Source organism: Lactuca saligna, chromosome 5 (assembly GCF_052625555.1).
Source record: "Lactuca saligna cultivar CGN05327 chromosome 5, ASM5262555v1, whole genome shotgun sequence".
Taxonomy (NCBI): Eukaryota; Viridiplantae; Streptophyta; class Magnoliopsida; order Asterales; family Asteraceae; genus Lactuca; species Lactuca saligna.
Window position 1 is genome coordinate 15,672,411 of NC_136421.1, and position 144,179 is coordinate 15,816,589.

Consider the following 144,179-nt stretch of genomic DNA (forward strand, 5'->3'; position numbering starts at 1 on the left):
AATATTAACCGATATATATTTTTAATAATAACTAAATTATTATCATTAACTATAGAATAATTAACTGTAAAATAATGATTTTTATATTAAACTAAAATATTAATATCAAATATTATCATTTTATTGAATTACTAGTTGTGTGACCCGTATGTTATACGGGTTGGATAAAACAAAAATATTAAATATGAAGAGTTAAACAAAAATGTATTTAGATTTGAAATTTAAAATTTAATAAAAGGAAACATATTAAATATTTTATGAGTAGTAATATTATAATTTATTGGTTATTTTTAATTAAAATATTTATTAATTGAGGTGTAAATATGATGTGTTAATTAAAAAAAAATAAAAAAATAAAAAAATGATAAATAAAAAAATATTTATTCAAAAATACCAAAAAAAATAACATATGTTCAAGTTAATAAGAAAATGATATATAACAAAATTATTTTTATTTATTAAGAAAGATTAAGCGATTGTTATAAGAATACAAAACACAAAACTTAAAATTTAAGGACAAAAACCTCCATTAAAAAAAAAAAAAAAAAAAAAATAGCGATCAAATTCGAAGTTTATGTCTTCAAAATATAGAATGTGGTAAAGTCGACTACATTTAATACGTAAAAAGTCGGATCGGGACGTTAAAAAGGTTAAAATCTAATGAAACTAGAAAATCTAAAAAACTGACTGCCTTTTTACCCTCTCTACCCCTCCATATTTCTACAAGCCTCTCTCTTTCTCTCTCTCTCACACACACACCACTTTCTGCTCTCTGCAATTTTTTTAGTTTAGCAGAGAATCAGTACAATTTGTGCCACAAAACAAACCACCACCACGAATTCCTCCCTCATTTCAAAACCACCATAAATTCTCAACATTTAATGCACCCAACAACAATACCACTAGCAGTTTTCCAGTCACCAGCTACCCGGTTTTACTGTTAATGGGAAACTAGCTTCACCGTCAGAATGGGATGTGTGCTCGGTAAGAGAGCCACTCCAGATCATCGCCCGAAGTCCCGGAGTGGGGAAGAATCCTTAGCTAAGCAAAACGTCAAACAGGTGGTGTCCAGTGGAGTTAGGGGTAATAGAAAGGATGGATCAGTTGAGAGAATCAGGCAATCCATCGGGGAAGTTCCGGCGCCGGACCGCCACAGACCGAGGCCAGAGTATACCTTGAAAACCTCTCAAGGATGGCCGTCGTGGCTGTGCGACGTTGCTGGCGAAGCCATCAAAGATTGGACACCTCGTCGTGCAAACACCTTCGAGAAACTCGATAAGGTAAACCCTAGAATCAATCATAAATCTCAAAGCTTTATTACATGAAAACGATTACCAGATTGTTTAAAACTGTAAATGAATGATGATAGATTGGGCAAGGGACCTATAGCAATGTATATAAAGCGAGGGATTTGATAACAGGGAAGATAGTTGCTTTGAAGAAAGTTAGATTTGATAATTTAGAGCCAGAAAGTGTGAAGTTCATGGCAAGAGAGATTCTTATTCTGAAGAAGCTAAATCATCCTAATATTATTAAGCTTGAAGGATTGGTGACATCAAGAATGTCTTGTAGTCTCTACCTTGTGTTTGAATACATGGAACATGATCTCTCTGGTCTTTCTGCCGTCCAAGGTGTCAAGTTTACAGAGCCACAGGTATCTTTCAAAACTCATTATCATAATCTCAACAATTAAGTTAGATACGGACTTATTACTTCTTTAATCTAAGGTTAGTAACAACTAACAAGTGTTGTTATATTTAGATCCATTTCTGGCCCCACACATATATTGACCTTATGCTTGGTTGTCATGTTGATTTTTTTATCATATAGTTGCATTTGTCTTATTGTTTCTGGTTTGTATGGTTGTATTTGCCTTTGGTTGTGCTTTCCGACATTATTGTTTTCTAATGTTTTTGTCCATAAGATGGTATCCAATGATATGCTTTTAAAGTCTAACGGATGAGAATACTGTCAAATTTTCTGATTTACGTTGTTTTCAGCTTATATTACATTGACTTTGACTAAAAAGTCGGAACTTGGAAATGATCCAAAGTATCATTTATTTAATACTTGTAGAATATCAGAGAAGCTACAGAATACTTCTTATATGCCACAGGCATTTAAGAAAAGAAGTTCCAAGAATATATACTAACCCGAAGTTTTCATGATGAAGGAATGAGCTCTCTTATATTATGAAATCTATATATGTAGTAATAGATAGCTTGCTGATTTTGTATTTTCACTCAACCCTTGTGTTGTATAATCTGAAAAAGTAATGAAATGGCCAAATGGGCAGGTGAAGTGCTATATGAAGCAACTACTTTCTGGGCTTGAGCACTGCCACAAGAATGGTGTGCTACACCGTGATATCAAGGGCTCAAATTTACTTATTGACAATGATGGGATTCTGAAGATTGCTGATTTTGGATTGGCTTCTTTCTTTAATCCACAAAATAAGCAACCAATGACAAGTCGTGTTGTTACCCTTTGGTATAGACCTCCTGAGCTTCTTCTTGGTGCCTCTTATTATGGTGTCAGTGTTGACCTTTGGAGTGCTGGCTGCATTTTGGCTGAGCTTCTTGCTGGGAAACCCATATTGCCAGGAAGAACAGAGGTCTGTACAACTCCTATACATTTATTGTATTATTTAATTAGACAAAAACTGTCCTTGAGTCTGTGTTTGTTACCCGGGATTTTCGAGGGTATTCATGTCTTTTGCACAAAGGAGTGATCAGGGTGGGACAAAAATATTCATTTTGCATCTCTCCTTTGTTCCTTCTTGTTCTTTTTGACTTATATTTTGATTACAGTAACGTATTACATATGTCGGATAATGTTTTAGAGTAAGTTACAAAGGTGGTCCCTGTCCTTTCTAGTTTTTACTGTGTGCAGTCGAAATTGAAAACTTTTTCAGATTTGGTACCTGGAACGATGGAATAAGGACCAAAACTGAAAAATGTTTCGATGTTGGACTAAACAAACAAGGTAAAAGATCAAAAAGGACAAGGACGTTTTTTATAATTTTACTATAATATTTAATATGTGAAAATGAGTTTGATGATGTTCCATCTTGATTTGGTTTTATAAATTCAGGTTGAACAACTACACAAGATTTTTAAATTATGTGGCTCTCCATCAGATGAATATTGGAAGAAATACCGATTACCAAATGCAACACTTTTCAAGCCACAACATCCTTACAGGCGTTGTACAATAGAAACATTCAAGGACTTTCCACCTTCTTCTCTACCTTTACTAGAAACTCTTCTTGCAATCGATCCCAAGGACAGAGGCATTGCCACTTCCGCCCTCAATAGCAATGTGAGTAAAAGGAGGGGTAATATAGTAATTTTCTTTTCTCTTAATTAATCATTTTTGTTGCATATCATCACAAATCGATTATTCCGAAAATAATCAGAGTCATAATCGCTTTGTTGTCATTCCCTTTTATTTTTATAACTGCGTGCATGATTGGGGTTAAAACTTTTGTATGCAGTTCTTCAACACCGAACCTTATGCTTGTGAACCATCAGAATTACCAAAATACCCTCCAAGCAAAGAAATAGATGTCAAATTGAGGGACGAGGAAGCTAGAAGGTTGTTATGTTGTATTTTCTTTGAACCCCATGATATATAGTATTTTTTCTCATAATTTGGTGTAAATGTTGAACAATGTAAATTGTGTTACATTTTTATGGATAGGCAAAGAGGTTTAAGCAGTAAATCTCATGCTGTGGATGGAAATAGAAGAACAAGGACACGTGAACGGGTTAGCCGTGCAGTTCCAGCTCCAGAAGCCAATGCAGAAATCCAATCAAATTTAGATGTAAGTCAAACTTCTTTTTATTTATTTATTTTTTTTTCATTTTCTTTTGTTTCATGTTCTTTTTAGATCCCATCAACTTATAGATGAGTTGATTTGGGTTATATTTTATTTTTAGGGAACTCATATATTCGTGAAATCCAAGAACCTTTTTTTCCGCAACTTTTTTTTTTTTTCAAATAAAAAGTTTATGCACCTTGAAACGTGCATATATATGCACTTTTGTAAAAAAAAATGTGGATATATGAAATGTGCATATATGCGTTGTTTACGAATTATGCATATGCACATTTCATGTGTACACATTTTTTTGTTATTATTTTTTTACGAAAGTGCTTGTATATGCACGTGTTAGAGGTGCAAATTTTTTTTTTTGAAAAAAGTAAGTGGAAAAAAAGTTCTCGGGTTCTCACGAATATATGAGTTCTCAAAAGATCATGACCCTTAATTTTTAATGGGTCAAACTAAAATATTTAGCTAGAAGTTAAACGGATAAGGTTGTCTAAAGTGTATTTAAATCCATACAAACTCCCAAATCGCTTTATCAGATAATATTATATTATATTATATTATTGTAATAACATAGTTTTTAGATCATACTTAACAGATAATAATATTTGATTTTGAAACCTCTTATTCTATTCATCTAGTTTATAAAGTACATGTGAGTTTGGTGATTTTACTTGACAGCTGAAAAGTCTAGTACACCTGTCATTCGAAATTTAAAGTTGCTACTTGAAAGGAGAAAAAAGTATACCTTTTTTCCTTTTTAAAGGCAAAAAGGTAGTAGTTATTAACCACTTTTTGAGCCTATATACTGAATAATAATATGTAAGTTGTCTTTTTTGAGGCCCACATTAAAGCAACCTTATTTCTTTATAATGCAAAAGTAGTTGATTGATTTATGTACATCATCCATCACAAAATAATTGTAAATTTAAATAAAGACACAATCAGGCAAAACAGCAATTAATGAATGTATCAAACATGATTACAGAATCTATACTGTTAATATAAATTTACTGAATAAAATTAAATGTTTTTTTTGTGGATTTTGGTATTTAGAAAAGGAGAGTTGTGACAGAAGCAAATGCAAAAAGCAAGAGTGAAAAATTCCCACCTCCCCATCAAGATGCAGCTGTGGGGTACCCGTTGAATAATGGTGGGCCCGTGTCTTTTGGCACAAATGATGACAATTCATTTGGGTCTTCAAGATCCGTCAAAGAACCCGGGTCCATGGGCGGGTCATCCAGGCAAAAAAAGGGGAAGAAAGAACGTGTGTCACATAACTTCATTCGAACATTCCTTCCAAGCCTATCGATGGATTTAGGATTCCGGAGTAAAGAATCCGTTTCCGAGGTTTTTGGCAGAAGGTAGATGAGAGATGCAGTTTAAGTGTGTAATTGATAATTGGTAGGATGGAATTGTGGAGAAAGGAGAAACGGAATCAATCCCACTTTTTGTACGAGAAAAATCGACTTGAGATGAGGTGTGGTGAGGTGATTTGATTGTTAGTTGTATAATCTATAATGCACCAAAGGGAGAAACACTGGATTCTTGTTCATAATTTGCAAAATGCAATTCCAATTCCCTTGTACAGTTTCTGAAAATTATGTATTTTAGATATGAAGATTGTTTGTGGAGGAGGCCACTTGGATCCATATATGGAAAATGAGTTATATAATTGGGGTTATATTTTATTTAACGGGTCGGGTACGGGTACTATATTTAAATAAAAAAAAGTTGGATATAAATCAAATGAGTTTTAAGGTTTTAAAGTTATCTGATGTGTGCGACTTTTACAATCTCCTAAGTCCAAATCGTTTTAATTAGAAGGAAGTGGATATTATTTCGATAGTTATTATAATCGTATGCAAATATGTAATATATCAGTTATGTATGGATGTATGGATATGGATATGGATTTAAAAGTTTAGACAAAAGTTATGGTGGTCCACAAGCCTGTTTTAACGTATACCAGTTTTGTATATTTTCGGTATGGTATGCAATCATGCATGTTATGCTTAAAAGATGCCAAGCTCCATATTGTTTTGTTATATATTTGCCATACAAAGGGATGGTGTACCTCTGCGTGAGAGAGATAGAAAGACTTTTGTAATGCCATACATGGGAGGGTCCCAAATAGGATACACCTCACTTTGTCTGACTTTCTTTTTAGCATATGGTTTACTTTAAGGCTTAAGATTGGGAGTGGTGTCGTTGAGGGTTGTTGGGAGGGGACACAGTTTCGACTGTGCTATGCCATGTAGACTGCAACACACACTATCTTTGGTGTGCGGCCTAGGCAGTGCTCGCATTGTAAAGTTCCATTTTCACATCAAGATATTTCATTTTTAATTAATGTGGAACTGCTCATTTTTAGAATATAAGTTATGAAATCATTTATCCTAAGTTATATTTATCGAAAATCAGAGTAACATAATAACGCAGAATCTTCAATACTGCTGGTGAGTGTGTACAATCATGCTTTTGCCTTCCTACGAACCGATAATACCTGAAAATAACAGCAACTTGGTAAGCATAAAGTTCAGTGACTCCCTAAAAATATCACACACATTAAGATAGATAAAACATGTAATGAGCCCAATCAGTCATCGGGTTGGAATACTCCGGCCCAATCAGTCATCGTACTACCCAATCAGTCATCGGGCTGGAATGCGCCGGCCCAATCAGTCATCAGATTGGAATGCATCGACCCAATAAGTCATCAGACTGGAATACCACATCCCAATCAATCATCGGACTGGCCTACCACAACCTAATCGGTCATCGGACTGGAATGCCAACATGCAACAGGTCCAATCAGTCATCAGACTGGAATATCCGGAATCTAGAAGAGCAGTAAAGGAAGGAAAATCCCTAAATGATGAAGTCAACTCGTCGAGTCCATGGAAGAACTCGGCGAGTCGGAGCGGTTTCTGAGTCGCGAGTTAGGTGACCGACTCAGCGAGTCGGGGGACCAACTCAGCAAGTTGGTCAGGGTTTGGGAAACCCTAAGTTTAGGCCTTCTACCCTATTTAAAGAACATTATAATACTCCATCAGCCTCCTTACTACTCTCTCAAGTCCAGAACGAAACCCTAGTGTCTTCCATGAGTTTGTGAGCCATTATTGAGCATTCTTGAGTACTTTGGAGCTTGAAAAAGAAGGTGGAGCCTTGGGGATACAAGAAAAGACTAGTAGATCCAAAAACCTCTTACATCCTTCTCCATTTTTTGGTAAGAAACCTTCAACATTGATCATTACGCACTTAGATCTCTTCTTTGTCACTTTTGGGGGGGGGGGGGGGTTGGTCCAAGAACCCTAGCATGTGAGGAATGGACGTCCCAAGGGCTTATGCTTTCAAATCTAGAACCATTAAGTGTTGATATGGCATAAAGGTGCAAGCTTTATGCCATAGGAATCCCCATGCAAGCATAAGAAGTTTTCTTTTGGCCTTTTTAGCTCACAAGGCCATGTATGGAGGAAAAAGGTAGGAGCTTTGCATGGTTATGAGGTAGTTGGGTTCAGATCTATGTTTAGATGCATTGGTTTAGGGTTGGGTGGCTTGTGGACCAAGATCCAAGTCCTTAAGAGTTAGGGTTTGCATGGAAACCCATTAAGTGAGGGTATTAATAGGTAAAGTTGGAAACTTTACCCTTCCAAGGTCATTTCCATTGTATCTTCGAAGTTTGGTGCTTGGATCTATAAAATAGTGGCTTAATCCATTAAGATAGCCCAACAGACTAAGGGACTCGACGAGTCGAAGTGAGCTGTCCCGTTTCTGTTCATGCGAGGAATCGACAAGTCTGAGGACCGACTCGACGAGTAGATTCGAGAAATCACGACCAGGAGTAGCCAAGGAACTCGGCGGGTCAGGAGTTGACTCGACGAGTTGGTTCTCGATTTCAGTGTTCGAAGTTTTAGCACTCGACGAGTTGAAGGAGCAACTTTGAGAGTTGAGTCAACTCGGAGCGTTGACTTTGACCGTTGACTTTGACCAGGGTTGACTTAGTTTGACTTTTGGAGGGTATTTTGGTGTAAATGTCATTTTGGTAATTGATAGCTCGGGAAGTCGAGTGATCAGCAGTTCGAGGATCTGTCAGCTAGCTGCGAGGGGTTATTCACATGATTCTACAGTTAGCTTGTGAGGTGAGTTTTCTCCAGTAGGAACGGGTCTAAGGCACCAATGCCAGCCCGTTTATGTATGTTAGTGTATACCGAAATTAGATCTGATGTCGGGGTTAGCCCGATGTCGGGCGAGGCCCGAGGAAGGATTATATGTATGTTTCCGAGCTACGATTCGATATCGGGTGGTACCCGAGGTAGTAGTGTATGTTTTGTTATACTTGTTGTCTTTGTGATACTTGTATGTGCCTGGTAGGGAGATAGGTGTGGGTGGGGGCCCGTATCTCATCACTAGCTGAGTGTGGACGGGGTTCCATATCTCATTAGTAGCAGAGTAGGGGCGGGGCCCAAGATAGGCGGGGCCTTGAGACTAGCAGTTATAATTTAACGATTGTTTGTTATGTATTAGCATGCTTATATGTTATTATTGTATGTGTGTAGCGGGCAAGACCCGGAGACAGGCGGGGCCTAGTAGAAACAGATATGTATACCGAGCGGGGCTCGATGCCAGGCGGGGCCTGATGCCGGATTCGTCCTATGTCGGGGCGGGGCCCGATGTAGCGGGCTAGGCCTAATGTTTGTAGTATGTGATTATGTGTATGATATGTGGTACATTGGGGAACTCACTAAGCTTCGTGCTTACAGTTTTCAGTTTTGTTTCAGGTACTTCCGGTAGCGGAGGGAAGAGCTCGGGATGACTGCATGACACACAACAACAAGTTTTAGCCTTGGATGTTTACCCTGATAAAAAGAACATGTTTTGAGATGATACTCCGATTTGATATAACGATTTCTGTTTATGAATGAAATGGATGATAATTATGGTTTTTATTAACGGTTAAAAACGAAAATTTTGGACAGTATTTTTGGGATTTTTCAAGTTGGTATCAGAGCCTTGGTTTGAGGGATTCGGGCACACTCTCGGTGTGTCCGAACTCAAATTGAGGACTTGGTATGAAAATTTTCAAAGGAAATTCATTTTTATAAAAGAACTTTGAGAAAAGAGAAAAGAACTTTGAAAATGAGAAAAAGGGTGTGGTGCATGGAATCAACCGAGCTCAAGTAAGTTCTCCCAAATTACCTATACATGTTTGTTTAGATATTATATGCTTATGAGAACTGCATGTTAGATTAGGACTAAGGATCTAAGAAGGATGCCTTATATGCCTATTATATGTGTATGAGATTTATGAGTTGCATGCTAGTACAGATTCCTATATGTGAATAGAATAGCTTGATTATGTTCTGGTTAGATTTTACATTTTGTTTGAATGCTACTTGCTTTGTGCCTTGTGGGATTCCGAGTGATGGGAGTTAGCCATTAGGTGAATACGCCAAGTCACATGTGATCAGGGTTGAATAATCTTAGAGTGCTTTACTTGAAGGATTATCTGAGCCTCGTCACATGTGATGATATTTAGGTAGTGGCTAATTGGCATTATGAAGATACCTTCAGTAGCTGAGGACTGGGTTCGGGTTGGAGGTTACCTTAGGGCAAGCCTAGGATGAGAGTAGTGCTCGGAGCAGTAGTAGTAAGGGACTTGGTGAAGTCGAGGCAGTTCTCAAGGAAAGTATGGATAGATGTAGAAGGTAATATGGGCTTGTACTACTGAAAGCACAGGATCCGTACTCGATTCGAGAAGGGCTAAGATAAAATCGGGGAACTTGTAGTGCGTGTGTGATCCCTCAGTAGTGATGGGTATTCTGATGATAGTTATGTTATGTTGCAGAATGGTGACGTTACGTGAGAGACCAGTGGGCGGTTCAGGCGTCGGCGAGGGATCAAGTTCGGGTTCAGGAGGCGAGCAGCTCGGGGAGAAAATGAGAGGGTTTATATTAGTTGATATTATGCGCAGTGTTCTAGATCAGACTCCTTTGATATTTGGTACAATCAAGGAGGGCATACTGGAGATTTTGGATGAGAGGCTGGGAGCCTTCCGTGCTGAGGTGGTGGCCATGATAAGGGCGTGTACACTGACATTTCGAGAGTTCAGAGCTTGTAGAGCTCCAGATTACCATGGGGCCAGGGACCCCATTGCTAGCAGTAGATGGTTGGTAGATGTCGTCAACCATTTCCGCACTAGCCGGTGTCCCGAGGGGGATAAGGTTCGACTCGCCTCTTGTTTCCTGAAAGACGGAGCACGTGATTGGTGGGAGGAGGTTGGACACGCTACTGAAGATGATTCTGCGTTGGATGTGATGACATGGACTGAATTTTCGTCTAGGTTAAGGGCCGAGTTTGCACTAGTTATTGAGGTGAAGCAGGTAGCACAGGAGTTCTAGGACCTCCAGTAGACTACTGAGACAATGGCGGAGATCACCGCCAAGTTCAGAGAGAGAGAGAGAGAGAGCCCTCCTGGTTCCATAGTATGTGGCAGATGAGGAGATGAAGTAGGCTTAGTACCACGAGATGCTGAGGAGCGACATCAGGTAGTTTGCGAGCTGGTCCAAATGCAAGAAGCTGGAGGATATGATTGCTCGAGCCAGGAAGAGGGAGATTGACTTAGAGGCAGCCATGAAGAGGAAACCAGTCGAGATGCAGACACCTGCAGGATCGGGAAAAACGCCCAAGACGTCAGATTCTAGATCGAGGGGTCACCAGGACCTTAGCCGCTATGGAAAGTGCGGCAGGACGCACGAGGGTGCATGTAGGAGTGGCAGTGGTCGTGATTCTAGCTGTTTCAGGTGCGGTCAAATCGGTCATTATAGTAGGGATTGTACTGCTACCACCACCCAGGGATCAGAATTGATCTTCTTCTATTGCAGTCAGTGGGGCCATAAGAATGCCCAATGTTCGAGTTTGGTTACCGCGAGACAGGTGATAGCACCTGCCCCAGCGACTTTGAGGATCACTGACGACCATCAGGGTCGGGTGAAGGCACCCGCAGTGAGGAGTAGGGCATTCCAGTTGGTTACAGAGGAGACGCAAGCAACCCCTGATATGGAAAGTGAGTATCTTTCCTTTTCATATCAACTTTTATTTATGATTTATTTGCTCTGGCACTGCATCGGTATTAGTAAGTGTATTTTAGAGTATTATATTACCTGTTTATGATAAAGTTATATGCCATCTGCATACCATGGATGTTAGAGTAGTAGCTCGAAGATGTTTCCCTTAGGGCAAGTTCTCAGGATGCGGTCACTGCAACAAGTGTGAGTGGGGCTCGGGAGGTGTTCTGTTAGTCTTCCAGAATGGTTCATATTTAGAATTGGTTAGTTTTGGAGCAATAACAATATTAAGTATTGGTTGTCAGCGAATCGACCATTAAATGGAGAAAGGGATTGAGAATCCTTTCCAAGCTGGGAGTTGTAGGGATCTAGTTGAATCGAAGTGGGGGAGAACTATCCCAATGTCGGGAGCAGAATTAAGTGCAAAACTGGGATGCGTTCGTGACCTTGTTGGGAAGGAAAGCAGCCTAAGTGGCTGTTTGGATAGAGGAGCGCGCATGTTTGGAGTTTGGGAAACTTTCCGACATTGAGTTCGTGTATTCACGGTAGTTGATAACTGGTTGGGAACCAGGTTGGGGGAATCTTCTCGTTAGGGTGCGAGTTTAGTCAGGATGTAAGACTAAGGGATAGTCGTAGCATTCACCAGCAGTTAGACAGTGTGAGATGTGTTTTAAGATGGCGAAAGGACCATAACATTCGCTAGTAGTGGGACAGTGCAGGAAGTCTTGTAGGACTGCGGGTGATCCGTAACATTGTTAGCAGCAAGTTAGGGGAGTGAGGGTGAGGGCCCGTATCTCCTAGTCAGCAGAGTGTGGGCGAGGCCTGTATCTCCTAGCCAGCAGGGTGTGGGCGAGGCCCTTGTCACTGAGCGAGCGAGATCAGGATCAGGAAAGGATAGTAAATTGAGATTCGAGGAGGAGTGGGCCTGCATAGCCCTAGATAGGTGAGACCTGTGGGAGAGGCCACTCCAAAATCTAGTTGGGTGAGACCTGTGGGTGAGGCCCGTGTACTTATAGCAGTGCACGTGGGACTTGGTGGAGACCGTAGGGTCAAGGTAGGGGGTCGAGTATCCTAGGGTTTATAGACCCAGAGTGGCAAGGTAGATAGAGCAATTTTAGATAGCCGAAGCTTCCTTCGGAAGTCGCTGGGAGTGATTAAGAGGTGGATTTTAAGTTCAGTAACCGGTGGGAGTCCGGTAACCAAAATGATGGCAGATTAGTTGGGACCAGGGTGGTCTCGGTTCGTCCGTAAGGCGGATAAAAGATAGTAGGACCTCTGGACAGGAGCAAGATAGGAGAATCCTTGCGTGAAGTAGCCAGTTGACCGAGTGGTGCTAAGCCCTCACAGCAGGGTCAAATAATCTCAGAGGGAAGGATTTGAATCTGTTGCGTAGCTCTTGTCTGAGTCTAACCGTTACAGGGATGAATATTTTATTCGAAGGATTATCTGATCCATCCGCTGAGTTAGGTGTTCGGAACTAAGACGCGATAGGAGAAACTATTCGGTCGGTATCAGCGAAGAGACAGCACTGGGAGTGACTGTAGATTTGGTACAACATAGGGTTCTCCCACAAAGAGATAGAGAAGGTTTTTGTTTATGTAAATTTGTCTTGGGAAGGCCAGTTAATGCGCAAGAAAAGAAGGGGGGACCCCTAGGATGTTCAACAGGAGTACGCGGGGAGTACCAGAAGGAGTACCGATTGGGTAAGAGCGATGTACTAAAGGTTTCTAGCGATTGGATAGTTCTCCAGAGGATGCCCTCGAGGGTTAGCATTTTGCTCAAGAAAGATCAGGCGGTAGAAAAATAGAAGCGGTTCTTCAAAGATTGGACCACCCAGACAGAGTATGTATCGTATCAGAGCACCGTGAGAGGTTGCGGGGTAGTTGGCAGTAACGGACTTCAAGGACGAAGTCTAGTTTAAGTGGGGAGAATTGTAACATCCGGAATCTAGAATATCAATAAAGGAAGGAAAATTCGTAAATGATGAAGTCAACTCGTAGAGTCCATGGAAGAACTTGGCGAGTCAGAGTGGTTTTTGAGTCGCGAGTTAAGTGATCGGCTCGGTGAGTCGGGGGACCAACTCAACCAGTTGGTCTGGGTTTGGGAAACCCTAATTTTGGGCCTTGTACCCTATTTAAAGAACATTATAACACTCTCCGGCCTCCTTAATTCTCTCTCAAGTCCAGAACGAAACCCTAGTGCCTTCCATGAGTTTGTGAGCCATTACTGAGCATTCTTGAGTGCTTTGGAGCTTTAAGAAGAAGGTGAAGCCTTTGGGATACAAGAAGAGACTAGTAGATCCAAAAATCTCTTACATCCTTCTCCATTTTCTGGTAAGAAACCTTCAACCTTGATCATTGTGCACTTGGATCTCTTATTTGTCACTTTTTTTTGGGGGGGGGGGGGGGGGGTTTGGTCCAAGAACCCTAGCATGTGAGGAACGGACATCCCAGGGGCTTATGCTTTCAGATCTAGAACCATTAAGGGTTGTTATGACATAAAGGTGCAAGCTTTATGCCATAGGAATCCTTATGCAAGCATAAGAAGTTTTCTTTTGGCCTTTTTAGCTCATAAGGCCATGTTTGGAGGAAAAAGGCAAGAGCTGTGCATGGTTATGAGGTGGCTGGGTCCAGATCTGTGTTTGGGTGCATTGATTTGGGGTTGGGTGGCTTGTAGACCAAGATCCAAGGCCTTAAGAGTTAGGGTTTGCATGGAAACTTGGAACACCCGCAGATCCGGGCTAGTCAATTTAGAGACGATGAGTATCAAAAATGAGTTTTTGATGGAAGATTATTTAGAAGGATTAATCTTAACCAAGTTGTAGTATATATTACAAGGGTTCCGTGTAACGCCTGTGTTTCTGGGCTTGCCATTTTTAGCAATGTGATAGTCTAGGTTAACCTTTGTAACCCGTTTTGAAATACTAGAAGTGTATTATTTGAGTATTATGTGGTTGGTGCTTAATTGCTTAATTATGTGGTTTGATTAATTAAAAATAAAAATAAGCATCAAAATTTAAGTGTAAAATTAACTTGATATCTTTAGATAATGTTGTAGTACTTGAAACAAGGTTTCCGAAGATATAAAGAATGCCGAAATTCGAGTTATAACGAGGAAGTTATGACCTGTCAAAGTTTCGCGACAGATCCGACAATGCTGAATAACGTAAAAAGTGAAATTTACATTAGAGCGATATTTAGCCTTAGTGATCTAAACGAGAATCGAAGATCTCATTGTTAGTATCAAAGCGATAAAAAGTTAGGCGAGAACGGACGTCAAATGAAGAAGTTATGAATTTATAACGAAATTTTCTGTCCCGGCCTATTAAAAATAAATAATAAAAATAAAGTCAAAATTAGCCGATGGAGTCTAAACGAAAGTTGTAGAGCGTGGTCTCACCTTCCCGTGGATATAAAGAACGTCAAAAACGAAGTTCGTATGAAGGAGATATGAATTTTCAAAGTTTATTAAATAATTAATAATTAAATTTAATTATAAAATCTGGCCTTATCCGAAGACGAGTCACCGGACTCATCCGGAGTACGCCCCGCGTACTCGAGTACGCCTCGCGTACAGCGAAGATGTCAACATTCGCACTCGAGGACTTCGGATGACGCATGCGCTTATGATTTCGAAGCAGTACGCCCCGCGTACTCCGATGCTCCAGCCTCCTATAAATAGGATGCGAGGGTTCCGGGTTTATTTGCTAATTTCCTCTCGTTTTTGTGTTGAAGCTCTGCGCGTAAACCCCCGAAGCCACCCCGAAGCCCCGGTAATATTCCCGAGTCCCGAGATCCCGAAGATCCCGAGAAGTGCGGTTTCCGAGCCGAAGCTCTGCCCGCGAGAAGTTTGATTTTTGTGAAGATCTTCCAGATCCACCGAAGAATACTACTTCTACAAGCCGTAGTGCTGTCTGATCATCTTCTGATCAAGTGAGTGTGTAGTTACTTTCTTCTAAACGCATAATTATGAAGTATTTTATACGAAATACGTGTTATGTGTATAATTTTGTTGTTATGTGCATGGATGTATATTCACTCTCTTTAATCTCATAGATCTGATTTGTTTTCTATGAAATACGTGTTATGTGGGTATGCCTCATCTGTTATGTGGAATATTTATTGAATGAAAATGATATACAGGTTTTAAACTATGTATAAAAATGTATTTTTTTATCTACTAATATGTTGGGTAGAACATGGGTAGATGGTTGGTGTGTAATAAACAGATGAGAGGCCTCGATGTTGTTGTTGTTGTTGACCTAGTTATTTAGTGGAGTATGGATAACGACCACAGACTCCTTCTAGACAGTCTCGTGGAACGCTAGCAGGTTCATAACCTGTAGGTGTTGTGAACGATGTGTTCACCGGTGTACTCTATCCCCCTCATGGTTGCCTTAGGATATCTATTGTTGATGAAACCCCTTAGCAGTATTGTCCGTCCCGATGAAAATCCTAGATTAGGTCCCTTGAGATAGATCTTGTTTTAGGGACGTAAAGTGAGGATAACGGGAATGGGTAATCGGGATAGTGATTGGTTGGTGAAATTAAATATAATTTATTTATTGTGGGTTGAAAACCCTATATGCTCACCAGGCTCCCAAGCCTGGCCCACTCAGTTTTATTTGTATTACAGGAAGTGGCGCAAGGGCGTAAGATGGATGAACCATCAAGTTGTTTTGTTTACAAGTCTGTATATGTATATATTTGTTGAATGACTTGTAATGTTATTGTTTATGCTTAATGGTCTGTATCGGAACATGACACCCCGAGTTTTAATTATATAATGAAAATGCATCTCTTGATGAAATGCTTTGGTAAACATTGTTTTATCATGTTTTGTTTTTGGGAACAAATTCCGCAACACTTTCAAATCAAAAGGATTTACTCTAAAATTATTTTAAAAGCATAAATGAAAATCGGTCTTTTCTGGCCGTGATTTTGGGGATGTCACAGTTGGTATCAGAGCATTAGTTTAAGCGAACTAGGAATTTGTAGGATTTCTAAACTTAAAGTTAGAATGCTAAGTGGAATTTGAGATGTGTGTCTGTTGGATTTTAGACACAAGCACTAGTTTATTTTAGGAACGTTGCCTAAAATGCTTTTATGTGCTAAATGTTATATGTTGCCATATATGATATTATTTCTTCGGATCTACGGTTTATTGCCAACCGGATCTGAAGGTTTATGTGTTTAGGATTCTAAGCGTATGTATACGATATTAGAACTAGCATGTAATCGTTTGGAGTAATAAGGTGAAATTATTCGGTGTGTAGATCAAAAATGGTGAGAACAAGGAGTGGCGTTGGAAATGCGGATGAAAACAGGAATCAACCGCCAGGTATTGAGCAAATACCTGTGGTAGCAGCAGCACCAGAACAGATCACCATGGCTGGAGTACAAGCCATGATTCGGGCTATGTTAGCCGAACAAAGGGAGGAGATACGACAAATGTTGCATAATAATAGGGACGAACCTATCATACCTATTGAGGAACCTGCATTGATTCCCGAGCAATCGGAGGAAGGGAACAATAGTCGCATTATGAGTCAAGTTGGGACTCAAGAAGAACGAAGGAACAATCCGGAAAGGAGAAACAACAACGATGGGTGAATGTACAAGAATTTATTGGGCGCCAAACCGCCAAGTCTTTCTGGGAGCCCAAAGCCTGTTGAAATAATGGATTGGATCTCCAAAATGGAGATGGTATTTGAAAGTTGCGACTGTAGCAACAAACAAAAGACTGTCTTTGCAGTCAGACAACTGAAGACTGGAGTATTAAGTTGGTGGAAGCTGTTGGCAGATACTATGCCACAAGGGAAAGCCCTGAAAATATCGTGGGAAGAGTTCTTGGAACAACTAAGGGTGCAATATTATTCAGAGATAGATCTGATTGATCTGAACAATGAGTTCCAAAACTTGAAGAAGGGGAGGATGAGCGTAGACGACTATGCTATGGCATTCACTGAGAAAATGAAGTTATTTCCGTACCTAGTGCCAACGGAACTCTCCAAGATCGAGAGGTTTGCTAATGGACTGCCTGCCGACTTTGGCCCGACAGTCAAGATAACAACTACTCTGAAAACGGTTGTTCGTGCAGCTAAGAATGTGGAGGCCCAGCAGAAGGAAAAGGGTCTGGAAAGGATATAAGTTGGTGAAAAGAGGAAGTTCGATGGAACTTCAGGGTCCAATAAGAAAAAAAATTTCTCGAAGTCTGGTTCGAGGGGAAGTGGAGGCGAAGCGAAATGGTGCGACAAATGTAAGAATAAGCATCATGGAAGGTGTGAGGTAGTGACCACATGCTACAAGTGTGGAAAGCCAAATCACTATGCCAATGAATGTACCCTCACTAAGAAAATTTGTTATGGTTGTGGTGAGGAGGGCCACATGTCGAGGGACTGCCCGAAGAAGAAGGAGGCAGCTAGACCCAACATTCCGCCAAAGCCAAAGGCGAGAGCATTCCAGATGACACCGGAAGCCGCTAAAGATGAAGCTGATGTCGCTTCAGGTACCTTTCTCGTAAACAAATTGCTTGCCCAAATTTTATTTGATTCTGGAGCCAACTACTCCTTTATATCGCATGAATTTGGTAGAAAACTAGCCTTGCCTGTTGATAGACTAGATAATGCTTTATTAGTCGAAGTTGCTAGTGGCAAGTTTGTACCTGTTAGCCATCGTATGAAAAACATCTTAATCGACCTTAATGGGAATAAGTTTCACGAGGAATTATTGCCTATCGAACTTAATGGTTTCGACATCGTGTTGGGAATGGATTGGCTCAGCGCCAATGATGCTGAAATTTTATGCAAGAAGAAGATTGTTAAAGTAAACCCGCCTGGAAAAGATTCGTTTATGGTGTATGGGGACAAACGCAGAGTGAATTCTGGAATCATTTCACTAATGAAAGTCAGAAAGTGTTTCACCAAGGGATGTACATCATATTTAGCATTCGTGATTGATGCTAAGAAGGAGAAGAAGGTGATGCAGAGTATTCCTGTGGTGTGTGATTATCCGGAAGTATTTCCCGAAGATCTTCCTGGACTACCGCCTGATCGACAAGTGGAATTCCGTATTGACTTGTTACCAGGAACCACGCCAATAGCAAAAGCACCTTATCGATTAGCACCGACGGAGATGAAGGAGCTGATGATGCAACTTCAGGAGTTATTGGACAAAGGTTTCATTAGACCTACTTCATCACCTTGGGGAGCTCCGGTGTTATTCGTGAAGAAGAAAGATGGAAGTATGAGAATGTGCATTGATTACCGAGAGCTGAATAAGGCAACAATAAAGAATAGATATCCGTTGCCGAGGATTGATGACCTATTCGATCAACTACAAGGTTCAATCTATTTCTCGAAGATCGACCTAAGGTCAGGATATCATCAGCTGAAAGTGAGAGAGCAGGATATAGAGAAGATTGCGTTCAGAACTAGATATGGACACTACGAGTTCTTGGTTATGTCGTTTGGACTAACCAATGCTCCGGCAGCATTCATGGATTTAATGAATAGGGTTTGTAATCCGTTCCTTGATAAATCCGTGATAGTGTTCATAGACGACATTCTGATTTACTCAAAAAGCCAGGAGGAGCATGGCAGACACTTGCGAGAAGTGTTAGAAGTCTTGAAGAATGAGAAGCTGTATGCTAAGTTCTCCAAATGTGATTTTTGGATTTGTGAAGTCCAATTCTTGGGTCACGTGGTCAACCAAGAAGGGATAATGGTTGATCCAGCGAAGATCGAAGCTGTGATGAAGTGGGAACAACTGAAAAGTCCCTCGAAGATCCGAAGCTTTTTAGGATTATCCGGATATTACCGAAGGTTTATCCAAGGCTTTTCTTCGATTGCTACTCCATTGACAGCTTTGACCCATAAAGGAGCTACTTATGCTTGGAGTGATAAGCATAAAGAAGCATTCGAGAAGCTAAAGAAGAAGCTATGCGAGGCACCGATACTTTCTCTACCCAATGGAGTTGAAGACTTCGCTGTTTATATCGATACGTCTGGTGTTGGATTGGGTTGTGTTTTAACCCAAAGAGAAAAGGTGATAGCATATGCGTCTCGACAACTGAAAGAGCATGAAAAGAACTACCTGACTCATGATTTGGAGTTGGCAGCGGTAGTTTTCGCTCTGAAGATATGGAGGCATTACCTCTATGGCACGAAGTGCAAACTTTTCACTGATCATAAGAGTCTCCAATACCTCTTTAATCAGAAAGAATTGAATATGAGGCAACGACGCTGGCTGGAATTACTTAAAGACTACGACTGTGAGTGATCTTTAATTTCTTTGAATTCACCACCTTGTTGTTTGATTTTTGGTATCTTCAACTTTTTGAAGTTCTTCGGAATTTTCGATCTTCTAATTTCATACTTAACTTTGATGCTCCAAAAATTCTTCAAACTTTTTCTTGTAATTCTCTCTCTCTCTCTTTTTTTTTAACATATACCTCACTTTTTTTTCACCAAAACCTACATGCTTAAGCAGGGACGCTCAACTTCAACCTTTATTGGTTAACGATAATAATTTTCCTGGATACATTTCTGGTACACGATGCTAAACATATTGCATCCTTCAAACTAAGCGAGGTCGTGTTTTTGTCCCATGATTTCACTGGAATAAGGAAGCCACAAATGCACTAGAACGTATATAGGCTCAACTAAACATTCGGGTTTTCATGCAATCATCAAATATAATACTAGTATGATCCTAATTTCTTTACCAAAATTTTCTAAATTAATGCTAGCAAATATTATACAAAAATTTCAAAATTTAACTAAAATTTCAAGATTTTCGAATTTTAACTAAAATTTTAACTAATTTAACCAACCCCCCACCCCACACTTAATTTATGCAATGTCTCCATTGCATATCATGCATGATAAAGAACAATAAAAATAAGGATAGAATTGGAACAAACTCCCCTGGGATAGTAGTGGTGAGGTTGATATCCATTCTCTTCAGCTCCATCTTCAATTGACTTTAGACATGGGAACAGCTCATCCATGTCTTGGGTGTCAAAATCGCGTGTGGTACAGTCTTTAAAATATCGAGGAAAAAGCTTCTTGGAAATGCTCGGAAATGAACTTCAAAAATATAGCCAATTGCCGCCTTGAATTGAATCAAATCGTCGACTCAAAGATAAAAGAATGAGCAACTCGTCGAGTTTTATGTGGAGACTCGCCGAGTTGAATCGTCATATGGGCAGAAATCGTGAATTTTCGTTGGAACTCGTCGAGTTATAAGGGTGCACTCGACGAGTTTTCGGCTCTGATCGTGCAAATTCTTCTTTCTGCTTCAGGTTTGTTTTTGAGGTCAAAAAGGGTATTAAGGTAATACATCTCTTTATATTCTTCAATGAAGAAACTCCTTTTTAACCGTTAAAACCATCGGACTTATAAAATCACTCAAATCTTCTAATCTTCTCGTCTACGACTCAACCCCTCACTTTATTTCCTTAGGCTTTATTCGTTCATTATATCCTTCACCCTATATTCTGAAAAGATCAAAAACAAATACCAAGTAATAATAAAAATAAATCAAAATAAAAATCCTAAATTATCCCTAAACACTAGAAGTTTAGAAAGAAAAAGAAAAGCAAACTCTAATGACTGGTTGCCTCCTGCAAGCGCTTCTTTTTGTGCGAGTCTTTAGCTGGACTCCGAACCTAATAAATTTCTAATAAACTCAATGTCAATCCGTCCGTTGCATTGAATAACTTCTTTGGTGGACCAATTTGTAAAATTTGGCTCTTTGCTTCAAAAATTGGCCAAACGAGCTTGAATTCATAAAACCCAAGAATATTGACAAGGGTTGGAACCGGTTGGATACTAATCAAAAATGGATCGTGCCTCAGAACTTTCTCCAAAGTTAGAGTCGTCACCCCACGCTTCAAAACACAAACCGGAAGAACAGGGGGCCATGTCGTGGTAATAGTCAAACCATAGCTTGGTTCGTGCAATTCAGCTTGTTCTTCATCTGACCCCTCTGCTAGCAATCTTTCTAGTTCCTCCAAATCTCTTTCTGGATTAAATTCTTCATCTTTTAACTCTAGCTCTTGTGACTCAGATTGTTCTTGTGTGTTGGGCAAGATGTTATCTAACCATCTATCAAATTTTTTCAAATCTTCATCCCATCCACACTCCTCATCTTCTTGCTCAATTTCCTGTACTACTTCCTCAAGAAAAGCATCAAAAGCATCGAGATTTGGAAAATACATAATAAATAAAAATAAAAATAAAAAAATCAAACTAAATAAAAAAAATTAATCAACAAAAAATAATAATAACAATTAGCAAATAAAATTAACTATTTAGAACCGTTCCCCGGCAACGGCGCCAAAAACTTGATGTGTGTGAAACGAACTAGTTTTAATCCTACTAACGTAGACACAAAATGAACACACGAAAGGCAGTGTACCTATCGATTAGTAATATAGTTCAAGCAAGTAGGGTATCGAACACAGGGAACGGTAAACAATTAAAATAAATGCTAATATTATCTAAATAAAACAAATAACAAAAAGGGGGTTTCTCTAGTTTTGCAAGACTAGAAACTTAAATACTTTACTAACACGCAAACTAAGCAACTAATAGCTAAGAAAACAAAGATCAACTAAATTTAATGATTAAAAAGGCTTCTGTTTAGGTTCGAATCATTTGTTCCCATGGATGATTTTATGGTAAATATATCGAATTAATTCTTCATTGGTTACCGACTAAAGTGATTAGATTCACATTCGCTATAGCTAATCCTTAGAAAACAAATTAATTCAAGCAATGGCCAGTTGTCTAAATTAATGAATTTCCTAGTTTGTTGATTCGGGTTTAGAAAGACTTGTAATTAGCTAATCAAATTGATTATTCAGTTAACCTCTTGTTGATGGTGTATCACACAAGCTCACACATTAACTTACCTATCTTCTAGTTAATTCTAGTTTCACATTCGGTATTCCTAGACATACAACTAAGTTGTCTAAATTAATGAATTTCCTAGTTTGTTGATTCGGGTTTAGAAAGACTTGTAATTAGCTAATCAAATTGATTATTCAGTTAACCTCTTGTTGATGGTGTATCACACAAGCTCACACATTAACTTACCTATCTTCTAGTTAATTCTAGTTTCACATTCGGTATTCCTAGACATACAACTACGTGGTCACGTAAATCATATGAAATTAGCAACTAAGAGATGTTCATACAACTTAATTATTGATTTATTAATAGAAGAATAGTTATTGTTAACACATAAGGTTCTTTAACAAGCTTAATAAAACATAATCACCAATTAAAATTAATCCTAATCAAATAATCAATCCATGTTCACAAATTCATCTACCTAAACAAAAGATATGAGTTTTAGCTCATGATTACAGCAAAAACATGCTCAAAAACGAAATCAATTGGTAAAAACGTAGTTCAAACAAGATATTAGGTAAGAGTAAACTTGATTTTGACTTGATTCTCCTTAAAATTGAATGTAGGGTTGATTCCTTAGCTTCCTATGCTCAAGCAGCACCTTTAGTCGACAATTGGCCTCCAAGGGTTTTTCTATATGCTAGGGTATTGATCTGAAAGTCCCTTTATATAGATTTTCACAAAACAGGGGCTACTCGGCGAGTCCAGTGACCTAATCGGCGAGTACGTCACTTAAAACCCGTGTACGGCAAGTCTGCGCGTCTAGAATCGCGAAACTTCAGACCAACTCGGCGAGTAATCGACCCTAATCGCCGAGTACGTTTGGAATCAACATTTTCTCAAAACACGAAAGTCATTCGAAATTGTATCTAGTTTTCAGAACATTTTGAATCTCGTCAATTGGAGTTACGGTTCATGAGATATGGCCAAAACACTGACGAGGGATCAAGCTGTCTAGCAACGTCCTTCTTTCTTCAAAATCCAAGATCCATGCGGCCGATCGCCAGTTCCGCTTCCTTTTCCATCCGAGCATGTCTTTGTTACTAAAAATGAAATATTTAAGCTAATTAAGCACATTTGGTTCATTAAATGAGACAAAAACAACATAACGTATTAAGATAATGCATGAATTTTATAAATAAATATGCCCATATCAGTGAGATACATTACCACCCCGGTAAAGCCAATGTTGTCGCTGATGCTCTCAGTCGGAAAGTCAATCTTGAAAGGAGAAGGCCAAGAGCGTTGAGAATTGAAGTTGTCTTGACTATTTTGGAAAGTATAAAGAAAGCTCAAGGGGAAGCTTCTGAAAAGAATGACCGAAAGGAGGAACGTTTGGGCAAAACGTTGGTGTTCGGTGTAAACAGTCATGGACTGAAGGTGTTCCAAGATCCGATTTGGATACCTAAGATAGGAGGAGTCAGAGATCTTCTGATGGAAGAAGCTCACAAAACCATGTACTCGATTCATCCCGGTAGCACTAAAATGTATAGGGACCTGAAACCCTACTACTGGTGGCCGATGATGAAGCTGGATGTTGCAAGGTATGTGGCTGAGTGTGTGACTTGTGCAAGAGTCAAGACACAACATCAGAAACCTTACGGGAGTTTAGAACCATTGCATGTGCCTATGGGTAAGTGGGAAGACATTGCTATGGATTTTGTCACTAAACTGCCCTGAATAAAGAATGGTCACGACATGATTTGGGTGGTCGTTGATCGATTCATTAAGAGTGCGCATTTCATAGCAGCCAGGGAGAAATGGTCTATGGAAAAGCTTGCGAATTCTTATGTGAAGGAATTTGTGAGACTTCACGGTGTTCCGCTAACAATTGTGTCGGATCGTGATAGTCGTTTCACCTCAAGGTTTTGCAAATGTCTACAATAGGAAATGGGTACCAAGTTATGTTTAAGTACAGCTTACCATCCGCAGACTGATGGTTAGGGTGAAAGAACGATACAAACACTTGAAGATATGCTGAGAGCATGTACCTTGGAATTCCTAGGTAATTGGGATGAACAATTACCATTGGTAGGATTTTCCTATAACAATAGTTTTCACTCGAGCATTAAGATGGCACCTTACCAAGCTTTGTATAGACAAAAGTATCGTACGCCGTCTTGTTGGCTTGAGGCTGGGGAAAAGCAGTTTATGGGACCGGAGATGGTTCAAACTGCTGAAAAGTTGAAAATAATTAGGGAAAGAATGTTAACGGCTCAGGATCGTCAAAAGAGCTATGCTGACAAAAAGCGAAGACCGATGACTTTTGAAGTTGGGGATTCGGTTTTGCTTAAAGTCTCGCCGTGGAAGGGACTTATAAGATTTGGTAAAAGGGGAAAGTTGAGTCCAAGGTTTATTGGACCGTTTAAAGTTCTTCAGAGGATTGGGAACCAAGCTTATAAGCTCGAACTACCAGAAGAACTGAATGGAATTCATAACACTTTTCATGTGTGTTATTTACGGAAGTTCACGGGGGAAGTTCCCGACATGATTCCACTTTCGGAGTTGAGAATCGATGAGATCAAAAGGTTGATTGAAGAACCAGAGGCAATTGTTGACCGAAAGACTAAGAAGTTGCGATGCAAGATGGTTGAGTTAGTGCTTGTCCGATGGAAACACACGAATGGGCCGAATCTCACCTGGGAAACGGAGAGTGACATGATGGGTCGCTATCCGCATTTGTTTGTTGAGGTGTGATTCCAGGGACAGAATCATTCTAAGGTTGGGAGAATTGTAATGCTTGTGTTTCTGGGCTTGCCATTTTTAGCAATGTGATAGTCTAGGTTAACCTTTGTAACCCGTTTTGAAATACTAGAAGTGTATTATTTGAGTATTATGTGTTTGGTGCTTAATTGCTTAATTATGTGGTTTGATTAATTAAGAATAAAAATAAGCGTCAAAATTTAAGTGTAAAATTAACTTGATATCTTTAGATAATGTTGTAGTAGTTGAAACAAGGTTTCCGAAGATATAAAGAATGCCGAAATCCGAGTTATAACGAGGAAGTTATGACCTGTCGAAGTTTCGCGACAGAACCGGCAACGCTGAATAACGTAAAAAGTGAAATTTACGTTAGAGCGATATTTAGCCTTAGTGATCTAAATGAGAATCGAAGATCTCATTGTTAGTATCAAAACGATAAAAAGTTAGGTGAGAACGGATGTCAAATGAAGAAGTTATGAATTTATAACGAAATTTTCTGTCTCAGCCTATTAAAAATAAATAATAAAAATAAAGTCAAAATTAGCCGACGAAGTCTAAACGAAAGTTGTAGAGCGTGGTCTCACCTTCGCGTGGATATAAAGAACGTCAAAAACCAAGTTCGTATGAAGGAGATATGAATTTTCGAAGTTTATTAAATAATTAATAATTAAATTTAATTATAAAATCTGGCCTTATCCGAAGACGAGTCACCGGACTCATCCGGAGTACGCCCCGCGTACAGCGAAGATGTCGACATTCGCACTCGAGGACTTCGGATGACGCATGCGCTTACGATTTCGGAGCAGTACGCCCCGCGTACTCCGAGGCTCCAGCCTCCTATAAATAGGATGCGAGGGTTTCGGGTTTATTTGCTAATTTCCTCTCGTTTTTGTGCCGAAGCTCTGCGCGTAAACCCCCGAAGCCACCCCGAAGCCCCGGTAATATTCCCAAGTCCCGAAGCAAGTCCCGAGATCCCGAAGATCCCAAGAAGTGCGGTTTCCGAGCCGAAGCTCTGCCCGCGAGAAGTTCGATTTTTGTGAAGATCTTCCAGATCTACCGAAGAATACTACTTCTACAAGCCGTAGTGCTGTTTGATCATCTTCTGATCAAGTGAGTGTGTAGTTACTTTCTTCTAAACGCATAATTATGAAGTATTTTATATGAAATACGTGTTATGTGTATAATTTTGTTGTTATGTGCGTGGATGTATATTCACTCTCTTTAATCTCATAGATCTGATTTGTTTTCTATGAAATACATGTTATGTGGGTATGCCTCATCTATTATGTGAAATATATATTGAATGAAAATGGTATACAGGTTTTAAACTATGTATAAAAATGTATTTTTTTATCTACTAATATATTGGGTAGAACATGGGTAGATAGTTGGTGTGTAATAAACAGATGAGAGGCCTCAATGTTGTTGTGTTGTTGACCTAGTTATTCAGCGGAGTATGGATAACGACCACAGACTCCTTCTAGACAGTCTCGTGGAACGCTAGCAGGTTCATAACCTGTAGGTGTTGTGAACGATGTGTTCACCGGTGTACTCTATCCCCCTCATGGTTGCCTTAGGATATCTATTGTTGAGGAAACCCCTTAGCAGTAATGTCCGTCCCGATGAAAATCCTAGATTAGGTCCCTTGAGATAGATCTTGTTTTAGGGACGTAAAGTGAGGATAACGGGAATGGGTAATCGGGATAGTGATTGGTTGGTGAAATTAAATATAATTTATTTATTGTGGGTTGAAAACCCTATATGCTCACCAGGCTCCCAAGCCTGGCCCACTCAGTTTTATTTGTATTACAGGAAGTGGCGCAAGGGCGTAAGATGGATGAACCATCAAGTTGTTTTGTTTACAAGTCTGTATATGTATATATTTGTTGAATGACTTGTAATGTTATTGTTTATGCTTAATGGTCTGTATCGGAACATGACACCCCGAGTTTTAATTATATAATGAAAATGCATCTCTTGATGAAATGCTTTGGTAAACATTGTTTTATCATGTTTTGTTTTTGGGAACAAATTCCGCAACACTTTCAAATCAAAAGGATTTACTCTGAAATTATTTTAAAAGCATAAATGAAAATCGGTTTTTTCTGACCGTGATTTTGGGGATGTCACATTCCATACATATAAAAAACGCCAAAATCCGAGTTATAACGAAGAAGTTATGGCTCGTCGAAGTTTTTCGGCAAAACTGACACGGCACCGGGAGACGTAAATAGTGACTTTACGATGGAGGACTTTTTAGCCTTAGAAATCTAAACAAAAGTTTTAGTATACGTTAAACCGAGAACATACAAAAAAAGAACGCTCAAATCTGACTTCGTATGAGGAAATTATGAATTTTCTAAGATTTGGTATAGCAGTGCACGACCCGAAACTTGAATTTTAGATCGAGCGGTTTTTGGCCTATGCGACCTAAATGAGAATTGAAGATCTCATTAATGGGAACTCAACGGTAAAAAGACAGACGAAAACGGAGTTAGTATGTAGAAGTTGTGAATTTTACGCGGACATTTAATAGTATAATCTCATCGTACTGTTAAATTTAAGATTGGTAGAGAATTAACCAATGGAGTCAAAATGAAGTTTGTAGATCTTTTTTTTACCTACGCGTGGATATAAATAATGTCGAAAACGGAGCTCGTATGCGAAAGTTACAGGGTTTAGAAGTCGGCAGGGTGCTGCTGCAAAAGGGGTGACGTGACACAATCTTAGCCATTGCTTTCTCCCCAAGGCTTGCCACTAGATGGTGACATGTGGCACCAATTTCAACCATATTTTACCCTATAAACACAACCCCTTCCACCCTCATTTCTTCACACCTCTATCCTTCTCTCTCTACTCTCTCTCTCTCTAAAATTCCCAAAACTCCCCTAGCGTTAGAAGAAATCCCCAGAGCTCTTGACGGCTCCGAGATGAAGAGCTTTCGGCTCGAGAGTTCTGCCCCTACAGAGCACGGCTTTTAGCCAAACCTCCTCGTAGGTAAGATAGACCTACCATATGTTAAATATAACTTTTATTTAAATATAGTGTTGTTATTAGGAACTTATAATAAATATTTGGGATATTATTATGAGTTATATAAGTGTCATTATAATATCTTTTTAACCACTCACGGTATGGGGAATCTAGTTTAATGGGCCGCATAGGGTTGTTGGATTTCAGAACTGCTATATGCCAAAATGGTCCTGCCCTCCGGTGTTTTATGTCTGGCCCCTGTCTGTACATAGTGGGTGTAAAGTATTGTTTAACGCTTATATAATAGTAATAATAGCTAGACTATTAATTATTCTCTGTGAATATTAGACTAAACTCTAGTGGTAATGATACTAGGTTTCGTCGAATGAAAATAAATTAATAGAAGCGAAGCGTTGTCTGAGTTCGGAATCACCACCTTAACAAGTGAATGCATGGTCTCTTTCATCTTACACATAGATATGAAGTATTTAATATAAATTACGTGTTGTGAGTGCATGGTCCATTTCATCTCACACATAGATATGAAGTATTTAATACAAATTATGTGCTGTGAGTGCATAGTTATTTTCATCTTACAAATAGATATGAAGTATTTTATATAAACTACGTGTCATCTGTTCACATTATCTGTATACTTGTTATCTATGCTAGATGAACGATTTTATACAAGTTTTAAATGATTTAAAATGTATATGTATTTTATATCTACGGATATATTGGGTAAAACATGGGTAGATAAATGATGGGAGATGAAAGATGATATGAGTGAACATTGGCAGCTATAGACTTAGTGCCTAATAAATAACATCGGCAGTTATGGTTTTAGTGCCTATTGGATAAGCGTTGGTAGCTATGGACTTAGTACCTGTTAGATAAAAGTTGGTAGCTATGGACTTAATACCTATTAGATAAACACTGGTAGCTATGAATTTAGTACCTGATGAATGAACTTTAGCAGCTATGGAATTAGTGCTTTACGAACGAGCATTGGTAGCTATGGACTTAGTGCCTATCATATAAACCCTGGAAGCAATGGACTTCGGTTTGAAGGAATACAGGATGAATAATTCTTAGGGTAGACCCTTAACAATAAAGAAGATATTGGGGATGGGTAATTGGGATAATTGTTTGATGATGAAACATAATAATTATATTATTGTGGATTGAAAACCCTATGTACTCACCTGGTTTCCCAACCTAACCAGTCAGTTCATTTGTGTCACAGGTGTCGATATGAAGTTACATTACACTAAGAGATTAAGGAAATATAAATCACTAGTGATAATGAATGTAAGTTCTGTTTATGCTTATGTTTTTGTATTGACGATGACATCCCAATGTTTTAAAATGAATATAATACATTTCTTCGGAAATGATTTGATAACGTATTTATCATGTTTTTATGGGAACAAATTCCGCAACTTTTTCATTAAAAGAGGTACTCTGATTTTTATAAATCATAAACAAAATCGGTCTTTTCTGACAATGAAAATGGGGATGTCACAAAACCCATTAAGTAAGGGTATTAACGGGGGAAGTTAGAAACTTTACCCTTCCAAGGTCATTTCCAATGTATCTTCAAAGTTTGGAGCTTGGATCTGTAGAATAGAATAGTGGCTTAATCCATTAAGATAGCCCAACAGACTGAGGGATACGTCGAGTCCAGGGAGGGACTCGATGAGTAGATTCGATAAATGGGGACCAGGAGTAGCCAGAGAACTCGGCGAGTCAGGGGCTGAATCGACGAGTTGGTTCGTGATTTCTGTGTTCGGTGTTTTAACACTCGACGAGTTGAGGGAGCAACTCGGCGAGTTGAGTCAACTCTGAGCGTTGACTTTGACATTGACTAGGGTTGACTTAGTTTGAATTTTGGAGGGTATTTTGGTCTAAGTGACATTTTGGTAATTGATAGCTTGGGGAGTCGAGTGATCAACAGTTCGAGGATCTGCCAGCTAGCAGCGAGGGGTTATTTGACATTGGTGCCTTCAACCCATACAAACAATGAGGAGATTCACCTTGAATGCTAAAACTCCCTGTAAGAAATCCTTAGTTGTTGTCCTGATAACTCCTTAGGCTATCAATACCAAAATATCGCCCAATTAGCAATTAGGTCCCAAACCATGATCTATAATCCATACTTGGGGGTAAATTGACCATTTTATCCCTGGCCCAACAAGATTCATAACTAAGTCCCAACCCAAAATTGATAAGGCCCAAAACTGTAAAATCCATAAAAGACCACTAATGGCCCAATTTTCCAAATTGGGCCCAAATCCTCAAATGGGCCTTCACTTTAAGCCCACATATATTCTTAGCCTAAAAATATCTAATTTCTGATGGTCCACCAAGGTCCAAAGTAAAGAAGTCCAAGGAATGACCCAAACCGAGGCCCAAAACAAAACCTAGCCTATTGCCTGAGTATGTGGGGTGTACTCGGTTGTACGTTGTGCGTACATGCTTGTACACCCAACATACTACTTTGTTAAGCCACTTATACCATTAAGCACTCAATACTTTATTCTAGAGGTTAAAATCACAGATGCAAGTCCTCTTCAATGTCTTAATCCATAAAGTCGCTGACTTGGTGACTTTACACGACCCAAATGAACCCAATCTCAAAGTATAGAAATCTACTTCCATGAAAATGACCTTAACTCATGCATGAACACATCAAGACCTTCAAGATGGCAACTTTCTGTCATATGGACTGAAACATAGCACCAAGGGTGGCAACCCTACGCTTAGGAAACGGATTTGAACCATAAAGCTTCATCCTTGGGACCAAAAAGGTCCAAAACCCAACACAAGAGATCTAAGGAAATAATCACCATGTTTAAGACTTTATACCTCAAATGAAAGTCAAAAGTTGATGAGGTTCTGGATCTAAAAGCTCTATCTTCTTCAATGAATCTTCAAGAGTGAACACCTTCTTCAAAAGCACCAAAATGATCTTCTAATGACCTTCTAAGCTCCAAGAATACACAAGGAGGGATTAGAGTTTCATGAAAGATATCGAAGGGTGAGAGGATGGCTGATCTTTAAGGTTATAATGTTCTTTATATAGTGCTCAACCCTAAAAATTAGGGTTTTAGTTTGAAGGGAGTACACCCGACGTACTCACAAATCACCCGCGAACAGATAACCTTATACGTTGGACGTACCCAGCTAAACAAACGCATGCATTCCTTGCATGCATGGGACTACCTTACCACTTATCTCCATAAGAGACCAAAGTTGTCAATAACTTCAAAGTTCCATAACTTCCTCATCCGAGGTCCGTTTCCAATGAACCTTATATCCATGAAAAGGTGCCGAGAAGCCCTACATTCCTAATAACCCTCCCAGTCCTTAAAACCTTCCTAGTTTAAACCCAAAATCCTTAAAATACATCCTCTACAGCCGTGACGGCTGTATGTGTTGGGGCATGGCGGGTCTTTTAGTATCGGGACTTCAATAATATTAAGCCCCCGACTTTTGATGGAGTCCAGGACCCGATCATAGCTATTAGGTGGGTATCTGATGTGGAGGGATGCTTCTTCACTTTTTCATACCCTGCTGACCAGAATGTCACATGCGCTCTGAACCTTCTGAGGTCCGGCGCGAAGGATTGGCGGAGGCTCGCTTCTTTTGGATTTGGTGTCTAAGCCCATAACTATAATTGATATGTACTTGATTTGATAATAGCAAGATCCTTTTGGGTTGCCTTCATCCATGCAACTTGATAGGATGAATGATGGAGACAGAGTAAGTTTTATTATTTGAAATAATAAATTGGTACAACATAATAGCACCATTTAAAACCAAAGTAAAAAAATATGTACGAAGTTATAAAGAATAAAAGTTGTAAAGCCATAGTTAAAACCAAGTTATAAAAAACACTTTTGAAATACAAAAATGAAGTTGTAAAAATTAAAAAAAAAAAGGGCAAATTTGTGGAAACTGATCGGGACCATTATATATACTATTAATTCTCAAAATGTTACCTACTGTTACCTTTTCCCTCTTTCTTATTTTCGCACGGAAGTTTTTGCCTTTCTTATTTTGCCACTGAAACTTCTACTTTTCATTTTTTCGCACAGACAGTCGTATAATTTGTCATCCTTATCTTGTCTTCCTCATACCTAGTTGCCGCCATTCTCCTCCAATATGGTTCGTTTATATTTTATTTAATTTTTTCCATTTTCTTCTTTACTCTTCCTTCCTCTTCGCTTCTTTGTGTTTCTATTTCGCCTCCACATCTCTCTTCCTCTGCTCTTCGCCGTCTCTGTTTCTTCTTCAGGTATGTGTTGTAATTTGTCTTATACAATCTCATGTCGGCACTTTTGTCTTGCAAATATCGTATTTTGATTGTTCTTTACAAAGATAGAGGCGATGATGATATTTGTTTGTGAAAACAATTTGCACCGTCGACCATGGGTGAACTTGAAGGTCATATTTGTCAAGGCAACTCAGAAGGCATATTCGATTAGACTATGCAACCGGTGTTTGCAGCCATACTGTCTTTCATCCCCTTTTTCTGAGCCTCGTCTCATTGAAAATCACTTCCGTGTTTTTTATTTAGGTTTTCACCTTAAATATGAATTCACTTTTTATGATATTTGATTTTCAAATTCCTGGTGTTTCTTTTTTCGTCTTTTTCTGTACGTTGGAGAGGGTCACAGAAGAAAACGTTTTATGATTGACAACATATCATCGTCGACCTCATCACAGCTGAATAGCCGTTTGTCAACAACATCGACGACGGTGTTGTCAACTGCGGAGGGCGTTGATCAAATGGAGCTTCTTCTCAACAGCAAGTGAGACATATACCACCACCAGGGTTTTCGAGCAACCCAAGGAGTTGTTGTCGTTCCTGAATACCTGCCTTTTTTGTTCAATGATTTATGTGGGTTTGTTGTTGTTTGTTGTTTGCAGATTAAAAGTATTGATTTCGATTTTTAATCGGGCTTTAATTTTCGATTTAAGGACTCAATTTCTGACTTGCATCAGTTCGTAGAAGCTCGTGTACTACAAACCCTGAATTTTGGTGTTGACATTTTGTCTAGCTTGTCTCTTGCTATGACAATGAATGGGGTTACATGTATGTATATTGATTGTTTTATTATGAAAAGAAACCATCTTTTTTCTTTTTATCACCGGCAGTAGATTTTTATCTTAATTTGTATATTGATTGTCGATTTTTGTTGTAGCAACTGTCAGGTGGGTTCTTCTACAGAGAGGAAGGGATTCTTAGTTGCGAGACTTGACCTAAGAAATGAGTTATAGTTAATGAACATGACACATATGGTATTGGTAGCTATGTCTCATGTATTCATAGTTACACATACCTCCCTCCTATCTAGAGTTTTTTTTAAGACTTCTTTCTCACAAGTTGTTTAGTGAATTACTCTTTTGGATCCATTAAAATATTCACCTGAAACAAAACTATAGTTTTTTTTATTGCAAGATGAGAATAGAGATTGCTTTGCTGAAACTGTAGAGGTATGTCTAATATAATAATCCGATTTTCTGTCTTCTGAAAATGGAAGTACATTATAACATTTTCCCTCATATTACCTTTTTCAGTTTGTTAGTGCTTGCTTTGATATGAATATCTACCCGATAAGTTTCATTTTCGAAGAGCAGTGATGTAGTGGTTACGTGAGGCATTAAAGAATAAAGATGTCAGAAAAAGTTATGTTAATTCCTGTTTTGGTGTATGCTGAAATTGATCGAATAAGATGTAGATGTTAATTGTTTATTTGATGTTTTGAATGGTATGTATTGTTGGCGGGATTTTACAATTGAACATACTGTAACGCCTGATAATTTTGTTAGGGTCACTATCCTATTCTTCAATCATTTGAGAACCATAGTCATTCTTTAATAAATGATCATTATAACAACTATATCGGATTCCCATGTCATCAATATACATGTTATCAAGCTACATCTGCAAAAGATATATATATATATATATATATATATATATATATATATATATGAGAAAAGTGAATATACATTACAGCCCCACCTAAGCTTAGGTACTAAACCTTATGAAAACATGTTGATTTACTATATAAACATTGCGATTAGGGGATTCACAATTAACAATTGAAGATGTAGATTCAAGATCGATGCAATAATTATGATAAGAAAGCAAAAATATTGATTATCTTAGAGTTTTCTGATAGCGAATAAAAGTAATAATCACTGGAGTGAAGTAATAAACGATAATTGAGGAAATAAAATATGGATGGTAAAACGATGTTGAAGGAAAGAAATGTTAACGAGGATGATATATTTATCAAGTGAAAAACAAATCTTGTATATTTACTATGTTAAAACAACATATTTTATAGGTTTAGTACCTATGCTTAGGTATGGTCGTAATATATATTCTCTATCCCCTATATATATATATATATATATATATATATATATATATATATATATATATATATATATATATATATATATATATAGAAAGTAACATTGACCCTATTTAACATTGATCCTGTATAAGGGCTGATTTGGGTGATAGAAGCTCTAAGAATCAATAAGGTTTATCAGATTCTCACTAACTTGATGGGAAAAGTCAATAAGAACCCAATTGCCATACAAGGTATATTTTGTCAATATAGCTATTTTTATAAGCAATTTATGATAAACTTATTTGTATTTATGACTTTATGTTTGATGTTAGGGGTGTTGTTGCTCGTGCATTACATCTATCAAGAGGAGTTGAAAAACCAAGTGGTAGGGTTACTTACATAGTTGTTCTTGAAGGATTGAGTAGATTTAGTGTTGAGGAGTTTAACACAAGAAGAACTTACACTACTGGAAGAATTTCTCCTATTGATATGACAGAGGCTGGTATACCATCAAAACCACATTATTCCTTTTCAATTTCTATGTAGATTAACATTCACCATGTTTACTTTATGGATTTCATGGTATTTGAATAAAGTGAAAAGTTTTGAGAAATTGATGTCACACTTGAGAAAATGGAAGACTCTCCTAAGTCAAACAGTTCATTCAATCCAAAAACAAAACAACTTTGTCTATACAAAAGGGTAGAGTGGTCATTTTTTCATATTCAAACAGTTCATTCTGTCAAAAAAAAAAAAAAAAAAAAACAATATTTGTTTATACAACAACATCATTTATCCATTCATGCATGAAGATTGAAGAAGCATTATGCCAATGAGTTGAAGTTTTCATCATTAGTAATTGAGTTATTCAACTATTGAAAAAACATGAAATGGAGTATAAATATGTTAAATTTCAAAGTTTATATCATTTAGGGTCTTTCAAGATGCTGAGTTGCTACATTTTATAATCTTAATTAGAAATGAAGCAAGTAGAACAAGACACATACTTCATAGTATTGTCTACACAGTTTATACAAATTGCCATGGAGCTTATTTCTGTTCTTGAACAGGTATAAACAGTGACTATTCTCACTATTATTTTATTAAAAGTAATATTGTAACATTTTTTTTTTCAAAATTTCATTTTTAGAAACAAAAAACTAGAAGGAGAACTAAAGTTCTTCTTGAAATTTGTCCCCGTGCACAAACTCACAGATATATTTGTTGCAAGCTTTGAGATAAGCTTTGAAGAACAGTTGGCTATGTTAGATTCAGTTGATGTAAAAGTAAGGCTTTCAAAAGCCACAAAGTTAGTTGATAGACATTTACAGGTAAAAAAAAACTTATAATTTTATATTTAGAAACTTTGCAATTTATAGTTGAAATTGATGAAATTATTACATGTATCAGTCTATTCGTGTGACAGAAAAGATTACACAAAAGGTTGAAGGACAGCTATCAAAAACACAGAAGGAAAATCTTTTAAGCCAACAGGTATGTTTTTGGATTTTATTTTTATGTTTTTTTTAATATAAACTTTTTCTTGATTGTAAACCAGATGAGGGCTATTAAAGAAGAGCTTGGAGATATTTATGATGAAGATGATGACGTGGCTGCTCTTGAAAGAAAGATGCAAGATGGTGGAATGCGTCTAAATATTTGGAAACATGCACAAAGGGGATTAAGGTATAGTTGATTTTTGCAATTTTGGTCCCAAAATTTTATTTTATTTTATTTTATTTGCAGTTTCGATCCTTATTTATGGTTGTTGAAATGCTTTTGGTACCTATTCTTCCAAGTAAAATGAATATTTTAGGCCATTGGTTATAGTGATTTTTGCAATATTTTTTCCCAAAAATCTAGTCATGTTACTTGGAATAGGAAGCAAAAACATGACAAAAACCTCAAATTAGGACCAAAATGAAAAAAATCATATTTACTCAAGGACATTTTCCGATTGTGATTGTGTCTTACCTCATTATGGGATATTACATATTGTTGTTTCTTTAAAATATTGACAAATAAATATGATTTTTTTTTTTTAATTTTAAACATATATAAAATGTTATATTTTCAATCTCAGCAACCAGAGTATAACAGCTCACGTGTTTAGCTTGAACTTCTTGCTGATTTGCCATGACATACAGCCATTGAAGAACCTGAGTTGGACCTAAAAGCTGCAAAAGAAAGGTTTGATGGTGAGCACTATGGCTTAGTCAAAATCAAACAAATGATTATTGAATATCCGGAAGTTAGCGAGTTTAGAAAAACAATTAATTTGGAATGATGGAATCATGGTAGGAATGGAGTTGTTCATTCCATTCCATTGCCATGTTGTGATGAATTTTTTGAATTGCAGCTGAAACAGAATGCAAAAAGCCAGATATTATGCTTTGTAGGCCCGCCAGGTGCCGGGAAAACATCATTGGCATCATCAATTGCTACTGCTTTTGGGAGGAAGTTCATAAGAAAATCTCTTGGTGGTGTAAAAGAAGAAGCTAACATTAGAGGCCATAGAAGGACATACATTGGAAGCATACCCGATCGCCTTATTGATGGATTATAGGTGAATTTTTTTCATTTTTTTTTTACAAAAATAAATTTGAAATTTTTACTTTTATAAGCTATATAACATTTCAGATCAAATTAATGTAATTTGTTTTGATTAATATTATATTATGTTCTACCTTTTGGTACAACTTGAAATAAGAAAAAAAAAACAAACAAACAAACACAGCACCAAAGGCGCAACTAATTCCACTTTAGTTTCATAATTAAAATTAAAACTAGAAGCAAACTTAAAAAAAAGTTAGATAATCTAATAACTTACTATATAAAGTCGACAAGTCACATTGGTGTAGTTGATATAGTTTTAAAAGTTAAGTGACTATACTAGCTAAAGAAAAGTTTACGTTTTTTTCAAACTCAAATCACCCCATGAGCTTTGTATGGATGTCACTTTATCGAACAAACTTGTATGATACAAATAATAATCAAAATATATTAATTCACTTAGGTTTAAATTAAGCACCAATTCAATTCCATTTAGTGATTCTTGAAAAAAAAACTGAAAATGAAATGAAAATCATAGGGGGTAAAATTATCATTTTTATCATCACTAATACAATTTGGTCGAAACAAGCATGTGGTTTTATAGATCAAATAAGTTTTTTCGATGTTTTGTTGGCTAAAATGACACTTTTTAAATTCGATAGCCTACTAGACCTAAATAGAGAGACATGTCCAAACCCCAAGTGTATATGGAATTGGTATACACATGGTACATGTCCATGCCTTAGGCTTAGGCCTGATCCGATCCGAACCCTTGAAAAATTATATGAGTTTGGAGCATAGTTTTTTATTCGTTTACCTGTTAACGACCGTACTCGCTAATCTTTTTATTAAAAGGGTCGGGTATGAATCATCACATTCGATCCGTTTATAACCCGCCTTGTATAAATTTTAGAAATAAATGCCTATATTTTATCATGCCTAAAGTTTAATTTTAATTTTAATCGAAAGTCCCAAGGGGAAAAGCCAAAGGCCAAACTATTTTTGGAGTCAACTTCTAGATGGTCTATTTACAAGAATCAAAGTATCATTTCATTAATATTTCATCAAGCAATCACTAAATTCAATTATAAATCAACAAATTCATTGTCAACCAGAAGAAAGTTTGCAATTGCTATTCTCTATCACCGTATAAAACATTTAAAAATCAATTGGAAGATACTATAATAGCGAACTTAATTCCAATCGAAAGTTCTCGAGTATGTAATGTGTTTTCTAAATAAACATTTTTGTTTGATTATTCAAAAAATCTACAGACTATGGGGCGGGTTTGGATATTTGTTGATTCGGTGGATAAGCAAATGTGTTTAATTATTCAAAACTCTGCAGGTTACGGAGCAAGTTTGGATTCGATTTTGAAATTTGTTAAACGAGTTTGAATTCGATTCAAACCCACCCCATTGTGAGGCGAACTTAAGCTATATTGCATGCTAAGTTTTTAACCTTTCAACTTTTTACCCCAAATCATTGCCATTTTTTTCCTTATCAAAATTTCACAAAAATTTCCAAGAAAACTCAAATCACCCCAAGAAAATACCCTCGGGCAGAGAGGTGTGAACATTATGTCGTCATGCTATGCCTTCATCCATGTCAACATTCATGCCCATGAAATGTTGGGTAGAGCCATGTGACCTTAAAATCATTTGTTTGGTATAAAGATGAAATATTTTTTGTATATTACAATATTACAAAAACTAGCACTACTTTAATATAAAGTTCACTTTGGATTGACATTTTTGTATATTACAATGTTTAACACTCTTATTCACGATGAGAATAAGACTTATTTTTTTTAACTGACAAACAATTATTGTTTTGTATCAACTTTAGGGGAGCTTTTACATTTAGTTTAACTCTCTTACCTCGAACTAGGGAGCTTTTACATTTAGGTATCATGGCCAATTGGCCATAGACAATATTACGAGGATAAAAAAAGACAACCATACAGTCATACTTGATGTTTATGAACGACTTTTGGGTGACATAAAACTTGATTTGTTTGAAAAAGGTCAAAGACTACAAACATAGATAACCATTTGTTCCATAACATTCATTAAAAACAATTAAACCAAACTTAGAAATGTAAAATAAGGGAAATATTGGAGATTGTGGAACTAGAGATACTATACCAAAAAAAAGCTTCATCATTTAAGTTTCTGCCACTTTAAACAAACTTCCACCGCCATAACTCTCTGATTTATCAAGTTTTCTCCTGCATCCAAAACACAAAATGTAAATAAATAAATAACACCATCTTGAGTTGGCATCCACATCAACCAAGTGGTAGAAAGTTATTTGTTTATCATGCAATACGAAAGCAAAATACAAATACATGTTAGAAAATACAAACAAATAGCCATACGAAAGCAAAAATACAAATACATGTTAGAAAATACAAACAAATAGCAAAATGAGGAAAGAAGATAATTATAAATGCATGTGAAGCAACAAATATGACGCATACCTTATAATTAAGATGAGAAGGTGGAAGTAAGATATTCTTGATCCTCCACGAAGATCTGCAGATTCATGTCTCTTCTTTGGCTCGATTTTCAGATTAGGATCAGCAAGAAAGCCCAAAATGAGTTTTAACAACCCCTTTTTTATTATCTTTTCTTTTGAATCAACCGGCTTGAATGCATCATGATCAACATCAGATGTGTTTTTCTTTACAGATTCAGACAATGTACGAACACCAAGTCTGGTGTAGATCTCCACAAGCTTGGTTCGGGTTAGGGTTTTCTGACTTGGCTGAGGAAACCATACGAATATGGGACGAGAGAAGGTTTTTGTAAAGAGATCAGTCAAGAAAATATCATCACCAAGGAACACGTCACACTTGTCCAACAGAAAAATGACCTTGGAAGCAGGATCCAAAACAGGGAGTTTGGATAAGTTGTTTTTGAAAGTATCTTCCATTCCTGGGGTCCAATTTCACACCACAAACTCCCAAAAGGCGCAACACTCTTTGTGTGTGATTTGACACCCTTCTGAACTTTCCCATGACTTCCAGAGCTTACAGTAGTCTTCAACCGAGGGATGAACTTTGGCATCGAAAGTCTCGGCAAAGAAGTCAAGAATTGTGTTCTTATATTTGCAATTTTCCAAAACCATCAGCTGTTCACCAAAAAGATTGTTTTTGTCGTGAAGAACACAAGCTTGAGGCGTCACCCACTCTCCATTTTCAGTTCCTTTTGGGATCCATATCCTTTTATTTTCTTCATCGACAGGGACCCACTTGTATGTAGACAAGAAATAATAGATTCGGGAAATTGTTTCAAAGTTTGAGTGGCATTCGAGGTAGCTAGCAAGCAACTAGCATTCCTTGTTAGTTTCATTGGTAACTCCTAAAGCATTGAGCTCATCTTTGTAAGATACAATGTGAGATCCATAGAATCCTTCATCAATAAAAGGACCATCGTTACACTTCAAGAAAGAATCATGTAAAGAATTGAAAAGCAAGCACTCATCAGGACGTCTGTAGCCAAAATGCGTTTTCAACCAACTCTTTTTAGAAACTTTTTCTAGAAATCCATCAGGAAAATCTGTTCTGCTCTCCTTCAGTTTCTTGACAGAATCAAGCAAGGCAAAAACATTCAATGCAGTCAGGCTACTGCAATCTTGAGGTAAGAAAAGACGAGAAGCAACAAACTTGGCACCATCTTTGAAATCTGTAACCACACCCAAATCCTTCAGCTCAGCATGATAGTCATGGATCCCAATGCCATAAAAGTTGTTGCTGTCATCAATGAAAGGAAGCAAGGAGATTGGAATAACTGGTTCCCAATCTTTGCCAAAAAGAATGCACTCATTTGGCGATCTGTAGTCGCCAAGTCTTGTTTTTAGCCATTTCTCTTCTCGTATGCACTTCTTGAGCTCCGAAGGAAACTTTACTTTAAGTTTCCTAAGCTTTCCATAACATTGCAGAAACGAAAGGACATGTTCTTTTTTGATTGAAGATATCGAAGCCTGCTGCTTGAAAGTACGTGTAAATTCTTTGCTGGCATCCTCAAAATCCACCATCACACCTATTTTCTTTAATTCGTTCGACATAGAAAAGATAGACCTCCCGTAAAACTTTTCATCAAGAACAGGGAATGATCCGAAGACCTTAAGAAGGCAACCCCATTCAGATTCAGGGTTTGACAAGAAACATTCAGATGGGCATCCGTAAAACTGTAACCCAAGTTTGCCTTCAAGCACTTATTGTTTTTAATGGCTTGCACAAGCTTATCGGATGATCACAGATTTTTTATACAGTTTAATATGAGTAACAAAGCTTCAGATGACAGAGAGGTCAGTGAATATGAGGACTTGAGTTTGTCTGAAACAAGCTGATAATTCCCGTTGAACTTCACACCTACACCAAGAAGATCAAGCTCTTTCTTGAAAGAAAGCATCTCTGAACCATAATAATCACGATCAAGGAAGGGAATATCAGTTATCTGTGAAGCAGCATTCCATTCCTGGCTGAACAGAACACAATTGGTAGGAGTCGTAACACCTCGAGATGTCCTAAGCCACTTTTCTTTTCTTATACTTTCGATCAATTCCCGAGTGGAGATATAATGCACTCCAAGATACTGAATGAATTTCAGTATTGAAAAAACATTGTCTCTGGTAAGCTGTGAAGAGGCTGCAAGAGACATGAGGCGCTTACCAATAAATTCACAGGCTTCTGTATTTTGAAACCTAACACCGATTTTTTTCAACTCATCCTCATAGTTCTTCAACTCAACACCATAAAACTTTTCATCAACCAATGGGATATCAACAAGCACCGATCCATTCTGTAAAAGATTCCCGATGGATGACTTTAGCATGAACGACTCTGATGGCGGGCAGTAGCCAGGATTGCCACTCGAAGAAATCTTCAACCAGCTGCCATTTTCTATGGATGACAAAAACCTTTCTGGTAAACCATCTCTTGATGTCCTTAACTTGTGAAGCCACTCTAAAAGCAAGAATGCGTTTCTTTTAGTTAGAGGAGAGGAGAGAGTGGGAATAGCAGCATTGGGAGGAGATAGATAAGGAACATCAGAAGCCCCAACATATTTTTGAAGAAACGAAACAATCTCTTCACCAGATGTCACCATACCAAAATAACAACCACCACGTGTATAATCTTCACCCAACTCAACATAATTATGCTGCCTCCATGGATTTGAACCAATCAGCTCGACCCATCTGCTTCCTTTCGCAGGTACAAGCACTCCACTTCTTATTTTAGTAACATTCCCATAGTTATCAACTATGGGTATATCAATACACAGTTCCTCAACTTCATGTTTCCCTAAATACTCCTTTTTAAAAGAGTTGTGGAGGAAATGGGCATAAGTAACAACCAGCTTGTGGTCATTGTTGAGTGAATGACTAACAAGCTTGGCGTATTCACAAACTCTCACAAACTTAATTTTCATCTCATCTCTAAGCCATTTTACTAGTGTTGACTTCTGCGAACATGATCGTATGGCTTCTTGTGTGGCTTTAGGCAGAAAAAAATTACCTATTGAGTTTCTGAACTCTGTGTTGCAGTTATGCAACCAGGAAATACAAACCGAATCTGCAGCCATAAGCTTGTTTGTACCAGAGGCCGGAGTAAATACATCATCTTTTCCATCTCGCCCAATATACTTTATCAGAGGTGTGTTTTTCATTAAACCTTATCTGATAACCATTACTGAAAATATAAGGCCGGGTCGTTACCAAAAACACGCTTTTGAATCCAATTCCTGCGACAAATTAAATAAAAATGTGTCACAACACAAGACAGTGCTACAATATTTTCATTTTAGGACACTTAAGCTACTGTTAACCATGAAACACCATGATCTTTTGTTCAAATATTCATTCCAAGACCATCAGTGCAAAATTAACTTCTTTCATAACATGAAAATAGACTCAACTGTAAATCATGGTGAAAAAAGTTTAGGTTATTGTTACTTTATTGTTAAAAACACACTATCAATGTTCAAGCTTTATTGTTTGACGTCTCTAAAGTTAAAAACACCAACATCTTTTCTACATAAGCCTTAAAAAATAGTTACTTTATCCATAATCTTTAAAACACGAACATCATCATGTAAAAGCACAAGAGCTTGAACATGACATACATTTGACTAATTTTCAAATTCTTTTTTTATGTGGAAAACTTTAGATCGATTAATTTAATAAGCAAAGTCATTCTTTAATAACATATAGATGTTACCATTTAAATAACAACTCAAATAAAAAATTAGATTGTAGACTCTATTGTCAACGTGATGGGCGTCTGCACCATTCTTTTGGATTAGATTTAAGGCATGCACGTGACAAAATTATGAGTATAGAAATTAAATAAAAAACAGAGGTTACCTTTTTCGCCAATGTAACCACGCTTACGGAGACCTTTCTTAGTAGAACGTCCCACGCTACAAATCGACTCAACGTTCTTATCGGAACACCCTTTCTCGTTGTTGAAAACTAACAGCGTCGCCGGAGCTCCGGTGTTTGTTATGTCGGTTGACGTAATCACGAATTCCAAGGATGGAACAACCCCTTCCGGATACTCGTTATCCTCAGCGTTCTGTGAAATAGCATTAAACCAAATAACAGCTTATAGTCATGAAGCATCGTCGGTCATCGTCAAACTTACAGACCATAAATCTAAACATGTTAACACATAGTTTATTTTTTTCAGAAACTACAAAAACGACAAAAATATTTCCAAGACTATTGGAGTAAAGCAGACCAGTGATCAGGTTCAAAATCCAAAAGGAAACGGTCGATGAACCACCGTTAGCAGTTACCGAGAGAAATTACGGATCAGAAACATAAAATGTGATGCGAAAACATCATGAACTATTTTAAGATAATAACAGAAAGCAAAGAAATGAAACAAATATATACCTGTATAAGTTCCATCAAAAAATGCACGTCCTTCGCGTAAAGCTCGGCAGACAGATTCTTAACCGCCTGATGAAGATCCTCCGTTAGCGGATTTGCCTTTCCGCCGATAGAGAACTTCGTCTTCCTGATTTCGTTCACGTGTTCCCTCGCCGCTGTAGTCGTCGACGCCATTGTATGTGAACAACAAAAAACAATGCACGATTCCTCTTGCTCCGTATTCAAATCACAAACAAACTACGCAGAGTTAATAACCAGATCGATCAATAGAGAGAAAATTGGTGAGGAAGGAAGAGAAGATCATTGGGACAACAAAAGAGTGGGATGGTGACTATAAATTGATTCGACGTCTTTGTCAATTCCGATTCTTCAGATTCTTTCCCAATAACTCCGCTTTTACTAGCGAACTTTTGGCAGCTTGCACTTCCGGTCCTTACTAAATAAGTTAGCTACAAATTAAACCTTTTAAAGCTTTTCCGTCTGAGTTTTATGGGTGCCATATATAACTCTACTTAGTTAAAATAAAAAAAATAAAAAAAAATAAAATAACTCTACTTATTTAAGTAGAGAAAGTGTTTTTGCTTCGCTATGAGTCGGAAAATATGTTGTCTTGGTGTGGGTCAATTGATCTTTCGAGTTACATATTTCTTTTTAGTTTTTTTTATTTAAAACATTCGTTATATTGTTTAACCTTGTGGTTAAACCAAAAGACCTGATTTTTCATAGGCAATTTAGAAAAAAAAAACAAAGTAGGACGTTACATATGTTGGCTTGCATTTAGTTTTGCCGGATGTTAGGCAAACATCGGGGACTAAGTGCAATTGTTGCCCCTTTTGTTGAATTGTGTTGTTAAAACACCTTATGATAGGTAATATGGTAGCGATAAAATAGAATGCTCCTAGTATTTGGTTGAATAGTTCTAATGAAAAAATGATATCAACAACCACTTTTGAATGAAATAATACCATGACTTGGTTTTTTAATCATCTTAAGTATGTGAATGATGCACTCAGATAGAACGTCGTTAGTAACTCGCTAAATCACTTCTAAATGAAAAAATAATACCAACAAACAGTTCTAAATGAAAGAAATATCACATGTTGTAGTTACAACCAAAATGACAATTATGTCATTTTGTCCCTTTTGTTGAATTTTGCAATCGCTGCAGCCACTTATGTGACCAATATACCTATGAAACTTAATTTTTTTAAGCACAAAGCCTTAAAAACTTGAAAGTACATCGCATGATATAAAATAGGAATAACTGATGTTGTATTGATTATTCTTCCCTACGAATACACAATACATGCTACAGTTATAAATAGTCACTTGTAAAAACAAATGTTGTACTATAACACCCTACTTTTATTCTTGCTTGCTGCAGGTGTGGATAAATGATGATATTGCCCTTTGAATTTATATCTACTATCATTGGGTTTACCCGTCAACTCACCTCAGCCAACTTTTGCTTTAAAGTAAGCCAATCTTTGAGTAATGGATCATTCGGCTTATAGTCTTCCCATAATTTTGCATTAACATAGTATTTCTTTAGGGTATAACTAAAATGAATTTCAAAGAAGAATCGTCTTTGATTCGTGCCATATGTCTGCACAAAATAGCATTGTACCTTTAAGTCAAGAAATATAAGTCAAAAAATATATTAAAAAAATTGCATAAAGCGTACTTTCAGTATTTTCTTGCATATACAGTATAATTTTTGTAATCTTGTACATTAAAATGTTAACTTATATAATTTCATGCATTTAAATTGTAATTTTGATCATTTTTCTACATCTTTTTATCCATTTAAAGTTTAATTTCTATAACTCTATGGTAAAAGGGTTATTTATGTCATTTTCTACATTTATATGACAATTTTCTATAATTTTCTTTATTTATAAAGGTAATTGTTTTGTATCTTTAGCCACACACACACACATATATATATATATATATATATATATATATATATATATATATATATATATATATATATATATATATACTACTTTATAATACATATATAATAGTGAGATCCATGATTTTTAAGACCAAAGTCTTAAAAACAAGGAGCTTGATTTTGGACTTTAAAATTAATTTCAATGGTTTAGATTGAATAAATGGTAATCCAAGTTATTTGGATTAAACCAATAGAATAAATGTACCACCTTTCAAATATAAAATACATTTCTTAAAGCATAAAGAAACACAAATATACTCACACGTCACACGATCAACTTCTAAAATATAAACAAAGAGTCTCAAGAACAAAATTAAACTTTATCAACTCATACCTCCTATTCACCGGATGCATGTCGTTTGCGTTCCCAACCACCCCCTTTTAACACCTTGCTCATTGGCTCTCTTATCATTTGAACATATTCAAAAAAAAAAAAAAAAAAAGCATACGTTCCCTCTCTAATCCTAAATTCAGAGTCCAAACACCACCCTTCATCTTTTATCTTATGTCACGACCATCTGTCTTACCTTATATTTGTGTTTCGACCACCGTATTCCTTTGCTACTGCCATATTCGAATACCCTTGCTAACACCACTGCAGTCTCTTCCTTCCACAAACCCTATCCACCACCGCGACCGCCACGCAATACCGCCTCCAACAATTTTAGACTCGACATCACTATCGTCAGCAATGTCACACCCCCAAACCAAGGATGGCGGAAACGTCCGGGGGTGGAGGACTTCATGTAGAGTATCACAACAATGAGTATAATAGTGCTCAAAGTAATACAACCAACACAAATATAATTGAAAACGTTACATCAAAGCACATGTTTACATGATTCACATCAATTACATTATAATACAAAATGAACTGTTTGACGATTTATCGTCCCATCCTCAAAACGTTGTTGATTTCCTGTTTTCACTGAATTCCTGAAAATACAAGTAGTTTTGAAAAGTGTCAACACAAAGGTTGGTGAGTTCATAAGAGATTTCGTTCGAAAAGTAAATCGTTTTCCTTGTAAAAGCGTTAGAATATGTATCCAGAAAATCCGATATTTTCTTTAAAATTTGTGTAATGTAGTCTTATGACTGAAGACCAAAATGTATAATTAACCTTTCTTATTAATAGAAAATGTTATGTGCTTAAATGGACATGGACGCGTTTGAATTAAATGAAATTTCTGTATGTTCTCATGTTCGTTAATACTTTATATATATGTAGTCCTAAATTAGAGGACCGAGAAATAACAAGTATTGACCATACTTAAAAGTATAAATGTGGTTTCAAATGATGTGTAGTCGTAACTACCAAAACCAAAAGTGTACAATAATATCTGTACTCATAGAGATAAAAAGTGATTTTAAATCGACATAAAACTCATTTAGGTTTTAAAAATAAAATCCCGTAAACTTATGGATTGTTATATCCCTATGTGAGTCGCTATAATCATACTAGGACTATGTGAACCTGCCACGACGTTCTCAGGCGTCGCGAAAAATAAAATGACATTTGTCACCCGTAGACCTGCAGGTCCCACTGTAGCTAGCAGCAAGGTGTGAGGTGTCAAACCCAATATAGATCTATATACAAGTATCACGTTCTCCCTCAAGGAGATTCTGATTATAACTACCAGGAATTATATCCCGCACTCGGACGTACGGGGGGAGAGAGAGAGAGAGAAAGAGAGAGGGAGAGAGAGAGAGAGAGAGTCTCACAATATAGGTTAACAAGTTTACATGAAATGTGTGTGAATATAAATATTTCTTATATGAATGTACCCTTCTTGTACGAGTGTGTTGAGTGATGTATCATAAACTATACCTATTATAGTTTATCTAAAATGTATGTAATATGTATGAACTCTTTTATGGAAATGTATTAGTGTTATGAATTTTTCAAACTATAGGTAAACAAATTTACGTGAAATGTGTGTGAATATAAATCTTTCTTGTATGAATGTACCCTTTTTGTACGAGTGTGTTGAGTGATGTATCATAAACTATACCTATTATAATTTATCTAAAATGTATGTAATATGTATGAACTCTTTTATGGAAATGTATTAGTGTTATGAATTTATCAAACTATACTTTTTATAGTTTAATATACGTGTTCTAAAATGAATGAATAATATTTATTATGAATGACTTAGTTTCAGTTCATGATGATAAACTAACAAAGAAACACATTCAATAATTAGAACTTATGATTATACACTTTGCTCAACATATTACAAAGTGTTATGATATTTACATGCTGTTGGCTAAATTTAGCCATTCTGCCCTGTTTTGGAAAAATCATAGAAAAATCATACGAAGTCGAAAACTAGATCCGTAAATTCTGAGAGTTCACAAAATGTGTCTAGTTTACTCATAATTTTTATCACGATTTTTAATGACCTCCAACTTGGGTGAAAAAGTCCATAATCACAGACTGGTCCGGATTGTTGTTTGAAATGATAGACAGTTTTGTAAAAATCACCATAAATTGTAGAAAAATCGTATGGAGATGTGCAAGTAATCATTTTAAAGCTAAAAACTTGAACTATTTGCACCTTGTACAGTTTTGAAAACAAAAATGTTTAAGATTCCCAAAACAGTCCGTGAATGGAGTTGAACTTTTCTGATGAAGGCTGTTAGAAAACATTTAGTTATGTTCTTAGTGTTTTAACTTGTATTCCCCCCCCCCCCCCCCTCTGAAAACTTGAGAAAACATGAAAATGTAGGGGTATGAACTCACCTTGAGTGATTTTAGTAGATAAGTGTTGAAGAAGAGAAGTGTTCAACCCAAGAACACTTGAAGAATCACTTGAAGATTCGAAGCTCTAACGCTAATATGATGGAGTTTGTGTAAGATATTCATGATTTGAGTAGAATGAAGTGAAATAATCATAAGGAGGATGAATTATACTTACTAAGAGTGGAAAAACACATGAAAATCAGCCTTGAATCTCGAAATTGGAGTGGGAAAAGTTTGAGAGAAAAGTGGTGTTTGATACTTAGTGAAATGAGGGCAAATGAGAGAAATAAGGAGAGAGGATGTTTGTTCCATCTCTAAAAATGTGGGAATGAGTGTAAATTGAGTGTAAGGGACATTGAAGTGACCTAGGTAAGGTGGGGAGGTGTGGTTAGTCAAAAAGTGGGTGTGGGGTGGTTGCTTGTGACATTGGATAAGGCAAAGTCAACACTCCACCTTTAATAATTCACCCATTTGATTTTTATTATTTAGATAATGATTTTCATCAAAATATGTTTAAATTATGAATATTTAGAGTTTATTATCTTAAAATATAATTTCTGGAGAAAATCCCGCTTTAAAATCACGAAAAACGGGCTTAAAATGTTAAAAATATCAAAAATGGGCTAAAAGTGACAATTTTCCGAATTCTGGCCGAGGTTCGGCCTTCTGATGCTGAAACCGAGAGGAGGGAGGGTAGAAACCGAGAGGGAAGAAGAGGGAGAGTAGGAACCGAGAGGGGAAAAAGGAGAGAGAGGGAACCGAGAGAGGAGAAGAGAGACCGATAGAAGAGAAGAGACAGAGAGGAGAGAAGGAGCAGAGACCGAGAGGAAGGAAGAGAGAGCAGAGACAGAGAGGCGGGTAGAGACAGAGAGTGAAGAAGCGACAGAGAGGCGGAAGGCGAACAGAGAGTGCGAGAAGCGAACAGAGGTAGAGGCTCGGTCCTCGCGTGCCACAGCCAACAGAGGCTCTGTTCGGTCCTGGGGCCTTTTTGGTTCCTAGTCTCGGCCTTAAGGAGCTTCGGCTCCTTAAGAAGGGTTTCGGTTCCTAAGGTCCCGTTTTCTCGTTTTTACCCCGTTTTAAGCCGTTTTTGACCCGGTTAAGGGTCGGAATGACCCGAATGATTCCAAAAAGTTATGAGAAACTTTTGAGAGAGATTTGGGAGAGATTTCTCACACTTGGAGAGATTTGGGAGAGATTTGACATTCTTGGAGAGATTTCTCATACACAGAGATATTTGCGAGAGTTTTCACATACTTGGAGAGATTTGGGAAAGATTTGACATTCTTGGAGAGATTTATCATACAGAGAGATATTTGAGAGAGATTTCACATGCTTGGAGAGATTTGGGAGAGATTTGACATTCTTGGAGAGATTTCTCATACACAGAGATATTTGCGAGAGTTTTCACATACTTGGAGAGATTTGGGAGAGATTTGACATTCTTGGAGAGATTTATCATACAGAGAGATATTTGAGAGAGATTTCACATGCTTGGAGAGATTTGGGAGAGATTTGACATTCTTGGAGAGATTTCTCATACAGAGAGATATTTGAGAGAGATTTCACATACTTAGAGGGATTTGGGAGAGATTCGACATTCTTGGAGAGATTTCTAATACAGAGAGATATTTGAGAGAGATTTCACATACTTAGAGGGATTTGGGAGAGATTCGACATTCTTGGAGAGATTTCTAATACAGAGAGATATTTGAGAGAGATTTCACATACTTGGAGAGATTTGGGAGAGATTTGACATAGAGAGAGATAGAGTGAAAACGATTGAGAGAGGATCCATGTGTGACAATTGTGAGTGTCCGGCATCGCAATGCATGGTTCATAAACCCTGTTAAGCCTTGTTTAAGGATCTTACACACTCCCAATGAGTATGCATCATTGTTTTATCGGTTTGGCTCGCCACGTACTACAGTTTTAGGTTAAGGAGATCTAGATGTTCGCACTTTTTGCTTTATGATTTCTCATTAGAATAGAAGTTATGTAGAAGTTTCATAGTGTAAATTTTAGTACTCACGGACAAATTGAGTCAAACGGTTTGACTTGCTGACTTTAGTTGACTTTGACTTGACCGAAATTTGACGGTTGTCACAAGCAACCACCAGGAGATTGCATCATGATCATCAGCAACCACCAATCATCTCCATACTCAGCCACGCCTACTACCCCTTGTCTACAAACTAATCACTGCAAGTCACCACCGGTACCACCAATCTCAGCCACCATCATCCCCATCTTCATCCACTAACTGTGCCACCTTCAACTTCTTTGGTTCAAAATTGAGCACTAAGATTTGGTTTTTGATTTTTGTATTTCCTTATTATTGTTTTATATCACGGGCTTAACTTTGTTTTTGTTTTACTGTTATGGTTCATACGTATTTTGAAGCATAAAGCAATAATAGGTGTGGTTTCAATCAGTGTTCTAAAAGGCGCGCGCCAAGGCGCGCCATGGCGTGAGGCGTGGCTTCGCCGTTACGAAAAGCTTCATAACGTTGTTGTTAGGCGTGACGCATGACAAGGCATGATATGGCGCGCCATGGCGCGTTATGGCGTGTTATGGCACATGTTTTTTCGTTTGAGACACAGTTTTTTACTCTCTGTTATGTCTTTTCAAATCGAAGATACAAGTATTGTGGTTTTTGTTAACTTTTTGTTATTAGTTATTGATCTAACACTTCTAAAAAGTAGTTATATTTAATATAAATTTATATTTATGTGGTAATATAATTTTAAATTAATACAAAATCGCCGCCTTACATCACGCCTTGAAAAACGCCATGGCTCGCCATGGCTCGTTAAGCTTGAGGCTTGACCTTACCGCCACGCCATTTAGAACCTTGGTTTTAATACTTTAATGTGCCTCCCCCGTACCACATGGATCTTCTATAGACTTCTTAAGATCTCCTCATTCGAATTATTTTGTTTAATATCTGACATAAAAGTTCAAAATATTTTTTCCAAATAGGGAAAACTTGATCTTCTAAATATCTTTGAAGACCCAGGGGGAGGGGAGTCAAAGCAAAGAGAAGGGGTTTCACGAGATTTGGTTCAAAAGATATTTAAGGTATATAAAAAATGGTTATTGTTGTATTTTTATACCTGCCAACTCAAGTTGTTCTTCTCTGGTCTGTTATTTAGTTTGCAGAAGAAGCCTTATAGATTTTAACACAGGGGTAGTACCATCAATCAAAGCATGTTATATATTTGCCTGCATGTCCATAACAGGTCTGATGGAACTCCTGGTGGCTAATATCCACCATGAGCATCTTCTTAGTCTTTGTGTTTCTACTTTTATTTCACCTATTACTCTGAGTTATGGAAACTTCTGACCTTAAGTTGCTCGCTCTATCATGGCATTTGGTAGCACAATATCTGTTTTCGGGATAGGGGCGTTTTTTGAATTGATTCTCTCTTCAATCGTCTTCTACCCCCTTTTTCGAGTTCTTCTTTCCATGGTAACCGATCTATGAAGTCAGAAAGTGTAGAATCTTCTACTGAGGGTTAATTATGCACTAAGAATATGAGTGAAATAATCACACTCACCTCTTTCGTGTCAGGAAATGTTTTGTACTACCACACCATCGTCTCTTAGTGTTGTTGATAGGAAATTTTGAAGGCTTTCTCTCACTATAATCTATCGATTCAATCAAAGTTTTTTATTTATTTATTTATTTATTTTAATATATGACATTTTTGTGTTTCATATTGTTTACTGTCAATCAAAGATTATTCTAATCGTATGCTAGATCTATGTTTGGGTTCTTATTCTAAATCTTCAACAACAAAGTAAAACCCAACAGATCCAAATCCCGATCAAGGTAAGAGCATGTAAAGATAAGTGTTTGGGTTTGTATTTTGATATGTTTTTTTTTTGTTCCTTGTAGCTTCAAGAACATACCATGATTTTTCTGCTATTTAACTATCACGAACCAGATCTGTGTTTGTTCTTATGTTAAATGTGTGGATGGGTTCTTATTCCAGCTCTTCAAAAACAAAGAAAAAACCCAACAAATCTAGATCCTGATTTGGGTAAAAAACATGTAAATATATGTGCGTGTGAGTTTGTCTTCTAACATTTGTTTGTTTGTTCCTTGGGTAGCTTCATGAACAAAATGGGTCCCAACTCATGTATTTTTCTGTTCTTTTAGAATGGTTTTGAATTTAATTAGTAAAATTGTAAATTTGTAGATGTTTTAAATATATTTATGTGGTTGTTTCTCATCTCTTTTAATATTAAAGATGATGCTTTTAAATATTATATATCTTAATGTGATTTACAATGGTTTAGTATTGAGATTAATTACGATAACAATAATCATGTTTGAAATATCTGTTACTTATGGAATGTGTAAGGAATAAATTTGAAAGTTTGTCACTAGCACTTACAGTATTTTCCAAAATGTGAATAAAGTATCAAACCAACTTCATAAGAAAAATATAGTTTGCTTCGGTTACACATAAAAAATTATCATTATTATGTTATTTTATATATAAAAATATCACTATCCTATTAGCATCCAGAAAAGCCTACAAAATTGTATATATGTAATTTTCCTATCTCTTATTGAAATCATTATTTTATATTTTTAAATTAATATTTAATATATCAACACATAAAAAACTTCTTTTTTGAAATGATAATATTTCAACACATAAAAAACTTCTTTTTTGAAATATTAATATTTTTATTATTTCCTCTTTTAATTTGGATGTCTTTTCATAAAAGTTTCAATTTAAATTTTTTACTTTAAAATTTTTCTTTGAAATAAATGGAACAAAATTTATAGATTGTTAATTTATTTCAAATAACTAATAAATTTTCTTACTTTTAAGAAATTATGTTTTAATAACAATGGCTCAAAAAATATAAATAAATTTTTTGTTTCAAACTTTAAAGACAGTCGGTTCTATCATTTTTTTAATATTATTTTTATAGAATCAAGGTAATACAAAGTCGTATGTATTTTTTCACTCTGTAATATATTTTAATCTATTTGTTGAAATAACGTTTTTTCAAATATGAAAATATTAAAGATGATGAAATGTTTTGAAATATGTAGTAAGCAAAAAGAAAAAGTGAACGGTTGTTTTTACCTCTCTACGTCTTCAACTCTTTTTTTTACTAGGTATAAATTTTACTAATTTAATTTACTTATGTATAAACTACAAATAAATGCATATATATATATATATATATATATATATATATATATATATATATATATATATATATATATATATATTATAAAATTTTTGATGCATTTCAAAAGTTTTTTTTTTTTTTTTTTTTTTTTTTTTTTTTTTTTTTTGATGTTAGATGACAAAAAAGGTTAATGTTTTAACATAAAATAATAAACAAAGAATATCTTCGATACAGAGCTTTTTATGAATTTTTGTCATTTAGAAAAGCTTTATACACACTAATAACATGCATGGCTTATACAATTTACAAGAAAAAACTTTGAAATCGTCTATACCTTAAATTGCTTTTAAAAAACCACGCACTCGGAAAAACATCATTGTGCATTTGAATTTGTCGGATCGGAAACCGAAGATAAACAGTTAATTATTTATCATCAGGTTGTTAATATAACCAAACTAGACTTATAATCAGTAAAAAAAACCATTTGAACACATTTATTGGTATTTGATAGTGGGATTTGATTTAGTAGTTAAAAAAGCAAACAATTTCCAAAACATTTTGAATAGATTCATCAATGGTTTTCCAAAGTGTACACAACTCCAACATCGACTCACACTACAGCCTGATATATTTGATGAAACTACTTCGCCCATGGATCTATGTACCTAGCTATAAACTATTCCCCAAAAGGAACTATCCGACATAAAGCAATCCGCCAAAAGACTGAAATGAACTATCTGATACGAAAACGGAACTAACGGCCGCATAAAAACAATCTACCGTAAGGAACTATCTCGCACCGCCGCATCGCGCAGGTAGCCTACTAGTATATATATATATATATATATATATATATATATATGTGTGTGTGTGTGTGTGTGTGTGTGTAGCTGGGTCCAACAAGGAGCTATTTTAAACCTTAGAACCAAGAAACTAATATTTTCTAACTTTTTGTAATACCCAGAATCTAGAACGTTAATTGTTGAATTTTGGCCAATTTGGAGTTGAACTCGACGAGTTGGAGGAGCCAATTCGACGTGTCAAAGACGAAGAATCATGAGGATTAAGGGGTCTACTCGGCAAGTAGAAGTTGTTTTGATCGCGGGGTTTGATGAGAAAAATCGTCGAGTTAAGGAGAAAACTCGATGAGTTCGGCATTGTTTAGGAAACCCTAATGTTTAGGGTGTTGCCCCTATTTAAAGAACTTTAACCCCTTGGCTAGCCTCCTTACCAGCCACCCTTGTCCAGAAAAACCCTAGATTCGTGCAATCTTCCTCTTACATAATTACATTTTCAACTACAATATATATAGTCTAGTAGATGTTCGACAAATAGAGGTGATATAAGAGAAAGATAATAGTGAAATTTCGAAAATTTTGAAAGTAAATCAAGTTAAGGATTGAAGTTTAAGAACATTATAATGAATATATCAAACAAAACGATATATTATGATGTGTTTGAGTACCTAAGCTTATTTATCCTTAAGGGTATATTCACTTTTCCGTATACATACATACATACATACATACATATATATATATATATATATATATATATATATAAAGTAACATTGACCCTATTTAACATTGATCCTGTTGAGTATAGGGGCTGATTTGGGTGATAGAAGCTCTAATTATCAACAAGGTTTATCAGATTCTCACAAATTTGATGGGAAAAGTCAACAAGAACCCAACTGCCATACAAGGTATATTTTGTCAATATAGCTATTTTTATAAGTAATTTATGATAAAATTATTTGTATTTATGACTTTATGTTTGATGTTAGGGGTGTTGTTGCTTGTGCATTACATCTATCAAGAGGAGTTGAGAAACCAAGTGGTAGGGTTACTTACATAGTTTTCTTGAAAGATTGAGCAGATTTAGTGTTGAGGAGCTTAACACAAAAGGAACTTACACTACTGGAAGAATTTCTCCTATTGATATGACAAAGGTTGGTATACCATCAAAACCACATTATTCCTTTTCAATTTCTATGTAGATTCACATTCACCATGTTTACTTTATGGATTTCATGGTATTTGAATAAAGTGAAAAGTTTTGAGAAATTGATGCCACACTTGAGAAAATGGAAGAATCTCCTAATTCAAACAGTTCATTCAATCCAAAAACAAAATAACTTTCTCTATACAAAAGGGTAGAGTGGTCATTTTTTCATATTCAAATAGTTCATTCGATCATAAAAATAAAAATAAAAAAATCTTTGTTTATACAACATCATTTATCCATTCATACATGAAGATTGAAGCAACAATGTAGGTAGAATCTCTCTCTCTCTCTCTCATCATCGGCATTATACACTTCTCCCAAGTTCTTTTCCTTCAATTATATGTTTTTGGATGCTTCTGGGGCGACCAAACAACAAGTTTATGTTTGGTTTCTGAAATTGGTATTTACTCTCTCTCAAAATTTAAGTTGTTCATCCGCACGAGGTCACAACTATTTCGTATTTTGTTCTTTTACCTTAAAAAAGGATTTTCTCCAATCACTTCACACACTAGGTAATCTAACGTTTTGTTATTTAAGCTTGAATTATATATGGTTTGTCAAGATTGCTCTCTATTATAGTTGTTTCTATGGAGTGGCAAAGAGGAGACACTTTTAAAAAATATTTCATGTTTAATTTTTCAATTATGGACTTCCCGCACTCATAATAGCTTTACATTACACTATTATAATATGCATCATTTTAATTTTTACGTTTTCACATATAGAAATGATGGTTTCATTCAGTGAAACTTAACCCTCAAGTAGAGCTTCACTACCGTCAGGTCCACAACGGGTAAATTCTTTTATTTTTGCTTCAAAATGACTTAACGTCCATTTTTATCAGGTTCAAGTAGATTTGTTTTCTAATTAATATTTTTTTGATCTGTTTTTATGATTAAAATCTGTTTGTGTTTTTTTTTTTTTTTTTTTATAATGAAGACCAGATTAAAAGATTGGCTTATAAAATGTATAAAGCTTTAGCAAATGAGTATGACCGAAGGTAAGAAGACTATGATGGCACGTTCAAAAATGGATGAAGAACTCCTGCCTTTTAGCTATCATAAAATTTCTTTGGGAAGTGGTTCCTAGTTCAACAAATGGTATGTAAGTCTCCTAAAAATATGAAAAACAGTTGTTACAGTAGTTCGTTAAAATAAATTCATACCCAGTATCATGGTTTTTCAAGTACCATGGAGGTATAAGAAAACAATGTTATTCGACTCAATTTCTTTTCATATTATTCTATTAAATTCATTTTAATGTGTAATTTTTTTTCACCTTTAAACCCACCTTCTACAATACCAACAATGGAGATCAAAAGATTAAGATAAATGCCGCCAGAGTTCAAAGTCTTTGTTTTATACTCTATTATTCGTGACACGAAAAGTTCAGATTTGACTTATAGTTGTGTAGTTTATTGGATTTTTACAACATATTATTAGCCAGTATTTGGTTTGCAGGTTTTTATTGTCAAACTCCTAATCTGTAAAGTACTGACTGCTTCATTGACATTATTACATTGCAACTGTTTATTTGTTCTTCATTAGCCGGTTATATTATATAGCGTTGATACCGTCTAAAAGAAAGAAAGAGTTGACCTTGTTTTTGAAGAAAGCCACTTCACTTATACCAGATCTTCATGTTGTGGATATTGATGTTCCATTATTTATGCTGCTAAAAGACGAAGAGAGGCTAATACAGAAATTAGACAAATTTACATTGCTTTTGACATATTAGTATATGTTTTACTACATTGTTGATAAATTTCATTGTGCGTATGATATGATGTTGATGGTGCTTCTTGCTTTTTTGTATGTTTAAAAGTCATTTTTTTTGGTTTCACACATTAACTTCACGCTAAATTTGGTAATTTTTTCCTATTATATGTGCATGGGTAAAAATAGATGCTTTGATAAATTTTTACAAATTAGTTGTCAAGGAATAAAGACACGGATAATCAAAATATCTCTTTGATTAATAGGAAAATAGCTCAAAACCTATATTGTGTTTTGTGTGTACAAACCATATCTCGGTATCTATACATATATATACTCCTAAACTACCAATTTGTAGAATAAGATTACAATTAGGAAATATGACCAACTTGCCATATTATCGATTGCTTGGTCTCCAAGGTCCTACGTGACTTAGGATTCCAACAATCACCCCCGAATCTCTAATTCCTTCTAGATAATTCTTCAACCCCGATCAAGCTCCGCATCTCCTTGAACTTGGTTCGAGCTAATGGTTTTGTAAGAATATCCGCCCTTTGTTCTTCACCGGGAATGTATTCCACCTCCACTTGTTCCCTTTCGACACAATTACGAATGAAGTGAAACCTTGTGTGAATGTGCTTACTCCTTCCATGAAAAACGGGATTCTTAGTTAGTTCGATAGCCGACTTGTTATCAACTCTAAGAATAACTTTCTCTTGTGCTTTGTTCATGATTTCCCCAAGAAAATCTTGAAGCCATATTGCTTGACATGCACTCGCTGTGGCTGCCATGAACTCAGCCTCACAAGATGATACAGCAACGGTATCTTGCTTTTGTGAACACCATGTAATTGGTGATGACCCATAGTAGAAAATGTGACCGGTTGTGCTTCTTCCGTCATCCGGGTCAACATTGTGACTACTATTACTATAACCAATAAGCCGCTTTTGTCCCATTCTTTCGTACTTAATTCCGTATCCCGTTGTTCCTCGTAAGTACCTTAGAATGTGTTTGATTGCACCACCATGTGATTCTCTTGGACTTTGCATATATCGACTAACAACTCCAACCGCATATGCCATATCGGGTCTTGTTTGCAAGAGGTATCTAAGGCATCCTACCACTTTTCGATATTGTGTTGGGTCGACTTCGGGTTCATCTTCGGCCTTTGACAATTTATTTCCCGGTTCCATCGGTATGTGGGTCGGATTGCAATCATATAAACCGGCTTCTTTTAAAATGCGTTTAGCATATGCTTCTTGGTTTATAGTAATCCCCGATTCTTCTTGCTTAACTTCAATGCCAAGGTAATAAGTTAATCTTCCAAGATCCGACATCTCAAAGTTCTTGGACATCTCTAATTTGAACCTCTTGATCATGCTCAAGTTTGTACGTGTGACAAATAAGTCATCAACATAAATTGCTAAAATTAGCAAGTTAGATCCTTCACATTTCCGGTACACCGATGGTTCTTTCATGCATTTTTGAAATTTCATATTCTTCAAAATCCCATCAAGCTTCGTGTTCCATGCTCGAGGTGCTTGTTTTAGACCATATAGTGCTTTTGTAAGGCGATATACTTTATGCTCGTTGCCCTTCTTTATATAGCCTTCCGGTTGTGACACATAAACAGTTTCTTTTAATTCTCCATGTAAGAATGCTGTTTTTACATCTAAGTGGTGAAGCTCCCACCCATGAGTAGCTGCTAAGGCTATAAGAAACCGAATGGTTTCAATTCGAGCTACCGGGGCAAACACTTCCTGAAAATCAATACCGGGTTGTTGCACGTAACCTTTAGCAACCAACCTTGCCTTGTATTTATTAATGGTGCCATCTGCATTTTTCTTTAATTTGAACACCCACTTGAGTCCAATTGGCTTCACCCCCATAGGTTTGTTCACAAGAGTCCAAGTATTATTTTTGTTTATCGACTTGATTTCCGCATCCATGGCCTTGACCCATTCTGGTTCTTTCTTCGCTTCTTGAACCGATACCGGCTCGTCATTGGTTGTTAGAAGGAGTTCTTCGAGATTGTCAAGATTAAGCTCATAATCTTGAAATCGTCTTGGAGGTACTCTTGCTCTCGAAGGTCTTTGGTTTGCAACTCCTTGTTGAACATTATTATTTACCGGACTTAGTGGTTCATTATCTTGTACATCCGCTCCGTCTCCAATCTCTTGATCCGATTCAATTGGATCATTGTTTACATCGTTTCCTTGGTTGTTGTTCACATCTTCTCTTGGATAGTCCCATGGTATTATGAATGAACCCGGTTCTTCATTGTTGATTCCTGCTTCTTTAATCCAATCCCACCCTTTGGTTTCATCAAAAATAACATCTCGACTCACGATTATTTTTTGTATTACCGGGTTAAATAACCGGTAAGCTTTCGTACCCGGTTCGAAACCAACATGGACTAGTGGTCTTGATCTTGCATCCAACTTCTTTTGATTAACCGGTTCAACTTTTGCATGTGCTAGACACCCAAATATACGAACATTTTCTAAATTCGGTTTTCTTTTATACAACTTTTCGTATGGAGTTGTATCACCAAGGACTCTTGTGTAAACTCGATTGATTAGATTTGTTGAGTGATTTACCGCTTCTCCCCATAAGTAGTTTGGAACATGCATTGCCTTCATTATACTTCGTGTCATGTCCATAAGAGTTCGGTTTCTTCGTTCCACAATTCCGTTTTGTTGTGGAGAGTATGGGGCGGTGAGATGGCGTTTAACTCCGTTTTGCTCACAAAAAGAATTAAACTCGAGAGAGGTAAATTCACCTCCTCGATCACTTCTAAACACTTTCGAAGGCTTTTCAATTTCATTTTCCACCAAAGCTTTGAATTTTTTGAAGTGTGTAAACGCCTCACTCTTTTCTTTTATGAGATAAATCCACATAAATCGTGAAAAATCATCAATTAGTGTAAAAATGTACCTATTTTGACCCTTGGTTGTCGGCGTGATCGGACCGCACAAATCACTGTGAACAAGCTCCAATGGTTGTTTTGCTTTGTATGTCGTCATGGTTGGGAAGGACTTTCTTGTTTGCTTGCCGACTAAGCAGGAATCACATAATTGATTCTCATGATCTAATTTGGGTAACCCTTTGACTAAACCCTTCTTGGACATCTTTTTTATTGACTCGAAATTGATGTGCCCAAGTCTTGCATGCCATCGCCACATATCTTCACTTAGTCTTGAATGAAGGCAAATAGGAACTCCAATCTGTAAATTTATTTTATAAAGGCGGTTTGAAGTTCTTTGTACTTTCATTAATAGGTAATTATCGGCATCGTGCATGGTTAAATAGTTGTCTTTCATTCGAATATCACACCCGGCTTCAGTTGCTTGTCCGAGACTTATAATGTTGTTCTTGAGATCCGGTATGTAGTAAATCTCCGTCATCAGCCTTTGTTGACCTTTCTTGCCTTGGAAAAGTATAGCACCTTTTCCCTTGATTTTTACACACGAATTATCTCCAAATTTAACCCTCCCGGTTATGCTTTCGTTAAGCTCGGAGAAAAATGACCGGTTCCCCGTCATGTGATTGCTCGCCCCATTATCCAAATACCACACATCGTTTTCTTGTGGGTCGTATCGAGACGGTATCACCTTCTCTTCATTCAAAAACACGGTCTCGTGTAAAAATACGGCCTCGTCGGTGTCGTCATATTCAACAAAATTACTTTCTTGTGATTTTTTGATTCGGTCCGGGCATTGAGACGCAAAATGGCCCGGTTTATCGCACCGGTAACAAATAATATTGGAGCGGTCCTTTTTAGGTTTGCGGTTCGTTTCAAAATTAGAATTGGGCTTTCCTCCTTGGGCTTGTGTTGTTTTATTTTGGTTAATTCCGTGTGGGGTTTTTTTGAATTTTGGCCCATTTGAGTTTTGTGATCCAGCAGACCCAGACCCGGATCCTTCATGCTGGTTATACCCACCCGATCCTCCAGCCCCTTTCCATTTGCCCTTCGACGCTATCTTCTTCCGATTCGAGTTTCCACTGTGGTCGACGAACAGGGCCCTCGTCTGACCTTCACTACCGGTCTCGTCTTCCCTAATTCTCTCCTCGTATGCCTTAAGTCTTCCCACAATATCCTCGAACCCGATTGTCTTCAGGTCAAGTATTTGTTCCAAGGAAGCGACAATATGGATGAAGTTCCTTGGCACCGATTTCAGAAATTTCTTGACTAACTTCGATTCCTCAATCGATTCTCCCAGCGCCGCTGATTTTGATGCGATTCCGGACAGCTTTCCGGCAAAGCTGTCGATTGTCTCTGATTCCAGCATCTTCAATCGATCGAATTCCGACATTAAGGTTTGTAATTTGGCTTCTTTAACTCTATCAGCACCCATATTTCGTGTTCTAATCGCTTCCCACAGCTTCTTGGCCGAATCCTGTTCTCCAATTTGCATTATGAGGTTTTCTGGGAGGGCTTGGTACAGTAGACCCACAGCGAGACAATCTTTCTCTTCATTGTCCTCGGTTCCTGGATCAATCACAGTCCAGGCTTTGTGGATTCGCAGGACAACTTTCATACGCATTGCCCATACGGTGTAATTTGTGGATGTAAGCATCGAACAGGAGACTGAGGTTGTACCAACCTCCTTTACCCTTACCGGAGCTTCTCCTTCTCCCCCTGTATCTATCATGTTGTCAACAGGTAAGGAATTTGATCTCACAGCTTCTTGACTCAAGCTCTGATACCAATTCAAGGAATAAAGACACGGATAATCAAAATATCTCTTTGATTAATAGGAAAATAGCTCAAAACCTATATTCTGTTTTGTGTGTACAAACCATATATCGATATCTATACATATATATACTCCTAAACTACCAACTTGTAGAATAAGATTACAATTAGGAAATATGACCAACTTGCCATATTATCGATTGCTTGGTCTCCAAGGTCCTACGTGACTTAGGATTCCAACAAGTTGATGGATCTGCATGTTTGATACAAAGCATCAACTGATGCTAATTTAAAATCTTGTTACAACATGGCACCTGATTTTTAAAATTCTTACAAAAGATATCCTGATTTCAATTTTCATGCAAAGGAGCCCCATTTAATTTTTTGACTGACAATATCTATTTTTAACAACTTATGCTTTTTGACATATTTCATTTTGTCAACCCGCAACTCCAACACCACGCAACACAGGATTCAAAGATGAAAATATATTTTATGCTTCCTTACAAAAGGTTTTCACCCTGGATTGAAGTTTTCGTACATGACAACATTAGTACTTTTATTCATGATGGGAATAAGAATATATATATATATATATATATATATATATATATATATATATATATATATATATATATATATATATATATATATATATATATATATATACTTTTAAAGGGGATAGTGGATATGAGCTTATTATGGAGGTGTTTGACTTAACTTTTTAGAGACCAAAAGATCTTTTTTGAAAAGTTACAAAAAATCAGGTTTTTCTGACTTTTCCAAAAAGTTGATTTTCCTTCTTTGCAAAATCCAAAAATAGCTTTCAGAAATCTTTTGCCAAACATCTTTTGCCTATGATTTTTTTTAAAAGGATTTTTGGTCATTTAAAAGCTAAACCAATATATATCCAAACTTTAACTAGAAAAACAGCTCTAACTGTTTAGTTTCTTCACTATCATTATCTACAGCCTATTGTTTCATTCAATTTAATCTATTTGCTGGCTATTTTAGTGATTTTTATTCTGGCCACCAATTTCTACACCATCAATGCATGCATATGATATTCTTGTAAGTTGGAATCACTATCCGGTATGACTCATACCTTCCTATTCTACTTTTTTTTTTTTTTTTTTTTTTTTTTTGTAATCAATCGCATTGGATTGCGTATATTAAATAAAAAAAATGAGCTTTTGATAATAAAAAATAAAATAAAATAAAAACGTGTTCCACAGCTAAGCTCAGGCAGCCACAAAATCATTTTTTCCTTTTATAAATGACATCAACATTTGTTGCTTTAATTTTGTGGAAGCTTTTACTTTTAGTTTTTTAACTCCCTTACCCCTAATTAGGGAGCTTGTACATTCAGTTATATGGTTGTATATACTTTTAAGAGGATAAGAAACGACAATTATATTTAATGTTTTTGAATAAATCTGGGGTTTAAAGAGTAATAGGAAAAAAAAAAAAAAAAAGAAGGGAAAGTGTTATACCATTTCAAGAGGTGACATAAAACTTGATTGGTTACAAAGAAGTCAGACTAAAAGCATAGATAACCATTTGTTCCATAACATACATTAAAAACACTTAAAGCGACTTAGAAATGGAAAATAAGGGAAATATTGGAGATTGTGGCACTAGATGATATCATACCCAAAAAAAAAAACAATAACTTTATCAATCAACTTTCTTTCTGCCACTTTAAACAAACCTCCACCGCCATAATTGTCTGAGTTCTGAAGCTTTCCCCTGCATCAGAAACACAAATTGTATAAAAAAAAACTGTACAGAAAAAGGGTACACCAAGAAATAGCAACATCATATTAAGTTGGCATCCACAACAACCAAGAGATGAACAGTTATCTAACTTGTTATATACAATAGATGAATGAATGCTTTAATTAATAATAAGAAAGCAAAATGAAAATACATGTTAGAAAATACAAACAAATAGCAAAATGAGGAAATAAGGTAAATAAATGCATGTGAAGCAACAAATTATATGACTGACGCATACCTTATAATTAAGATGAGAAGGTGGAAGTAAGATAGTCTTGATCCTCCAAAAAGATCTGCAGATTCTTGATCTTCATGAGGAACTCCACTGCTTCCTCATCAAACTCCAATAGAAACCCCAGCCTTACGAGCTCACACAGATCTGGAACAAGCTCTTCATTATCCCACAGAACTCCCTCTGCTATTTCTTCAGCAAAATGAGAAGCGTATTCAATAATATTCTTATGACCAGAAGATCTCTCCATCTTCTGCATATATAATTTTGACAGCTGTTTGTCCCAACGGATCATTCTCCTGGGCTCCACATCCACAACTTCTCCACATGAAAAAGTCAAGCTGTATCTGACCGACATTTTTTCCGGTGTCTCAAAAGCTTCGATTGCAAGCACACGGCTAACAGCTTCATGTCTCTTATCCGGCTCGATTTTCAGATTAGGATCAGCAAGAAATGCAAGAATGAGTTTAAACAAACCCTCTTTGTTGATCTTTTCTTTCAAATTCACTGGCTCGAATCCAGCATGATCAATATCAGATATGTTTTTTTGTGCAGATTCGGACAAGATCCGGACACCAAGTTTGGTGTAGATGTCAACAAGCTTGGCCCGGGTTAGTGTTTTCTGACTTGGCTGAGGAAACCATACGAATATGGGACGAGAGAAGGTTTTTGTAAAGAGATCTGTCAAGAAAAGATCATCGCCTATGAAGACATCACGCTTGTCATACAGAAAAATTCTTCCATTCGAATTAGGATCTAAAACAGGGAGTTTGGATAAGTTGTTCTCGAAAGTATCTTCTGTTCTTGGGTTCCAGTTTCGAACCACAAACTCCCAAAAGGCGCAGCATTCTTTGTGTGTTATTTGACGCCCTTCTGAACTTTCCCACGAACCCCACAGCTTGAGGTAGTCTTCAACCGAGGGATGAACCTTCACATTCAAAGTATTGGAAAAGAAGTCAAGAATTTTGCTGTCATACTCGAATTTCTCCAAAACTTTCAACTGCTCTCCAAACAGATTGTTTTTGTCGTGGAGAACACAATCTTGAGGCATGGCCCACTCTCCGTGATCTGCTCCTCTCGGGATCCATATCCTTTTACTGTCTTCATCAACAGGCTCCCACTTGTATGTAGACAAGAAATAATAGATTCGGGAAATTGTTTCAAAGTTGGAGTGGCATTCGAGGTAGCTAGCAAGCAACTGGCATTCCTTGTTAATATCATTGGTGGTAACTCCTAAAGCTTTGAGCTCATCTTTGTAAGATACAATGCGAGATCCATAGAATCCTTCATCAATAAAAGGACCATCGTTACACTTCAAGAAAGAATCATGGAAAGAATCAAAAAGCAAGCACTCGTCAGGTCGTCTGTAGCCAAAATGTGTTTTCAACCAATTCCTTGAGGAAACTTTGTCTAGAAATTTATCAGGTAGATCCGTTCCTATCTCTTTCAGTCTCTTGACAGAATCAAGCAAGGCATAAACATTAGCAGGAGTAAGACTACTGCAATCTTGAGGTAAGAAAAGCCCATTAGCCACAAACTTGGCTCCATCTTTGAAATCTGTGATAACACCCAACCCCTTGAGATCGGCGCGATAGTTATGGATCTCATTGCCATAAAAGTTGTCATCAATGAAGGGAAGCAGGGAGATTGTAGAAACTGGTTCCCATTCAGCACCAAAAAGAATGCACTCTTTTGGTGGTCTGTAGTCACCAAGTCTTGTTCGTAGCCACTTCTCTTTGCGTATGCAGTCCTTCAGATCAGTCGGAAATTTCACTTGCTGTTTCTTCAGCTTTCCATAACAATTCAGAAAAGAAAGTGCGTTTTCTTTATTGATATAAGATACTGATGCCTGTTGCTTGAAAATTCGGGTAAACTCTTTGCAAGCATCCTCAAAATCCACCATCACACCAAATTTCTTTAGTGTGTTTGCATTTGAACATATGGACCTCCCGTAAAACTGTTGATCAAGAATCGGAAATGATCCAAAGACCTCAAGAAGGCAACCCCACTCTGATTCTGGATTCATCAAGAAGCAATCAGATGGGCATCTGTAACCCAAGTTCGTTTTTAAGCATCTATTGTTCTTAAACGCTTCGACCAGCTTATCCGAGGAACGCAAATTCTGTATACAATTTAATATCAGTGACAAGGTTTCAGATGACAGAGAGGCCAGTGAATATGAGGGCTTCAGGTAATCTAAAACAAGCTGATAACTATCGTTGAACTTCACTTTCACACCCAGCAAATCCAGCTCTTTCTTGTAATTAAGTATCTCTGAACCATAATAATCACGATCAAGGAATGGAATGTCACTTATCTGTGAAGCAGCATTCCATTCCTGGCTGAACAGAACACAATTGGTAGGAGTCATATCACCTCGAGATGTCCTAAGCCACCTCTCTTCTCTGATACTTTGGATCAACGCCCGAGTGGAGATATAATTTTCTCCAAGATACTGAATGAATTTCAGTATTGAAAAAACATTGTCTCTGGTAAGCTGTGAAGAGGCTGCAAGCGACATGAGGCGCTCACCAATAAACTCACATGCATCTGAGTCTTGAAACCTGACACCAATTCTTTCCAGCTCATCTTTAAAATTCTTTATCTCCTCACCATAAAATTTCTCATCAACCAATGGGATGTCAACAAGCACCGATCCATTCTGTAGAAGGTTCCCGATTGATGACTTTAGCATGAATGATTCTGAAGGCGATCGGTACCCAGGACTCCCACTCAGAGTAATCTTCAACCAGCTGCCATTTTTAATGGAAGACAAGAATCTCACTGGTAAACCAACCCCCGATGCCCTTAAATTCCTAAGCCATTCCAGAAGCAAGAATGTGTTTCTTTTAGTGAGAGGAGAGGAGAGAGTGGGAATAGCAGCATTGGGAGGAGATAGATAAGGAACATCAGAAGCCCCAACATATTTTTGAAGAAACGAAACAAGCTCTTCACCAGATGTCACCATACCAAATAAGCAAGCACCACATGTATAATCTTCACCCAGCTCAACATAATTATGCTGCCTCCAAGGATTTGAACCAATCAGCTCCACCCATCTGCTTCCTTTCGCAGGTACAAGCACTCCACTTCTTGTTTTAGTAACTTGCCCATAGTTATCAACAATCGGCATGCCACTACACAGATTCTGAACTTCATGTTTCCATAAGTATTCCTTTACCAAAGAGTTGTAAAGGAAATGGGCATAAGTAACAGCAAGCTTGCGATCATAGCCAAGTGAGTGACTAACAATCTCAGCGTATTCACAAACACTCACAAACTTCACCTTCGCCTCCTCTCTAAGCCATTTCACTAGTGTTGCCTTCCTTGAACATGATCTTATGGCTTCTTGTGTGAGTTTGGGCAGAAAAAATTTATCGATTGAACATCGGAACTCTGCGTTGCAATTAAGCAACCAGGAAATATAATCAGAATCTGCAGCCAGCAACTTGTTTGTACCAGAGGCCAGAGAATACACATCGTCTTTTCCGTCTTTCCCAATATACTTGATCAAAGGTGTATTCTTCATGTTGGTTTTGTAAAAACAATAACCCCAATTCTCTGCAATGAATAACAGAAGTTGTATATAAACATCTTCTGTGACACCCTTTACAAGATCGGAGCTCCCAATGCATTTGGCATACCATTCATCGCTTACAGGTTTGATTTCCAAAAAGTCAAGAATCACATTGTACTCGCTTGTATCAAATGAAGAAGCCAGAAGATACGCTCCATGAGATGAAATGTTGGAAAAGTTAACACTTTGGCTCCTTGCCTCTTTGAGTATGCTCCAAAATTCAGGCTTCAGCCTACCAACTTCATTGGGTTTACGGAACATCTTCTGTGTAGTGTATGACTCACATGGAACAATAGTCTCGTTCATCAGCTTTGCTTTGATGGCATCCCTGACAAGGTTCAGCTTTGGATGAGATGACTCATAGACAGGTAAGAACCTAAACATGTTTGGGAGACTGGAAACAGGAGCATTTTCTGTTGATTTCACCAGTGAGGTAAACGCATTTAGAAAAGCCAGGGGAATGCAATCAAGAATTCCCTGGTTCCATTTGTTGTCCCAGAGGATATTTTCCCTTGAAGATGCCAAGAGGAAGTCTGCTTGCATTATGAAAGGAAAGTTGGTAACTGTCTCTGTTGGTAGAAAGGAGTAGATTCCAGGCAGACTTGACCCTCTTTTGAGTCTTGTTCCATTCGGAAAAGCGAGAGTGATTGTCCATTCTTCTACCTCCATTCTAGCATCCACTTTATTTTCAGGTTTCACAGGAAACCTTTGTTTCCACATGTGGTACCCACATTCTGTGTCTTCTACATCAGCAGTGAGATGCACAGTATATGAAACAGCATCCAGGCTCTTGGAAGTGAAAAAGTTCTTCTCACTTGAAATAGAGATTGCGGTGACAGTGTTGAGTCTGGGGTCCTCATTGTCTTCCCTAACAGAAAGCCGCCTTATTTTTGCCAAAAATAATAAAACCTCAGGATGGACACTTGAAAGCTGATCTTTGACTGGTTTGACCTTCTCTGGTTTTAGAGGCAACACCAGAGTTGTGGTTGGCAGAGTTTTAGACGAACCATATACGCTTTGAATGGCAGAAATTGTTGGACACTCCTCCACCCATTCAGGAACAATATAACCAACATTACAATGCTCACAAGGTTTTTCGTTGAATCTTATCTGATAACCATTACTGAAAATGTATGGCTGAGCTGTTATCAAGAACACACTTTTGAATCCAATACCTGGTGAGAAATTAAACAATGCATTAGAATGCAGAATACAACACAGAATGTTGTAAAATAACACCAATAAAATCTGTTTCAGTCAAGATAAAGCATCAAGCTTGGTTACACACATGAAAGCAAGTTTAGATTCATGAAATGGTTTAAAATAACACCAATGTTCAATTTTGAATCATTTAACATGGACAAGGGATACTGTTCAGCATGAAACAACCATATTTTTTGTTCAAATCAATCTAGGACCACATCAGTAAAATTCATTCTAAGACCACTGTAAATCATGGTGAAAAAAGTTTAGGTTAGAGAAGTGGTTAAAAACACACTGTCAATGTTTAAACTTTATGTTTTGACCTCCTCCCTAAGGTTACGAACACCAATATCTTTTCTCCATAGATTTTACGAAAAATAGTTACTTTATCCACAATCATATAAAAGCACACGAGCTTCAGCATGACATGCATTTGATTGATTTTCAAATTTTTTTCCTTCTGTCCAAAACTTTAGATTAATTTAATATCAAGAGTCATTGTTTAATAGATAGCTGATACCTTTTAATTGACAACACAAATAAAAAAATAGATTACAAACTATATACTAGCGTAACGACTCAACGTGATGGGCGTGTGCACCATTCATTTGAATGAGATTTAAAACATGCACGTGACAAAATTATGAGTGTAAATAAATAAATAAATAAAAAATCACAAGTACCTTTTTCGCCAATATAGCCACGCTTCCGGAGACCTTTCTTAGTAGATCTTCCAACGCTACAGATCGACTCGATGTTCTTATCGGAAAACCCTTTTTCATTGTTGAAAACTAACAATGTCGCCGGAGCTCCGGTGTTTGTTATGTCTTTTGATGTAATCACGAATTCCAAGGAAGGATCAACCCCTTCCGGATACTCGTTATCCTCGGCATTCTGTGAAATAGCATTCAACCAAATAACAGATTAGTGAAAATATAGTCATCGTCGGTAATGCATCATGGTCAAATTTACAGAACCATATATTTAAACAAGTTAACATGCTTATTGTTTATTTTTCAGATCTACAAATCACTTTTAGAAATTAAAATATAAAACAACAAAAATAATTCGAAGACTATTGAAGTAAACCAGATCAGTGGACAGTGATCAAGTTCAAAATCCAAAAAGCAACGGCCGATGAACCACTGTGAAAAGTTACTGAAAGAAAATGGACCAGAAACCTAAAATGTGTTGCGAAAACACCATGAACTTTTTTAAGACAACAACAGAGCAAAGAAATTAAACAAAACACTACATAATAGATGATATACAAATAAATACCTGAATAAGTTCCATTAGAAAATGCACGTCCTTCGCGTAAAGCTCGGCAGACAGATTCTTAACCGCCTGATGAAGATCCTCCGTTAGCGGATTCGGATCTCCGCCGATAGAAAACTTCGTCCTCCTGATCTCGTTAACATGTTCCCTCGCGGCCGTAGTCGTCGACGCCATTTCAAGTGAACAAAAAGAACAATGCACGATTCGTCTTCCTCCGTATGCAAGCCACAAAAAAATAGTGCAGAGTCTTTAACCTGATCGATCAGTTACATAAGATATCAACTAATATAGAGAGAGAAGAATTGGTGAGGAAGGAAGAGAAAATCATTGGATAAACTAAAGAGTGGGATATCGACTATAAATTGATTCGTCGTCTTCGTCAATTCCGGGTCTTCAGAATCTTTCCCAATAACTTAGCTTTTACTAGCGAACTTTTGGCAAGTTGCACTTCCAGTCCTTGCTAAATAAGTTAACTACAAATTAACCTTTTAAAATTAGTGTTTTCGACATTGGCCATGTCATTTTCCTCTTTTTGAGAGTAAGATTCAGCGACCAAAGGGATCATGTGTTTCAAAATGTGACGATTTTTTTTTTTAAACTTAGGGATGATGCGTTTAGAAAATGTAATATTTTTTAAAAGTTAAGTAGTGTGGTGGATTAGTTTGTAGTTTGTAGTTTAATAGCATTAGATATGGATAATTAGTTATAACATCATATTATATGGTGTTATCTCACATGTTTTTTTTTTTTTTGAAAGGGAACTTCCCTAATGAGGGTTTCCGGGTCAGTTTTCGCGCACCGATTAATCCTCCGCTACAAACATAAAGTTTTGTCTCATGCCCTGGAGTTACTGCAGGCGAATCTCCATGGCTACAAGGGCTCAGGATTTAAACATGGATCAATAGGTTATCCACCATATCTTCCATATGTCTTACCAAATCACCACAACCCAAGTGGTTACCTCACATATTATATCATCAATGATATTATAACACCAAATAAACAAATGTTCACCATGTTATCTACACTATATATTATAACATCTATTATTTTCCATGTCATAATTTTTTTGATTTTTTTTTAAAAAGAAAATTAAAACAAATATATTTTTATAAAACATAATATTTAAATAAAAACTAATATTTAAAAACTATAAAAAAATAGCATTTAAATTAGACATAACATCCAAATAATAATAATAATAATAATAATAATAAAACATTACAAGACAAAAAATACATAATTTAATGTGTTCGGGCTCCGTTGGTATATGGTGTGCAATATTTCATCATAGATCTTCTATGATCATGTTATGCATTATGATACATGCATACATAATATATCGTAAAGTTTTTAAGTTTAATGACCGTGTTCCATGTTCAATTATATGTCACTTCACCTTAAGAACTCCAAAAGCATGTTCCACATTGTTACGAAACGCCTTGAAAAATGTGGAATATGCAAGATATATTTCATCCGTAAAGTAATACCCAAACTTGTATTCGTTTCCATTCACTGTGAAAGGAGCATCTGGTGCATTTCTTGACAACAGATCATCGAATATTAGTGACTGATCAAGCACATTGACGTCGTTGTTGGAACCCGCAACTCCAAAAAATGAATGTCAAATCCATATATCTTGGGAAGCAGCAGTGTAATGTCCGTAGATATGGACTAGTCAATTTATAGATAATACAAAAGATTATTTAGAATAAATAATTTTAACCGAGTTGTAGAATATGTCTCAAGGGTTTCGTACATATAAAGAACGCCGAAATCTGAGTTATAACGCAGAAGTTATGGTCCGTCGAAGTTTTACGACAAAATCGGCACGACACCGGGAGACGTAAATAGTGAATTTTTGATAAAAGACTTCTTAGCCTTAGTGATCTAAATAAAAGTTGTAGTATACATTAAACCGAGAACATACAAAAAAAGAACGCCCAAATCTGACTTCGTATGAGGAAGTTATGAATTTTCTAAGATTTGGCATAGCAGTGCACGACCCGAAACTTGAATTTTAGTTTGAGCGGTTTTTGGCCTACGCGACCTAAATAAGAATTGAAGTTCTCATTAATAGGAACTCAACGGTAAAATGACAGATGAAAACAAAATCCGTATGTAGAAGTTATGAATTTTACGCGGACATTTAACAGTATAATCTCCTCGTACTGTTAAATTTAAGATCGGTCGAGAATTAGATGACGACGAGTCAAAATGAAAACTGTAGATCTTATTTTTACCTACGTGTAGATATAAATAACGTCAAAAACGGAGCTCGTATGTGAAAGTTACGGATTTTAGAAGTCGGAAGTGTGATGTGCGAAAATGGGTGATGTGGCACAATCTTGGTCATTGCTTTCTCCCCAAGTCTTGCCACTAGATGGTGACATGTGGCACCAAGTTTAGCCATTTTTACCCTATAAATAGAACCTCTCCCACCCTCATTTTCTTCACACATTTCTCATTCTTTCTTCTCTTTACTCTCTCTCTAGAACCTATCTCTAGCCCCGAAACCCCCCCGAAAAGTCTAGGGAACCTCCATAGCACGAGGCAAAAGCCCCGGAGTGCTCGATGACTCCGAGAAGAAGAGATTTTCGGCTCGGGAACGCTGCTCCAAGCAAAGCCTGAATTTCTATAAAACCCGCTGTAAGTGAGCTACGCCTACGCTATTTTTAATATATCGTGTATTTAATTAGAGTAACGTTATTAGAAACTTATAATAAGTACTTGGGCTATTATTATGAGTTATATAAGTATTGTTTAACGCTTATATAATAGTAATAATAGTTAGACTATTAATTAGTCTCGACGAATAATAGACTAAACTCTAGTGGTAATAATACTAGGTTTCGTCGAAGGAAATTGTTTTTAAGAAGCGAAACATTGTTTGAGTTCGGATTCACCACCTTTTCAAGTGAGTGCATGGTCCCTTTCATCTTACAAATAGATATGAAGTATTTTATATAAACTACGTGCTACATGTGCATATTATCTGAATACTTGCTGTCTATGATGGATGAATGATTTTATACATGTTTTAAATGATTTAAATATATATTTATTTTATATGTACAAATATGTTTGGATAAAACATGGGTAGATGAAATAGTTGGTGTGTGATGAAATAAAATGATGAGAGATAGATGATGATAGGAAGGTGATGATAATTAGGTAATGGATAGGTGATGATGAAACGGTGATGTAGGATGAAAGATACTATAACCTTGTCCGGAAATTTGGAGATGTATTCATCTACTAGAGTCTAGATGGCGACCACGGATTATTAAACCCAAAATCCTTAAAATGCAGCCTCACAAATCACTTGCATACTGGCCTTTCCATGCTACTGGACAGTTTTTCCATTTCCAATGTGTACTCACAAATCACCCGCGAACAGATAACCTTATACGCTGGACGTACCCAGCCAAACACGCGCATGCATTCCTTGCATGAATGGGACTACCTTGTCACTTGTCTCCATAAGAGACCAAAGTTGTCAATAACTTCAAAGTGCCATAACTTCCTCATCCGAGGTCCATTTCCAACGAACCTTATATCCATGAAAAGGTGGTGAGAAGCCCTAAGTTCCTAATAACTCTCCTAGTCCTTAAAATCTTCCCATATTAAACCCAAAATCCTTAAAATGCAGCCTCCACAATCGTGGCAGCTGCATGTGTTGGGACATGGCAGGTCTTTTAGTATCGGGACTTCGATAATATGAAGCTCCCGACTTTTGATGGAGTCCAAGACCTGATCATAGCTATGAGGTGGGTATCTGATGTGGAGGGATGCTTCTTCACTTGTTCATACCCTACTGACCAGAAGGTCAGGTGCGCTCTGAACCTTCTGAGGTCCGGAGCGAAGGATTGGTGGAGGCTCGCTTCTTTTGGATTTGGTGTCTAAGCCCATAACTCTAATTGGTATGTACTTGATTTGATAGTAGCATTATCCTTTTGGGTTGCCTTCATCCATGCAACTTGATAGGATGACTGATGGAGAGAGAGTAAGTTTTATTATTTGAAATAATAAATTGGAACAACATAATAGCACCATTTAAAACCAAAGTAAAAAATATGTACGAAAATTATAAAGAATAAAAATTGTAAAGCCATAGTTAAAACCAAGTTGTAAAAAACACTTTTGAAATACAAAAATGAAGTTGTAAAAATTTAAAAAAAAATAGGGCAAATTTGTGGGAACAGATCGGGACCATTATATCTACTATTAATTCTCAAAATGTTAGCTACAGTTACCTTTTCCCTCTTTCTTATTTTCGAACGAAAGTTTTTGTCTTTCTTATTTTGCCACTGAAACTTCTACTTTTCATTTTTTTCGCACAGACAGCCGTATAATTTGTCATCCTTATCTTCTCTTCCTTACACCCAGTTGCCGCCATTCTCCTCCAATACGGTTCGTTTCTATTTTATTTAATTTTTTCCCTTTCTTCTTTACTCTTCCTTCCTCTTCGCTTCTTTGTGTTTCTATTTCGCCTCTGCGTCTCTCTTCCTCTGCTCTTCGCCGTCTCTGTTTCTTCTTTAGGTATGTGTTATAATTTGTCTTATACAATCTCATGTCGGCACTTTTGTCTTGAAAATGTCATATTTTGATTGCTCTTTACAAACATAGAGGCAATGATGATATTTGTTTATTATTATTTGAAATAATAAATTGGAACAACATAATAGCACCATTTAAAACCAAAGTAAAAAATATGTACGAAAATTATAAAGAATAAAAATTGTAAAGCCATAGTTAAAACCAAGTTGTAAAAAACACTTTTGAAATACAAAAATGAAGTTGTAAAAATTTAAAAAAAAATAGGGCAAATTTGTGGGAACAGATCGGGACCATTATATCTACTATTAATTCTCAAAATGTTAGCTACAGTTACCTTTTCCCTCTTTCTTATTTTCGAACGAAAGTTTTTGTCTTTCTTATTTTGCCACTGAAACTTCTACTTTTCATTTTTTTCGCACAGACAGCCGTATAATTTGTCATCCTTATCTTCTCTTCCTTACACCCAGTTGCCGCCATTCTCCTCCAATACGGTTCGTTTCTATTTTATTTAATTTTTTCCCTTTCTTCTTTACTCTTCCTTCCTCTTCGCTTCTTTGTGTTTCTATTTCGCCTCTGCGTCTCTCTTCCTCTGCTCTTCGCCGTCTCTGTTTCTTCTTTAGGTATGTGTTATAATTTGTCTTATACAATCTCATGTCGGCACTTTTGTCTTGAAAATGTCATATTTTGATTGCTCTTTACAAACATAGAGGCAATGATGATATTTGTTTATGAAAACAATTTGCACCGTCGACCATGGGTGAACTTGAAGGTTATATTTTGTCAAGGCAACTCGGAAGGCATATCTGATTAGACTATGCAACCGGTGTTTGCAGCCATACTGTCTTTCATCCCCTTTTTCTGAGCCTCGTCTCATTGAAAATCACTTCCGTGTTTTTATTTAGGCTTTCACCTTAAATCTGAATTCACTTTTTATGATTTTTTATTTTCAAATTTCTGGTGTTTCTTTTTTCGTCTTTTTCTGTATGTTGGAGAGGGTCAGAGAAGAAATCATTTTATGATCGACAACATATCGTCATTGACCTCATCACAGCTGAATAGCCATTTGTCAACAACATCGATGATGGTGTTGTCAACTGCGGAGGGCGTTGATCAAATGGAGCTTCTTCTCAACAGCAAGTGAGGCGTATACCACCACCATGGTTTTCGAGCAACCCAAGGAGTTGTTGTCGTTCCTGAATACCTGCCTTTTTTGTTCGATGATTTATGTAGGTTTGTTGTTGTTTGTTGTTTGCAGATTAAAAGTATTGATTTCGATTTTTAATCGGGCTTTAATTTTCAATTTAAGGACTCAATTTCTGACTTGCATCAGTTCGTAGAAGCTCGTGTACTACAAACCTTGAATTTTGGTGTTGACATTTTGTCTAGCTTGTCTCTTACTATGACAACGAATGGGGTTACATGTATGTATATTGATTGTTCTATTATGAAAAGAAACCATTTTTTCTTATTGTCACAGGTAGTAGATTTTTATCTTAATTTGTATATTGATTGTTGATTTTTGTTGTAGCAACTGTCAGGTGGGTGCTTCTACAGAGAGGAAGGGAGTCTTAGTTGCGAGACTTGACCTAAGAAACGAGTTATAGTTAATGAACATGACACATGGTATTGGTAGCTATGTCACATGTATTCATAGTTACACATACCTCCCTCCTATCTAGAGTTTTTTTAAGACTTATTTATCACAAATTGTTCAGTGAATTACTCTTTTGGATCCATTAAAATATTCACCTGAAACACAACTATAGTTTTTTTGATTGCGAGATGAGAATAGAGATTGCTTTGTTGAAACTGTACAGGTATGTCTAATATAATAATCCGGTTTTCTCTCTTCTGACAATGGAAGTCCATTATAACATTTTCCCTCCTATTACCTTTTTCAGTTTGTTAGTGCTTGCTTTGACTTGAATATCTACCCTATAAGTTTCATTTTCGAAGAGCAGTGATGTAGTGGTTACGTGAGGCATTAAAGAATAAAGATGTTAGAAAAAGTTATGTTAGTTCCTGTTTTGGTTTATGCTGAAATTGATCGAGTAAGATGTAGATGTTAATTGTTTATTTGATGGTTTGAATGGTATATATTGTTGGCGGGATTTTACAATGGAACATAATGTAACGTCGGATAATTTTCTTAGGGTCACTATCCTATTCTTCAATCATTTGAGAACCATAGTCATTCTTTAATAAATGATCATTATAACAACTATATCGGATTCCCATGTCATCAATATACATGTCATCAAGATACATCTGCAATATATATATATATATATATATATATATAGGAAAAGTGAATATACATTACAGCCTCACCTAAGCTTAGGTACTAAACCTTACAAAAATATGTTGTTTTACTATATAAAGATTGCGATTAGGGGATTCACAATTAACAATTGAAGATGTAGATTCAAGATCGATGCAATAGTTATGATAAGAAAGCAAAAGTATTGATTATCTTAGATTTTTCTAACAGCGAATAAAAGTAATATTCACTGGGGTGAAGTAATAAACGATAATTGAGGAAAGAAAATACGGATGGTAAAACGATGCTGAAGGAAAGAAATGTTAACGACGATATATATATATATATATATATATATATATATATATATATATATATAGAGAGAGAGAGAGAGAGAGAGAGAGAGAAAGTAACATTGACCCTATTTAACATTGATCATGTTGAGTATAGGGGCTAATTTGGGTGATAGAAGCTCTAAGAATCAACAAGGTTTATCAGATTCTCATAAACTTGATGGGAAAAGTCAACAAGAACCAACTGCCATATAAGGTATATTTTGTCAATATAGTTATTTTTATAAGCAATTTATGATAAAATTATTTGTATTTATGACTTTATGTTGGATGTTAGGGGTGTTGTTGCTCGTGCATTACATCTATCAAGAGGAGTTGAGAAACCAAGTGGTAGGGTTACTTACATAGTTGTTCTTGAAAGATTGAGCAGATTTAGTGTTGAGGAGCTTAACACAAGAGGAACTTACACTACTGGAAGAATTTCTCCTATTGATATGACAGGGGCTGGTATACCATCAAAACCACATTATTCCTTTTCAATTTATATGTAGATTCACATTCACCATGTTTACTTTATGGATTTCATGGTATTTGAATAAAGTGAAAAGTTTTGAGAAATTGATGCCACACTTGAGAAAATGGAAGAATCTCCTAAGTCAAACAGTTCATTCAATCCAAAAACAAAACAACTTTGTCAATACAAAAGGGTAGAGTGGTCATTTTTTCATATTCAAACAGTTCATTCGGTCAAAAAAAAAGAAAGAAGCAATCTTTGTTTATACAACAACATCGTTTATCCATTCATGGATGAAGATTGAAGAAGCATTATGCCAATGAGTTGAAGTTTTCATCATTAGTAATTGAGTTATTCAACTATTGAATAAACATGAAATGGAGTATAGATATGTTAAATTTCAAAGTTTATATCATTTAGGGTCTTTCAAGATGCTGAGTTGCTACATTTTCTAATCTTAATTAGAAATGAAGCAAGTAGAACAAGACACAAACTTCATAGTATTGTCTACACAGTTTATACAAATTGCCATGGAGCTTATTCTTGTTCTTGAACAGGTATAAATAGTGACTATTCTCATTCTTATTATATTAAAAGTAATATTGTAACAAAAAAAATTTTTCAAAATTTCATTTTTAGAAACAAAAAACTGGTGGGAGAACTAAAGTTCTTCTTGAAAATTGTCCCCGTGCACAAACTCGCAGATATATTTGTTGCAAGCTTTGAGATTAGCTTTGAAGAACAGTTGGCTATGTTAGATTCAGTTGATGTAAAAGTAAGGCTTTCAAAAGCCACAAAATTAGTTGATAGACATTTACAGGTAAAAAAAAGCTTATAATTTTATATTTAGAAACTTTGTGATTTATAATAGAAATTGATGAAATTATTACATGTATCAGTCTATTAGTGTGACAGAAAAGATTACACAAAAGGTTGAAGGACACCTGTCAAAAACATAGAAGGAATATCTTTTACACCAGCAGGTATGTTTTTGGATTTTATTTTTATGTTTTTTTTAATATAAACTTTTTTTTGATTGTAAACCAGATGAGGGCTATTAAAGAAGAGCTTGGAGATAATGATGATGAAGATGATGACGTAGCTACCCTTGAAAGAAAGATGCAAGATGGTGGAATGCGTCTAAATATTTTGAAACATGCACAAAGGGGATTAAGGTATAGCTGATTTTTGCAATTTTGGTCCCAAAAATCTAGTCATGTTACTTGGAATAGGAAGCAAAAACATGACAAAAACCTCAAATTAGGACAAAAATGGAAAAAATCATATTTACTCAATGACATTTTCCGATTATGATTGTGTCTTACCTAATTATGGGATATTAAGTATTGTTGTTGTTTCTTTAAAATATTGACAAATAAAGATGATTTTTTTATTTTAATATTTATATAAAATGTTATATCAGGAGATTGAAAATAAATGCAACCTCAACAACCAGGTTATAACAGCTCACGTGTTTAGCTTGAACTTCTTGCTGAATTTGCGATGGCATATAGCCATTGAAGAAGTTGAGTTGGACCTAAAAGCTGCAAAAGAAAGGCTTGATGGTGACCACTATGGCTTAGTCAAAGTCAAACAAATGATTATTGAATATCCGGTAGTTCGCGAGGTTAGAAAAACATTTAATTTGGAATGACGGAATCATGGTAGGAATGGAGTTGTTCATTCCATTCCATTGCCATGTTGTGATGAATTTCTTGAATTGCAGCTGAAACCGAATGCAAAAAGCCAGATATTATGCTTTGGAGGCCCCCCAGGTGTTGGGAAAACATCATTGGCATCATCAATTGCTACTGCTATTGGGAGGAGGTTCATAAGAATATCTCTTGGTGGTGTAAAAGATGAAGCAAACATTAGAGGCCATAGAAGGACATACATTGGAAGCATACCCGGTCGCCTTATTGATGGATTAAAGGTGAATTTTTTCATTTTTTTTTACAAAAATAGATTTGAAATTTTTACTTTTATAACATTTCAGGTCAAATTAATGTAATATGTTTTGATTAGTATTATATTATGTTCTACCATTTGGTACAACTTGGAATAAGGAAAAAAAAAACACAACACCAAAGGCACAACTAATTCCACTTTAGTTTCATAATTAAAATTAAAACTAGAAGCAAACTTAAAAAAAAGGTTAGATAATCTAATAACTTACTATATCAAGTCAACAAGTTACATTGGTGTAGTTGATATAGTTTTAAAAGTTAAGTGACTATACTAGCTAAAGAAAACGTTAGCGCTTTTTTCAAACTCAAATCACCCCATGAGCTTTATATGGATGTCACTTTATCGAACAAACTTGTATGCTACAAATAATAATCAAAATATATATAAATTCATTTAAGTTTAAATTAAGCACCAGTTCAATTCCATTTAGTGATTCTTGAAAAAAAAAAACTGAAAATGAAATGAAAATCATAGGGGGTAAAATTATCATTTTTATTATCACTATTGCAATTTGGTCGAAACAAGTATGTGGCTTTATAGCTCAAATAAGTTTTTTCGATGTTTTGTTGGCTAAAATGACAAACTTTTTAAATTCGATAGCCTACTAGACCTAAATAGAGAGACATGTCCAAACCCCAAGTGTATATAGAATTGGGATACACGTGTTACATGTCCATGCCTTAGGCTTAGGCCTGATCCGATCCAAACCCTTAAAAAATTATATGAGTTTGGAGCATAATTTTTGATTTGTTTACCCGTTAACGACCGTACCCTTTAACCTTTTTATTAAAAGGGTCGGGTATGAATCATCATTGATTCGATCCGTTTATAACCCGCCCTGTATAAATTTTAGAAATATATGTCAATATTTTATCATATCTAAAGTTTAATTTTAATTTTAATCGACAGTCCAAAGGGGAAAAGCCAAAGGCCAATCTATTTTTGGAGTCAACTTCTAGATGGTCTATTTACAAGAATCAAGGTATATTTTCATTAATATTTCATCAAGCAATCACTAATTTCAATTATAAATCAACAAATTCATTATCAACCAGAAGAAAGTTTGCAATTGCTATTCTCTATCACCGTATTAGATATTTAAAAATCAATCGAAAGTCACTATAATAGTGAACTTAATTCCAATCGAAAGTTCTTGAGTATGTAATGTGTTTTCAAAATAAACATTTTTGTTTGATTATTCAAAAAACCTATGGGCTATGGAGCGGTTTTGAATATCTGTTGATTCGGTGGATAAGCATGTGTTTGATTATTCAAAACCCTCCGGATTACGGAGCGAGTTTGGATTCGATTTTGAAATTTATTAAACAGGTTTGAATCAAGATTGATTCGCTCCAAACCCACCCCATTGTGAGGCCTACTTAGGGGCTAAGTTTTTAACTTTTCAACTTTTTACCCCAAATCATTGCCATTTTTTTCCATATCAAAATTTCATAAAAATTTCCAAGAAAATACCATCATTTCAAGAGCAACCGAGCCTTTATTTTTGGGGACCTCGTGCAGGGGGGTGTGGACATTATGTCGTCATGCTATGCCTTCATCCATGTCAACATTCATGCCCATGAAATGTTGGGCAGAGCCATGTGACCTTAAAATCATTTGTTTGGTATAAAGATGAAATATTTTTGTATATTACAATATTACAAAAACTAGCACTACTTTAATATAAAGTTCACTTTTGATTGACATTTTTGTATATTACAATGTTTAACACTCTTATTCACGATGAGAATAAGACTACTATTTTTTTTTAACTGACAAACAATTGTTGTTTTGTATCAACGTTAGGGGAGCTTTTACATTTATTTTAACTCCCTTACCTCGAACTAGGGAGCTTTTACATTTAGTTATCATGGCCAATTGGCCATAGACAATATTACGAGGATAAAAAAAGACAACCATACAGTCATACTTGATGTTTATGAATGACTTTTGGGTGACATAAAACTTGATTTGTTTGAAAATGGTCAAAGACTACAAACACAGATAACCATTTGTTCCATAACATTCATTAAAAACAATTAAACCAAACTTAGAAATGTAAAATAAGGGAAATATTGGAGATTGTGGAACTAGATGATACTATACCAAAAAAAAGCTTCATCATTTAAGTTTCTGCCACTTTAAACAAACCTCCACCGCCATAACTCTCTGATTTATCAAGTTTTCTCCTGCATCCAAAACATAAAATGTAAATAAATAAATAACACCATCTTGAGTTGGCATCCACATCAACCAAGTGGTAGAAAGTTATTTGTTTATCATGCAATCAGTTGCTAGCTAGATACCATAGATAAAATGTTTAAAGTAGAATGCTTCAATTAACAATACGAAAGCAAAATGCAAATACATGTTATAAAATACAAACAAATAGCAAAATGAGGACATAAGATAAATAAATGCATGTGAAGCAACAAATTATATGACTGACGCATACCTTATAGTTAAGATGAGAAGGTGGAAGTAAGGTAGTCGTGATCCTCCAAAAAGATCTGCAGATTCTTGATCTTCATGAGGAACTCAACTGCTTCCTCATCAAACTCCAACAGAAACCCCAGCCTTATGAGCTTACACAGATCTGGAACAAGCTCTTCATTATCCCACAGAACTCCCTCTGCTATTTCTTCAGCAAAATGAGAAGCGTATTCAATAACATTCTTATGACCAGAAGCTCTCTCCATCTTCTGCATATATAATTTGGAGTGTTATTTGTCCCAACGGATCATTCTCCTGGGCTCCACATCCACAACTTCTCCACATGAAAAAGTCAAGCTGTATCTGACCGACATTTTTTCCGGTGTCTCAAAAGCTTCGATCGCAAGCACACTGCTAACAGCTTCATGTCTCTTATCCAGCTCAATTTTCAGATTAGGATCAACAAGATATGCAAGAATGAGTTTAAACAAACCCCTTTTGTTGATCTTTTCTTTTGAATCAACCGGCTTGAATGCATCATGATCAACATCAGATGTGTTTTTCTTTACAGATTCAGACAATGTACGAACACCAAGTCTGGTGTAGATCTCCACAAGCTTGGTTCGGGTTAGGGTTTTCTGACTTGGCTGAGGAAACCATACGAATATGGGACGAGAGAAGGTTTTTATAAAGAGATTAGTCAAGAAAAGATCATCACCAATGAACACGTCACACTTGTCAAACAGAAAAATGACATTGGAAGCAGGATCCAAAACAAGGAGTTTGGATAAGTTGTTTTTGAAAGTATCTTCCATTCCTGGGGTCCAATTTCGCACCACAAACTCCCAAAAGGCGCAACACTCTTTGTGTGTGATTTGACACCCTTCTGAACTTTCCCATGACTTCCAGAGCTTACAGTAGTCTTCAACCGAGGGATGAACTTTGACATCAAAAGTCTCGGCAAAGAAGTCAAGAATTGTGTTCTCATATTTGCAATTTTCCAAAACCTTCAGTTGTTCACCAAAAAGATTGTTTTTGTCGTGAAGAACACAAGCTTGAGGCGTCACCCACTCTCCATTTTCAGTTCCTTTTCGGATCCATATCCTTTTACATCTTCGTCGACAGGGACCCACTTGTATGTAGACAAGAAATTATAGATTCGGGAAATTGTTTCAATGTTGGAGTGACATTTGAGGTAGCTAGCAAGCAACTGGCATTCCTTGTTATTATCATTGGCAACTCCTAAAGCATTGAGCTCATCTTTGTAAGATACAATGCGAGATCCATAGAATCCTTCATCGATAAAAATAGAACATCTCCCACCCTCATTTTTTGCACACATTTCTCATTCTTTATTCTCTTTACTCTCTCTAGAACCTCTCTATAGCCTTGAAACCCCCCGAAAAGCCTAAGGAACCTCCCTAGCACGAGGCAAAAGCCCCAGAGTGCTCGACGACTCCGAGAAGAAGAGTTTTTCGGCTCGGGAACGCTGCTCCAAGCAAAGCTCAGTTTTCTATAAAACCCGTTGTAAGTGAGCTACGCCTACGCTATTTTTAATATATCGTTTATTTAATTATAGTAACGTTATTAGGAACTTATAATAAGTATTTGGGCTATTATTATGAGTTATATAAGTATTGTTTAACGCTTATATAATAGTAATAGTAGTTAGACTATTAATTAGTCTCGGCGAATAATAAACTAAACTCTAGTGGTAATAATATTAAGTTTCGTCGAAGGAAATTATTTTTAAGAAGCGAAACACTGTCTGAGTTCGGATTCACCACTTTTTCAAGTGAGTGCATGGTCCCTTTCATCTTACACATAGATATGAAGTATTTTATATAAATTGCATGCTACGTGTGCATATTATCTGAATACTTGTTGTCTATGATGGATGAATGATTTTATACATGTTTTAAATGATTTAAATATATATTTATTTTATATGTACAAATATATTTGGATAAAACATGGGTAGATGAAATAGTTGGTGTGTGATGAAATAAAATGATGAGAGATAGGTGATGATAATTAGGTGATGGATAGGTGATGATGAATCGGTGATGTAGGATTAAAGATACTATAACCTTGTCCGACAATTTGGAGATGTAGTCATCTACTAGAGTATAGATGGCGACCACTGACTATTCTAGACAACTCGTGGAAACACCAGCAGACTTATAACCTGTAGGTGATGGTTTACGAGTCCAGGTGATGTTGTGACTGTATATTCATGTGATGATACTCTAACCCTTACTATGAATTACGAGTTCAGGCGACGTTGTCAGTGGCGAATCTAGAACCGAAAACCACATGGCTCCTTATGTAAATAAAACTAAAATAGTTAGGTATTTTAGCAAAAATAGGAGGGTCTTTTAGAAAAAATGAGATAGGTCATTCATATTTTCTATATATATTTGTTGTATTTAAAGAAAAAGGTAGGTCCTAGGACCTACCTTGTTGAAGCTTAGCTACGCCCCTGGACGTTGTAACTACGTATTCATGTCTTAGGAACTAGCATATAAGGAAATGTGAGGTAAAAAGATGAGAGGTAAATATGATATAAGAGATGACCCTTAAGATAATTCTTTAAGGAATATTAAAGAAGATAATGGGGATGGGTAATCGGGTTGATTGTTTGATGTTTAAATATAATAATTATATTATTCTGCGTTGAAAACCCTGTGTACTCATCAGGTTTCCCAACCTGACCCACTCCAGCTTATTTGTATCACAGGTGTCGATACAAAGCTACTTTGCACTGAGAGATTTAAAAGAGATGTAGATCACTAGTGTAAATGAATGTAATTTCTTTTTATGCTTATGTTTCTGTATTGACGATGATATCCCAAATGTTTTAAATGAATAAAAATACATTTCTTCGGAAATGCTTTGATAACGTATTTATCATGTTTTTCTGGGAACAAATTTCGCAAACTTTTTATTAAAAGTACTCTAATTTTTATAAAGCATAAACAAAATTAGTCTTTTCTGGCCGTGAAAATGGGGATGTCACAAACAACCTCTAATACCAACGAAGGCGATCCAGGATGACCACTTGCATACTGGCCTTTCCATGCTACTGGATAGTTTTTCCATTTCCAATGTGTGCAATCAATCCTTCGAATCATTCATGGAAACCCATGCCGCTCTTCATGTGTCGCATACAGTTCTTGCAAATCATGCAACAAAGGTTCTCGTATATATACGTGTAAATGTTTCAACACCCATTGACAATATATACAAACTCTCCCTTGCAGTTCTTCCAGACATTCTCATATAATTGTTCATGGTATCGGGTGACTCCCCCATAGTCATCAAACGAATCACCGCATAACATTTATGCAATGTTGTAAACCCTCCCTTGCCTCTAGCATCATATCTCAATTGGAAAAATGTATACCTAACATATATATTATGTAAAAATTTGTATTTATTTTGTGATAAATAAGTATTAAAGCTAAACAAAATATATCTGCTTTCCAAGGCGTTGGTGATACGTACGAACACATTCCTACTCAAACGAAATCTTATTTCAAACTCATTTGACCTGTACACACAATTTTATGCAAAGTAATCTCGATATAGACGTTCAGCTCCAGCCTCACGATCTCTATTTATCATCACACGTCTTGTGAGTATAGGGGCTAAGTCTGATTGTAACATCTCATTAGTGTAATACTAATACATCATAGTGAAGAATATATTATCACCGTCATCATCAAACGAGTCTAAATGATCCATAATTTTTTTTGAAGATAATTGAAATTGTATAAAGAAAGAGATGAATTGTGTGAAAAAAATTGTGATATATAGTTGATATTTGTAGGTGAAAAAAAGGGTAAATAGTACAAAAGACATTAAGTTTACATCAAAATTCTAATTTGACATTGTGTTTTCTTTTGTTTCAAATCTGACATCGTGTTTTGCAATTTCTTACAATTTTGACCACTTGACCGGTCAACCCGATTACCTGCTGACGTGACATGATGACATGATAGTTTTGATGATGTGACATGCTGACATGTCAAAACTATTTTTTTTCTACAAAAGACACTATTTTTTTTGACACAAAGTTTATTTATTTTTTTTAATTTTGACAATCTGCTCTTTTGTTCCAAATCAAATATCTTTTTTTTTTCTAATTTTGTTCAATGTTTACCATTTTCCATTTGAAACCATATAAATATTTTCTTTAATACATTTTATACCGTATAAATATATTTCTTTTCCATTTAAAAACCATATTTTTGTATAAATACAATGTTTTTTTTTACATTCAAACCATAATTTTATGTATAAATGTATATTTGTTATATAAAAACCATATTTTATATTATATACACAACTTTAAAATGAGTTTTGAGGTTTAGAGACGTGTAGTCGATCAAGGCCCAGATGTTAAGTTTGCAACCCGTGAAATTTTACATCTCATATCTTATTTATATAAATATTAATCATGAGGTACCTTTGTGAATAGTTCTGTAACATCCCAAAATTTTGAGCCAAAATTTTCATTTTTAGTTAGGTAAGTTATAAAAACAACAGTCTGGAAACATCATCAGTATCATTCAAATCATACTCAAACCCAAGTGTCAAAAATCAAAACCATAACATGTCATAGAAAAACAATATCATAGTACAACCCCCAAGGATCTCGTAATGAGGAAAATCATAGTGTGATGCGTTGCAATCAAGCCGACTCCTTTCCTTTTAAAGAAAAATGTACCTGAAACCAAAACTAAAAATCGTAAGCACGAAGCTTAGTGAGTTCCCCAAATACCACATACCATATATATCAACATACTGCCTAACATATCTAGGTGTTGGCATACCCCTTCGGTCTCTTTCAAGCAGATAATGTCTAGCATATAAGCACATAAATCACATACTCTCATACATAACCATGAGCCATACATATATCATAATCAATAAAGATGATATGTGTCAAACATAGTCTTGCCATTATGCCACGGGCCACCACGTGGTCTTTCTTGCCAAGTCGGGTGCCACCCCCTTGGTCTTACAGACAAGTGCTAGGAACCACCTCCTAGTCTTCCATGCAAGCATCGCAAAGACAACTAGCATATATACTACTCTACTTAGCCAATTAGCATACATGGTGCCAAGAGCCACCTCTTATTCTTTCATACATAATGCCTAGGGCTAACCCCCATGTCTTCCTACCATATATAATAGCGTACAGTGTGCCAGGAGCCGCCTCCTAGCCTTTCATACATAATGGCTAGGGCTAACCCCCAGGCCTTCCTACAATACATAAACCAAATAGGTTGGCATTAGTGCCTTCGACCCATACAACACTGATGAGACTCACCTCGCACTGCTGAAGTCCCGCGAATAAATCTCTAGCTGCTGACTGACAGACCCTCGAACTATCAACATCAAAACAAACCCCAGTTAACCATTTGGGGGTCAATGCATAACCATAAGTCCATACTCAGGGTAAAAAGACCATTTTACCCTTAACCTAACTTGGTCCAAAGCCAAGGCCCAAACTCAAACTATGGAGGCCTAAAACCCCAATAATAAATCAGGGCCCATCTATGGCCCAATTTTCCAAATTAGGCCCAAACCCCTCACATGGGCCTTACCCTAAAGCCCATCCATATATTCTAGTCCATGTACTTGTTCTTGGATGGCCCATCAACAGCCAAATTACCAAAGCCCAACAGAAAGGCCCAACTCAAGGCCCAAACAAAATTAGGGTTTTCACATAAAATGGCAATTAGGGTTAATTAGAAATACTTAACCGATTAAGGACTTAATCCATTAAGTCCATCATTCTACTAGGTAACTCATACAGTGTGGTCGGGCGTAATTCATTATTCAATTCCAATGGCCCAAAACGCGAGTCCCGATATTCCAAACTAACATATTCATTATTAGGGTTTTCTAAACCCTAATTAGGCTTCCAACCCAATTACGTGCCAATAAAGTTCCAAATTAGGTTTTTAGGTTGATTAGGGTTTCATTAGGCCGGACACCACCCATTGCCACCTTGGCTTGTGGTGGTCGGCGGTGGCTCATGACGGAAGCCACCACCTCGTGGTGGTGGTGGTTATGATTCTAAACCCAAAACTTATCCAATTATCTAAAAAACAATTCAATCACCCATGAATGTACACCGCCGCCCAACATGGCGGCTGGTGGTAGTAGAGTGGCGGTGTGAGGTGGCAGCCACCACCTCACGATGGTAGTGACATGTTTTCCGGCCAAAAATCATACATACAACATCATACTCACAAAACCCATACAATAAACTCACACACACACAAAAACACACACACACACACCGCCACCCCTGACGGTGGCTGGTGGCGGCAGAGGGAGTAGCATGGGCGACAGTCACCGTGGTTGGCTGCCATGGTGGTTATACACGTTTTCCGGCCACCTAGACACACTCACACCTGCGAAATAGATTGAAAATAACACCCATACGTCGGAAGTCACACACCAACAAAGCAACAGCCTCACCATTGGAAGAAGGTGGCGGTTAGAGAACCTACGAATGTGAAATAGCGAGAAGCGGCGGTGGCGGTCCGGTGACAACGTAACAACAGAAGAATAGGAAAGGAAAGGAGGTTGTGACCCCGAATGGCGAACAACAACAGCGACAAATCACGTTCTTCTAATCGCCCACTGCCCCGATGACCAAGGGCAACCTTCATCTTCAATAGAATGAATGTGGCGGTGGTTGTAGTTCGTCCTTGACTTCATCATCGACAGTAGTGAACGTGGTGCAAGCAACGATAATGAGGTGGCGGCTGAGAGGACTCCAGGAAGATGGTGGTGGCTGAAGAAGGTCGCTATAGGTTAGGGTTTCACAATGCTTATATATGAAGGCTTCATATGAGGGTGATGGGTTTAAGCTCGTAAATTTTAAAACTTGACTCATAGTTACACTTCCCACCACTCCCTCTCAATTCTTTTCAATTTAGCTCCGTAAGTTACCATATAGCTTCCTCCATGACAAATTCTTTTCAACCTAGGTACATAATTTACCATTCGGCCCTCCACATTCTAAAATCTCTTCATAATAAGTCCATAATTTACCAAACACACCCTGACTTCTGAAATCTTCTTCAAATTATATCCATAATTTACTAATCATTCCTCAACCTTCAAAATTCTTTACAAATTAATCCGGAAATTACATTTAAACCCCTAAACTCTTGATTATGACATTTAACTCCCGAAGAACAACACCCCGCTAAGATATTATGGATTTAGAGCTACAATAAAATATATTATACATCTCCGGGTTTAGGGTTAATTATTTATTTAATTTAAATGGAACGTTACAAGTTCTTTGATGTGGTTGGTGGAATTTTTTTCATTAATTTTGGGCAGTGGAGTGGATGACAGTAACAACAACGTGTTCTCTATCTGATTTCACCGCCATTTTAACCAATAACAATGAGATTAGTGTGAGTATCCGCCGCTTCGTTCCTTGGAATTATACCAACCCACTACTGATATTTGTTAATCTTATTTCTCTCCATCGGTCGCCCCCTCCTTCCTTTCACTCCCTATCCTATATGACACTTTTGTCTGCATCCGTTGGTCGGAGGTGGTGACAGTCGCATTCTCCAACCTCGATGACTTCATCCAACGTGCACCCTACTCAATAAGTTCGTCAACGACATGGTCTGCTACAGAGGGCGTCTGCTCAATCACCGGTCTCCCATGAAGATGAAGATTGTGCGATGTAGCTGGTTACGCTGGTGGTGACAAAGGTAGTGGATTCAAATGGTGCACAAACCAGATGCCGACAACTTCATCTCATGTTTTTAATTTTTTCCACGATTAGGGTTCTAATTGACTGTTTCTATTTCTATTTGGGTTCCATATTAAGAATCTAAAGCACGGTTTCTCGGTTTTGATATTCAATCGACTTACCAATTTGTCTTAGGGCTTTGATGTTGTCATACAACAATCGTACAACTATTTTCATACCCTTTAAATTTGATGTTCGTGATTTTATCTCTTCTTGGAACCACACGATATATTTCGAATTAAATTTTTCCCCTGAAAAAACCATTGTTTTCTTACAAAGATTTTGGTTCATCTTTTTAGAGGGTTGAGGGGATGAGAAACCAAAAAGACCCTCCTCTTAGTGAAGGATCATCATGAGGTCATTTAGGCTAAAGTTGTTATCATGACTATCATTTTAGGTCGATCTTTCTTATGCTTTTGACTGTTTGTGATTTCTCTTTTTTCGTTTTTTTTCTGAATATGCGTTCTTTAAAAGCAAGCTATTGACAGTTAACCGAGATAAAGAAGAAAGGCTTAAAGTTTCAGACAAGAATATTGAAGAAGTTGTAGTTAATGTTAAACTAACTTTTCAAGAGATGGTAGTTGAAATCACGTAGGACCCCAACAGTTTTCCTGCATATGATTCTCTTTTAAACACATTAGTCAAGGGTTCTCATGGGATAAAAGAGCCTATGAAGTTCTTTGATGTATAAATCCTTTTTCTTTGGAATATAGGTTGTGTATTTTCTATGTACTATAGTTGTTGAGAAGATTTAGAATCTTCTACTTATATATATATATATATATATATATATATATATATATATATATATATATATATATTATTGATGATGCTGTTACTACAGTTGGGTTTAAGAAATTTGGAAAACTTTCTTTAGTGAAAGCAAATGCAACTCTTCACAACGACTCAAAATAAGGTATTCATTTCCATTTTTTTTTTAATTTCTTATTTGGTACTAGAAATTGTTGAAATTGTATTTTGATTATCCATGTTTGAATGTTTGTTTTAACAACAATCAAACATAATTGATGCATTGATTTGAGATTGATCTATCACAGTTACATTATTTTCTTTGATCAAACAAAGTTATCTTTCTAGGTTGTAGACAATAAATAATGCAATGTCACTTATCTGATTTAGTAGTTTTCTAGACACGATTATGGATGAGATAAAAATAGTGATGATTTTACCTTTTGGCAGGTAAGTTCTCTCCAATTTGTCTGAATTAGCAATGAGCTTCACAACTTTTTTTATTTTATTTTTATTTTTATTTTTTTAATTCTACAACCATTTCTTTGTCTTTTAACTTCATATATAATATTACCTTACTTCGTCCTTTTGGTTGTATGATAGCGTAGAAGCACCTACAGAGAAGAAGAGATTGCCTGAAAAACCAGGTAACTGGATTCACCAAATTAAATGATTTAAAAAAAAATTGCTTTATTTTTATTTAGCAATAGTTTTGACAAAAAACATTACATAGATGCACTTCTATAGATGATATGAAAAAACATGTATTTATAAATTACATATATGGTCCCCGTTGTAGCAAACAATTATATAAATGGTTCCCATGACAGTTAAATGTTTAAAAAAGTCCTCATGACATTAAATTCTTACATACATGGTCCATGTGACAGTTTACTATTTCAAAAACAAATTATGTAATAGTTAAATGTAACAGAGACCATTTATGTGTCAATTTACTGCCACAAGGACTTTTTTTAATAATTTATAGTCATAGGGACCATTTAAGAAAATGTAAAATGTTACAGTTACCGTTTATGTAACAGTTTGCTACAACAATGACAATTTATGTACATACTTATTTTGACATTTCCAAATTGTGATTTTTTTACATTTTGATTAAAAGAAGCATGTCTCTGTAAAAGTTGGCACAATATATGTGTAACGCCCGCAGATTCGAGCTAGTCAATTTAGAGATTATAAACGAAAAAAATGAATTTTTGATAGAGGATTATTTAGAATAAATAATCTTAACTAAGTTGCAGTATATATCACAAGGTTTCCATATATATATATATATATATATATATATATATATATATATATATATATATATATATATATATATATAAAGAACGCTTAAATTCGAGTTATAATGAAGAAGTTATGACATGTCGAAGTTTCGCGACAAAACCGACACTACACCGGGAATCGTAAAAAGTGAGTTTAAGATAAATTACTTTTTAGCCTTAGTTATCTAAAAGAAAGTTGTAGAGTGAGTCTCCACCTACGCGTGGATATAAAGAACGACAAAAACAAAACTCGTATGCAAAAGTTATGACCTTCCGAAGATACAACTGTTTGAAAGCATGACACGTGTCAAAAACCCTAATATGACTGGAATCACGACGTGAGGAGTCGAAAGGCGAATTTTCAAGGCTATAATGCAAATGGCAAGTCTACGTTTAGGACTCACGACGTGAGCCTTAATTCTCACGACGTGAGCAGTCAAACAGACACTAATCGAGCCTAGAAAACACCTGGGAATTCTACGGGATGACTCTTGGAAGCTCACAACGTGAGCATATCATTCTCACGATGTGTAGGGATGTTGACGGGGGCAAACAGGGCGGGGTGTGCATCTCCCGCCCCCGCCCCCGAAATTTCCCCGTTCCCCCGCCCCCGCCCCCGCCCCTGGAATGTTCAGCATTCCTACCCCCGCCCCCGCCCCCATTCCCCCGCCCCCGATTGATTTTGTGCTACTTTTTTTTGGCTAAAAGAACTTGTTATTTAGTCTAAAAGAAACTATTTTTTAGATAACAAATAATTATTTATTGCAGAATTTTATATGTTAAAAATAAAAAAGTTATGGCATTTAAAAAAATTATACTAACAACTTAAAAACATGTTTTTTGATGAATTTTAGAAGCTCAAAATAATGTTATTGTTTATTATATTTATATAATTAATATATGTAAATATATGTGTAATTTATTAACGGAGTCCCCATGGGGATTTCGGGATGGGATTGCCTACCCCCGCCCCCGCCCCCGAAATTAAAACGGGGGTTAACCATGCCCCCGCCCCCGTCCTCGCCCCCGATTTTTTAAAAAAATATCCCCTAAACGGGACGAGGCCCCTACGGGACTTTTTGACATCCCTAACGATGTGAGAAGTCATACAAACACCTTTTGAAGCTAGAAATGCAGATGGCAAAGCTACGAGGTGATACAGCCATGACTCACGACGTGAGCAATGAATTCTCACGACGTGAGAAAGCCAAAAACTGCCTATAAATAGCAAGTTTGACCTCAACCATCCTTACACCAAATTCTTTTCTCTCTCTCTCTCGTTTGCTGAAGGCGTTCCGCGTTCCGAGCCCGACAATCACGAACCACTGACCGTTTCTAGTTAGATTATATCAAAGCACGCTACAAGTGAGTGCATACTTACTTTCATCTTACACACACACACACACACATATATATATATATATATATATATATATATGGAGTATTTTATATAAATTATGTGCTATGTGTGCATATTATCTGTATACTTGTTATCTTTGCTAGGTGAACACTATTATACATGTTCAAATGATTTAAAACTGTATACGTATTTTATACCTATAAATTACAATGGGTAAAGATGGGTAGATGAAAGATGAGTTGGATGATGAGATGAAGGTGATATAGATTATGAGATAAGGGTGAGAGGTAAGAAATAAGATAAGCTTTTACCCAAGCGTTGGCCCCGTCATCTAGCAGAGTATGGATGACAGCCACGGACCATTCTAGATGGTTCAGTAGAACATTAGCAGGCTCGCAACTTGTAGACGTTGTGAACAATATGTTCACCCGGTGTACTCTAAAAACCCATTGACATGTATTGCGAGTGTACTCCCGAAAACGATATTGTCGATAAATGAGATAAACCCTGGCGACTATGCAAACTTAGTGCCTAAACCCTGATGACTATGCAGACTTAGTGCCTAAACCATGGCGACTATGCAGACTTAGTGCCTAAACCCTGGTAACTATGGACTTAGTGTCTGTTGTATAAACCCTGACGACGATCGACTTCGTGCCTAATCCTTAGGAATGAATGAACAAGAGATAGCTGATTTTTAGGGTAGATCCTTAAGATTAAAGAAGATAATGGGGATGGGTAATTGGGTTGATTGTTTGATGTTTAAACATAATAATTATATTATTGTGGGTTGAAAACCCTATGTGCTCACCAGGTTTCCCAACCTGACCCACTCTAGCTTATTTGTATCACATGTGTCGATACGAAACCACATTACACTATGAGATTGAGGAGATGTAAATCATTAGTGATAATGAATGTATGTTCTGTTTATGCTTATGTTTCTGTATTGACAATGACATCTCAAATATTTTAAAATGAATAAAAATACATTTCTTCGGAAATGATTTGATAATGTATTTATCATGTTTTTCTGGGAGCAAATTCCGCAACATTTTTATTAAAAGTACTCTGATTTTTATAAAGCATAAACAAAATCGGTCTTTTCTGGCCGTAAAATTGGGATCTCAGAATATATCTCGACCGAATGAGGTAATCTCATTTCCTCTTGAAGGAGGCTTTGTTTTAATTCTTGTGAATGGGTAGGTTTGGAAACATACGACATTTATGAGAACTTTAATGCTTTATGTTTGCTTGGATAAATGTTCGGTAAATTACTAGATTATATTTCACAAATTGAATTGAGTTTCACAGATTTGTGGAACTATGGATACTTTGGTTTGAGTATTTGAATATACTTGGAGAGAAACAACAATAGTCTCTCAATAATGTAAGAAAAATGAATCTTTATTGATGCATATAATCTGATCTGAGATTGAATTCTTTTTTGATGTGTTTCAATATGATTACCGGAATTATTTTAATGAGGAATAACCAAGTAAATAAGAAAAATGAAGAACAAAAAGAGAAACTGGAGTGAAAGAAGAGGAGAAAGACTCAAATTTCAATAAGAAACTTGAGGAGGTACCAGGAATTCAATCTCATACGTTTGATAAATTACATGTAATGTAGGTGATAATATAAATACTTTGGATAATGTGTTAAATTACAGTAACATCCTGCTTATATTTCTTTTAAGCTTTTTTTTTCTCATCAACCCATTGTATTTGGGTCCTCATCATGTATCATTGAAGTTTTATGATAAAAAAAATTATAGCTTTAGTTGTTTCTTTCAAAGCCAACACCATATTTAATAAATTTGTCACTTTGATGAAAGGGAAAATGACAACCTGCTTTAATAGATCATTTTCATGTCGTTTTTTTTGGTGTATCCAACCCCGTAAAGCGGGAATTCTTCCCTAGTTTGTAATATTATTATGAACATCTTGAATCTCATGGTTCAAGATGTAACTCTCATTAAATCATATATGTTTTAGCTTATTTTTTCAAAAATATTTATGAAGGATAAATATCATCATTTTTACATCTATTTTAATATTCTCATTAAATTTTCGTATTTTGTTCTATATTTCCCACCTCTTCTTCAATGCTTTAGGGAACATTAGATATTAACATATACCAAATAAAATTATTTAACAGTGAATAAAAAATATGTAAAATCTACAACAAAAAATAAAATAAACAATATTTCATAAGCGATAAATGATAAAATTTTGTTGATCTTATTCGAAACTTATGCTTATTTTGGTTCTCATTATATAACTAACACATATTTATACATAAAATTATAGTTTCAATGTAAAAAAAACATGTATTTATAAAAATAGAGTTTTTAAATGAAAAAATATATATTTATACGGTTTAAAATGTATTAAAAAAAATCTTTATATGGTTTCAAATTGAAAATGGTCAACATTGAATAAAATCGGAAAAAATGATGTCTAATTTGGAACAAAAAAATAGAGGTCAAAAAAAAAAACTTAGTATCAAAATCGAAAAAAGTGAAAACTTAGTATCTTTTGTGGAAAAAAATCAATTCCGACACGTCAGCAAAACTGACACGTCATCATGCCACATCAACAGGTAACCGCGTTGATTGTTCAAGTGGTCAGAATTGTAAAAAATTAGAAAACACAATGTAAAATTTGAGACAACAAAAACACGATGTCAAATTAGAATTTTTGTATAAAACAAGTATCTTTTGTGCTATTTACCCAAAAAATAATGTTTTTGTTTTTAATTTTCAAACATTAACTTAACATTAAAAAAAAAGGCCCAATAAAATTTCACGTTTTTTCTCGTGCGAATTACCACCAGAGACGAAAAACACCTTCATAACGAGAAGGGTGCGCTGTTCCTTCCATTATACCGTCGTTTTCGTATAGTCACGTCGGCAATAACATCGTGTTTATGGCCCGCACCGGGTGCTCTAAGAGGGACATTTACTAAGGTGTGTTTAACTATTCTAAAAAATAAAGATTCATCTAGATTTTCACTAGAACAAAATATTAACAAGAAAATTTACTAAAATGACTTTTTTTAAGTAATAATTTTTCTTCATTTTTTTAAAAAAATATCATTTTCTTCCGAATGCACATTTCACAACTCGTTTTTTAAAAAAATTTAGATTTTTTTTTTTCAAAATTCATTTTCAGAGAAAACGCTTTAGTTAAGTTCGAAATATTCATTTCAAAATGTTTAATATCACCGTTTTTTAATCAAAATTCTGATTAAACTTTAGTATCATATATAATTTCATGTACTATGTTTATTTAACTTTGTGTTAGATTTTAATAAAAAATAATTTTTTTTTACTCGGAATTATAGACTTGCTTATTGGATTTCTGACTTGTACTTGAATTTTTGGATTTTTTTTCCAATTCCAGTTTGAAAATTGGAATATCAGGATGAAATGTACTTTTTTTATCGGTATAAAATAGCCTATTCAAGACTTTTTTTATCGGTATAAAATAGCCTATTCACGACTTGTTGGTTATTTTATCAAAAATAAATTTTTTGGTTTTTCTTAAAATATACTTCACATTATGGTTACTTTGGTTCAATAAAAAAAAACAATTAACACCGATACATGTTTATAGTCGCCAAAATTAACCCTTTATTCAAATATGAAATATATATATTGAATAGTTGAGTATAACCGGTTTCAATCAAATGTATGGTTCTAAACTCTTAAATGGTATATATTTTCTATTTGCTATATTTTTTTAAAATTTTTTGTAAGAATTTAGCAAAAAATAAAGTTGTTTCTCAAAATTTCATAATGGTTATACTTGTTCTTAAAATTTCGATTTTTTTTTTGAAATCCATAATTAATGTCTGAAATCCAAAACGTGAGTCCTAAATATTTTTTTGTCTATATGGTATAACTTATTATAGAGTTATTGGTTATTTTAAAAAATAGTTTTAATTTTGAACTAAAATAAGATTAGTTAAATTAATATTATTTTTACAATTTCCAAACCCTTTAAATCCATAATTATTAATCTGGGTATATTTCTTGTTCTTTTTTTTTTTTTTTTTTTTTTTTTTTTTTTTTTTTTTTATAATTTTACCAATAGGTCACAATTTCAAAGAATAAATTTTTGATCACTTTTAATACGAAAATATATGGAAATATATATATATATATATATATATATATATATATATATATATATATATATATATATATATATATATATATATATATATAGGGTTAGGTTCATTTGAGACCATCTATATTTTGTGAGACCGTGAGACGCATTTTCTTATTTTTTTATTTTTATTTTATTTATTTTATTTTTTTTAGTTAACTCATGTTCTGAAAATAATATTTAAAAAAAGAATTTTTTGATTTTTCCATTTATTTTGCATTTTAAAATTATTTTTAGAATATGTACAGTGTAATATTCTATTTAGAATATTTCACGTATTTTTTTAAAAAAAAATATAACTTTTTTTTTTAATTTTTTTTAGTTAATTCAAGTTCCGAAAATAATATTTAGAAAAAGAATTTTTAGATTTTTCCATTTATTTTACATTTTAAAATTATTTTTTAGAATATGTCAGTGTAATATTCTATTTAGAATATTCCACGTATTTTTCAAAAAAAAAAAAACGGAATTTTTTTTTTTTTTTTTTTTTTTTTATATTTTTTTTAGTTAATTCAAGTTCCGAAAATAATATTTAAAAAAAGAATTTTTGGATTTTTCCATTTATTTTGCATTTTAAAATTATTTTTAGATTTGGTCTCACGGTCTCACAAAATTAGAATGGTCTCAAATGAACCTGAACATATATATATATATATATATATATATATATATATATATATATATATATATATATATATATATATATATTACACTCTAAATTGGTATATAAATGTAAAAACACACGTTAGGTTGCATTTTATCATGTTTTAAGTACAATTTAGTATATATTAATGTGAATAAGTATGCATTACAAGACACATATGGATTGTACATTTATATCTCTGATGAGGTTTAGTAATGGTTTTGTGGTTTAATTTGTATGATTTCATGATGCAAGCAATTTAGGGCTATGTTTGACGGACTAGCTGAAAAGCTAACTGATGGCTGAAAAGCTAGCTGTTAAATAAAAAGCTAGCTGATAGCTGAAAAGCTAGCTGATAAAAAATAACGTTTGGTAAAACTAGCTGAAAAGCTAGCTGAAATATATAAAATTACATAAAAGGACATGTAAGAATATGTGTTTCTATAATTAATTAAGGGGTGTATTTGGAAAATTTTAAAAAAGCTCCTAAAAAACTAGTCTAAGTAGCTTTTCAAAAAGCTAGCTTATAAGCTAGCTTATCAGCTACTTTTTGGCTTACCAAACACGACAACATAAAAAAGCTCGAAAAATAAGCTACCTTATCAGCTAGCTGTGACGCGCCAAACACAGCTTAGATCGAAGGTCGTACTTGAAAACACTTTACAAAAAAGGTGGATAAAAAGTTAAGATAATTGAAAAAATAATAAAGAAATAATTAAGAAGTTTTAAAAAAGGCGTGGAAAAGAAATTAATCCATGCATTGTCATGTATGTTTATGAATGACACTAAACAACAACATAATTTGGACTGCATGGTTATAGACTAAATGCCTTGATGGACATGGTATACAAATGGATTTTGATCCATTTTTTAGTTATTGCAACTTTAAAAGCAATAGATCTAGGATTTATTCGGTTTCTAACCATTTTCTATCTAATTTTCTTTGAATGAGAGTAGCGTTACCAAAGAACATCGTATTTTAATGTTTGCAAGTCAATTTTCATCATTTTTTTTAACTGTAGTCGCGACCTAGCCGATATGTATAGCAAAATCCCAAATACTTGATATGCAATCATTTATCTCATTGGTTTGAACTTTTTTTGTGCTTATGTAAGATGTTGATATAACTTTTGTCTTGAATTTGTTTTTGTAAAATTTCTGGATTCATGAACACTTGGTTAAAGTTTCAATTAAATTGGTTAGTTACTTAATATTCTAGTTATATGTCGCTTGTTCGAAACTTAAGACCAATAACTGTCTTCAGGGTTAACGCTAAAAATAAGTGACATTGTTAATATGATACATGGAATGTGGGTGACCCGAATTAATAACCCAACACAAAAACAAAGTGAAGAAAACTTGAGTGACGATTTTTGAAGGAATAAGTGTTTGGAGCCGACTGAGGGCTATTATACCCGAAGTTGTACACGACAAACACTTATCCCATAGGGGTTGCATGGGACGGAGCTCCACATGGTATGTACTTGTTTAACTATTCTGGATTTACTTGTGTATGACTTTCATATGATAGTCATTACGGGGTTAATATTATAATTATTTGTAGTTAGGGATCCCAATGTAATTATTTTTGTAACAATATGGTAATAGAAAGAGTTCTTATGTTTTCCACAAGTAGACTTAGGTCATATCGAATGAACCATATTAACTCATTAACTCATTATGTTGTGGAAAATGAAGTATAATTCCTTCCCAACCTACTGAACCCACTCTCATATCATTTTTTGTCCCTTTTTTTCTTTATCTTTCCCAACACAAAACACACAAAAATTCTATCTTTCTCAACTCATTCAATTAAAAAAAAAAATACAAAATAACTAAGATACAAGTTTTAAAACACATTGTACAAGAGAAAATAAGAGAAAGAAAATAAAGAGATGATGACTGAGGGCTATTATACCTGAAGTTGTACACGACAAACACTTATCCCATAGGGGTTGCATGGGACGGAGCTCCACATGGTATGTACTTGTTTAATTATTCTGGATTTACTTGTGTATGACTTTCATATGATAGTTATTACGGGGTTTAATATTATAATTATTTGTAGTTAAGGATCCCAATGTAATTATTTTTGTAACAATATGGTAATAGAAAGAGTTCTTATGTTTTCCACAAGTAGACTTAGGTCATATCGACTGAACCATATTAACTCATTAACTCATTATGTTGTGGAAAATGAAGTATAATTCCTTTTCAACCTACTGAACCCACTCTCATATCAATTTTTGTCTTTTTTTTCTTTATCTTTCCCAACACAAAACACACAAAAATTCTATCTTTCTCAACCTATTCAATTAAAAAAATACAAAATAACTAAGGTATAAGTTTTAAAACATATTGTACAATAGATAATAAGAGAGAGAAAATAGAGAGATGATGAAGTGGGTTAGCGAAACCAATTAAATAGCCTGTTGAAGGGGGAGTGGTACCGACGGTAACCCTATTGCTAATTAAGATTTTACCTTGATTGTTTTTTATTTTTTTTAATTGAATGAGTTGAGTAAGTTGAAAAAGATAGGTTTTCATATGTTGTGGGTTGAGAAAAATAAAGAAAAATGAAAAAGAAAAACTAATGTGTCAGTGGGTTCAGTGGGTTGGGAGGGAATGACTCCCTCCTCCCTAATAACTATACATACTAGTTAAACTGAAATCATTTTCCAAAACATATCGACCGAACCATATTACCAGTTAGAACAAAACCAGCAAATGAAATCATATTTTGAATTATTTTCTAACTAATGAGTATAAAAATGAAGTATAATAACTATACATACTCATGAAATCGACAAAAATGGATAACTATGATGAAAATTGTTGTTTTCGTAGATTAAATACAATTATGAAATGTATATATGAAAAGAAGATCTTACAAATTAACATTATGAGTTGATAACTCTTATCGTCGATGATTTACAAAATATTACAAATCACACTAATAGATGGAACGTAAAATATATCATATGTGGAGAACTAGTATTTGATTCTGCGCTTTGTCGCGGGTTCTTACATGTGTTTTTCTTGTGTATATCATAACTTTAAAAAACACTAAAAGTTTAAAAGAAAGAAAGTTGTATGAATTATCAAAAGTTGAGAAAAGTTTAAGGATTATTTTTGTAAGTTGAATTGTTTAAGAATAATCCATAAGAATGTAGTTGTCATAAATATAAAAGGAAGTATTATAATGTGCATTATAAGTAAAGTTAAGAATAATTTAGGCACTATCTTTTACAATTTTTATCTAGTTTCTTGCCATTGTATTTGTTGCTAGCAAAATATGTAGGCCGGTATCATTGTATATACCAATCTTGCAACGTGTATTTACAAAAATGTAGATTTTAAGTATAAGAGATTGAAAAAAAATTTACAATGCGGAAAATGACAAGTAAAAAAAATAAAAAATGGTATCTATTGTGAAGAAGGGTAATAACTTATGGATTATAAGGGTAAAAAGCAAATAAAAAAAAAAAAAAAAAAATGTTGCAAATGGAAAGTTAAGTGGGTTGTAAAGGTAAAAAGTGAAACAAAAAGAAAGAAAATGGGCTAAGTTAGATAATTTATGAATAGAATATAAAACTGTAAGGACCATTTCTGAAAGTTCAATTCGACACTGTGAGTGCTTTTAGCTAATGTAAATTTGTGAGAGAGAAAATGTAAGTTACAATTTGTATATATTTATAATGTTACTATATCTTGATTACTTTATATAAAATGATTGAAAATATTTTCTTTAAAATCCTTAAAGATGTAACATTTATCAAAAATCCATATTCTAATAAAAAAATAGATTTATTTTTCTTTTGCCATGTGTTATTATATTAGGTCCTTAATAAATATCATGCTACTTGTCAACCTCTCAGATTCCCCATTTCAAATTTCAAAATTTTAAAATTTTATTATAATTAGATTAAATTAATTAGAATAAACATTAAAATAACATTAATATAAATTATAAGATCTCGTATTTATTTAAACCAACGATTATAATTTTATATAACAAAAAAATATATCTCTTAACTAACAGTTTAATTAAAATAATTTATTAATAATTTTGATTTTTTTACTATGAAAATTTAGTTAGTTTTTATAATCGTGATTCGTACGGGTTATAAACTAGTATATCATATAAAATCCTAATTGGACACGATTAAAGATATAGCATATATAAAAAATATTTCATATAAATCCTAATTGGATGAAAGTAAGGAAAAGAGAGAAATGATTAGCAACAAAGGAACCATTCGTGATTGGTAGATGGCAAAGTGTTTGTGTACGAATGTCGTGCATCCACGAAACACAACAACGTTCTTCCAATACCTCCACATCCCCCAAAAAGAAAAACCACGTATATCTAAAATGCAAGGTAATATGTAAAATTGATAAATCAGACGAGTTAACAGAGGTTAAAATAGTCGATTTAAGGCACTAGTAGAAACTAGAAAGATTTGGATGGACCAAAATAGAGTAAATTACACATTTGGTCCATGTGGTTTTTCCAATTATCATTATTGGTCATAGTATTGATTTTTTTGTTATATGGTTGGTCTTGTGGTTTGCATTCCTTGAGCAGACATCTCTAGTTCATACAAAAAGACCATTTTACCTTTTGTAACATGATTTTTTTATCCATTTATATATTTTAATAATAAAAATAGAAAAACCCACCCCCACCTTACTCTATCATATACCATTCCCCATTCTTTTTTCTTATAAACATCCATATAAACGTGTATATGGTGTGTTTTAATCAATTTGATCCACTGCAAATTAGTTTCCTAAAAATCCATAAAACTGTAACATCCAGAAATTAGGTATTGCTATTTAATCCCTTCTCTTTTCCAAGTTGTCAAAACTAGTCCTTGGAAGAAAATTGTAGCAAATGAATACGCTGGGCGTACTGAAGAGTACAATGCACGTACTCATGAGCGTGCTCTTGATGCGGATGTTACCCAGTAAGCTGGGCGTACTGGGCTCAGACATGAAACCCTAAATGAGACTTGAGCACTATAAAAGGAATGCTATGGCCTCCATCCCAGCCACCATTTCTAGTGAGTGAAACCCTAAAAGAGCCAACCCTCGTTTTTGAGCTTGTGTGTGTGTGTTTGAGCTTGATAAAGTGTTCTTGTGGGATTTTGAAGAGAAGAAGGGCTATTGTAGTAGCTAGAGTTGAAGTGAAAGCCTTAGATTTGAGCTTTACAGAGGTTGGAGCATCATTTAGAGGTAAAAAGCTCAAAGCTTTCTTAACCTTTTTGGATTTGTGCATTATGGATCATTTTTAGGGTTTTTATCCCAAAGATGGAGACTTTATGAGTAAATGGTCTCTAAAAGCCTTGATCTGCCCCATTTCAGTATAAAATGTGTTGTAGATCCATAAAAATCCAATCTTGATCGTTAATATTGAGTCATGCATGAGATAAGGGCTTAATGAGGAAAGAGGATAAGAGTTTGAAGTGATTAGTGACCTTTACATCCATGCAAAGGCTTAAAGGCTTCAACTTTATAGGTTAAGAGGCATTAGAAGGACTAGATTTGGAATATGAGCTTTTGTCGTAACCGTTTCAGACCAAAAACCATTAAGAGCATGAAACTGGGACTTACGTTGGGCGTAAATCCCAGAATGCGCCGCGTAGGGGTTGGGATCCCCGATTTTGGATAAGCCGGGGTACGCCCCGCGTACTACCCTCTGTTGACTTTTGTTGACTTTTAGGGTTTGCTCAACAATTGGACATTTGGACCATTGGAGGGGTAAAATGGTCTTTTCCCCTTATGAGAGATTATATGAAGGGACTAGTCTAGCCTTTGAGAATCATTGTTAATTAGCTGTAAATTACTTTATGTGATTAGGAGGAGGCTAGACCAGTATTTCGAGTTTGAGACTTTCCAAGAATACCCGAGGTGAGTCTTCTTACTATACATTACTTAGAGTGGTATTTATGTGTAGACTGGAGGGTCTTATGTGTATCTGTATGTTTGAGATTTATGTGCATTGTGTTATATGTATGCTATGTGTTATATAAACCGGACAAGAGGGTCCAACGACTCATGAGACCAGAGGGTCCTCAATCAAACTGGACCGAAGGGTCCAACGATTTAGACCGGACCGGAGGGTCCAACGAGCTAGACCGGACCAGAGGGTCCAACGAGCTACGGGACTGGAGGGTCTTACTGAGACACATTGACCGGAGGGTCAAACCCAGTTATAGCCTTGAGTGGCTTATGTGCTGTATGTAGTATTTTGGGAAACTCACTAAGCATTTATGCTTACTGTGTTTTGTGATTTGTGTTTCAGGTACTAGCAAGGATCGCGGGAAGGCGCTGACATGATTTGTACACACTGACTGAGGATTTTGTATTTGAGATTCTAGGATACGTTTTACCGTGATAACATTTGATACACTTGAGTTTTGAGATGATTTTTATGAGGTATGTTATGATTGAAAAAATGAAAAATTGTTATAAATTTTCACGTCGTTACAAGTTGGTATCAGAGCCTTGGTTTGAGGGATTCAGATGTACCTTTGGGTGTATCTGAACTCAAACTGAGGATTTGAGGAAAAAATTTCATAAAAATAAACAATTTTTCTAAAAGAGTAAAGGATTTTGAGACAAGTAGAACGGAGCAGTGTGTACGATTAGCCAGCGCCCGAATGATGAATTCCCAAAATACCCTTACATTATGTGTTATGAGATATTATGTGATATGCTATGCATGATAGAGTAGGCTAGGTAATCATATCTAGGACTAGAGTGGCCTGATTTGTGATGCCTTTGCCTAGGAGATTACTGTTACTATGAGATACTTTGAGAGTGAGTAGGTAGCAGTGAGGAGCTTATGAGTGGTCTACTGGAGGGTAGCCTGTGTTTAGAGAGATATAGAGTAATTGTGATCTGGGATCATAGGAGGAGGACTTGGGGTGAATACCGATGCCTTGTGGAAGGTAGTATAAAGCCCGTACTACTGAAAGCACCGGATCAGTAAACATCTCAAGTAAGAATCCTTCTGATGCTCAGGAACAAGTAGGAATGGTTGATTGAGTGTGAGTAATCTCGGTCGAGTCTCTGATTATTTTATGTCATATTCCAGAGGCATCATGGTGGGGACGCGCCACAACCCACCAGTGATACTAGCGATGAGGAGATCCGTAGGATGATTCATGAGGAGGTGGCCGCAGCCATTCAGGCTGAGATACCGGAGATGTTTGGGTCTATCAAGACCACACTGATTGAGACATTCGATGAGCGAGCTTCTCTGTGACATCCCCATTTTCACGGCAAGAAAAGACCGATTTTGTTTATGCTTTGTTTGAAAATCAGAATAACATTTTAAATAAAAATGTTGCGGAATTTGTCCCAAAACAAAATATGATAAAGATTTATCAAAAGCATTTCCATAGAAATGTATTTCATTAAAAAGACTCGGGATGTCAGGTTCGATACAGATCATAAGCATAAACAATACAACATAGGCCTTACTACATTATTCCGTATTTACAGGCCTAAAAATCCCTTAATCTCTCATCCTAAGACATCACATCTATGCTCATGCGCCACTACCTGTAATACAAGAAACTGAGTGGGTCAGGCTTGGGAGCCTGGTGGGCACATAAGGTTTTCAACCCATAATAAATAAGTTTATTAATTTCATCAATCAACAATAACCCGATTACCCATTCCCGTTATCCTCTCATTACGTCCCTAAACACCTATCATAAGGGACCTAGCCTAAGGATCATCATCGGGATGGACACTACTGCTAAGGGGAATCGTCGGCAATAAATGTCCTTAAGGCAACCATGTGAGGGATGGAGTACACCTGGTGAACACACAGTTCAAATAAACACCTACATGTTGCGAGCCTACTAGCGTTCCACTGGACAGTCTAGAATAGTCTGTGTTCGTCATCTATACTCCGCTAGATGACTGGATCATCAATAACATCTATAACAAGGCCTCTCATCATTTTATTTTCTCACACAACAACTATTACATCTACCCATGTTTTACCTAACACATTTTGTAGATATAAAATACATATACAATTTAAATCATTTAAAACATGTATAAAATTGTTCATCCAACATAGATAGCAAGTATACATGTAATATCCACACACAACATGTAATTTATATAAAATACTTCAGATCTATGTGTAAGCTGAAAGTAACTATGCACTCACTTGAAAAGGCGGTGATTCTGCCCTCGAACAATGCTTCGTTATCTTAAAACAATTATCCCTCGATAAAACCTAGTATTAATACCATTAGGGTTTAATCTAACGTTAACCGTGACTAATTAATAGTCTAGCTATTATTATTATTATTATTATATAAGCGTTAAACAACACTCTATATAACTCATAATAATAGCCCAAATAATTATTTTAAGGACGTAATAACATTACTATAATTATTTAAAAGCTATATTAAAAATTTAATAGGCGTAGCTCACTTACAGAGGGTTTTAAAGAAAACCGGACTTTGCTCGGAGGAGCGTTTCCGAACCAAAAGACCCTTTTTCTCAGGACTCCGGGAGTCTCGGGGCTTCCCTCGGGTGCTAGGGGTTCACCTAGACTTTAGGGAGGGTTAAAACCCTTAGAGAGAGAAAGTATTTTAGAGAGAGAAGGAGAATGGTGTGGAAAATACGAGAAATCTCGCATGTATTTATAGGCTGCGAGGTTAGGATTTATGTTGCGCGTCGGACTCAGCTACGCTGGGCGTAGCTCGGATAGGGTTGCCAGCGGTGCAGAACTGGCTCGCACTCGGACAGGACCCGGATAAGACCGAAGGTACGTTGGGCGTACCATCCTCGGATGTGGGGCGTAATAGCAAGGGCTACGTGGCGTTATCTGAAGCGCGTTTCTTCATCAGCGATGGGTGGCCCAGATGCTGCCACGTCACCAGCTCCTCACCAGGCTTCGCAAATTCGACTACAAGTTTTAAAAATTCGTATCTTTCTCATACGAGCTCCGTTTTTGACGTTCTTTATATCCACGCGAAGGCGGGAACGTACTCTACAACTTTCGTTTAGACTACGTCGGCTAACTTTGATTTATTTTAGATCTTATATTTTTAACAGGTCGGGATCGGATTGATCCGTTAAAAATTCATAACTTCTTCATCCGACGTCCGTTTTCGTCTTTCTTTTTATCGTTACGCTACAAATAATGAGATCTTCGATTCTCTTTTAGGTTGTATCGGCTAAGAACCGCTTGATCTAATATTTGAGTTTCGGGCTGTACACTGCTAAGCCGAAACTTCGAAAAATCAGAACTTCCTTATACGAAGTCAGATTTGGGCGTTCTTTTTATGGACGCTCTCGGTTTAACGTATTCTACGAATTTCATTTAGATCGCTAAGGCTAAAACTTGCTCGATCGTAAATTCACTATTTACGCTTCCCGGTATCGTGTCGGTTTCATCGCGAAACTTCGACGGGTCATAACTTCTTCGTTATAACTCGGATTTTGGCGTTCTTTATATCTCCGGAGTCCTGGTTTCGACCACTGCAACTTTATGTAAAGATATTAGGTTTATCTCACACTTTAATTTTGATGCTTATTTTTATCCTTTATTTATTACACATTTATAAATAATTAATAAGCATATAAATTCACATAATACTCAAATATTTCATCTTTATTATCTCCAAAAGTGTTACAATAGTTGACCTAGACTATTACATTGTCTAAAAATGCTTAGCCCCGAAACCTAAGCGTTACAATTCTCTCATCCCGGAATCATGCATCAGCAAACACATGTGGGTAGCGACTCATTATGTCACTTTCTCTTTCCCAAGTGAGATTCGGCCCATTCGAATGTTTCCATCGGACTAGCACTAAGTCGACCATCTTGCGTCGTAGCTCCTTAGTCTTACGGTCATAATTGTCTCAGGATCTTCGATTAGCCTCTTATTCTCATCCATTCTTAACTTTGAGATCGAGATTATGTCGGGAACTTCTCCTATGAACATCCTCAAATAACACACATGGAAGGTGTTATGAATATCATCTAGTTCTTCGGGTAATTCAAGTTTGTAGGATTGGTTCCCAATCTTCTGAAGAACTTTAAATGGTCTAATAAACCTTGAACTCAACTTTCCTTATTTCCCGAATCTTATAAGTCCCTTCCATGGTGAGACTTTAAGCAAAACTGAATTCCCAACTTCGAAGGTCATCGATCGTCTTTTCTTGTCAGCATAGCTCTTCTGAAGATCCTGAGCTGCTAACATTCTTTCCCTAATTACTTTCAGTTTCTCAGCAGTCTCATGGACTATCTCGGGGCCCATAAACCGCTTCTCTCCAGCCTCAAGCCAACAAGACGGCGTACGACACTTCTGTCCGTACAAGGCTTGATAGGGTGCCACCTTGATGCTCGAGTGGAAACTGTTATTGTAGGAAAATTCTAGTAGAGGTAAGTGCTCATCCCAGTTACCTTGGAACTCTAGGGTACATGCTCATAGCATATCTTCGAGTGTTTGTATCGTTCTTTCACTCTAACCATCAGTCTGTGGATGGTAAGACGTACTCAAACACAACTTCGTACCCAATTCTTCTTGTAGACTTCTCCAAAACCTCGACGTGAAACGACTATCACAATCTGATACAATTGTTAGAGGAACACCCTGAAGTCTTACAATTTCCTTCACGTAAGCATTTGCGAGCTTATCCATAGACCACTTCTTGTTGGCTGCTATGAAGTGTGCACTCTTAGTGAAACGATCCACGACTACCCAAATTATGTCGTGACCGTTCTTCGTCCTGGGTAGTTTAGTCACAAAATCCATGGTGATGTCTTCCTATTTACCCATGGGTACAAGTAAAGGTTCTAAACCCCCATACGGTTTCTGATGTTGTGCCTTAACTCTTGCACATGTCACACACTCGGCCACATACTTCGCAACATCGAGTTTCATCGTCGGCCACCAGTAGTAGGGTTTTAGGTCCATATACATTTTTGTGCTACCAGGATGAATTGAGTACATGGTCTTGTGCACTTCTTCCATCAGAAGATCTCTTATTCCTCCCGTCTTAGGTACCCAAATCCGATCTTGGAATACCTTCAGTCCTTGACAGTTTGTACCGAACACCCACGTTTTTCCCAAACGTTCTTCTTTTTGGTCACCCTTTTCCGAAACTTCTTCTTAAGCTTTCCTGATACTTTCCACAATCGTCGAGAAAAATTCTATTCTCAAGGCTCTTGGCCTTTTTCTCTCAAGGTAGATTTTTTGACTAAGTGCATCAGCAACAACATTTTCTTTACCAGGGTGGTAAAGTATCTCACAGTCGTAGTCCTTGAGTAACTCTAGCCAGCGTCGTTGTCTCATGTTCAATTCTTTCTGATTAAAGAGATACTGGAGGCTCTTATGATCAGTGAAAAGCTTTCACTTCGTGCCATAGAGGTAATGCCTCCATATCTTTAGAGCAAAAACTATTGCTGCTAACTCCAAATCGTGAGTGGGGTAATTCTTTTCATGCTCCTTCAATTGTCGAGATGCGTATGCTATCACCTTTTCTCTTTGAGTTAGAACACACCCTAACCCGACTCCTGACGCATCGCTATACACGGCGAAATCTTCAACTCCATCGGATAGAGAAAGAATCTGTGCTTCACATAATTTCTTCTTTAGCTTCTCGAACGATTCTTCGTGCTTCTCGCTCCATGTGTATGTAGCTCCTTTATGGGTCAAAGCTATCAATAGAGCAGCTATCGAAGAAAAGCCTTGGATAAATCGTCGATAATATCCATCTAATCCAAAAAAGCTTTGAATCTCCATCGGACTCTTTGGACATTCCCACTTCATTACAGCTTCGATTTTTGCTGGGTCAACCATTATTCCCTCCTGGTTAACCACATGACCCAAGAATTGGACTTCTCGGATCCAAAAATCACACTTGGAGAACTTTACATAAAGCTTCTCCTTCTTCAGCACTTCTAATACTTCCCGTAGATGCTTGCCATGCTCCTCTTGGCTTTTCGAGTAGATCGAAATGTCGTCGATGAACACTATCATGGATTTATCGAGGAATGGTTTACAAACCCTATTCATCAAATCCATGAATGCTGCTGGAGCATTGGTTAGTACAAATGAAATAACTAAGAACTCGTAGTGTCAATATCTCGTTCTGAATGCAGTCTTCTCAATGTTGTGATCTCTCACTTTCAGCTGATGATACCCTAACCTAAGATCGATCTTTGAGAAGTAGCTCGAACCTTGTAGCTGATCGAATAGGTCATCAATCCTTGGCAAAGGTACTTATTCTTTACTGTCGCCTTGTTCATCTCTCTGTAGTCTATTCACTTTCTCATGCTCCCATCTTTCTTCTTCACGAATAACACCGAAGCTCCCCAGGGTGATGAACTAGGTCGAATGAATCCGTTGTCCAACAGCTCTTGAAGTTGTGTCATAAGTTCCTCCATCTCTGTCGGTGCTAATCGATATGGTGCCTTTGCTATCGGTGTCATTCTTGGTAACAAGTCTATATGAAACTCTATTGTCTATAAGGTGGTAATCTAGGAAGATCTTCGGGAAAGACTTCCGGATAATCACATACGACAAGTATATTCTGCACCTCCTTCCTTTCCTTCTTAGCATCGATCACAAATGCCAAATATAATGCACATCCTTTGGATAAACATTTTCTGGCTTTCATTAGGGAGATGATTCCAGAATTCACTCTGCGTTTGTCCCTGTACACTATAAATGACTCATTTCCAGGGGGATTTACCCTAACTATCTTCTATCGACATAATATCTCGGCATCGGTGGCACTAAGCCAATCCATTCCGAGAACGATGTCGAAACCGTTCAATTCTATGGGCAACAACTCTTCGTGGAATTCATTTCCATTTAGGTTGATGACTACGTTCTTAATACGATTACTAATAGGTACGAACTTGCCACTGACAACTTCTACAATCAGGGCATTATCAAGTTTTTCTACAGGTAATGCTAGTTTCCCACCAAATTTACACGACACAAAGGAGTAGTTGGCTCCGGAATCAAATAGTATATTGGCAGGAAAACCATTTACAAGAAAGGTACCTGAAGCGACATCTGCTGCCTCCTTTGCAGCCTCGAGCGTCATCTGGAAGGCTCTCACCTTTGACTTTGGTGGAACGTTGGGCCTTCCCACATCTTTCTTCTTTGGTCATTCCTTAGCAATATGCCCTTCTTCACGACACTCGTAGCACACCCTCTTGTTGACGGTGCAATCATTGGCATAGTGCCCTGTTTTCCCACACTTGTAGCAGGTTACTTCCTCGCTACATTTTCCCGAGTGCTTCTTCTTGCACTTCTTGCACCATTTCGATTCATTTCCTCCTCCCCCGAACTTCTTTGAACCGAACTGCTCTTCTTTTTGCTGGTTTTAGCAGGCCGTTCAAATTTCTTCTTCTCGCCAACCTCAACCTTGTTGGCAAATCTTCCCTTAATCATATCCTCCACATACTTGGCAACCCAGATAGTTCTCTCCAGAGTATGTGCCTGACGCACTAGCACCACGTACTCCCATGGGAGTCCCTTAGCGTACTTGTCGATCTTTATCAGCTCATCTGGGACAAGAAGCAAGGCAAACTCCATCTTTTTTGTGAAGTTGTTAGTGTATTCATCGATTAACATGCTTCCTTTCTTCAAGGTCAAGAACTGGATCTCTAGCTCGAGCAAGTTTTGAGTCAAGCAGTACTTTCGTTTGAATTGAACCAGAAAATCTGCCCATGTCAGTTGCAGGGGATCGTTGGGGCTTAGAGTCTTCCCCAGGGTATTCCACCAACGCACAACGCCTCCTTAGAACTGATGCACTACAAAGGTGGTTTGCAGCTTTCCTCTGCAACCGCACATCATAAAAGCTAACCCATTTCTGAGATCCAATCCATGACTCTGATCGGATCTTCCTTTCCAGTGAAAGTCGATGGCTTGCAAGTCAGAAAATCCTTGTACTTCCATCCGTTTCTCTTGACTACATCATTTTGGTTGTTTCTCCCATTAACTGGCGGATCAGCTTGGCCCACTGACCTACTGTAGTTTCCTTCCTCCTATTGTTCGGGAATCGGCTCCTATTGCACAACGGGCACAGTGGCTTTATCCCTATTCTCTTGCATCATCCACCTCATTTCTTCCCTTTGTTCAGCTAACATAGCCCACATCATGGCTTGTACTCCAGTGTCACACCCCGAACCAGACGGCGGAAACATCTAAGGGCTCGTGTGACTTTAATTGAATATCATCACAATGAATATACATGAATCATAACATAAACGTCACCATGCATCAATATATTACAACTGGTATTGTTCACATCAAGTACATTGTTTTAACATTACACATTCATAACATAAATTGTTTGAGTGCTTTTAACAACATAACATCCTAACATTACTTCATATTACTCTTCTGCTTACCTGTTACTTGATAATACAAGTTATTTTGGAAAAACGTCAACATATGAAATGTTGGTGAGTTCATAAGCAATATTGTGATAAAATGATTGGAGTAGTTTGTAAAACCCAGAAAATCCGATATTTTCTGAAAAGACTTTTGTTTATCAAAGTGTGAAGATCCATAAGTTGATGCATGAATGATTTCAAAAACATATATATGAAGGGTATTTTGTATTATAGTTATAAAATTTCGAGCGAGTAGTATTGAATTCCCCGGAAAACCCGATGTTGAAATGTATTCATGATTACTGATTTTTGTGTTGTCTTAATGAATGAATATTGATTACTCCACATTGTATATTGTCCTAATTTCGTCTACTTTGATTTCTCGTAAGCCTTAACGAACGAAGAGAAGGGGAGCATTATGTCCCACTACTATCATAAGTACCTTAGGCTGTCGTGGATGCGAAAGACACGAGTGTCTAACACGTATTTGATTACTGTGACCTTACTAGCTTTTCTAATGGGCCTCTAGGGCCCAATAGCACATAAAAGCTATTGAAGGTCCTTTTATAAAATATTGGGTCATGGAAGGCCCAATAACATATAAACGTTATCCATTTGGGCCCAAAGATCATGTCGATGGGCTTGCAGGGCCCAACGAGCATGATTTGAAACTCACAAGCCCAAAGTTTGAAGATTTACTCATTGTAGTTATCGCGTATCTATTGAAGTGTTTTGATTTAACGATTGTTGTTTTGTATTGATTCGAGCCTGAATCAATTCGTTTATAACGATCTTTGGTGTTGAATGTGTATTCGTTTTCCGTTTTCTCGGTAATCGTGGATCTTGTATTTTGTCTTAATGAATTAATTTGTTTAAAAGTAGAATTTGACCTTTTCACTACCTTTCTTTTATAAAAAATAACACTTTTAATCCTTTATATAAAAGAACTTCATTTTTAGTCCTTAAAATATTTTATTGATACTTTTGTATCATAAACTTGTTGAAAAGACAGTTTTAACCCAAAATTTATTTTTTTAACAGCTTCAGCCCTTCCAGAATGGTGTTTCTCGGTTAGAACCCCATTTTTCGCAACTTTTACAGTTTTGGCTCAAAATCTAAAAACTTTGCATTTTGGTCCTTTTTGATAGTGAAAGGCATTTTTGACCCTTAAAATGGTTTTGTTATGCTAATTATCCCCTGTTTTACGAAAGTTTCATTTCAGCCCCTTAAATTTGTCATTTTTCGCAATTCGAGGCTTATTGGGCCAAAAAGCCCAAAATTAGCCCATTAAGCTAAAAATTTACATTTAAGTCCTTTGAAAATTTTATTATTCAAAAAAACAATTATGAAAACTGTTTTGACTCTTTTGGCCCTGAAGAAACTGTGACTTGGCCATTTTTAACCCTAGTTTTGTTTACTTGACATTTTAAGCCCAAAAGTGGGTTTTTATGTTGAAATATGTTATCATAACCTTGTAATTTATTATTATTGACTTGATTAGTGTAGAATAACTTAGATTATATTTGTTTCTCTCCTCATACCATAGATCTTGAGATTTACCCCTTTTTAGTTACATATTTATCACAAAAACACCTAAATATACACATACATGCATAAAATCACACATAGCATACATATACACATAGATCTACACATTTTCTTGTATTCTCCCCCATAAAACACATGAAAACCGAAGAGAGAGGGGTATGAAGTGCACCTTGAGTTGTGGTTTCGGTTTTGAAGAGAAGAGTGAAGAAAATTTCGATCCTAGTAAGCTTTCTTTGATGATCTTGAATTTAGAGGCTTCTAAGATGCAAGATCACAAGATTGCATGGATTTAGAAGATATTTTTGATGAAATGAAGTAGTTAGATCATGGATTAAACATCAAATTACCTTAGATTTGTGATATTAAGAAGAGATTTCCTTGTAGCCCTTGTGATTCTCGAAATTTTTGAGGGAGAGTGTAAGGATGTTCTAGTGAGAGTTTGAGGGAATGGAGATGAATTTTGTGAGTGTGTGTGTTGTGTTCGACCAGGAGAAGAAGGGAGAGGGGAAAAGAGAAAGTTGATGAGATGTTTGCTTGGAAGCATGGGATTTGCATGGAAACCCACCATTTATTAGTGAGATGGCAATGAGAAAGTCAACTCCTCTTTCTCTTGTGGGTTTGGGCTGAGAAGGGAGAGGGGAAGAGAGAAGATTTGGGCTTTTTGCCCTTAAGCCCATATTATAGTTAAGTTAGATGATGCTTGGCCCAAATAAATCAAAGTATAATTTTTTATGACCTATTAGGGCTAAATTAAATTGGTTGTGACCCATTAAGGCCCAAAATATTATGTTTCATGTATATGGGTCCAATTAGGGCCCATTAGAGAGTTCTAGGTTCAAGATGGATAAATTTCAAGCTTATTAGTCCATCAGGCCCAATAAGGAAATCCTAGTATAAAATGGACTTAAACTGGGATTTCAAAGGTTTCCAATTCTTTGCTGACCATTTGTAGTGCTAGTATGATGTATTTGATGAAGTTTTGTTGTTATAGAATACGCATCATGCATGCTTTCATGTTATTGATTCATAGTTGTTATAGATGTTGTAGTTACAAGGCACCAAAATTCCTAGTTGTGACATCCAGCCATGGTGATTGGCTCAGGTCCAACTTCTACTATGATTGGTATTTGCTGTATCACTGGGGGTTGATCTCGGTTCCCATTTGCGTTCACGTTTCCGCTACGGGTTGTCGCCATTTTGATCTATACACTGAATAAGGTGAATTTAGATCTTTATTTAGGATGGTTGTTTAAATGATCCTTATCGTTCCGAAACGTTTACATGCTAGTTCTAATATCGTAGTCGTACGTTTAGAATCCTAAACACGTAAAGTTTCCAGAGCCGGTCGGCAACAGACCATTTATCCGAACAAATAACAACATATTAGGCACACAACATTTAGCACATAAAAGCATTTTAGGCACAATTCCTAAAATAAGCTAATGCTCACATCTCACAATCAACGCTTAACATTCTAAGTTTAAGTCTAGAAATCGTATAATTTCCTAGTTCGCTTAAACTAATACTCTGATACCAACTGTGACATTCCCATTTTCACGGCCATAAAAAACCGATTTTGTTTATGCTTTATTTGAAAATCAGAGTAACATTTTAAATAAAAGTGTTGCGGAATTTATCCCACAACAAAATATGATAAAGATTTATCAAAAGCATTTCCGTAGAAATGTATTTCATTAAAAAGACTCGGGATGTCAGGTTCGATACAGATCATAAGTATAAACAATACAACATAGGCCTTACTACATTATTCCGTATTTACAAGCCTAAAAATCCCTTAATCTCTCATCCCAAGACATCACATCTATGCTCATGCGCCACTACCTGTAATACAAGAAACTGAGTGGGTCAGGCTTGGGAGCCTGGTGGGCACATAGGGTTTTAAACCCATAATAAATAAGTTTATTAATTTCATCAATCAACAATAACCCAATTAACTGTTCCCGTTATCCTCTCATTACGTCCTAAACACCTATCATAAGGGGCCTAGCCTAAGGATCATCATCGGGATGGACACTACTGCTAAGGGGATTCCTCAACAATAAATGTCCTTAAGGCAACCATGTGGGGGATGGAGTACACCTGGTGAACACACAGTTCAAATAAACACCTACAGGTTGCGAGCCTGCTAGCGTTACACTGGACAGTCTAGAATAGTCTGTGTTCGTCATCTATACTCCGCTAGATGACTGGATCATCAATAACATCTATAACGAGGCCTCTCATCATTTTATTTTGTCACGTAACAACTAGTACATCTACCCATGTTTTACCCAACACATTTTGTAGATATAAAATACATAGACAGTTTAAACCATTTAAAACATGTATAAAATTGTTCATCCAACATAGATAGCAAGTATACATGTAATATCCACACACAACATGTAATTTATATAAAATACTTCAGATCTATGTGTAAGCTGAAAGTAACTATGCACTCACTTGAAAAGGCGGTGATTCTGCCCTCGAACAATGCTTCGTTATCTTAAAACAATTATCCCTCGATAAAACCTAGTATTAATACCATTAGGGTTTAATCTAACGTTAACCGTGACTAATTAATAGTCTAGCTATTATTATTATTATTATATAAGCGTTAAACAACACTCTATATAACTCATAATAATAGCCCAAATAATTATTTTAAGGACGTAATAACATTACTATAATTATTTAAAAGCTATATTAAAAATTTCATAGGCGTAGCTCACTTACAGAGGGTTTTAAAGAAAACCAGACTTTGCTCAGAGCAGCGTTTCTGAACCAAAAGACCCTTTTTCTCGGGACTCCGGGAGTCTCGGGGCTTCCCTCGGGTGCTAGGGGTTCACCTAGACTTTAGGGAGGGTTAAAACCCTTAGAGAGAGAAAGTATTTTATAGAGAGAAGGAGAATGGTGTGGAAAATCCGATAAATCTCGCATATATTTATAGGCTGCGAGGTTCGGACTTACATTGCGCGTCAGACTCAGCTACGTTGGGCGTAGCTCGGATAGGGTTGCCAGCGGTGCACAGCTGTCTCGCACTCAGACAGGACCCGGATAAGACCGAAGGTACGTTGGGTGTACCATCCTCGAATGTGGGGCGTAATAGCAAGGGCTACGTGGCATGATCCGAAGCGCGTTTCTTCAGCAGCGATGGGTGGCCCAGATGCTGCCACGTCACCAGTTCCTCACCAGGCTTCGTAAATTCGACTACAAACTTTAAAAATTTGTATCTTCCGCATACGAGCTCCATTTTTGACGATCTTTATATCCACGTGAAGGCGGGAACGTACTCTACAACTTACGTTTAGACTCTGTTGGCTAATTTTGATTTATTTTGGATTTTATATTTTTAACAGGTCGGGACATGATTGGTCCGTTAAAAATTCATAACTTCTTCATCCCATGTTCGTTTTCGTCTGTCTTTTTATTGTTACGCTACAAATAACGAGATCTTCGATTCTCGTTTAGGTTGTGTCGGCTAAGAACCGCTCCATCTAATATTCGAGTTTCGGGTTGTACACTGCTAAGCCGAAACTTCGAAAAATCAGAACTTCCTTATACAAATTCAGATTTGGGCGTTCTTTCTATGGACGATCTCGGTTTAACGTATTCTACAAATTTCATTTAGATCGCTAAGGCTAAAACTCGCTCTATCGTAAATTCACTATTTACGCTTCCCGGTATCGTGCCGGTTTCATCGCGAAACTTCGACGGATCTTAACTTCTTCGTTATAACTCGGATTTCGGCATTCTTTATATCTCCGGAATCCTTGTTTCGACCACTAAGACTTGATGTAAAGATATCAGGTTTATATGACACTTTAAGTTTGATGCTTATTTTTATCCTTTATTTATTACACATTTATATATAAGTAATAAGCATATAAATTCACATAATACTCTAATATTTCATCTTTATTATCTCAAAAAGTGTTACAATAGTTGAGCTAGACTGTTACATTGTGTAAAAATGCTTAGCCCCGAAGCCCGGTCATTACATGCTCTGACTAAGGCGGCTGCTGCTGCAGGCAGTGCAGCTGTCGCTGCCGCGAGGCCACATATGGGTGACTCGTTGTTGTACCGAGAGTTCAACAACACGAAGCCACTGTAGTTTAATGGGACTCAGGATCTGATAGCTGCGATGAGGTGGATCTTTGACATTGAGGGATGCTTCTACACCTGTTCTTGTTCGGAGCATCTAAGGGTACGGTTCGTGCTGAACCAGCTTCGCTTAGGAGCGAAGGATTGGTGGAAGTTTGTGACGGCTGACTTTACTCCTACAGAGATTACAGTGGTGACCTGGGAGAGGTTTATCACTATGTTCCAAGATGAGTATGTTCCCCCTGTAGAGAGGGAAGACCTAGCTCAAGAGTTCTTTTCCCTCAAGCACGGGATAGAGTCCGTGACTTTGATTACACGGATGTTTCATGAGAGGGTGTTGTTTTGCCCTGAGCATGTGTCTACTGAGCAGGCACACATGAGTCGATATCTGAGCATACTGAGGAGAGACATTCGTGAGTTCGTGGTGAACTTGACATACCGGACATTTTCCAAGCTCCAGGAAAATGCTTGAAAGAGAGAGATCGAGCTAGAGACTCAGGCCACGGAGGTGGCTGAGTCTTAGAGGAGGGACAGGCGGTCGACTCAGTCTCAGCCGGTAGCCAAGCATGCAAAGCTCGTTGATTTGAGATATGGAGGACTGAGGGGTTGCACTTATGGGAAGTATGGCAAGATCCATGAGGGAGTGTGTAGAGCGGGGGTGTGCTATAAGTGTGACAAGAGGGGCATCTCGCGAGGGAGTACCCCAAGGGGTTTGCAGTTTGCTTCCACTACACCCAGACTGGCCATCGGAAGGCCGAGTACCCACAACTACTTCAGGGATCCACACAGGGATATGCACCTGCTGCTACTAGAGTCATCGAGGCCCGGGCAGCGAAGGCCGAGGCACCGAAGGCTCACGGGAGAGCCTTTCAGTTGACAGCGGAGGAGGTCTACGCAGTGCCCAGTGTCATGGCTGGTATCTATTCTTTTATTTGCTTACATTGAGTTTGAGATATTGTTCTTATTTTGTGGTATGCATAGGTACTTTTCTTGTGAGTTTTGTACCTGCTTTAGTGTTATTTGACTCGGGTGCGAGTCGATCTTTCGTGTCATTAGCGTTTAGCCAGCACATCTATATCCGACGAGAGGCATTGAGTCGACCTCTGTGAGTTTCTATAGCTGACGAGTGAGCGGTGTATGCTACTGATGTGATTCGAGGATGTGTACTCAAGATTTTTGGTGTTGAGTTCCCGATAGATTTGGTATAGATTGTGATGGGGGATGTCTGTGTCATCGTGGGCATGGACTGGTTGAGCCGATTTGGAGATGTTATCGATTGCGAGTGTCAGTTGGTGACCATACGAGACCCTAGTGGGGGAGTACTTACAATTTATGGTGGGGGTACCCGATCTGGGTCAGCATTTTGCTCGGCTACCAGAGCGAGATAGAGCCTACAACAGGGCTGTAGAAGGTTTGTAGCCTATGTGATGGATACACAAGTTGCCACAGAGAGGTTGAGTTCTGTCGGTGAGGTTCCGATTGTGCGAGAGTTTCCGGATGTTTTCCCCGAGGAGTTTTCGGGTGTGCCTCTCGAGAGGCAGGTGGAGTTTTACATCGATTTGGTTCTGGGGGCGGCGCCTATTGCCAAGGCACCCTATCGCCTTGCACCACCGGAGATGCAGGAGTTATCCTTGCAGCTTCAGGAGCTGTTGGGGAAGGTATTCATCTGACCGAGTAGCTCGTCGTGGGGAGCGCTGATCCTTTTTGTCAAGAAAAAGGATGGTTCACACCAGATGTGCATTGATTACCAGGAGTCGAACAAGTTGACAGTCATGAACCGTTATCTACTTCCGAGGAACGACGATCTATTCGATTAGTTGCAGGGTGCATCTTGGTTCTCCAAGATAGACTTGAGGTCTGGATATCACCAGATGAGGGTGAAGGATGAGGATATCCAGAAGATGGCGTTTTGGACTCGTTATGGGCTGTACGAGTTTGTGGTGATGCCTTTTGGGCTCACTAATGCACCAACAACGTTCATGGATCTCATGAACCGTGTAGGCATGCCGATGTTGGATCGATCGGTGATTGTGTTCATCGACGATATTCTAGTGTCTTCGAGATCCAGAGAGCAACATGAGGAGCATATAAGAGAGATTCTTGGAGTATTGAGATCGGAGAGGCTTTATGCCAAATTCTCCAAGTGTGATTTCTGGTTACGAGTCTAGGTGGGACATCTTGTTAATCAGAATGGGATATTGGTCGATCCGGCCAAGATTGAGGCTGTTATGAGTTGGGAGGTGCCGAGATCCCCCACCGAGATAAGAAGTTTTCTAGGTTTGGTTGACTACTATCGGAGATTTATCATGGATTTCTCTAAGATTTTCGTTCCCATCAGCAGACTGACCTGGAAGGGCGTTGTTTTTACTTGGGGTCCAGAGCAGCAGACCTCGTTTGAGACGCTTCGCTAGAGATTATGTGAAGCGCCGATGTTAGCCCAAAGGGAATGGGGGATTTTGTGGTTAATTGTGATGCGTCCATATTAGGGTTGGGTGCGGTGCTTATGAAGAGAGGACACGTGATAGCATACACATCGAGGCAGCAGAAGCCTCATGAGATGAGGTATCCCACCAACGATTTGGAGTTGGGGGCAGTGGTGTTTGCCCTCAAGATATGGCACCATTATTTGTATGGGGTTTAGTGTACCATATCCACGGATCACAAGAGTTTGAAGTATCTAATGGATCAGCCTAACCTGAATATGCACCATAAGAGATGGTTGGATGTGGTGAAGGATTATGATTGTGAGATCCTGTACCACCCGGGCAAGGCTAACGCGGTAGCCAATGCTCTGAGTCATAGGGCGGAGAGTGCCCCGATATGAGATATATGTATGAGGATGACAGTGATGACTCCGGTATTGGATACCATCAGAGAGGCCCAGGTAGAGGTTGTGAGACCGGAGAACCGCAAGAGAGAGCGAGTAATTGGGCAGGTATCTAAGTTTGTTACTAATAGCCAAGGGCTTATGACCTTTCATGGTCAGATTTGGGTGCCGTTTATGGGCGGGGCACGTAGCATATTGATGGAGAGCCGCACAGGCCGAGATTCTCGATCCATCCCGGGGCCACTAAGATGTATTTGGACATGAAGAGAGATTATTGGTCGCCCTGTATAAAGATGGATGTTGTGTGGGTAGTAGAGAGGTGCTTGACATGTCGTCGGGTTAAGGCTAAGCACCAGCGTCTGCATGGAAAGTGGCAGCTGCTAGAGGTTCCCCAGTGGAAGTGGGAACAAATTTCTATGGATTTCATCACCAAATTGTCGAGGACCGCGAGGGGTGTTGTTGCAATTTGGGTGATTATGGATCGGCTGAAGAAGAGAGCTCACTTCCTTGCTATCAGTGAGAGCTCTTCTGTAGAGAGGCTGGCAATGATATATGTGAAAGATGTGGTGTCACGGCATGGAGTGCCGATCTCGATTGTGTCAGACCGAGATGTACGTTTCACTTCCAGGTTTTGGAAGAAGTTCCATGAGGATTTGGGTGCGAGATTGCACTTCAGTACTGCTAACCACCCACAAACGGATGGATAGAGTGAGCGGATGATTCAGACACTCGAGGACATGCTTTGAGCATGTGTTATGGACTTAGGTGGAAGTTGGGACACCTATCTACCTTTGGATGAGTTTTCTTATAGCAACACCCACCATTCGAGTATTGGTATGCCTCCCTTTGAGCTTTTATATAGGAGGAGGTGTCGGACCCCTATCTGTTGGGGGGAGGTAGGGTAGAGAGTGATGGGTAGCATTGAGATAGTGCTTAAGTGATTAAGTAGATACATCAGGTTAGATAGAGGTTACTGACAGCCCAGAGCTGCCAGAAGAGTTATGCGGATAAGCGATGATCCGAGTTCGAGTTCCAGGTCGGAGACTTTGTACTCATAAAGGTATTTCCCAGGAAAGGATTGATCCGATTCAGGAAGAGGGGCAAGCTGGGGCCCCGATACATTGGTCCTTTCAGAGTGACAGCTAGAGTGGGCAAGCTAGGAAATAAGTATGCTAGGCGTACTGAAGAGTACGCTGCACATACTCATGAGCGTGCTCTTGATGCAGATTTTACCCAGTACGTTGGGTGTACCATAGTGTATGTTGGGCGTACTGGGCTCAGATATGAAACCCTAAATGAGACTTGAGCACTATAAAAGGAATGCTATGGCCTCCATCCCAACCACCATTTCCAGTGAGTGAAACCCTAAAAGATCCAACCCTTATTTTTGAGCTTGTGTGTGTGTGTGTGTGTGTTTGAGCTTGATAAAGTGTTATTGTGGGATTTTGAAGAGAACAAGGGCCATTGTAGAAGCTAGAGTTGAAGTGCAAGCCTTGGATCTGAGCTTTACAGTGGTTGGAGCATCATTTGGAGGTAAAAAGCTCAAAGCTTTCTTAACCTTTTTGGATTTGTGCATTATGGATAATTTTTAGGGTTTTTATCCCAAAGATGGAGACTTTATGAGTAAATGGTCTCCAAAAGCCTTGATCTGCCCCATTTAAATATAAAATGTGTTGTAGATCCATAAAAATCCAATCTTGATCGTTAATATTGAGTCATGCATGAGATAAGGGCTTAATCAGGAAAGAGGATAAGAGTTTGAAGTGATTAGTGACCTTTACAACCATGAAAAGGCTTAAAGGCTTCGACTTTATGGGTTAAGAGGCATTAGAAGGACTAGATCTGGAATATGAGCTTGTGTCTTAATCGTTTCTGACCAAAAGCCATTAAGAGCATGAAACTGGGACTTACGTTGGGCGTAAATCCCAAAACGCACCGCGTAGGGGTTGAGATCCCCGATTCTGGATAAGCGGGGGTACGCCCCGCGTACTGCCCTCTGTTGACTTTTGTTGACTTTTAGAGTTTGGTCAACAATTGAACATTTGGACCATTGGAGGGGTAAAATGGTCTTTCCCCTTCTGAGAGATTATAGGAAGGGACTAGTCTAGCCTTTGAGAATCGTTGTTAATTAGCGGTAAATTACTTTATGTGATTAGGTGGAGGCTAGACCGGTATTTCGAGTTCGAGACTTTCCGAGAATACCCAAGGTGAGTCTTCTCATTATACATTACCTAGAGTGGCATCTATGTGTAGACTGGAGGGTCTTATGTGTATGTGTATGTTTGAGATTTATGTGCATTGTGTTATATGTATGATATGTGTTATATAGACCGGACCAGAAGGTCCAACGACTTATGAGGCCAGAGGGTCCTCGATCAAACCGGATCGTAGGGTCCAACGATTTAGACCGGACCGGAGGGTCCAACGACCTATAGGACTGGAGGGTCTCGCTGAGACACATTGACCACAGGGTCAAACCGAGTTATAGCCTCGAGTGGCTTATGTGCTGTATGTGGTATTTTGGGGAACTCACTAAACATTTATGCTTACCGTGTTTTGTGACTTGTGTTTTAGGTACTAGCGAGGATTGCGGGAAGGGGCCGACATGATTTGTACACACTGACTGATGATTTTGTATTTGAGATTCTAGGATATGTTTTACCGTGATAACATTTGAGACACTTGAGTTTTGAGATGATTTGTATGAGATATGTTATGATTGAAAAAATGAAAAATTGTTTTAAATTTTCACGTCGTTACAAAAACCCAAACCAATATCACATCCATTCTATATTAGAAATCTAGAAAAATCAAGCATAAACTCAAGCAAGATCAAATATCATAAACCATCAACAAGATCATAATCATAAAATCAATATCAAGATCCAAATCATGTATGTTCCAAGCATAACAAATTCATAATGTGTATGTATGTTACTAACTTGATTTTCAATTTTATCACTATGATTTTGTTCTTCAAGCCCAAGTTTTTCGATTTCTATTTAGTTCATTTTTTGAAACCAATGTGATCTAGTTTCTTGCATTTTGTTTTCAATAGATGGATGGTGATTGGTGACATTGTAAATGAGAGTCGGTAAATGGAAGTTCAAGGAGGAAGGAGTCATTGATGGATTAAGAACCAAGGAAATGAAAAGAGATAAACAAGAAGAGGACTTTCCTCGCCTGCAACCACAAAGATTTAACTCAATTTGGTCGTTAATTGAATAAACAAAAGGAGGTGAAACAATATATAGAAAGCAAAGAGGATGACCAATTTGTTTTGATTTCATGGGAGTTTTCCGATTTTTTTTATTTCATAGGACTTTCTAAGTTCTGCTATTGATTTATAGGGATTTTCTGTTTTGTTTTTGATTCCTTGTTCCTATTATGAACATATTCCACATATGTGTTTTATTTTAATGTCATTGTTTGATGACTATATGGACTAAAACCTTTGGTTTTAAATTTGTGTTTGTTAGGTGCATTTTGTGTGCATTTGCATACCTTTTGTCTCATATTTGCATCATAATTAGTGTAGTCCATTTCATTTTATACATACTTGGAGAAAATGCATGTTATTTGGTTGAACAACTTTATTTGCACGTAAATGTAGTGATTAAAGGTAATCCAAAGGTTGAAACGCGCTTTAGGTGGTGAAAGGAAGATCCGATGAAAGTTTTAGATCAATCAGATGAGAAGAGAAAAAAGTCAGAAAAATCAAGTTGGTATTTGGATCCAGATCCATACATGGCGTGTGTGGGAATTGTTGGAATTTGGTTTTAACCAATTTCCAGAATGGGGTTTTTCCCGTTTTTGAGCATGAATTCTTGACTCTAAGTATAATCAAAATTGACGAATGATTATATGTTCTTGTTCTCCTCTATGAGACTTTCGCTTTGATATATCGTATGCCCAAAATGGATTAAAGATTAATAAAAAATTATTTGTCAAAGTGAGATAGTTGGTAGAAATTAACAAAGGATTTAAAATGGGTTTTGTTTCATCCCACTGGGAGAAGGAAAAGGAAATGACTTTATAACTACACAGCTAGGGGACCCCTTGGCCAATGTAAGTCATTTTAAGGCAACAAATTTTCAAAGTATTTGATAAAATATGGTATCCCATTTTATCTACATATGTGGGTTATAAGTCCATATTAGCAACATAATTCATAAGACTGTCTAGAATAATCAAGTGTTGTCATCTTACTCAGATAGATGACTCAAACATACACTTGTAACATCCTAATAGTTTGTTTTATTTACTTCTTTTTATAGTTTATTAAGCATTTTAGTCCATTTTGATTGTTATTGCATTTCACTTTCTATTCCTTCTTTATCTTGGATTGTATCGGGTACTTTCTCTTTTGCATAAGGTGTTTTGTAGTTTTTGGAGTCTCGTTGTGGTTTCAAATTAGCTTGTTATTGGTCTTGGTGGGATTTCGAAGAGTTATTGGGCTTTGTGGATCCATTTTAGAAGAATTAGGCTTGATGTGTTGAAGACTTAGATGAAGTGGGCTTATGGAGATGGGTCATGGACTCTTGAAAATGGGCTTGGACTATCTATATTGAAGCTTGAAGATGATTGGTCCATTTTGAATCATGTGAGGTATGGAGGGGACCAATGGAATTTTAGGTGGTGGGATGGAGTAATGGAAAAAGGAGCCAATATTATTTCAATATCATTTGCGAGGGTATGGAGCTCATCCATGCAAGTTTACGCAGCCACCTGCACAACTGCACAGTTAAGGGAATTTTTTTTCATTTGTGTCACAACTAGCATTTTTAGTTAGGAAATTATGTTTTCATGTAAACATCAACTCTTGTAAGACTTGTAGTCTAAGTGGATATTACGTAATATGCTCAATCAAAAACATCCATTGGAATTAAAACTCCTGAATGAAGTCTAAAACCTAATTTAAAACATCTAAGACACTCAAATTTGGGTTTGAAACCCTAATGTACCGGTTCAAACTTAGTATGGACTAAGATCCTCTCATTGGGCCTAATAAGCCAGTAAACCCGTAATTTGATGATTTGGGGCCAAAGAACCCCATTTGGGCTCTAATTGGACTTACATTCGTCAAACCATGGCATTTGGGCCTTATTGGCCCTTAAATGTTTGATGTGAATTTTTAATGCACTAGTTTTTTATTTATAAGTCCTAATTTATCGCATCTAAACCACACCTTACAGTCAGTGAACCTGATCGAGTGTAGTATAGCTTTGATAAGCAAGGGTGTCGAACACAAGGGGAACGGTAGTGAATTAATTTAAAATATTTGATTATAGGTTACAAAACATACGGAGGAATAAAGAAATGTTTATTAAATCTCAAACGAATAACTAATAGCAATTTTCAATAAACTGAAAGGAATACAAATTTCTTTAGGTACTTTGGTTTGGATAAATTAGTTCTTAAATTAATGGATAACTACTAACAAAATGGATAATTATTCATTATTCACCGGTTCCTAATATGACTAGTGTCATGGTCATGACTACTAATCCTTTTATTTCAACACAATTATTAACTCATTGATCAAGTGAACAAACAATCATGCAAATCAGTATTTGGTTCGTATTAAGCAAGATTTGATCTTATTTAACTCTAATAGTCTTAGAAGTTAAATCATGCAGCGAATGGTCATTCTACTCATGCACACACATTAAAGTTTATCACTTTATTTCCTAATCCTAGGTTTTGGTCAAAACTCTAGTCATAATCACCAATGATCATTGGACAACGATGATTCAAACTAGTACAGCTAGATGGTCATCTAAACTTTATTAATTCAGCAATAGGAAACAAAACAACAATCTTTAACACATATGGATCTTCAATAAAACTTGACAAAATAAATTAAATAAGAATAAATAATCCAAATAGCAATTAAACCAATAATTCGAAGATTCATTCAGTCATAAGCACAAAGTAAAAGGTTTTAACACCTAAATCAGAAAGTAAACACATAATGACATCACAATGGAATGCAAACATTGTCACGATAACAAACCACATGATTACCGACATGAATCCTCTCTCCAATCCATTAGATCTTCGCTCCTGTCAGCTTAACGGCCTTCCGGCTGCCTTTTAGACCCTCAGAACAGCAGTTATGAAGTTTTCTTGTCGCACAAGTCGAAGTGGAATATCATAGATGATGAGAATGGTGGAATGATATGGGGTATTTATAGTTGAAGGGAGATGGAATTAATATGTAATATTAGAGTTGGATTGGAATAAGGAAACTAATGGTGGCTTAGGGATTAAGCAAATAAAAATAAGGTAAGTCATGCTTAGGGAATAAGTAACTTGGAGGGAATTTCCGTCCAGCTTTTATGCTTCCTCTTCAAGGTCGATTTTGGATAAGATAAATGCGGAATTAGAAAAAATTCCCTCTGACATAAGTCATAGGAAAGTTTTTCTTGTTTTCATAACATTTTGATTCTCGCCAATTGGAGTTACGAGTCATCGGATATACCTGAAACACTGAAGAGGGGTCAATCTGCCAACAATATCCTTTTGACATCTTTTAAGCTCCATTCTCTTCCTTTTGCATTCCAGCTCCCATTTTTACTATAATTGAATATTTCAAAGCATATTAAGTATCTTTAATTTCTAAATAACATAAAAACATAGTATAAAATAATAAGAAAACATCATAAATATATGCATAAAATAGACGTTATCAAACTACCCCACACTAGCCTTTTGATTGCCCTCAAGCAATATGATTTTATTATCTCACCAATATCGCATAAAATAATCCATTTCAAACACAACCATTCTCCCAGGACCGCAATGCATGTATTTGTGTCTAAAATTCCCAAGAACTTCCCACTCCTAAATACTCACAATCTTTATGAACCTTCACCTCTTAGCTTATACGACATTCATTTTTGCAACCCTTCGAATCAATCCTCATAAATATCTCTTAACCTCAATGTATTTTTGGCTAAACAACCAAGCATACTTAAATTCTAGAAATTATAATTTTGATACCACAATGGAGTTCTTTGAATTTGTCACTTCTTCGAATATTTGATATTTGCTTTCTTTGAATTCACCACATTTTGTTTGATTTTTGGTATCTTCAACTTTTTGGATTTCTTCAGAATTTTGATCTTTTGATCTTCATACTTTGATAGCTCTAAAATTCTTTCTTTTTTGGTAATTTCTCTATCTTTTTTTACATTTATCTCACTTTTGTTCAACTCAAATCCTACATGCTTAAGCAAGGAGCTTAACTTCAACCTTTATTGGTTAAGGTATTAGTCTAAGTGCAATGACTACATAAACTCTTCTGGATAGATTTCTGATTTAGGCTGCAAAACGTATTATGCTATATAAACTACCAGATTACCCTTTCATATCTCATGATTTTTCACTAGGAAATGGGAAGCCACAAATACACTATAACATGTGTAGGCTCAGGTAAACATTTGGGTTCTCGTCGGATCATCCCATACAATATTAGAATTTTTTTTAATTATTACTAGATTTTCCCAACTATTATTTGAAGTTTATAAATTTTTAAAATTTCCTAATCTAGCAATTTTTAATTTTCCAATTTAAATACCTTTTTCGACCCCTACCCCACACTTATTTGATGCAATGTCCTCATTGCATGCTAAAAAAAATTAAAGAACATAAAATTAAATAGAGAGAATTGGAACAGACTCCCCTGGGGTGGTAGTGGTGAGATCGAATGGAACTGTTAAAAGTTGCTCCGAAAATTGTTGGAAGACTGGAAACTAGATTGTTGCTTCTGAATTTGCCGGTAAATGAAATCAAGAACATCGACTTCGAAAATGTGGTGCAAAAGATTGCAAATAAATGCAATGCATAGTAACCATGACGTGGGAAAGTATCACCCACGTTGTGTTATATAGAACGACAACCTCCTCTTACGATAAAAAAACTCCCCCATGACATAGGAAAGTTTCAACCATGTCGTGGCAGTCGGGATGATACTTCTACCTCGCGTTAAAATATAACTCCATGGTGTGGGAACAACTCATCCATACCACAGGAATCTAAATATGGTAGAAACGCCACTCTTCTAAATAATATAATCTCACAATATCAACTTGCACCCCACACTTATGAAAAAAAGGGTGGGTCTTGACTATAAATTTCAAACTCTCACACGACTTTCTCTCTCATGATAAAGCAACAGTCGGACCTACCTGCTGAACTTACTGTCAGCTTTCTAATGGAAATTTTTTTGCAAAGATCTAAAACAATCAAAGAGCATCAACATGGAAAACAAAATTTTAAACAAACTAAAACTAAAAATAATAAAAATAGCAAACCAAAATAATTAAAAAGGATATCACAATCACTCGTCTTCGTCGAAATCAAGCTACAATTGTTGATTAAATCCCTTGCATGCAAGAGGTGGTTTGTGAAAGCAAAAACTTTTGGGACCTGTCAGACTATTTCCTTTGTTTTCTTTACACCATTAACTAAAAAGTAGAAGAAGAGTCGACCCAACTAGTCAAGAGTAGCAAGAGTTCGATCTTCCACTTAACCACCTCGATACACCTTGCTATACTACGCCTTGTGGATTGAGTTGGACAAATCACCCAAAGTAGTAGACTAAACAAGTCAATAATTCCCTAATCATTTGAAATCTCTAAACCCATGCAAAAAGTAAGACCTAGCAATCTGTATGATCACGACTTCATGCACATAGCAACAAAAACCTTCCCGACAAGTGACATAATATCAACGAAAATAAAAATAAAAATAAAATAACACTAAAAATTAAAAACAAATAACGAATAATCAAACAAACTAAATTAATTGAAAACTGTTCCTCGGCAACGATGTTAAAAACTTGATGTGTATATTTAATGCACTAGTTTTTTTTTATAAATCCTAATTTATTGCATCTAAACCACACCTTACAGGCAATGAACCTGATCGAGTATAGTATAACTTTGATAAGCAAGGGTGTCGAGCACAAGGGGAACGGTAGTGAATTAATTTAAAATATTTGATTATAGGTTACAAAACATACGAAGGAATAAAGAAATGTTTATCAAATCTCAAACGAATAACTAATAGCAATTTTCGATAAACTTACAGGAATACAAATTTCTTTAGGTACTTTGGTTTGGATAAATTAGTTCTTAAATTAATGGCTAACTATTAATACAATGGATAATTATTCATTATTCACCGGTTCCTAATATGACTAGTGTCATGGTCATGACTACTAATCCTTTTATTTCAACACAATAGTTAACTCATTGATCAAGTGAACAAACAATCATGCAAATCAGTATTTGGTTCGTATTAAGCAAGATTTGATCTTATTTAACTCTAATAGTCTTAGAAGTTAAATCATGCAGCGAATGGTCATTCTACTCATGCACACACGTTAAAGTTCATTACTTTATTTCCTAATCCTAGGTTTTGGTCAAAACTCTAGTCATAATCACCAATGGTCATTGGACAACTATGATTCAAACTAATACATCTAGATGGTTATCTGAACTTTATTAATTCAGCAATAGGAAACAAAACAACAATCTTTAACACATATGGATCTTCAATAAAACTTGACAAAATAAATTAAATAAGAATAAATAATCCAAATAGCAATTAAACCAATAATTCGAAGATTCATTCAGTCATAAGCACAAAGTAAAAGGTTTTAACACCTAAATCAGAAAGTAAACACATAATGGCATCACAATGGAATGCAAACATTGTCACGATAACAAACCACATGATTACCGACATGAATCCTCTCTCCAACCCATTAGATCTTTGATCCTGTCAGCTTAACAGCCTTCCGGCTGCCTTCTAGACCCTCAAAACGGCAGTTATGAAGTTTTCTTGTCGCACAAGTCGAAGTGGAATAGCATAGATGATGAAAATGGTGGAATGATATGGGGTATTTATAGTTGAAGGGAGATGGAATTAATATGTAATAGTAGAGTTGGATTGGAATAAGGAAACTAATGGTGCCTTAGGGATTAAGAAAATAAAAATAAGGTAAGTGATGCTTGGGGAATAAGTAACTTGGAGGGAATTTCCATCCAGCTTTTATGCTTCATCTTCAAGGCCGATTTTGGATAAGATAAATACGGAATTAGAAAAAATTCCCTCTGACATAAGTGATAGGAAATTTTGTCTTGTTTTCAGAACATTTTGATTCTTGCCAATTGGAGTTACGAGTCATCGGATATACCTGAAACACTGAAGAGGGGTCAATCTGCCAACAATATCCTTTTTACATCTTTTAAGCTCCATTCTCTTCCTTTTGCATTCCAGCTCCCATTTTTACTATAATTGAATATTTCAAAGCATATTAAGTATCTTTAATTTCTAAGACTACTAGGTGTGGGCAACAAGTTATTAGATGTTATCACACCCAAATTGTCCATCTCATCATCCTAGTCACAATTTGGTGTTATAACACCAAGGGTGGAAATGGGCAACACCAAATAACACGGGATAACACATACTATTTTCTATTTTTTTTTGATGTTTTTAATTTCTATTATTCTAATTTTTTTTATTTTTTATTTACTTCATATATTTCTAATTCGTTTTATTTTTAATATATGTCATATATTTATAAAAAAACATATAAATTAATAAAACATAATTTCATTAATTAGAAAATTAAAAATACCATACAAACTTAAAAAAAAACATTAGAAACCAAAAAAAAAACATTGAAAAAAACACACGATAGTTATAATAATTTAAAAAAAAAAACACTGACAAACTATTCTTCGCCCAAATATTTTTTCTCTATCTGTGCCTTCATCCTCCGTAGCACTTCAACTCGTCTCGGTGGTAAATTTTGTTCGTTTGTCTATAAGAATTGCCAAATCCTTCGATATGAGATCTTCTTGGGATTCTTGACGAAGGAAATCCAAATGCTCCCGTTGCAATTCGTATCTTTGATTTGCGATTTCCGTGTGGGCGTCGAATTTTTTTTCCTCATTTCCTCGTGCTCTCGAAAGCGACTTTCATTCTTCTCCGCATGCCGTTGAGTGCGTTTTTGTCGCGCTCCATGGGTCGTCGCGGCGGAGAGATTTCCTCGATGTCGTCAAACTCGTCCGGGATCTTATCGGTGTCCGCGTTGAGGTCGATGTTCGTGTGTCCGTCGGAAATGTCAACCGAACTCAAACCAAGAGACCTTTTGGATTGTTGTTCCGATGATGTTGGCATTTTCATCCATTTTGGATCTTTCCTCACTAACTCCCATACTTTTTCATACTCAAATACGTGCCCCATTTGCACGTGATATTCCTCCCTCGCGGCTCTAAACACATCGAAATCATTGGCACCACTTTGACGTTGCGAAGAAAGTTTGTTGTATGTAGAATTGAATTTGGTGCACTTCCGGCTAATTTGAGTCCATTTGCCACTATGCATATCATTATTGCGATACGTGTCACCCTTGTTCAAAATTGTGCGGAATTTGACGATTACGGCATCCCAAAAAGCAACTCTCTTCATATCGTTCCCCATAGTTGGTTGTTTTGAAGTACCGCACCAAGCCATCGCTAACGCATGCTCTTCCTCCGGTGTCCACCATGTTGGAGGTTTTTCCATTTCGTCCGTCCCGATAATGACCTCTTTCCCTTTCTTTTTTGGTCTCCCTTTTTTTCCCGATGCTCTCTGACTACCACCAGCTTGCGTCTCGACAACGGGTTCTTGCGTGGGTGTGGGTTGTGTGACTGTTTGGCGCATGGGACCGAATGTGGTAAAAAGGTTTGGGATAATGACTTGAGAGGGTAATGTATTTTAGCTTTTGGTTACATATGGTCACTAAATTATTTTTCGTGCATTATTAACCCTTGAACTTGTTGAAATGTATAGATTATACCAGTATGACCGGTAATAGTGGGTTTTGCTGGTTTCAGGCGTTGTTTCCGGCCAAACACATTTTCCGGTCATCTTCTCCGGCCAAACTCGATTTTCCGACATTGCTTCTGATGACACATTTGGTCAAACTCGATTCCTACCTAAGACCACCGCCAATAGCTCCCAAATCTGCCACCAGTCACCACCCTTACCTCCACCAGTCACCATATTTACCTTCAATTACCCCACCATAACCCACTAAGACGACCATTGGCTCGCTGCCAATATAACCACACCTGCAAATCGAAAATAAGAAAAGGACTAAATCTTGTTTTCTCTGTGCACACCGTCAAACCCACACAACATTATCTATCTGTCGACAATTAAACCTGCAACTTGAAGGGGGAAAATAAAGTCTACTATCGATTTTGAGAGAAGAAGAAGGAAACAATGACCTCGCTGGAGAAATCCCAGACAATATCAGAAATATTGTTCAAAGATCAAAAACATTAAAAGAAACAACCTGTGATTCACTAATCAATGCAAGATTCGATTTTGTTCTTATGTTCTAACTAAAAGCTCAGATTTAAACAAATTGAAAGATTGCAGAAAGGAGAAGGAAGAACCCAAACCAATGGTGAGAAATCGACCCAAATATGAATTTGAAAGAAATGCACCCAAAACAGGGGCAAAATTGGAAGCTGCAGTCCAAAGAAAGAGTATATTTGTGAGAAATTGACCCAAATATGAATTCCGGTTTAATTCCTCCATTTGCTCCCCATTTTCTTTGTGTTTTTTTTCTTTTGAAAACTAATAAAGGGGTTTCTCTTTATATATCGTTTATGGGTTAATCTTTATGGTTAAAAAGAGGGGAAAGAAACTATAGAGCATTTTGGATATGATTTTGGTCAAGAAAGGGGACTACCCATGATTTTGCAGGAAAATCGAGTTTGACTGGAGAAGATGACCGGAAAACTCATGTTTGGTCGGAAACAATGCCGGAAACCGGAAAAACCTACTATTACCGGTAATACTGGTATAATGTACACATTTCAACAAGTTCAAGGGTTAACAAAACACGAAAAATAATTTAGTGATTAAATGACCAAAAGTTAAAGTACGTTACCCTCTCAAGTCATTACGAAAAGGTTTTGTTGAATGTTTGCATTTTGTTGCATACATGGCGAGGTAGGGAATTGTATTGGGGGTGAGACGGTATTGAAAAAATTGCCAGAATATGGAATTTGTGGTGAGTTTTGGGAGGTTAGAAGGTTCATGTATCCCTCATATCCCGCAAAACCTAATGGAGTGGATGTGTTTGTCTTCGGAGGAGGGGTATTCGGGTTTTGATCCATAGTGGTTTTTTTATTTTGAATGAAGTAGAGATAGATATAGAGAAATAGAGATAAATATAGAGAAATAGAAGTATAAATAAAATGAGATATATGTAGTTATATACTTTAATTTTTTAAAGTAGTAATTTTTTTTACAAATCAACGGTAATATTACCGTTTTTCAACGGAAGTAAATTTACAACGGTCAAAAAAATCGCGTTACAACTCGTTACCATGGTCACGGATTATGACGTAACGCCCCATAATGGCTAGCTGGGGCGGTGTTCCGCGTTATGGCGTCGTTATGGCGTGTGCCACGTCAGATAACGTGTTCTCCGCGTTGCCCACACCGAAGCGTCTAAATAACATAAAAATATAGTATAAAATAATAAGAAAACATCATAAATATATGCATAAAATATACGTTATCAATGTGTCACCTTGTTATCATTCTATTGAACCATGATGGGCCGTAAACCCATCTTTTCATTACAATTGGGCTGTTAACCTCATCCCTTCACCACCTTTGGGCCGTGAACCCGTAAGAAGGGCCCAATGGGCCGAAAACTTCTACAATGTGGCCTTGTAATTTCGAGAATATACAACATTAGCCCAACATACTCTTTATTTCTTTCCCTCCCCTCTTCTTCTCGGTTTTGTAAAAAAAGGAAAAGAAATAATAAGAGGATAATTAGGGTGTTGCCACCTAATTATTGTTTAATGGATATCTAAGCACATTACACACCATACACCTATGCATTCCCATATCTCCATGCAACGTCAAATCACTCTCTTCATTCTTCTTCTTATCCTAGACCAAGAACACTCATAACACTCCCATTTTCACTTCACAATCCACTAACAAACCCTCTCATATCTATCCATAATATCAAAGATATTTCTTCTTCAAAATTCGTGGACTATGGAGTGTTCACCAAAGTTTTCATCTAAGATCATCACTTTTGGGTAAGCTACTCTCTAGGTTTGATGATAAACTTCATTTTATGATAATCTTCCCTCCTTAACACTTCATTTCATGATCCATGCTCTTAGAACTTCATAGATCTCGAAAATCTCTTCAAGGTAGCTTGTTAAAGCCGAAAATGTAACGACCAAAATTTCAATAAAATTTAAACTTTTCAAAAACATCCCAATTCCTTAAGTTATTACAAAAAGGTTTTCAACACATTTGTTATCAGAGTATTCCCAGGTCCATTTCATAAAACATAAACACGAGGAGCGGTACGATCACGCCTTTGCCTTGTCACAGTCTCCTGAAGAACCTAAAAACATTAAACCACAACTGTAAGCTCGAAAGCTTAGTGAGATACCCCCAAAATACCAACCCCATATACCATACACACAACATGCTATATCATAACGAATCTCAGAACAACCATGCATATCGGGTCTACTGTGAGACTGGTCCGCCGTGTCGGGCCTTCAGTCCACCTGGTCCGCCCTCCAAGTCCAGTCATGTCCCTCGAGTCTGCAGTGTGGTTGGTCCGCCCGCACCGGGCCTTCAACCCACCTGGTCCACTCTCTGAGTCTACAGTATGACAGGTCCGCCCGCATCGGGCCTTCAGTCGGCCTGGTCCACTCTCCGAGCCTCGGCATGTCTGGTCTACCCTCGTGGAGCCTACAGCCTATCCGGACCGCTCGCTGGGCCTTCGGAACAACCATTCCGCCCTAGGTATCTTGGCCTACAGCATGAAGCAGGACCCGCCTCAACCCAACTCCAGTCTAAACAACCATGTGCACATAAACATACAATCACATAACAATTCATATTCAGTCAAACCGATCTAGCAGATCACATAACACAACATACTCTAACAGGATACCGACCTAACCGGTCACTAGCATAGCATCATCCTATCTACCAGGATATCGACCTTAACCAGGTCTCTAACGAATACCATCCTAACTACCCGAATGCAAACATATCAAAGCAATAACATAACAACAGATACCCGGATCTCAATCCGATAAAGGGTCGACCTTGGTGCCTTAGACCCTGTTGATATGGTGAGGATAACTCACCTCGCAACTGCTATCTGAAAAGATAGATCACGCTGCTCCAACCTACAACGCGAACTCCACAACTGATAATACCAAAAGACTGAGCTCAATAAATACCAAAATACCCCTGGAAGTCAATTGGTAAATTCTTGGTCCAAGTCAAAGTCAAAGTCTACCCCTGGCTGACTCTACTAGCCGAGTCAACCCGATGACTCGCCGAGTCCCCATACACAGAACCTCATTCAATTCGCGACTTAACTCGCCGAGTCATCCCTTGACTCACCGAGTCACAGCCTTCCCAAAAGAAACTTGGACCCTACGACCAAACTCGCTGAGTCCAAGAACAGACTCGCCGAGTTGTTCTTCCAACTCGCCGAGTTCCAGGCCATCTTTATCCAACTCGCCGAGCCCACCCATGTGACTCGCCGAGTTCCACTGGGTCTGAATCCATACAGAGGCTTTCCAAGCCATGCAGATGATCGAAACCATAGATCTACCCCTCCTAAGGCCATCCATCACGTAAAGTGGCAAACTTTACATGAATCTAAAGAGATCTAGGCATTTTACCCTCTAGGCCTAGGGTTTGGGATATGATGGCTTCACCAATTACTCAAGAACAGGGACTTTAATGCACTTAAGACCTTCTCCACTCCAGATCTGAGGTAGCAACCTCAGATCTATCCTTGAAACTCAAGATACCACAATCTAAGCTTCCCACACAACCCCAAAATGATGAATCTATAAGAACACAGCCTAAGAACGAGATATTACCTCAAAATGAAGCCCCCAACAGCAAGGAATCCGAATCTAAGCAAAGCCCGTTGCTCCAAGCCTCCTAACTCTCCAAGATCTGTTCAACAATCACTTCCCCAAGCTCCAAATGCACTCAAATCTTCCACAATCACGTATCTAGGGTTTCTGGACTTCAAGGGAGATCAAAGAGGTTGGGGAGAGGGTATAATGTCCTTTAAATAGGGTTCATCCTCCGGATTTAGGGTTTTCTCCACTCAGCACCTACTCGCCGAGTCCATCTTTGGACTCGCCGAGTAGGCCACTTAACACGCGATCAAAGTCGCGACCCTACTCGCCGAGTCCACCCATGGACTCGCCGAGTTGCCTTATACAATTTCACTTTTAGCCCTTCAACTCTACTCTTGTTATTCCGGGGTGTTAGAGAAAACCTCTTTAATCTTCATTAAAAACCGAAATCTTCAAAGCAAAGTGAGTTCATACCCTTATTTTTTATTTTTACTATGTTTTGGGGGAGAATACAAGTTGTTTTGTGCAGATCTATGTGTGTATGCATGATTTTGCGTGTTTTTCATGATATATGTGTGATTATGTGTTATAAACTCCATGAACTTGAAGATCAACTAAAATGTGATGCTCTTTGTAGAACATAACACTCATTTCAACTTATTATGCAATGAAAATGATTTAAAATACATCAAAGTTACTTAAAGCTAAGAAAATTGCATAAGAAGGCCAAAAGTGACAAAATAACCAAAAAACGGGGCATTTTTAGGTAACTCACGGTTTTTAGGGTTCAAAAAGAATTATTTTTGCTAAATATGGATGTTCATGGCATTTGTTACCCTACAAGGACTAAAAATGTAAAAAATTTCACAAATGGGCCATATTTGGGCTTTTCACAGCTCTTAGCCAACAATTGTAAATTTTTGGAGTTTTGTGGGCTTAAGTGTCATTTTCAACATAGTTGTGCCAAAAATGTAAATTTTTGCTAAGAAATACTAAAAAAAGTGAATTTTGTTAGAATTTGGGCCAAAAAGATAAAATTATTTATAAATGGGCCAAGAATGCACATTTTCATAAAAATCAAGCCCAAAAATAATAATTTTGACAAAGGGGAGTTAAAAATATTATTTTAACTAAAACTAGTCTTAAATGCAAATTTTATCCTTTAAGAACCTAAGTTGTCATTTTTACAAAAATTATGCCAAAATTGTAAATTCTCGGTTTTTAGGACCAAAAATAACCTTTTACAAAAAGACGAGTTTTTATGTCACTTCCGTAAACAATATAGCTTAAACAACCAACTTAACAAACCACGGATCGATATCGGTATTCACGTCCCTATTGAGCCTGGAAATAATATACATGTTAAATGGGTCTTAGTTGTCCTTTTACATATATATTGGGCCTGGGATATATATACATATATATATATATATATATATATATATATATATATATATATATATATATATATATATTCTATTCCTTTAGAGTCTGGAAATAATTTACATGCTTAGTGGGCCTTAGTGTCCACTTACACGTTTATTCGGCCTGAAATCCCTTATATGTTTTCTTTTCGCGTAAATTCGATTAAGGATCTAGTGAAATGTGTCGGTTGACACCTATTGAGTGTACAATCGTAGTATGTAGTTATAACCAGAGTCTCCTGGAGGGAGATCGGGAGTTTGTGTATAGATCTATACAGGGGTTACACCCCACACCTGAACTATTCGCTACAGTTAGAGTAGGCCATTCTAGGGTGACAAAAACTTTACCTTATTCCGTCAGCGTCCAAAAACGCCATGACAGGCGAAGTTGTCATTATCTAGTATGATTGTAACGACTCACTTAGAGGAATTAACGTTATAAAATTTATGGGGAAACCATCCTTATGATTCATAACATGGTAAAATACTCGTGCTGGTACTCAACCTAGGGTATTAAGTTTCCATCATTCTCTTAGGCAAACAACATCAGGTTGTCTGGGGTGATTCTCTTTATACTCTTACAAACATTAACACACACACACACACATTAATACAAGATCAGACACAAACATATCAAACTGTTTTTCAGAAAATATCGGATTTTCTGGTGTTTATAAAGTAATATAAAACATTTTTCTCAAACATGCTTATGAACTCACCAACATCTTTATGTTGAACTTTTAAATTAACTTGTATTCTCAGGAAACCATTGAGCAGGTTAGGCAGAAAGAATTCATGGATATTTTGTTATATTTTGTTTCATCATACTTTGAATATTTTAGCATGTAATATTGAAATACAATATTTGATGTAAACTAATGATGGTTGTAATATTACATGTGTGATGATGATGATGTTATGTTTCAGTTATATACTCTGTGATGATACTACAAGAATGAAGTCACCCAAGCCCCCCGAACGTTTCCGCCATCTAGTTCGGGGTTGTGACAGATTGGTATTAGAGCATTGTTTATAGTGAACTAGCATATCTAATCATACAAGATATACAACTATAAATACAATGGGACTAAAACACTCTGAATAAAATAATACCTAAGTGTGCATTAAAACTATAATGCAAAAAGTCTCTAGAGGAAATTGAACACCATGGTTAAACCCGGACAGTTATGTAGTCATATTGGGGATAAATATAGTCTGATCAACTACATTTATTCAAAATATGATCAACATGTGTTTGGGAGTGATTATGTTGGAAAATGAATCTAGAAACTTACCTCGTATCCAAAAAGCTCTAAGGAACTCAAACCTAAACAATTAAAATACTATAGGAGTATTTGAAATGTTATCTACATATACTCTCCTTACACACTTCTCACCCCTCAAGTTTCTCGCGTAGTCGTCAAGCAAGAAGTCCAACAAGGTATCCTTTTCTATCAGGCCCTAGTGGCCAACGGGTTGATTGAAGGAGAACCTGTTATGGGGCAGGAATCATATCCAGGTGTAGGACCTGAGGAATACATGGAGACGGAATATGATTTCGGGGAACCTAACGATGATAAGGGGGAAGATGGGGACACTAATGAAGTACCCAGTGAGCCTTCCACTTCAAAGGTGATGAAGGACCACCCCACAACACCGAGGGATCCCATTGATCACAATTGCTCATCAGAGGAGGAGGACTGTTGGAATAGTGTCTAAGGCTATAACTATATCCGGTTGTGCATGGTCCTTTTGGGTTGCCTTCACCATAGCAACTTGAAGGATGATTTGTTAAGAGAGAGTAAATATTATAAGGAATAATATATGGCTATTTGATTAATATAAGTCATAAATTAATTGGTATTAATTTGGTGACTTAAAGAGATTAATTAAATAAAAGGGTATAAACTGTCAATTGTTTGATAGTTAAGCTTTAGACTATAAATCCTTATCCTAGATAGGATGGACGATTTCTAGGACTTGGATAAGCCAAAATCGTCCATAGGGTTATCAAGGAAAGGATATGGATCAACTTAAAGTCTCAGTTATCCAATTAGGGTTAAAGCTGTAATCCTTAAGGAGTCTACAAGTATAAATAGACCCTAGGGGTGAGGGAATTCGACACACAACCTAAAGCAAGGAACCTTTGGCCGAATTCCTCCCCTCTCCTCTCTCCTAAATCATCTTGCTTGCTATTGGTGTTTGTAAGCCATTAGAGGAGTGACATTTGTGACTCTAGAAGCTCCAAGACAACAAGATCAACAAGGAACTCAAAGGTATGATTCTAGATCTGTTTCATCATTGTTATTTAACCTAATTAGCTATTAGAAGTCTTGGATTCAAAGCATGTTTATTAGAAAGCCTAGATCCGAGCAATAGGGTTTTGCATGCGCACATAGGAAAGTTCTTATGGCTAAAACCCATCAGTGGTATCAGAGCCTAGCTTGGTTTTCTTTAAATTGTTGCTTGATTAACTGAGACAAACCTGCAAAATTCGATTTTTGGGTTTATGAGTCACTGACTCGGCGAGTTCCAAGGTGGACTCGGCGAGTAGGCCTGACTCGGCGAGTCCCCTTGTGTACTCGGCGAGTCCAGGCGTCAGGAATGGCCAGATTCGGGATTTTTTCATAATTATCTTATGGAAACTTACCTTAATCATATTAGATCAATCTAAATCCGATTTTTTGATAAATATGACTATTATCTTGATCTAATTAAAGATATTTATCATCTAATAAAATATTTAATTTCCTTATATGATAATGATTAATTATTTTGATAATTATCTTGAAAGAAATCTTAGATAAATCAAATAAAGATAATTAGGATATTAATTGTTAATTGGAATTATTTGTTATTTGATCCTCCATGTTTTAAATGTTTAAAACCTACCCTAAAGTTTGAAATTTATATTTGTGATTAAAAGTTTTAATTTAGACAACTTAAATTTCAAACCCTAGATTTTAAAAGGTTTTAAAATACAACCCTATACTTATATGATATTACTAGAATAATATATATATGTATAACTAAATGCTAGTCTTACCGCTAGTAGGCCTCATTCACGAAGCCAATCTATAAGGTGGGTATAAGGTTGCGGCCTCTAAAATGGCGCTTAATGGGTGTACACTCACACCCACCGCTTGCTTGATTGGTGGAGGGTCGTTAGCCGAACGGGTAGGATAGGGCAACCTCATCCTCTCATTAAAAGTATAATAAGAAACACAAAGTAACTACACGTTTTAAAAAAATTTCCCAATCTTAGTTACTTTAGGAAAAGTGAATTGATGCAATCCCATGAAATTACACTTTGCACCTTGCTAAGAAGTTAGTGGAGCGTGTGTGGTTTACCGGCACACTAATTGGTTCTAAGCGAAGGAGGCAAAGGGTGATTCATTGTTTATCATAGTTCGATGGAGCGTGTGTGGTTTACCGGCACATCGAATAGGTGATCGTTACAATGAAGGCACCATGTGAATTTGCATGGTAATTCACACCCGCTTTGTGATCCTCGGCATCCCAGTCACAAACAAGAGGGGCATATCGAGATTTAAACATGCCATTAAATAGTTCAATGAATCTCATCCGAACCTAGGAATTCTCAAAAACACTTAGGACTAATAGTTTAAGTTTTGTAATGGAGAATTAGTGAATCGTCATTCACTTACCTTCAATTTATTTGCATATTGGATTACGGCATCCCTTTTCTAGTATGTAAATGTTATTGTTGGATCCTAGCCCTAATTTTTCTTATTGGGTGATAATTAGGGATTCTTGTTCTAATCTATCTTTGTCCTTTCTATAGATGTCAAACGCCAACAACGCTGCTGCTAGTTCTTTCACGTTGATGAGCCTTTGCTAAAAGGTCACCTTCGATGGAACGAACTTTAGCGAATGGATAAGATACATTCGCACCATTGCTCGCTATGAGGATAAAGAGTATGTCCTCGACGAGAAGCTCGAGAAAATCAACCCCGAAGTTGCTACTCCCGCCGAAATCACCGCCTTTGAAACTCATGAGCGAGATGCAACGAAAGTACATTGCATCATGATCGCCACCATGAACTCCGAATTCCAAAAGTCCTACGAGGACATGTATCCATACGAGATGCATCAAGACTTGTTGGAGAGGTATCACCAAAACGCGAGACAAGAGCGTTACGAGATTTTCACTAACATGATCTCCGCTAAGATGGGTCATGGAGAATCTCTTACCGTGCACCTGCAAAAGATGCAAAGGTATGTCGACCGCCTTCGCAAGTTAAATGTTGACTTCGGCGAAGACTTGGCGATCGACATGGTGTTTCACTCTTTGCCTCCGATGTACAAGCAATTTAGGATGACCTACCACATGAACAAAGAGGAGGTCACCCTAAGCAAACTCCAAGGTCTCTTGAGGGTTGCTAAGAGCAATTTCAAGGACAAGTCTGTTGCACCAACTCCCAATCCATCCGCTGCTCCTGTCTTGGCTATTGGTCAAGGGAAGGGAAAGAAGAGGAAAGCTTCATCGAATAACTATCGAAAGGTGAAAGCCCGAGATGGTTCCTCTTCTAGTGGGACCAAAGTTGATCCCTCTAAGCCCTACTCTAACCCGAAGGAGGCAGAGTGCCACCACTGCCACAAGATAGGACATTGGAAGAGAAGCTGCCCGGATTACCTGCAAGCCATCAAGGAAGGAAAGATCAAGCCATCTTTCGCAGGTATATACACAATCAAATCTAACGATTCTAATCATGCTATTTCTTGGGTTCTTGATACCGGTTGTGGTTATCACATTTGTTCTAATGTGCAGGGACTAAAAAGAAGTAGGGATGTGGAGCAAGGAAGGATCAATCTAATCATGGGGAATAGAAGATCGTCGCCTGTGACCAAGATTGGAGTGTATTCTTTAGTGCTTAAGAATAGTTTAGTTTTAGATTTGAATAATTGTTGCTATTCGCCAGAAATGGCTAGAAACATCATTTCATTTCATGGTTTATATAGACAAGGATTTAGATTTTCTTTTAATAATGAGAATGGTTCTATTTTGGCCTATCTAAATGGTGTCTTTTACTTTGAAGCTATACCATGTAATGGAATATATGAAACTGTTATGATTGTTGATAACTTAGGAAATGATGTTTTGAATATTGATTCTTCCACTAGTATTGATAAAGCATCCTTGTGGCATTGTCGTCTTGGACATGTCAACAAGAAACGCATAGCCCAACTCCAAAAGGATGGAGTGTTGGAGTCATTCGACCTTAGGGAAGATGACACATGCGAGTCTTGTTTACTTGGAAAGATGACTAAGTCACCCTTCACGAGTACTTGTGAAAGGGGTGAGGGGCTATTGGACCTAATACATACCGATGTATGTGGACCCTTTAGATCAACCACGAAGGATGGGAACCGCTTCTATGTGACTTTTACCGATGACTACAGTAGATATGGGTATATCTACTTAATCAAGCAAAAGTCAGAAACTTTTGAAAAGTTCAAAGAGTTCAAGAATGAAGTGGAGAATCAATTGGGCAGGAAAATCAAGATGCTTCGATCCGATCGAGGAGGAGAGTACCTAAGTCTTGAATTCCACGATTATCTCAAGGAGTGTGGAATAGTTTCGCAATTGACGCCTCCTAGGACACCGCAGTTGAATGGTGTGGCAGAAAGGCGTAATCGAACCTTATTGGATATGGTTCGCTCTATGATGAGTCGTGCTTCACTACCTATCTTCTTTTGGGGGTATGCCTTAGAGACTGCCGCCCATATCCTTAACCGAGTCCCAACTAAGAAGGTTGCCAAAACACCTCACGAGATGTGGACAGGGAAAGCTCCCTCGTTGGCACATATCAAGGTTTGGGGTTGCGAGGCTTTCGTAAGACGAGATACTCACGACAAGCTTGAACCTCGAAGTGAGCGATGTATTTTCATCGGCTACCCGCAAACTTCCTTTGGATATCTCTTCTATAGACCGAAAGACAATGTTGTTTTTGTTGCGAGGAGAGGAGTTTTCCGAGAGCGAGAACTCACAAGCCAAGGAGACAGTGGGAGGCAAATCGAACTTGAAGAGATTCAAGAGTCGATAGATGAAGGAACCTCTACCGCTGGCATTCAACCCGAGGAGGAAACTCCGGTTGAACCGATTGACGAATCCTTACCTCTTAGACGTTCCGATAGAGTTAGAGTTCATCCCTAGTTTTATGGTTTTCATATTACTACCG

The 144,179-nt window shown here is 36.7% G+C and overlaps 3 protein-coding genes and 2 pseudogenes across 3 annotated transcripts; 3 read left to right on the forward strand and 2 right to left on the reverse strand.

Moving 5' to 3' along the window:
- The first annotated feature begins 704 nt into the window (after nucleotides 1-704).
- Nucleotides 705-5,528, forward strand: LOC145047218 (putative serine/threonine-protein kinase At1g54610). Its single transcript, XM_078995459.1, has 7 exons — nucleotides 705-1,280; nucleotides 1,370-1,654; nucleotides 2,297-2,614; nucleotides 3,094-3,321; nucleotides 3,497-3,597; nucleotides 3,703-3,826; nucleotides 4,889-5,528. Exons 1-7 carry the CDS (start codon nucleotides 969-971, stop codon nucleotides 5,198-5,200), a joined length of 1,680 nt encoding a protein of 559 aa, XP_078851585.1. The 5' UTR covers nucleotides 705-968; the 3' UTR covers nucleotides 5,201-5,528.
- Nucleotides 5,529-32,188: 26,660 nt separating this feature from the next.
- LOC145045086 (lon protease homolog 2, peroxisomal-like) lies at nucleotides 32,189-36,433 on the forward strand (annotated as a pseudogene).
- A 3,320-nt stretch (nucleotides 36,434-39,753) lies between these two features.
- On the reverse strand, nucleotides 39,754-43,497 carry LOC145045087 (uncharacterized). The gene is made up of 5 exons (XM_078993435.1): nucleotides 43,327-43,497; nucleotides 42,793-43,003; nucleotides 42,145-42,170; nucleotides 40,697-42,071; nucleotides 39,754-40,631 (listed from the first exon to the last, which is right to left on the reverse strand). The coding sequence occupies exons 1-5, from the start codon at nucleotides 43,495-43,497 to the stop codon at nucleotides 39,754-39,756; spliced, it is 2,661 nt and encodes an 886-aa protein (XP_078849561.1).
- Nucleotides 43,498-51,999: 8,502 nt separating this feature from the next.
- Nucleotides 52,000-79,314, forward strand: LOC145045088 (lon protease homolog 2, peroxisomal-like; annotated as a pseudogene).
- LOC144997042 (uncharacterized) lies at nucleotides 63,076-70,065 on the reverse strand. Its single transcript, XM_078956860.1, has 4 exons — nucleotides 69,680-70,065; nucleotides 69,082-69,292; nucleotides 63,625-68,370; nucleotides 63,076-63,356 (listed from the first exon to the last, which is right to left on the reverse strand). Exons 1-3 carry the CDS (start codon nucleotides 69,848-69,850, stop codon nucleotides 63,632-63,634), a joined length of 5,121 nt encoding a protein of 1,706 aa, XP_078812986.1. The 5' UTR covers nucleotides 69,851-70,065; the 3' UTR covers nucleotides 63,076-63,356; nucleotides 63,625-63,631.
- Nucleotides 79,315-144,179: the final 64,865 nt, after the last annotated feature.

What these genes read in the sequence shown, in the direction of transcription:
- LOC145047218 (XM_078995459.1), top strand. Translation starts at nt 969, where the DNA reads ATGGGATGTGTGCTCGGTAAGAGAGCCACTCCAGATCATCGCCCGAAG. An exon ending in CTTCCGCCCTCAATAGCAAT is followed by an intron (nt 3,322 to 3,496) that starts GTGAGTAAAAGG and finishes TTTTGTATGCAG; the next exon opens with TTCTTCAACACCGAACCTTA. An exon ending in AGGGACGAGGAAGCTAGAAG is followed by an intron (nt 3,598 to 3,702) that starts GTTGTTATGTTG and finishes TTTTATGGATAG; the next exon opens with GCAAAGAGGTTTAAGCAGTA.
- LOC145045087 (XM_078993435.1), bottom strand. Translation starts at nt 43,497, where the DNA reads ATGGCGTCGACGACTACAGCGGCGAGGGAACACGTGAACGAAATCAGG. An exon ending in TGGTTACATTGGCGAAAAAG is followed by an intron (nt 42,171 to 42,792) that starts GTAACCTCTGTT and finishes AATTTGTCGCAG; the next exon opens with GAATTGGATTCAAAAGCGTG. An exon ending in GATTCAAAAGCGTGTTTTTG is followed by an intron (nt 42,072 to 42,144) that starts GTAACGACCCGG and finishes CCTCTGATAAAG; the next exon opens with TATATTGGGCGAGATGGAAA.
- LOC144997042 (XM_078956860.1), bottom strand. Translation starts at nt 69,850, where the DNA reads ATGGCGTCGACGACTACGGCCGCGAGGGAACATGTTAACGAGATCAGG. An exon ending in TTCTAATGGAACTTATTCAG is followed by an intron (nt 69,293 to 69,679) that starts GTATTTATTTGT and finishes GCTATTTCACAG; the next exon opens with AATGCCGAGGATAACGAGTA. An exon ending in TGGCTATATTGGCGAAAAAG is followed by an intron (nt 68,371 to 69,081) that starts GTACTTGTGATT and finishes ATTTCTCACCAG; the next exon opens with GTATTGGATTCAAAAGTGTG.